The sequence below is a fragment of the Trachemys scripta genome, chromosome 5 (genome assembly GCF_013100865.1).
Source record: "Trachemys scripta elegans isolate TJP31775 chromosome 5, CAS_Tse_1.0, whole genome shotgun sequence".
Taxonomy (NCBI): Eukaryota; Metazoa; Chordata; order Testudines; family Emydidae; genus Trachemys; species Trachemys scripta.
Window position 1 is genome coordinate 89,934,108 of NC_048302.1, and position 114,836 is coordinate 90,048,943.

Below are 114,836 nucleotides of genomic sequence, written 5' to 3' on the forward strand. Positions count from 1 at the left end.
TCAGATCCTCAAAAAGCTATGTAGGCACCTAGCTCCCATTGAAATCAGTGGTTGTTCATAATGACACTCTCACATGTGTCTATACATATTACACATGCTTTTAAATTTCATTTGCTTGAGTATAAGATTCTATATACTATAATTTGGAGAGGATGGCAAGTTGCCATTGATTTCAATGGGAGTTAGGTGCATAGGTATCTTTGAGGATCTGGGCTTAAATGAGTCTCATGCAAAGATTTATGGGATTTGCAATTCCAACAGGAGTTGATTGCGATGGACTCTGCCACTCCCTATTGCCTAGGCTGGAGGAGAGGGAAACATGCTGGCTAACACAAACACACAAAGATCTCTGTTGGACTAGGACTGGAGAGACAATAGCCTGACCTAGCCACTCCCCTAAGAGGCTGGGGGTAGGGAGAATTCAAGCAATGTTCCTCTGAAGGCCCTAGAAAATGAGTAGGAGTTTGAAGGACTCCCACCAGGCAGACAATGAGTGGTAGCTCAAAGTAGAGAGAAGAGTGAAAGCAGGGAGAGGGAGGATTGAGGAGTAAGTGGTAGGTATGGTGGGGGGGAGGTATAATGGAAAGAAATATGTGAGAATAGACATTTACAGCATGTGGTTTTTCAAGAACAGATTTTCACCAGTTTGGTTCAGATGCTGTATCTAGACAAATATTGGGTAAATATTGGATAAAAAGCCATCCCCCGAGTTTCTGAACCTGACAGCATCTGGACCTTCATCTGGAAACTAGTAGTTCATCTCTTTTCTGCTCTCAAGTAAGATTGGCTGCAAGTAAGGGGAGAACTCCCATCAGGGCAGGTTTTGCAATCTCCTGGAAGTTGGTGGGAGTTTTGCCTGCACCAGGACTGCAGGACTAGGGCCAGGATACATGCAGGAGAGTATATAAGGTTGGGTCTCTTAGGGCCAAAGCATAAAGCCAATAAGCAGCATGTAGGAGTGTCATGGGATTCAAGGTGCAAACCAGACCAGTAAGGGATTGTGTCACCTCTTACGCTGTAATCCTGAGTGCGTCACACTGCTTTGCTACTGTAGCTCCCAGGCTGGGATGCTTGCAGCTCATACACTGAGTGTCTGTGTGTTATGCAGCCAGCCTTGGTTCAGTAACTCTGACCCCAGCAGCCTGTGTACAGCTCCACTCTGGATTCCACCAGCCTAGGTTACAACCAGCAAGGTGACCCCGACATACTCCCAGTCCCAAAATTTCCCCCAAACCCTGTGTTCTGCAGTGTCCAGCCCTCTCATCAACAGTTCAGAGAAATAATAAGGTTTGTTCGTTCCTCTAAAGACACAAACACAGCACAGCTTATTAACTTTACTGGGATAAATGCACCCATTCATTTAAACACTACACGGAGTTGTTTTATAGTAAAAATAAAACAAATGTATTAACAATAGGACACAGGTTAAGTGATACAAAGTAAAAGGAGTAAATTCAGAAAGGGTTACAAGCAAATAAAAGTGAAGACACACAACTAAAAGTCTAACACTTAATCTAGCAAGGTACAGGCTTTGTTCAAGATTTTTCCCCGCCACCAATTTCCCCATCCTTGGCTTTCTCGGTCAGGATCTTCCACAGAAGCATAAGGGGATTGCTTCCTTTGTCTTCTTGGTAAAAGATCTTTGCCTAAGTATGTTTCTCATCTATATTCAGTTCTCAGAGACTTCAACCTCACTCCCTTTGGTTGAAGGATCCATCTTTCTCAGCTTGCAAGAGCTCTGTTCCCTTATGTGTGTCTAGTGTTGGATGCCAAAGATGGACTCTGTCTTTGCTTATATCTTCCAAAATTCAGTTACTTTGTTTCAAGAGGCAAGATGACTTCATGCTGTTCTTCCCTTCCTGTGGGCTTCCCATCCCCTTGCTGACTTCTATGTAAATGGGGCTTCCATTGTTGATCACACCTTGCTTAATCTCATTGGATACAGGTACATAGCTGCCTTCTTTCCTGTCTAGGAGGGAACCTGTTTCTTCCTGTTTGGCCACAGATTTTAAAAGCATAATATCAAGTATCCATATTTCCTCATATAGAGTTAATACATACATTTCACAATAATATTAATCACCAGTGTCATTAACGTTCAGAAACAACTTCACTCTATACACTTTTATAATACAGTAATGTAGTATACAATCACTTGATTCAATTGCTTATCACTTGAGGTTCAGGCCCCATCTCTGGAGACCAGTAAACCTTTAAAATGGATTATTTTGTGGGTTACCCCTCAAAGTAAAGTTTATTCAAGCTATGAGGGAAGCAACATGGAGTCTGGTGGTGACGGACGCTCCATGTTTCTCCCCGCTAGTGTTTGCAGAAAACAGAACAATTTGCATTTTAGCAATCTCCTCCCACTGGTGTCTTGATGGACCTGTTTACTGCTCATATATCTAAATTGAGGCAAACCCATATTCCTTTGTTTATGGACAGACCTATTTAACACCTTTACCTAGGCAAGGCTATCTGGTCTTGAACATGCTATAGTAACATCATAAGAACACAGAACATAAGAATGACCCTACTGGGTCAGACCAAAGGTCCATCTAGCCCAGTATCCTGTCTTCTGACAGTGGCCAGTACCAGGTGCCCCAGAGAAATGAACAGGCAGAATTGACAACTTTACATATAATGTTGATATAGACATTCCATCATGGTATTGTTACTAGCAAGTTATTAGTTTTTAAAGGATGCCTCACAAGGCATTTTTGTACAAAGGTTATTACAATAATGTGGGGGGTGTGAATACCTGGGTGCTTTGGGTCACATGGGAGGATTTCACACTCTGACATGAATATCTCCAAGGTTGACTTCTGTAGCTTGCTGTAGTGTGGAGGACGTGGAAGGGCCAAAGGTGTTGCTAGGAGGTATGTTCACAATGAAAATGCAGTGGATCAAAACCCCTGCAGGTCACATCCACTATTACCCCAAGAGTTGTACCTTGGCTGTATAGACACCCTGGCCAAGTGAGACTGAGTCTTCCATCCCTCAGCCACAGCACATTTTTGTATCCAACCATTCCCCAGGATCTCTATTAGTGAACATAACACTTACATGCTTCATGCTTTTTTTTCTTAGTAAAGAATTTTTGATCCATATATAATCAATTTTAAACTAGTCAGTTCTTTTGAAAACATTTGAGACTATTCATTGCATTTTCAGTCAGAAGACTAATCTCTACTTGAACTAAATTTGGCCTCCTAAAGAAGGAATTAAAATAGTTAGGAAATTTAATATTTAAATTTCACAGTTGTGCAGATGTAGCAACAAACCTGACTTTATGTAAATTTCAGTACAATATACATTGTATAACACCAGTAGTGAGCAAAGATACTAAGACCAGGGAGATAAGAACTGTGAGCTCTTCTAAAAGAAAGAATTTTCAGTAGCAATTCTCATAACAGAGTGGAAATACAGCATTATAGCGAGGGTCTTCACAAACTGTTACCAGTTCTATTAATATTATGGATCACTGTATCTGTGTTAAGTGTCATATGAGGATGTTTTCATAGATAGATATGTCACAAAAGTAAAGGACATACATGTGCATATGTGCATGAGAGAGGTGGTAATGAGTGTTCATTTGTTCCTTTCCAGGCAAGTAATAGCATTCACACATCCAAATCTAAGTTAAATGCTGGTTAATTTCTGGACAAGTTTTGTGATTCTCCATTGTATCTCTTGTTGGTGAGGTTTAAGGATACAGTAGTTTATTGATTTCTTCAAACAATGATATCAAACGATATTTGTGCTTGTGCCATTCAAATGTATAACCAATAGCAATTGAATAACCAATGTATAACAAAATGTAAAACCAATAACTTCTTCAGAACAGGTGAGGCAGAAGCCCACAACTGCAGTGTGAGTTTCTCCAAGATGCCTTCACAATAACCCTCATGTAGTATCCAGACTGAGGTACCATTGTGTCTTGGAGAGGTACAGAAGTTCAGCCACTGTGCCAGCTCTTTTCTAAGTCTATTTGCTGTAGAAATTCACAGCAATACCAAAACTCCTGATGCCAATCCGCGTTCCAGTGAAGTAAGTGTGACTTTGCCATAGTAAAACAACTTGGACAATTACCACATGGAAATCCACATTGAAACAGAAGCATAAAAACTAAATAGCATCAATATTATTGACATTAGTCCATATAGTTCTATAAATAGGATTATAACTAAACTTAATGAGTATTTTATATTGTGCATGGTCAAAAGTGAGTTTTTTAATCATTTGTAGTAACTTTAAATGATCTTAGTCTTCTCAGGAAAGACTGATCTATAAATCTGCAGCTTATAAAGCTCAGCTAGCTGTTTTTAAGATGTGCAAAAAATTACATTCGATAGCAGAAAAAGTACTTATTTTTTACATTTTCAAAATGAATGGATTTTGCTCAAGCTCTCCACTAAAATTCACATTTGGGACTTGGAAATGTTCTATTGAAAAGAATTTTTCAGAAACTTACTATCAATTAAGGATAGGGGATTATAATGGAAGTCTGAATGAAATCATAACTAAAATGCTTGCTACTAAGTTATTAATGAGGATTAATGAGGAACATACTACAACAGTGCAGTCAGTCAAACCAAAACAAACATCTACCTACGGAGCTGCAGCTTTTAAATCTTATGAAACACTGCCATCCTGTGGCAATTTTCAGAGAGAAAATGCAGATGCTACGTTGTTGTCTTGGTTCACAGACTTCTCCCATTTAAAAAGGTTTATTTTATTAATCAATGTATTTGTTTCTATTTATCTGGCACCTAGCCCAAGGTCCGGGCATTTCATGACATTTAAAAGCAAGGTTGACCCCAGAGTTTTTCCTAGTCTAGTCAGAGACAAGTTAGCACAAATTACAATGTCTATTGAGGCATTACTTCCAATATAACTCACAATCCTGCAACCTGTCACAAGCTCTGACAGCAGTCCAAGCACGATTACATGTATAGCAATTTCAGATGGGGTGGTGGAACTGATTAGAGATTTAGCAAAATGAATGATACGCATGCTACATACAGGTTATGTCTTATTTAGGAAACTCCTGAAAGAGTTATCTGTGTTGGTAATAAATGCAATAAAGCAGCAGGACAACCTCATATAAAAGCTTAGAGAAATGAATGAATTGATCATGTTCCCAGATTTTCTGATAAAGATACAGTATAATTAGACAATATTGTTTCAGAGGGTCTAAAGAGTTCTGACTTGAGAAATGAACTATTTCTCAGAGGAAAGATTAGGATCTAATGTCATCATTGAAATTTTTAATGGGTTTATATGAAATGCCATCCATTTAGACATTCTATACTGAATTTCACCAATGAGGTAAAACCACAAAGCAAAATGTGGCTGTAACAGTAATTCTTATTTAAGATTCTGAGTATTAGAGTAGAATTTTATGATCAGATGTGTCTAATATAGACTTGTGGCTGAGAAAAAACAGGGCAGTGCAATGACCCAAGTCAAAGCCCAAGAGAGTAATATTTGTGAGCTTGACAGAAGTAGTTTCAGGACCCTGCTTTGGCCTAAGACAGATATGTTGATTGATTTTTTATTTATTATATAGAAAGAGAATGAGAGAAATGGCTGAACATATAAGATTCCCTGATTCCAAATATCAAATATCATAAAGATTAGGCTATGGAGGAAACACAAGCAATGTTGTAAAAGACTCCTCTTTTACAAGCTACTATCTTGTTTCATATAAAAAAGACTTTCTATATAGCCCAGTGTTTTCACGATCTGCATAGAATCCTGTCTCTCCCATAAAAGAGATCCTAGTTCCAAAAGGTTCAGAAAAAGAAGGCAAAAAGATCCAGGCCTGATGCCAAAAATAAAATAAAATAAAACTAGTGCACATCTTAGGAAAACAGGCACCATGGCTAATAAGTATGATCAAGTTAACAGCAAGGCCAAGGAGAGCCACAAGCCATGGCCCTTAAGCTGCAGAGGCCCATAGGCCAGAAGTCCATAATATCATTAGAGTAGCATCCCATTAAACATTTGGACATTACATGTTCATTCCGTGCTTAAAGGATCTTAATGATCCCAAAGTTCCATTTCCCTTTTATCTAGCCCAGAAGGAAAGACTGTGTAGTAACTAACAACCCCAGTAATTCAGGCCAGATTTTTACCCACATAGCTCATATTGCAACTGTTTTCAAACAAGCAACAGAGGGTCCTGTGGCACCTTTAAGACTAACAGAAGTATTGGGAGCATAAGCTTTCGTGGGTAAGAACCTCACTTCTTCAGATGCAAGTAATGAAACAGACATTCACCTGCAACTGACACCTCTTTTGGGTAATTCTGTGAAGATGAACAATGCATTTTAGCAAGCAAACCCAGTTCATTTCTGAATATCCAACCTGTTGGGTGAGGTCAAATATGTCTGGATAATTGGGAGTTCTTATAAATGAGTCAATAGTCAAGGAGTCAATAGAAAACATGATGGCAGAGACCTTTTTTTAGGAAGGGAGATTTAGATTGTGGATATTTGAATAATTATGAGAGAATCAATAGACAATAAATGGAGTCATTAGAACAAGGAGCATTCTGGCAGTTAGTTGGAAAGGCAGGTTTGATAGATAGATAAAGAAGGCTAGATATTCAAGATTCTACTGCATATGTAACTGTTACATCAAACTACAGTTGCTAATGCCCTGACCTTGCAGTCACTCAGCTTGCAGAACTGGGCTCTAAGAGTTTTATTAGGTTTACAAAACTACTGAGTAAGTAGTTATAAAAATGATTCAGGGTAAAATTTAGGATTCTGTACTGTAAGGAAGCCAACAGGATTTGAGGGCTCTGAGCACTTCATAGGACAAGACCCTTAGCAGGCTTTCAACGCTGATAAAATATGAGCATGTGGGTGGATGGAAGTTCAGCTCTGGGAAGGAAAAACAAGCTTGAAAGAACCTTAAATGTACTCTGAACTGAATGGGAGCAAGGAGGAGTAAGATAAACCAACAGGGCCAGATCCTCAGCTGAGCTGAGCATGGAGGTGGAGGAGGGGAAGATAGCTCCAAACCAACCAGTCTCTGCTGTTACTCAGAGCAGCCTAAGGCCGTTTGCAAATATTTTATACTTGAAAATAGCTGGAACCTGTAGATTGATTAGTAAATGCTTCAGATTTAAGCCTTTATAAGTCTCTAATTTTAGAAATGTCACCCATCCACAGCAACAGGTGGGGGAAATTGATGGGGCCAGCCGTAAAAGGGGGACAATCCCAGAGGCAAGGGAGGGGACATTTGCCAAGGGACAACAGGTAACTCCTTCCCTGCAAGTATCCGCTACCCATTGGCCAGCTAGGGAAGAGGGGTGCTGATTGGCCAGCATTTCCCACCTCTCAGGATTTAACCCAATGCAGGGGCCATGTGGAGCCCTCTTTCAGTTCTGTGCCAGCAGCCCACCCTACCCACCCAAACTAGGAACGGGAAGCCCACCTGACACATGCTGCAGGTCTAGCCGATCACCTGTTTAGGGGTCAGGAGTGAACTTTTTCTCCCACTGCCATTTGGTGGAAGATGAATTTTTTGCCTTCCTCACAGCACCCGGAAGCCACAGTAGGTTAAGTAGGAACACATATGGTATCTAACTGTGGTTACAGTGTGGGTGTTTATTCATTGCAACTTAACCACACTAGAAAGTGGCTGCAAGAGAATCAAATTAATGGTACCATCCCAGTGCTAAAAGACCTGGGATTTTGATGGTGGGCCATGGGCTCACCCAATAGGGTGCGACCTTGTGACCTTTGTGGGCCAAGGTCAGACTGCGTGACCATCCCAGGCCAAGGTCCACATCCTGCTGTACCTCTGTCCTCTTCTCAGGAGAGGGTTCTAGGACTCAAACAGCTGAGTCTTGGGGGGGTTATAGGATAAGGAGCCCTGTACCAGTGGTGCCAGTTACAAGTTATATGATAAGGAGCCCTATAATCCCCACACTGGAACCAATTAGATGTCTGGTATAGGGAAGTATGGGTGAGGGGCAGGTAGCACCCCCTCCCTGGTGTTAAAGTTTAATAAAAGTTGTGGCCTGCTGCTTAATTCCATACATGTGTCTGTCCTCATTTTGTCGGCATGTCCACATCAAAGGAATGTATGGATGAGAAACACAATCATGTCAGACTAATAAATGCTATCAGAATTTTTATCTCTTGATTTTTTGCTGGAGTAGGCCAAATTCTAACTTTCTGACTCGGTCCCTATTCAAGCAAATTCTCATTGACTTCAGGTCCCTATTGATTGAAATGAGAGTTTTGCCTGAGTAGACTGAATGAGAATTTAATTTGACCATATATATATTTAACATTTTGGCCTTGCCACACGAGCTTGTTTGCTGACAAGTAAATCCTCTCTTGGGAACTGATCTATCCATAGCTGTCTGTTTTGAGGGATTGTTATGCCGTCTGCATTGTTTAACTTTACTCCTTGGTGCAATTGTTCCTCTTTTCACCAGGAGAAACTGCTTCAGGCATCTGTTCAGTTACTAACACATGGAAATATAAATTAGAGAAACAACCCCAAACTGGAATCTTTACACCTTTATCATGCAACAGATAGCTAACAGTAGATTCACATACACTTCAGGGTATAACACTTAAAACAACAACAAAAAAGCTTAAGAAAGTAATTAGTTTTTGACTTTGGAGTTTCTTTCAGGATTGCCTGAGAATGAGATCCCCCAGACTCAGTCACTCTATCAACAGGAAGTGGTATTCTGACACCCACATAAAACTTCAAATATGACTTTGATGAAGGCAGATGCCTGACAAATTGTTCTGTCAAAAGCTATTAGCAATGACTCCTACTAAATGTATTCTTACAATGTCCCCAACAAAGTTTATTGCTTTAAGCAGGGTTTTAAGTACCCAGGATCCTTTTTTAATTATTATTATTTGAGTCTCACTGGGATTTAATACTCTGCGGGCATAAAGCATGAAGAGCAGGGAGGACAAAAAGGTGAAATAAATCTTGTGTATTTTAAGAGCTCTGGGCTTTCTGGCTGTGGTGCTATAAGACCTCCCTTCTGTTATTTATATAATATTGTTTAATGAGGTCTCATGACCCTTTATTTATCCCAGCTCCCTTGTGTCCTCCACCATTAGTTTTTCATAATTGGATTACCAGTAGAAACTGTAAATTAATTCAGTCTGAGGGTCATTATTATTCCTCTGGGAAGGTTTGAGCAACAACAGATTAGAATGCTCCAAATAGTAACATTTGCCTCCTATCCATGGCCTGGCTCGTCCCTGAGGATCTGCACATTCATCTCCTCCTACCCATGCAAAAATCACTCTGTGGTACTGACACTGATCTCACCCCCTTGCTCCCAGTACAAATGTCCTTCCATATGGAAGTAGCTCCATGCAGCTTTAAGTGCATTCCTGGGAGGAGCAGGAAACCATCTGACCTCTGACATTTTCTCCTGTTTCCCCCTGCTAAGTCCTGTATTACATCTATTTCAAACCCCTGTATGACTGCTAGTGATCTAACAGCAACATGGCTCCTGATGACTATAGTATGATTATGCATAGGAACTTAGAGAACTCTACTTTTAGGAAGTACAGCATATGTAGAAGAAGCTTAAATTTGTCTTGGCTTTTATGCTTGAACACTAAACACCTGGGGGGGCCAGTTCCGATGCTAACACTAGATAGGACAATCTTGAGAGCTGCCCTAATGCGTGTCCGTGTTGCAACAACTTCTATGGGCTATTGCAGTGGCAAAGAATCACTGGAGTGCACCCACTCCAACCCCATCCTGCCTCAGAATCCTCTCTGCATAGATGACATTCAATGATCTGAGGTGAGCCTGAGGACAAGTATGAATCTTCATCTCAAGCTAGATGCTAAAGAAAGCAGTTTTAGCAATTTAGTGAGAGGAATTCTCACCTGTGATTCAGTATTGAACCAATACCTTATTAACCTGCTGGGGGTATGTAATGGGGCAGCGACTCACCCCTGTGGCACCTCCTGTCGGTCATCCTGGGAATTAGCTCTTCAATCCAGGAGCGCCCTCTGCAGGCTGGTGTCCCGCTTCCTGCTGGGTCCCTAGTCCCTCTTGGACCCCGGTGCCCCTTTCAGACTGGAGTGCTGCCCCCTCCAGTACCCCACAGTCTCACTGGGTCTCTCCTCCCCAGGGAGCCCCACTCCCTAGCCCCACCTCACCTCAGTCATGGGCTATTGCCAGTCACCAACTAGCCCCCGCTCCCTGGGGCAGACTGCAGTATAAGCCACTCATCACAGGCAAGGACGGGTTTGGACCTGCTGCCTTGGCCTAGCCTTGGGCTGTCCCCTGCAACCCCAGTACCTATTTGGCCGTATACTAGGCCGCAGCCTGGGGGTTTCCAAGCCAGAGCTCCCCAGCTCCCTTGGCCTTCCCCCAGCCCAGCTCCACTCCAGGTACCTTACCTAGCGCCCCAGCAGCCAGGCCCATCTCCCTCTCCAGCTAGAGGAGACTGTGTCAGCTTCTGCTCCACTGGCCTTTATAGGGCCAGCTGGACCCTGATTGGGGCATGGCCACAGCTGAGGCTGGCTCCCAGTCCCAGCCCTCTCCAAGGCTGGCTTTTAACCCTTTCAGGCAGGGCCGGCTCCAGGCACCAGCTTAACAAGCAGGTGCTTGGGGCAGCCAAGGGAGAGGGGCGGCACCTGTGGCAATTCGGGGGCGGCAGGTCCCTCACTCCCTCTAGGAGTTGAATTGCTGCCGCCGATCGCAGCTTTTTTTTTTTTTGGCTTGGGGCGGCAGAAATGCTGGAGCCGGCCCTGCTTTCAGGCCAGGAGCGGGTGACCACCCCGCTACAGGGTAATAGGCTTAGCGAGATTCTATATTGTTCATGAGTTATAAACTTAACACACTGAGTGCTTGTGATGTTTAAATAGTCAATGACACTCTTTGTATGAGAAGAAATGTTAACTCTGATGTTCTGGAAAATTCCAGCTTTGGTCATTAGATTTTGCTTATCTAATTCCCCTGCAGTGTCTTCTCCACTTGGTGTCCTAAACTGTAATGTGGCTGTATGCTGTAAAACAGTTCCTGTGCTCACTCAGTGTTGGCTGATTTTTAAATGGTAGATAAAGTGATCTTTATATAGTTTGTAAAACACTTTGGGATAATCTAAGATGAAAGGTACTAACTAAATGTAAGATCATTATCACATGTTCATTAATTAAGCACCATGATTTGGGGGGGCGGGCTTTAAAGCTGACATTTTTCAGAATCAGTGGCCTCATGCTTAGTCTGGTATGAAGAAATCGAGTAACTAAGAAGTGATTATTCAGTTCTCCTTTTAAACTGTTGCTCCCCAACTGAAGGATAATAATTTGTGTTGAACCAGTAAGCAAAAGCAGAGACCTTTTCTACCCCCTTTTTTTTTAAATTGCCCCCCGCTCTCTCTGTTTCTGGCAACAGATATGTGCCCTTGGAATAACGATAATCAATATCATTGTGGATTGCACATCAGGCTGATAATCCTCAAACCACCTCTTTTTCCTATAAAGAAGAATTATTGATGAACAAACTTGTCAGCAATGCTTCATTTGTGCTAGGGCTTGCCAGGGCTGAGCCCCAGCACCTCTAGGCTTGGCGGTTCATAGCCCAGGCACCTCTGGGCTTGCCACATCAGTTATGAATGTAAAAAAATTGCTTGAACCCCAGTACCTAATTGCTTAAACCCCAGAACCTCTTTCATTACAAATTAAGCACAGCTTGTCAGTAATCTGCTATCTATGGCACAAAAGATCATTCTGCAAACCTGGAAAGATCTCAGTTCTGTCTTCTTATAGTAAATCAAAATAATTAATAAATTCTGGTATACTACATTTTAACTGAGGATCACAGAAGAACACACACCAGAACAAGGGGACATTTAGTGAAATTAAATGGTGGCAAATTCAAAACTGATTGGTGAAAGGAAATACTTTTCCATACAACACATAATTACCCTGTAGAACTCATTGCTACAGGAGATTGTGGAGGTCAAGAAATCAGCAAGATTCAAAGAGATATTGGACATTTCCATGGATAAGAAGACTATCCAGAGCTATCATAATTAATCATAACAAAAATTTGAAGGCATATTAACTCTCATGCGTCACAGTTTAAGCCAGTCTCTAGTTACAAGACACCAGGATGAGACCTAATGTGGGGGGCAGCTTATCCTACAGCTGCCTACTGTGTGGTTCTTATGCATTCCTGTAAAACATCTGGTGCTTGCCACTGCTGGAGGCAGGATACTGGACTAGAAGGACTCAGGTCTGATCCCATGTGACAATTCTTATGTTCCTCACAACATTTGTATGAGGTAAAAATATATGATAATTAATTTCCATTTTACACATAACGAAATGGAGGCACAGAAAGCTGAAGTGATTTGCCCAAGTTTACACAACTAGTAAGTTGCAGAACTGGAAATACAACCCAGGAATCCCAACTCCCAGTCTCATGCTCTAACCACTTCAAGAGGCAATTCAAAAAGACAGCTGTTGAAACCAACTTTTGTTCAGAAAATGCTCCAAGAAGAAGTTATACTCTTCAGATCATTTTGTGTCAAACTGAAGCTAAAAGTAAACTTTCTGCAGACCTCCCCAAATCAGACCATATTTCAGCTTTGTGCTAGGTTTAGCTGTACTTTCCTTCCTGTTAGTTTTGGCTTTTTGTGTACTAATCTGTTTTTTTCTTGTTTATTGCCCTTGATTTAATGTCAGTAAAACTGAAAACAAGTAGAACTATGTATTCTTGCTGCTCCAATCCTTATTAGTTTGATATATTTTGGCTTAATTTCCACCCTCTTTTTAAAAAATAATTTAGAAAACACATCATGCCATTATTAGTTCAGCAAATAACTTGTGTTAAGGGTCTTTCAACATTTACCTAGGAGTATAAAGAAAACTCCATATATGAATCCTCCCCCATCCATGCATTCAAGTAGTTGCTGAACCAACAAGAGGGGATGCCATTTTAGATTTGGTTTTGGTGAGTAGTGAGGACCTCATAGAAGAAATGGTTGTAGGGGACAACCTTGGTTCAAGCGATCATGAGCTAATTCAGTTCAAACTAAATGGAAGGATAAACAAAAATAGATCTGTGACTAGGGTTTTTGATTTCAAAAGGGCTAACTTTAAAAAATTAAGAAAAATAGTTAGGGAAGTGGATTGGACTGAAGAACTTGTGATCTAAAGGTGGAGGAGGCCTGGAATTATTTCAAGTCAAAGTTGAAGAAACTATCAGGAGCCTGCATCCCAAGAAAGGGGAAAAAACTCATAGGCAGGAATTGTAGACCAAGCTGGATGAGCAAGCATCAGAGAGGTAATTAAGAAAAAGCAGAAAGCCTACAAGGAGTGGAAGATGGGAATGATCAGCAAGGAAAGTACCTTACTGAGGTCAGCACATGGGATAAAGTGAGAAAGGCCAAAAGCCATGTAGAGTTGGACCTTTCATTTTTAATGAATCTGTAAACTCAGTGGTTGTATCGTATGACTGGAGAATTGCTAACATAGTTCCTATTTTTAAGAAAGGGGGAAAAAAGTGATCTGGGTAACTACAGGCCTGTTAGTTTGATATTTGTAGTATGCAAGGTCTTGGAAAAAATTTTGAAGGAGAAAGTAGTTAAGGACATTGAGGTCAATGGTAACTGGGACAAAATACAACATGGTTTTACAAAAAGTAGATCATGCCAAACCAACCTGATCTCCTTCTTTGAGAAAGTAATAGATTTCTTAGACAAAGGAAATGCAGTGGATCTAATTTACCTCATGTAGCAAGGCGATCTGACTCCCCGCTGCCCCAGAGAGGGACTAGCCTCCCTGGACACCAAAGTGGGCAGAGCCAACAAACCCTGCACCCGGTCCTCAGAGGTCAAGGCGCAGGACAGGAAGTATAGAAGCCCAGAGCTCACTTGAAGCTCAGCCACCGGAGAGACCAGATGCCTGTGGTGTAGCTCCCAGTGGGGAGACCATGGCGATCGGTGGCCGAACCGAGGACTGGCCAGACCAGCCAACACCTGAAGCTAGCCCAAGCCCAGTGACGCTACCAAGCCTACCGCTCGCCCATTACCCGGAGGAACTGTCAGGCCTACCGTTTGCCAGTTACCCTGAGGAGGTGCCAAACCAACCACTCACCAGCTACCCCGAGGAGCCCATGGTGTGTGACTGTGTGGAGGATGCCGTCCGGACCCAGGTATCTCTAGATGCAGTGGAGTGGGTGGGCCTGTGTCCCCCTGCCACCCACCTCGCAGGTAGCAATCTCCCCCTCTCCCTGGCTGCTCAAAGCCAGGAGCCTGGGGATTTGCTGTTGAACCTGCCTGAGGGCCTGAGCTACTGACTGTTTGTTGCCCTGCCCTGACTCAGGGCCTGGGCCTGCTCATATTGAACCTGTTTGCTCAGCCCCTGCCAGAGGGCCAGAACTGCTAACTGTTTGCCGCACAGCCAAGCTAATTCCCCGACACACCTGACCCAAATGGCGAGGCGGTCTGGCTCCCTGCTGCCCTGGAGGGGGACGAGCCCCAGCCGAACCTCTCTACACCTCGATTTCAGTAAGGCATTTGATACGGTTCCACATGGGAAATTATTAGCTAAATTGAAAAAGATGGGGCTGAATATGAAAATTGAAAGATGGATAAGGAACTGGTTAAAGGGGAGACTACAATGGGTCATACTGAAAGGTGAACTGTCAGGCTGGAGGGAGGTTACTAGTGGAGTTCCTCAGGGATCAGTTTATTTAATCTTATTTAATCTTTTTATTACTGACCTTGGCACAAAAAGTGGGAATGTGCTAATAAAGTTTGCAGATGACACAAAGCTGGGAGGTATTGCCAATACAAAGAAGGACCGGGATATCATACAGAAAGATATGGACGACCTTGTAATAGGGTGAAATTTAATAGTGAAAAGTGCAAGGTCATGCATTTAAGGATTAATAACAAGAATTTTTGTTATAAGATGGGGATGCATCAGTTGGAAGTAACAGAGGAGGAGAAGGACCTTGGAGTATTGGTTGATCATAGGATGACTATGAGCCGCCAATGTGATATGGCCATGAAAAAAGCTAATGCGATCTTGGGATACATCAGGCGAGGTATTTCCAGTAGAGATAAGTAGGTGTTAGTACCATTATACAAGGCACTGGTGAGACCCCATCTGGAATACTGTGTGCAGTTCTGCCCTCCCATGTTTAAGAAGGATGAATTCAAACTGGAACAGGTATAGAGAAGGGCTACTAGGATGATCTGAGGAATGGAAAACCTGTCTTATAAAGGAGAGCTGTCTTATGAAAAGAGCTTGGCTTGTTTAGCCTAACCAAAAGAAGGCTGAGGGGAGATATCATTGCTCTCTATAAATATATCAGAGGGATAAATATCAGGGAGGGAGAAGAATTATTTAAGCTCAGTACTAATGTGGACACAAGAACAAATGGATATAAACTGGCCATCAGGAAGTTTAGCCTTGAAATTAGATGAAGGTTTCTAACCATCAAAGGAGTGAAGTTGTGGAACAGCCTTCCAAGGGGAGCAGTGGGGGTAAAAGACATATCTGACTTCAAGACTAAGCTTGATAAATGTATGGAGGGGATGGTATGATGGAATAGCCTAATTTTGGCAATTAATTGATCTTTGACTATTTAGTGGTAAATATGCCCAATGACCTTTGATGGGATGTTAGATGGAGTGGGATCTGAGTTACTACAAAGAATTCTTTCCTGGATGTCTGGCTGGTGAGTCTTGCCCACATGCTCAGGGTTTAGCTGATTATCATATTTGGGGTCAGGAAGGAATTTTCCTCCAGGGCAGATTGGCAGAGACCCTGTTTTTTGGGTTTTTTTTGCCTTCCTCTGCAGCGTGGGGCACGGGTCACTTGCTGGAGGATTCTCTGCACCTTGAAGTCTTTAAACCACGATTTGAGGACTTCAATAGTTCAGACATAGGTTAGGGGTTTGATACAGGAGTGGGTGGGTGAGATTCTGTGGCCTGCGTTGTGCAGGAGGTCAGACTAGACGATCATAATGGTCCCTTCTGACCTTAAAGTCTATGATTCTACGATACTTATCCAAAAAAAAAATTTATACCCTGGTAGATAAGCTTTTTAATCCTTTTTTAGCCTTAAAGCATATATCACATCATGCTTGAACCCATCTCCCCTAACCCCAGAAAATGTTTTGTACTCTCACTATGATGATAAAAAGGTGAACTCTTAAATCTTAATCTGGTAGATCACTCTTCACCTATACTGGATTATACCTGTGACACGACGCAACAAAAACATCTGATATTCAAAACCAAATGTGTCCAGCTGTTGTTGTCAGTAATTTCATTAGCAACTGTTCAACAATAACAACACTCATATAGTGCTTTACAGTTTCAAAGAATTGTACAAACATAATTATTCACTGAAGATGTGAGAGTGGTTCAAGCAGAGGATGGACATCATCCTGCAAGACACTGAATGCACCTTCAATAGGAAATCAAGGTGCTCAGCAGCTCATAGGTGGAGCACAGCATCTTGCCTGATAGTGTCTGCTGCTCAGTTACTTTTTTGTCCTCTGCTTGCAGGTCTTCACAAGAGGAAAAAGAGCCCTGAGATAATCACATCCTACAATACATAATGATCAGAACACAGAGTACTGATAAAATGAAAAGAAAAATACATGGTCCTAAGAAAGAGAGCTGGTATAGGGGGTCAAATTACAGTACAGTGCTTTAAACACAACTTCAAAATGCATGACAGCTGGCAGAGTGTGAGTCAGTTTATTGCTGTTGTACTACAGATTTAAATCATATTTTACCTCACCTTTTTATAGCTTCCAAGGAACCACAGCTGGTTTCTGAAGTTTTTAAATTGGTCCAGCCTATGAGAATTCAAACCATTGAAAAATAAAGGTGTATAGACTCCTGGCTTTGTTTTCATCTGGCTCAAATCAACTGTAGTAGTACAGGTTTAATTAGCATATTGAATTCCTAAGGGAAATAAGGCACTTTATAGTTACGATTTCACTGATGGCTGCATGCCAAATGCTGTCCACTTAAATCTATACATTTTGGACTAACAATAAGAAGGAGCAATAGAAAAGTAACAACTATTGCAGCAGAGGATTCGATGGGACCCTGTTTTCCTGCCTTGTACAGTCTCTGCAATTTTAAGGAATTAGCTATGGAGGTGGGCTTTTTTCTTTTTTTCATAAGAGTAACTAAACAGGCTACTTTTCGTTGATTTGGAGTTTCCTTTAAAATGTTGCAATTCTGCCAACAGCCAATAAATAGGTCTCTTATCACAGATCAGGACCATAGGTCTGTCTCCACAAACAGATTGTGAACCCTGTTAGACAACAACTTAGCTGGCCCTACTCCCGCTCTAGACAGGGCCTGAATGACAATGAATTCAAGAACATAGAAACCAGATAGCCTATGGTTCTTTTTTTACAGCACGTATGTGTTTGTAAGGCATTGAGGGAGATAATTTCTGATTAGTTTACAAAGCCTTTTTTCTTCATCTTTAGTAAAGGGTAACCCCCACCTCTGCAGTATTTCAATGTTTGCACTGATCATTTGGATCACTGTGTATTAAAGTTTTTTGCTTTGGGATACATAGTGCAGAACAGTGGATGGTGTTACACGCTGTAGATGTCTCATATTGCTACTTTACCTTTTTCTGGATGGGAAGCAGGAGATCTGCTCAGGGAGAAGACTTTCCATAGGCTCATACAAGGGAACAATCCAGCTCATATGAACTAATAACCTGGTCCTGTGAGTGCTGAGTGTCTTCAGTGCCAACAGGAATTGTGGGTGCTCAGAACCTTCCAAGAGACCATCAGCATCTTACAGTATTTCATCTTTATGTCTCAGATTCTATTTCCAAAGCCACCATTGCTCTACACTGATTCCTATAATGAAAAGAATTTTAGTTCACAACACAGACAGCAGCTCACAAACTAATGTATGCAAAACCTTAATAAATTGTTGCAGCAAAAAACAATATAAGTAAATCCCTTATTCATGTCTGAATATCGGGGACATCAACGCAGAATTTTACGGAGCCTTCATGATCTATCGCTAACTTCCAGTACTCAGCAGCTGATCTTCCAGTGATCTGCTGTACACCATCTATCCATCTCTTAGCTACTCATCCCCTATTACAATGACCCACCACCATTCCTTCCATGATAACTTACTTTAGGTTATTTCCTTCTCTACGCCTAGTGTGACCAAAGTACATATATTTATATCTGTTGATTTCCAGCTGGAGGGGCTGCTTCTCTCCAATAATATTTCTAACATAGGCATTTGTTTTTTTTTTCCATCCAGGAGTTATGCATAAGAACATGGCATACTGGGACAGACCAATGGTCCATCTAGCCCCATACCCTCTCTTCCGACATCGGCCTGCACCAGATGCTTCAGAGGGAATGAAGTCAGTTGAAAGATGTCCACCAATGGAAATCCCAGCTCCTTCCACTTTGTCAAAACCTTCCAATGTTTGTCTTATAATAAATTTTGCATATGTGTAAAAGAAGCTTGGGGACAAAATAATCAAGAGTTTTCATTAGCATCATTAAACAGGATGAAGTTTAACAAAGACAAATACAAAGTGCTCCACTTAGGAATTAAAAATCAGTTTCACACATACAGAATGGGAAGAGACTGTCTAGGAAGGAGTACGGCAGAAAGGGATCTAGGGGTTATAGTGGACCACAAGCTAAATATGAGTCAACAGTGTGATGCTGTTGCAAAAAAAGCAAACATGATGTATTAACAGGTGTGTTGTGAGCAAGACACGAGAAGTCATTCTTCCGCTCTACTCTGCTCTGGTTAGGCCTCAGCTGGAGTACTGTGTCCAGTTCTGGGCACCGCATTTTAAAAAAAGATGTGGAGAAATTGGAAAGGGTCCAGAGAAGAGCAACAAGAATGATTAAAGGTCTTGAAAACATGACCTATGAAGGAAGGCTGAAAGAATTGGGTTTGTTTAGTTTGGAAAAGAGAAGACTGAGAGGGAACATGATAGCAGTTTTCAGATATTTAAAAGGGTGTCATAAGGAGGAGGGAAAAAACTTGTTCACCTTAGCCTCTAAGGATAGAACAAGAAGCAATGGGTTTAAACTGCAGCAAGGGAGGTCTAGGTTGGACATTAGGAAAAAGTTCCTAACTGTCAGGGTGGTTAAACACTGGAATAAATTGCCTAGGGAGGTTGTGGAATCTCCATCTCTGGAGATATTTAAGAGTAGGTTAGATAAATGTCTATCAGGGATGGTCTAGACAGTATTTGGTCCTGCCATGTGGGCAGGGGACTGGACTCGATGACCTCTCGAGGTCCCTTCCAGTCCTAGAATCTATGAATCATAACTCAAAAACTTCAATTTTCTTCTTGTCAGCAGCATTAACTTCCCATGATTCACATCCACAAATCTCTATAGAAAAAAATAAGCTTTTCACCAGTCATATCTTGGTACATTTTGAGATGCCAAGGTTTTTTCAAGCTCTCTTAAGGGAGGCAAAATTGAGGGAGCGATTCCTAGTCTTCTTCCAATTTCTTTGGAACAGTCTTCTTGGTTAGATATATAAGATAATTAAATTCATCTACTGCTTCTACAGCTTGTTCATTAATCATGATGTCTGCTTGCATTCTGGTTTTGTTAGTCATGTAAGCACACATGCATTTTCTTTTCATCCCATTCAGCAATAGTCCATATTCATAGATTCATAGATTCATAGATTATAGGACTGGAAGGGACCTCGAGAGGTCATCGAGTCCAGTCCCCTGCCCGCATGGCAGGACCAAATACTGTCTAGACCATCCCTGATAGACATTTATCTAACCTACTCTTAAATATCTCCAGAGATGGAGATTCCACAACCTCCCTAGGCAATTTATTCCAGTGTTTAACCACCCTGACAGTTAGGAACTTTTTCCTAATGTCCAACCTAGACCTCCCTTGCTGCAGTTTAAACCCATTGTTTCTGGTTCTATCCTTAGAGGCTAAGGTGAACAAGTTCTCTCCCTCCTCCTTATGACACCCTTTTAGATACCTGAAAACTGCTATCATGTCCCCTCTCAGTCTTCTCTTTTCCAAACTAAACAAACCCAGTTCTTTCAGCCTTCCTTCATAGGTCATGTTCTCAAGACCTTTAATCATTCTTGTTGCTCTTCTTTGGACCCTTTCCAATTTCTCGACATCTTTTTTAAAATGCGGCGCGCAGAACTGGACACAATACTCCAGCTGAGGCCTAACCAGAGCAGAGTAGAGCGGAAGAATGACTTCTCGTGTCTTGCTCACAACACACCTGTTAATGCATCCCAGAATCATGTTTGCTTTTTTTGCAACAGCATCACACTGTTGACTCATATTTAGCTTGTGGTCCACTATAACCCCTAGATCCCTTTCTGCCGTACTCCTTCCTAGACAGTCTTTTCCCATTCTGTATGTGTGAAATTGATTTTTCCTTCCTAAGTGGAGCACTTTGCATTTGTCTTTGTTAAACTTCATCCTGTTTACCTCAGCCCATTTCTCCAATTTGTCCAGATCATTTTGAATTATGACCCTGTCCTCCAAAGTAGTTGCAATCCCTCCCAGTTTGGTATCATCCGCAAACTTAATAAGCGTACTTTCTATGCCAATATCTAAGTCGTTGATGAAGATATTGAACAGAGCCGGTCCCAAAACAGACCCCTGCGGAACCCCACTCGTTACGCCTTTCCAGCAGGATTGGGAACCATTAATAACAACTCTCTGAGTACGGTTATCCAGCCAGTTATGCACCCACCTTATAGTAGCCCCATCTAATTTGTATTTGCCTAGTTTATCGATAAGAATATCATGCGAGACCGTATCAAATGCCTTACTAAAGTCTAGGTATACCACATCCACCGCTTCACCCTTATCCACAAGGCTCGTTATCCTATCAAAGAAAGCTATCAGATTGGTTTGACATGATTTGTTCTTCACAAATCCATGCTGGCTGTTCCCTATCACCTTACCACCTTCCAAGTGTTTGCAGATGATTTCCTTAATTACTTGCTCCATTATCTTCCCTGGCACAGAAGTTAAACTAACTGGTCTGTAGTTACCTGGGTTGTTTTTATTTCCCTTTTTATAGATGGGCACTATATTTGCCCTTTTCCAGTCTTCTGGAATCTCTCCCGTCTCCCATGACTTTCCAAAGATAATAGCTAGAGGCTCAGATACCTCCTCTATTAGCTCCTTGAGTATTCTAGGATGCATTTCATCAGGCCCAGGTGACTTGCAGGCATCTAACTTTTCTAAGTGATTTTTAACTTGTTCTTTTTTTATTTTATCCGCTAAACCTACCCCCTTCCCATTAGCATTCACTATGTTAGGCATTCCTTCAGACTTCTCGGTGAAGACCGAAACAAAGAAGTCATTAAGCATCTCTGCCATTTCCAAGTTTCCTGTTACTGTTTCTCCCTCTTCACTAAGCAGTGGACCTACCCTGTCTTTGGTCTTCCTCTTGCTTCTAATGTATTGATAAAAAGTCTTCTTGTTTCCTTTTATTCCCGTAGCTAGTTTGAGCTCATTTTGTGCCTTTGCCTTTCTAATCTTGCCCCTGCATTCCTGTGTTGTTTGCCTATATTCATCCTTTGTAATCTGTCCTAGTTTCCATTTTTTATACGACTCCTTTTTATTTTTTAGATCGTGCAAGATCTCGTGGTTAAGCCAAGGTGGTCTTTTGCCACATTTTCTATCTTTCCTAACCAGTGGAATAGCTTGCTTTTGGGCCCTTAATAGTGTCCCTTTGAAAAACTGCCAACTCTCCTCAGTTGTTTTTCCCCTCAGTCTTGATTCCCATGGGACTTTACCCATCAGCTCTCTGAGCTTCCCAAAAATCTGCCTTCCTGAAATCCATTGTCTCTATTTTGCTGTTCTCCCTTCTACCCTTCTTTAGAATTGCAAACTCTATGATTTCATGATCACTTTCACCCAGGCTGCCTTCTACTTTCACATTCTCAACGAGTTCCTCCCTATTTGTTAAAATCAAGTCTAGAACAGCTTCCCCCCTAGTAGCTTTTTCAACCTTCTGAAATAAAAAGTTGTCCCCAATGCAGTCCAAGAATTTGTTGGATAGTCTGTGCCCCGCTGTGTTATTCTCCCAACATATATCCGGATAGTTGAAGTCCCCCATCACCACCAAATCTTGGGCTTTGGATGATTTTGTTAGTTGCTTGAAAAAAGCCTCATCCACTTCTTCCACCTGGTTAGGTGGCCTGTAGTAGACTCCTAGCAGGACATCTCCCTTGTTTTTTGCCCCTTTAAGCCTAACCCAGAGACTCTCAACACTTCCGTCTCCTATGTCCATCTCTACCTCAGTCCAAGTGTGTACATTTTTAATATATAAGGCAACACCTCCTCCCTTTTTCCCCTGTCTATCCTTCCTGAGCAAGCTGTACCCATCCACACCAACATTCCAATCATGTGTATTATCCCACCAAGTTTCAGTGATGCCAACAATGTCATAGTTGTATTTATTTATTAGCACTTCCAGTTCTTCCTGCTTATTCCCCATACTTCTCGCATTTGTATATACGCATCTAAGATACTGGTTTGATCTTTCCTCCCGGTTTTGTCCTGACTCTCCTTTCTCTCTGCCAATATAGCCCACACTCCCTCTCGTTTCCGACCCATCTCCCCGGTCTCCATGTTCCCCACTTACCTGTGGGCTTTGCTCACCTGTCCCCGTCGAACCTAGTTTAAAGCCCTCCTCACTAGGTTAGCCAGTCTGTGTCCGAATAGGGTCTTTCCTCTCCTCGAAAGGTGAACGCCATCTCTGCCTAGCAGTCCTTCCTCGAATATTCCTCACTAAGTGTTTTTACAGACTCCATCATTTGTTGAATTGCATGAGTGGCTGTAGCAAAGAGCATTGTATCATCTGCATATTTGAGGTCAGTTAATAGGTGGCCACCAATGGAAATCCCAGCTCCCTTCCACTTTGTCAAAACCTTTCAAGGCTTGTTTTATAATAAATTCTGCATATATGTTAAAGAGGCTTGGGGACAAAATACACGCTGGTCTCACACCTGCCCCGTGGAAAACCTCTCATTGTTGCCAATTGCTGGTCGCACTGTAGTATGTGGTTGGCAATACAGACTTGTGATGAGTTCAATGAGATGCCTTGGATTCCTCACATCTGAGAGTATCCTCCAAAGACCCTCATGTTGGATGGTACCAAATGCTTTTGAATAGTCAATGCAGCACATAATCAATGGGTGATTGTAGTTTCTGTGTTTTTCAATTATGTGACAGATATTCATGATTTGGTCAGGTGCAACTTGGCCCTCTCTGAAACCAGCTTGTTGTGGTGGTAGTTCTGCTTCTATTCTTCTTTTCATGCGATACTGGATTATGTATAGCAGAACTTTGCTCACCTGTGATATCAGGGAGATGGTATGATAGTTATTACACTCTGTTATGTTTCCCTTCTTCGGTAAAAGCAGAAAGATTCCCTTCATTCAGTTCTCCAGCCACTTCCTAGTCATCCATACATCATTACAAATTCTCCACATATGATCAGTACCGCGTTGTTCACCAATAGCTTTTACCAATTCCGCCGACACGTTATCTACCCCTGGTGCTTTCCCAGGCTTCACTTTCTGAATAGTAAATGCCACTTCCTCTCACAGGATTGAGGATTCCAGCTCCATACTCTGTTTTCTATCATCCTCTATTATGAGTGGCTCTGGTGAGGCCTACAGATTGGCACAGTAATCTCTCCACCTGCATTTAATATCAAATTCAATGAAAACTCTGTATCATTGATCTTTTATTATACTTGATCACAGAGAAAACTTTTTAGTAAGAAGTCTGACCACTGTGAACATACCTTCTATATTATTATTCTCAATATATTCACTCATCTTGTCTAATCTGCCTTTAAATCTGTCTGCTCAGTTCCTTATATTCTCTCCTGCATTCTTCTGTCTCCAAGACATTCTTTTTGACTCTGTCTCATGTTTCCACTGACTGTTTGGAATATGTGCTTTGGCATTTTTGAGCATAATAGTTTTCATTTTAATCCAAAATGTGTTCAGGTTGTTCCCCTCTTTCACCTGTGGTGACGCCTCAAACCCATTCTGGGCAGAACATATTGTAAGGCCCACCAGGTCTCAAACCCAGACCTGCCAGATAGTGGACATCTCCATGCTGCCACTCAGCAGCAACTATAACTAGCTCATGCTTCACTACCCACAACCTGCTCAGGACACAGACCATGGGCAGTCCCACACCAGTGGGATCTGATAGGCAGCAACCTCATGGCTCCCGTTTGGCTCTCCACCAGGAGCATTCCAAGAAGCAGGGCTAACTCTAGGTTTTTTGCCACCCCAAGCAAATGCCGAAGCAAAAACAACAAACCTCCGAGAGCACAACTGCCGCCCCCAGAATGCTGCCTCTGCAATTGTGTCATCCCAAGCATGTGCTTGGTTTGCTGGTGCCTAGAGCCGGCCCTGCCAGGAAGTGTTCAGGTAACAGCATGGATCTCCTGAAGCTGCCACGACCATTCCTGTTCTTGAACTTCTGGCTTTGACCTTGACTTGATTTGGACCTCTCCTTCTGACCTGGACCCCAAAACCTGATTCATACTCTGATCTTTGGTATCAGCCTCAGCCTGGAACTTGACTACGAACTCAGCTGCTACTCTCAGCCTCAGTTTGACCCTACTCTGACCCTTGGTCCCAACTGCCCTTGTTAGGATCCTGACAATTAAGTAATTTTCATTTATTCTGGACTAGTTCAAATGCAGTGGACCTGTCAAACATCATATCTTTTTAAGTATTAATTTTATGTATGAGGCTAACAGCTGATGGTCTGACCCACTTTCCTCTATCTCCAGCATTGCTGTATCATTACATAGTAGATTTGGTTCTTTGTCATGCCATCAGTTGACCCCCATGTGTATACAGTATAAGATGTTGAGTGAAACTGGTATAAAATGTAATAACCCAGTGATTAGAACAGTAGAATTCAACTGAATACCTTCCTCTCTCATTTTGTGAAGGCAGACCATTGTTTCCCATTATTTCTTTATGAGAGTTTGCAGCTCCAACTTCTGCATTCAGGACCCCCATTCCAAGGGTGATACCTTTACTTGTTTTTTAGTGAGAGTGTCTCTTCAAGTCAATCATAAAACTCATCAATCATGGCCACAGCCACGGCTGCTGTCATAGGAGTGTAAACCCATATGATCAACATATTGACTGGCTTTGTTCAAAGGCAAATTGTAATGATTCTATCACTGACTGGATTATATCCAAGCACACACTTTGTCTTCTTGGATAAGATAAAAGCAAACACATTTTCTCTCATTCTCTAGGATCCTAAATAGTACATTGTGTATCCATCCATTATCATAAAATCCAATGCAGCTCAAAGATTCCACTTATTGCTGTCTTACATCTTACATCTTTGGTTATCAATGGCAAGCTTCCCATCATATATACTCAAGTTCCATGTTCCTACTCATTCATTTATGAAGATTCAGGCCATTCTTTTCCTTGGTGCAAACATCAGGCACTGTACTTCCTAATGGATGTAGTTCAGTACCATCATAACTACAATATGCACTCTGAATGGCTGGAGCATCCTTCCCAGTACAATTATATAAATACAATGTACAGTAATTATAAAAAAAAAACATGGAAGGGGTATGAACTTTCCTCCTTAGCAGGCTACTGTCTTGCAATATAAAGTAACTTTGGCTGCATTAGTCAGACTTGCACAATGTTTTACATTGCCTCCTCAGCTCCCACTGAAGTCAAGCAGTGTTCAGTACCTTGCAGGGTTGGTTCCTAACTTATTCCCCTGATGCTGCAGTGTAAACGTGACGTAGCTCCTTATAAAGAGACTCTTTCTGTGCAAGCCTGGAAACAGAAGAGTGCTTCAGTAAGGAAGGCCCTTGAACTAGAGTAACAGTTTCTGCTATCACAAAGGTTTACAGTGTGCTCAATCCCCTGAGACTGGAGATAAGTAAAGTTACTGTACGCCCTCATTTCCAAGGTCAGAGGCTTATGCAGATGCCAAAGTTATTTCAGAGTAAGCACAGGATGAAGAAAGCAGAAGTGAGAGGATGCAGGAAGCAGAGATAGTTGTAATCCAGGGGTGCAACAGGAAGAGAGGGAGAGAAGAATAAAGAATAGACAAACGCAGCAGGTATTAACAAAATAATATCAATTCCTCTCTAGATTATTGTCATAGGAAGGTAGCCATAATTCAGTGAGAGCTCTCACTACAATCTTTTAGCTAGATATATTCAAATTTTTAGTTACACACAGGCCTTTGGCTGTAATCTAACACCTTTTTGACCAATTTCTACACAGCTATTATTAAATATTTGCCTCCTTGGTATATGTATAGCCTCCACCAGATGTTCTTTTTTTATAGCTGCCTTTGGCATGTGACTGGTTACTGTTCCTGTATGTAGACTATCCTTTCTTTATTCAAGATTTCTGATTTTCTTTTCACATCCATTTCTCGTCACCTGTGTAGCCATGTTATAGACTGTCTGGCCCTTTGAGGCAAGCTGGGCTCAGCCTTGCCCATGACTTAGCAGATGTCCCTCAGCATCACTGTTGAGCTAGCAATAAAAAGGCTAATTAGTGACCAGCTGGGTGTAATGGTGATTAATTAGAAACTGACCCCAGCTGTGGTGGCGAAGCACTGGAGTCCTGTTTAAATAGAGGTGGGAACTTAGAGAAAGGAAAGCCCTGGAGGGAGGAATAAGGGGTGTTCCCTGTGGGAAGAGCCTGAGGAAGTTAGGCTGAGAGCCCCAGAGGAAGCAGAGCAGAGTCATGTGGGGGAGCCCTGAGCTAGGGCCAGTGAGGGTAAGGGAATAGAAGAGGTACCCAGGAGGGGCAGAAGGGCTATGAGTTATAAGAGCAGTTTTGCAGGGGAAAGATCCCTAAGGAAAGCCATCATAATCCCTGGGGGGAGAGAGACAGCAACGTGAGACAAGCTCTGCAGAGGCCAGAAGAATGGGCCAAGAAACAGAGGAGTCTGGTGGAGCCTAGAAGAGCAGAGGGACTATTAATATGGGTATCTGATTTTGGACTTTGAGTTGGTACCCCAGAAGGGTTTTAAACTGCGCTTGAGGTGGCCAGAGGGTTGAGCCACAGAAGATGAGGAAGCAGGAGCAGATGGGCTGTGGGAGGTGCTGGAGCTGAGGATACTGGTGCCATTACACATGAACCCTAGGTGACACTCTAAAGGGGTGCCCTACCATAAGCCTTTTTATTTTTGTCTTACATTTCATTAGCAAGATTAGCAGCCAGTAGAAAAACCCCATTAAGTGCCAAAGTAAACAACAATTGGATTGACTTGGTTCTCCATTTTAGTGCAACGCTGACCCTGCAGATCAAAGCTGGTTCTTATCCATGTGTCCCATCTCAAACAGTGATCACAACGTAGTTCATGAAGACTCTATGTCTTGTCCACAATAGCATTTTTCTCCAAATTTCTCATGGTTCTATTATCAGCGCAGCTTCAGTAGCCGCAAGAGGGGGGGCGTTAACATACACAGTTTTAATCAGTTGCTTTGGGCAGGTCTGGATGACACAACAGTAAAGACACCTATGGCAACCAGCACTTTGTCTGCACTGGAGATGCCCTTGTTTCTAGCACTAGGGGGAATCTGAAGAAAGGAAAAGCTGGGGTAGAACAGCCGATATGGTTATCTGGTGTGAGAAATGTCCTATGTTAGCAATGCTCCTTTCTTTCCTTCTTCTGTATCTGTTAGCAATGCCATTACTAGCTCCATGCCTCTGCCATGTCCTTTGAAGTCAGTGAGACTACCCACATGCTTACCATTAAGCATATGCTTAACTGCTTTTCTGGATCACAGCAAAGTGCCCAGCACCATGCAGGATCAGGAACATGCAGATCCTTGCAATGTAGCACAGGGAGATGCAGTGTCAGTTCACCTGACTACAGCAATAAACAGCACTGATTTCATACAGTGTTGGACTAATTAAAGAACAGTAGCAGCATTTGAAAGCAGGATGCCTTCTTCAAGCGATCATTCACTCTTTCGAGTAACTGAGAATTAGGTATGTGGAATCCCTCCCCCATGAGGATAGTAACCATTATTTTATTCGTCCTTCTGTGCTCAGGGGAATATATTTTAAAACCATCACCGATACAAATTCTACAAAAAGTGAATAACAACATACCTATTGAGGTATGCCATTTTACAAAAGTCACCCCGGTAGTCGGAGAGCAGACAATGGACAAACATGGCCACTCCCCACTGCAAACAATTGGTTGTCACAATAATCCTGGTATAGTTCACCAGAAGGTTGCACATTTGAAACACCTAGTGAGTGAAATTGTGGCCCCGTTAAAGTCGGTGGGATTTTTGCCATTGGTTTCAATGGGGCCAAGATTTCACCTAATATTTTTAAGGGCTACCTGTAGCAAATAGTGAGCCCCTACAGATCTACTAAAAGGAAGCAGGAAGAGGTTATAATGATTGGAGTTGAGGTACTAAAACCAGTCAGCACATGTGATTTCTCTGGGAACAAGATTTGTAAGTGTGTTCACTGTGCTGTTATATATTTAGCTGCTTAGGATTTTAAGTTAAAAAAAAAAAAAGTTTGAGCCTTAAAACAAGCTTTCCTGTTTGCTCTTTGGTTACAAAATGAGTTGGCACAAATGTCTTAAAAGAAGCCTGTTTTAGAAGAGGAAATAATATGAGAACTCAGAATAAAGGTCTAGATGAAAAACTTCATGATCTCATTTAGCCCAGCATAATAGCCTGAGTTACTGCCTGGGAAAGAAGAGTCTTTATTTGCAACTGGGTGTGGGAAAGAAAGAGCTACATATTCAAATCATATTTGCCAAAAAAAAGCTCAGTAAAAAACAAAATAAATCCTTTAAGCTAAAACTAATCAGATGGTAAAGAATTGAGGTTAAACAACACCGAATGAATTAAAATCAGGTGATGGGCCATGGACTGGTGCTAGAGTGACCAGATGTCCCAATTTTATAGGGACAGTCCCGATTTTGGGGTCTTTTTCTTATATAGGCTCCTATTACCCCCCCACCCCCTGTCCCGATTTTTCACATTTGCTGTCTGGTCACAGTATACCAGTGAAAAGGTTAACCTGGCCCTTCCTCCATACTATGCGTAGCATGGAAATTCCAAATATTATCTATATTCATATTTTAAGTAGTACAGATCCTCATCCAGGGATTATTTTCTATACCATATTCACCAAAATAATGAAATCTGAGCTACAGTTTGCTACAGCTTTTCACTTTTCTGGGTAAACATTTCCTGGTTTGATCTCTCTTCTCCTCAGAAAGGTGATTTATGTCTACTTGCTGCTTCTTATGCAGGCCTGAGGGAAAAAACCTATCACCTATGCCAATCACATTTTCCTCATTTCTTGCACATTGTGATTCTCAGGGTCTGACCATAAGCCAGCCAGGCTTTGCTCCTGCCATGCCTCTTCCAAAGGCACCAGGGTGCATCTGACTGCATTAACATTTCCTCACACTGTTTCTGTATGGCATGTATCTGAGATACTGTACCTGCCCTTCAGCTGCATCCTCACTGAAAGGCTAATCAAAGACTAAGAGACCTCAGAGGCAGAAATGATAAATGCTCCTTCATTAGCCTTGCTAGTCATGCCTGATGAAATTGACCTCAGTTACTAACTTCTAGAGCAGGGACTTCATTAAACCAAGACTTCCTGCTCAGCCTGTTGGCTATCCTGGGTACTCCTCAGGCCCAGCCAGAGTCTCAGGCACGCATGGCTCCTTTCCTGCCTGTTGTTCTGCTATAGATATGCCTCAAGTGTTTGCACTGTCTCCTTGATTACCCCTCTTACTGTCTGTTTCTGTCTTTGCTGGATTTTAAAGATTCGGCTCTTGTCTGATCCATGTAAAGTATGCTCTCGCTCCCTCTCCTTCAAATTGTCACTCCTGCTCCGATTATCCCTTGCCAGGTGCACCTCCTTGACTGTGATTACAACCCAGTGGGGATAAACAGGATCTTCTGACCCATACAATTCCAAGTCTGTTTTTTTCCTCCCTGCTTTTGATCAGGGGAGGTGCTTGAGCTATAGACCTTTGGGTATAATAGAGAGGGAGCTGCTAGCACAGCATTGCCTGTGAGGGTCCCTCAGCCATAGAAATCAGCCCTTTCCCTTGGCCTAAAAAAGTCCAAATCTGTTGACCTTCAGGGCATGTTGCAATGTCCATCCGTTTTCTCTAGCTTTGGGGGACGGGGCACAGGATGAGATCTAGGAGGGAGTATTAAATGGGATATTTTTTGAATGACAGTGTTCTCCTATTAATTTTCATTGCAGTTTTTATGGCAGTGATATACTGCTGGATTTCATTTAATCTGGTTCCTTTTTTTTTTTGTATGAATTTTTAAGGCTTTTAATGTTATATCTACAGCACCAATGGCCTGATTTTCAGAAATACTGAGTTCCTATTAGCTTCAGTGGAAACCATAGTTGCTCAGCACAGCAGAAAAACACGCTGCTAGAGTCTAGGCTAAATTTTTGTAATGTTATAAATAAAAATAACTTGTCACCCTCTCTAGCTTCTATGCTAACATCAGCAACATTTTGGGCCTTGAACATATGATAATCTTATTCCAGAAGGAGGTAAGTTATAGCTGACACACTCGGTTGCTGATAACATAGACTGGCTAACAAAGTGCTTCCAATATACTTCTTAATCAAAAATAAAGAATAACTGGAACAGTTTCCTCCCTTCCCCTTGCTACAGTGCTCGAAGCAGATCCTCTGAAGTGTTATTTTTCACTGAAGCACAGATGGGCTGCATCTTAAAGTTTGCAGAACTGTGCTGACGACTCAAAGAGTTTATTATTCTTAAGTGTGAGTAGTGTAGGACCACTGCAGTCCCAGTACTATCCATGCTCTTCACATTTCATCAGCCCTTCCTAGTCTGGACTCATACCACAGGACAGACTCCGAGACCTTTGGGTGTTGAGAACAGGGATATTCCATACTGAGTTAGAAGAAGCCCAGAAGGAAAAACAGTTTTGCATGTGAGGTTTTCTTATCCTTATCATAAGATGCATTACATAAACCAGGACCATGCCCAGAATTGTATCTCAATTCATAGTAAGCCTGTAAGAAAAGATATGTGCAACTAATGGGAAACAAATGTCGGTTTTGGCAAAGCTTGCAGCTAACGTCAGTTATTTTTTTCCCCTTATTGCTAAAGAAATTGTCATAATGAGACAGTCTCATGGAACAGATTGACTGCAGTCTTCTGGCTTTCTCTTAACCATTTAAGTACTTCTCTGATATACAACATATGCCACTGATCTTATCGCTATGGGTCAAGAAAAGAAAAAAAAAATCACTGACGAAATCAAGGGTTTTTTTTCATTAAAATATAGTGTTCATGGGAAGGAAGTTCAGAGTTGAAAAGGCAAATAAGCATCTCAGTTTGGAAGTTCTGAGTAATTAGAACATAACTTCTAGCCTGTATGTTGTTGAATTTGGGCCAAACATTGAACAAGAGCAACTGATTGCTTAAAGAAAACAAAGCCTGGGGATCTGCAGTCATTAGGTGTGGTGTATTGCCTCAAAGTGACTTAGTATATAGGGCAATTATTGTTCATTTGTACTTCCTAGGAAAGTAAAATACCATAAATACTAGCAAAGAAGCTACCACAAATGATTTAGTCAGCAGCAGAATGGTTACCACCATATACTAACCACATCAAGCCAAATATATGTTTGATAAAGAAAAGTAATATTAAGAGTTTGCCTTAAACTCAGTAATGAAAAGGGAGTCAGGGACAAGACTGAAACTCCTTCTGAGAGTCAACTCCTAGAGCATCACATATGGGGCCTGTGCTTGTAATCCTGAGACAGACATAACTCCTAGTGAGTTTTCTCTGCATCAGGGCTGCAAGCTGAGGCCTTGTCTAAACTAGGAAAACTTGGCATACTCACTACCATTTGATTCCCAGCACACTTGTAACGCTCTAGACATCCGCTCCCGAAGGTGCACGGGGATTACATTACTATGTGGAATACACTTGCTCTGAGAGAGGCTAATGATGTGTGGTCCTCCCAAGTGCCAATTTTCACTGGTCCAGTGCCAGCAGCAATAGGAATCACTGGGATAGGAGCCCCAGCAGCTAGAATAGTCTTCTCACTAACACCCCACATTCTAGTGCAAACTTATCAGCCTTCCCTCCACTCATTTAAAAAGGCCTTTCTTCCCCTTGCTAGCCTTCTCCAAACAGAGATGTTTCCAAGGATTCTGTTTGTCTACAATGAGCAACTTTTGTTAGACCAATGAAACTGATCACAACCTGCTTCCCTCTGTTGCTCTGATTCCCACAGTTTTCCTCTCCCTTCATTTTTCTTTTATGTGGGCCATCTAATTATATGTCCTTTGCTAGCCCAAGGGGAAGATACCTTACATGAAGCCGGTGGCATTCAAAACTGAACCATAACTTATTTTTATTGCAGTCCTTGGTATTGCAGAACATCCTCCATCATCTCAACCTGCAACTAGTTTTGAGAAGCTCCAGCAGAAACTTTTCTTGCTAAGCACGGAATGAGAGTTGAGCATTTACCCTGGTTTTCCTTTTGGGAAAAGGACTTTGAAATGGCCCTGATTCCCTGGGACTTCTTAGAATTTCTCAGTAAATGATGGGAGTTTGACCTCTTCAACCACAATTCTTCTAGGTTTGCATGAAGCAACCACAACACTGTAGTACACTGCTGGTGTAGGTGTGGGACAAAACTGCACCTGACACAGCATAATTACTGCAACACGCTGCCCTGTTGGTATGTACAGCAGTGTTATCCCATCTCTTCAGTTACCAATAGTTGAATCCTTGTGTAGACACAGCTCATGTGTAACATAACACCCCCAATGCTTGGGTACAAGCAAGTAGGTTGTCTTAAGGGCAAAGCTTCTGCTTGCAATAAAAATCTTTTTGATATAGTGTGGGGTTTGAACAGTCTCCACTGGCCCAGTCGAGAGTAATAATTCCACTTTTCTCAAAGGGCTACAGTGCTTGGGGACACTATCCATGGAAACAAAAAATGGTAGTACATTAATTCCCATCACCTGCAAAGTTTGATGTAGAAGACAAAGTCTCTTTTCAGTGAAAGAGGAGATGAAACCACATTCCTGTAAACTAAAAAATGGCTAAACACTTCAACTGATGTTTCCGTGATGTCTTCCTCTCAGGTGGCTAGTTAGGAAATTTACCTCAGTATCTACACATACCATAATGCAGCCTTGCAGATTTGTGTTCTACCACTCTCTTGATTGATATTTTACTCACCTTAAAAAAAAATCATTCATAAGGGCTCACTCAGAGCAGCCTTTTATTTTGTTTTTCCTGCAAAGGCATTTACAGTAACCCTGCAAAAAGATATGAAATAGTCTGTTCGTGAGTCGTACAGAATTCATGCATCATTCCAGCTATCGCTTGCTTCCTGTGGACAATGTGTTGATTTATTAGGGCTGTCAGGAGACCTTCTTGGATTGTACTTCCAGTAAGAGACTAGAAGGGAGATTTAGCCGCCTACATGTCCAGTGGCTCCAGCTACATGGCATCTGTGTAAATATCAGCAATAAACTTCTGACTCTGAGATTAAATAGGGTTTCTTTTTTTCTCCTTTACCCCATGTTTAGGCACTGTGCAGCCAAATATTTTTAAGACATCTGTGGAATCTTTTGTTATGAAAGCTTCTGATTACTCTTCATTTCTGAAATATGGTTAATGGGAACCCCTGACTGCTAGATACAGCATCATTAGAGTTCAAGGTTGTGATGTTACAGGCCTGTCCTCCCCATACAGGGAATATGCAGAAGGATAGCCTGGTCTAATGGTTGAAAACCGAGAGTGGAAGTCAAGATTTCTGGCTCTGTCATCCAACACTAAGCCCTACAACCAGAATTAGACCAAAACACTACAGCCTTCAGAGACTAAACTGTAGTGTGCCTCAAGCAGAGAATAGAAGGGACCAGGTGCAACAATGCCTGCAACATCATGGAACTGATTCAGTGAGATACCCAGATGGTCCGAGCAAGTGACCCACACCCCATGCTGTTGTGGGAGGCAAAAAACCACAAGGTCTCTGCCAATATGACTTGGTAGAGAATTCTTGCCTGACCCAGAATAATCAGTTAGACCCCGAGCAGGTCACTTGGGGCTTTTCTAAATGGGATGTCACTGGGCAGTGAGCCAGAATCTGAATACACAGCACACTAGCTTGCCGTAGAGTACCATTACTCAGGGACACTGCTACAGCACGCTAGATGTTCTGTAACATACTTTGATGTATGGCTGTTTGAAATAGGAGTACATCAAAGCACACTACAGAATGTCCAGTGCACTGTATCAGTGTCTGTATGGCCCGTAACGGCATGGCAAGCTAAAGGGCTGTAGATTCCTACCCTGGCTTGCCATGCAGTAATGTCCTGTGGAGAAAAGCCCTTACCTTTTCTGTGCCTCTGCGTAGGGGATAAAAATGATCTCCCAGAAGTGTTGTGTAGGTTAAACTCATTGTTTGTAAAGTGTTTTTAGAGACACCATCACAATTCAGGACAATGGCACCTGTATTTTCCCTCCGTGGTCAGCCAGGGCACCCACTCTCAGGCTGCCAGCTCCACAGCCATTGCCTCTCTTGGGTGGAGACCCCTGTCTCTCTCCCTTCTGACTGGGGTATTTCCAGACTGCACAGTTCCCTACTTTCACTGCATTATTCCAGCCCAAAAGGGTTGCCCAAGGACATCTGCTTGCTTTCTCTTTAGAGACAGTTAACAGGTGTAATTGCTACAGTTAAAAAGTATCACACCACTTCCTGGGCAAGCCTATTTTACTTTTGGGGTAAAAGCACTACAGAGAAAACTTGTTAAAAACAACACGCACACACTAATAAACTTACCAGAGATCACCCCCAACTCCAACATGGGCTCTTGCAGCAGCAGTCAGCAAAGCTTCAGCTCAGAACAACACACAGTGTTATGTGGCCTCAGTAGACCAAGTCCTTCCAACCCTTTCCTAAGGATTAGGGCCCTCTGCGGACCAGAAGTCCTATCCGTTTACTGGATCAGGAAGAAGGCCATGAGCCAGTTTATCCAAAAAAAACTTTCTTTGTTAGTCCCCAGAGAATCCAGTTTGGACTTATACATGGACCTTTCCAGGGAGGTGGCTTCACTGGAGATATTTCAACAGGAGCGAATTTACCTAATCATCCTCTGCTGTTCTCCTATTTACTCTTCCCATGGAAATACAGACAGACAATTCCACAACAACACATATACAATTGCATTTTAATACAATGGACCCCAAAGGTATAAACCTAATTCGACACAGTTCATTGAGGATATTGCAGGAAATGGTCAGTCTGTCACAGATGCCATAGAAAGGGAATGTGTGTGTATGTAACAGTAATTATTTAAACATAAGAAAAACTCCAAATAATATTTTCTGTATTTTAATCAAAAAGATTGCTGTATGCAAATAAAATATCACTCTGTGCTGACTGACTTAGTAACATTCACAGAGCAATGAAATGTCTTGATGTCAACTATCCAAGTATTTTACAATAGTTTCAACAGTATTTCTATTTTGACAACAAATTTAAATTAAATATAAGCATGAAAGAAGGGTACCAACTGAGTACAGGCGCCTTCAGAGTGAACTGCATCTTTTGGAAAGCTTTTTGCTTAAGAGGGTTTCTTTTGTTAGCTAGAAGTGGAATTTTTGCTCTACTCATTTAATATATATAAAATGGGCAACTGTGATTGGGACTATAATTCCACTGAAAGGTGCTAATAATCTCATGAGAACAAAACTCCACTTCCACCAGAAGTACCAAATGGAATTATAGCTTCCTAATTCAAACTATGCATGTTTATAATTTTATTATATGTGACGCTGGTAGCAATGATTGTAATTGAGGTTTTTCTGACTCTTCCCATTCTAAGACCCTGTTTTCAGTTGTTTATTACTTTGCCAACTTTAGCCATTTGAGCTGAAATTTTCTATGCTGGATGTCTGCCTCAGGCTGATTTTTGGGTGGCCAACTTCAGAAAAAACAGTTTCAGCTGAGATTAGGAAAAAATACATTATTTTTGCCATACTAAAAAATTCTTAGTTATTTTGTTGAGCAGCTCTAGCTCCCCCCCCCCCCCCCCCCCCCCGCCCATGGCTTTGGAAGCTGGACTTCCTTTGACAAGGGTGCTAGGGAAAAGCCGTTTGAGATCCTCATTAAAAAAACCCAAATCTGACCAAGTTACAAATCTTTGAAAAGGAGGCTGAATTAAGGTGATACTGGCATCACCTATATTTTCAGTGCTTGACTTTGCAACTTTAATATTATTTTAATGCAGTTTTTGTCTGGAATGTCATACATAACTCTTGGTCTGCTTACACCAAAAAATACAATATGGTTGTCTCCAATACACTAAAAGCACAGTTTCACTTTGCATTGTAGACTATGTTAACTGTGTCATTGAACTGTACTGAGGTCTTGAACAGTCCAAGAACTTGCCTCTCAGGGGACAGATTAGTGAATATAGAACCTGATATGCTAAACAACTGGGCCGTCTATGGGTTTTGGCATGGCTCAAGGACACAGCTAATAACAGCTGCACAACATAACTATCCTTTAACTGATTCACCACTGTAGTTGCATTTCTCAGTTAAATGGGCTCTATTTCTGTTCTCCCCTTTTTTCTTCTCTCTCCACTTCCTCTTCTATCTCTTCTCCCTGCTCCTTGGCCCTCTGTTCACCCTTCTCTTCCTCTTTCAAACTGCCACCAAAACATCCTCACCCCTAAAGCACAGCTGGAACAAATGTCCATCAAGGTCAATGGAATTGCTCTTCTCATTGATAGAATCTGATAAGTTTTCAACGGTTTCATATTGCATCCTTGAATTATTAATATCCACCATTTAGATCAAGGAGACTGACATAACTGTCCAGAATTCAATGATATTTTTGATGGCAGAAAGCAGGATGTTTACCCATTAACACATATACCAATAGCTAGGGCAGTTGGAAATTCAGTTCAGCAGCAGCTGATTTCACTTGCTTCTACACCAACTTCTGAGGTATTTGTTTGAACAATCTAATGGCTCTATATATCTTTAGTTTAACTATGAACAAACCTCCCAGGGTGGTAAGTTCACCGGGTTTGGTTTTTGTTTTTAGTATAGTCTACAGCAAACTTAATTACCAATAAGAAATAAAATGTCACTTTGGACCTAACCCAGATAAATAGGGTCCATTGTACAGTACTCTGTAAAAGCCTGTGGCTGTAAAGTGAGACCTTATAGCCATATACACACTTTAATTTATGGAACACTAGTGACTTCTAACAGCTCTAAAGTAGAAATGTCAATTTTTTCTGTGGATTACATTTTAAGTCAAACTTCAAAAGAGAAGCACAATAGTTTTATGCAACAAACTAGAATTTATCAGCCTTTCCGCAATAACTCCCTGTTCTGAAGGGGTGATGATAATCTGGGACTATATTACATCCTCCCAAGATAAACCTGAAGTGAAGGCAAATGAAAGCCCGGAAACTGTGAGCTTCAGTCCAACAAATCCTTCTTTTTGGGGGAGGGCCATGGAGGTGCTCTTTAAACATGTGGAGTCAGATCCCTATTATCAACTCCTCAGATCCCAGGGTCTTTGTGCAAAGGGTTTTTCCCTCCACACTCCTCTGGTCCCATGCAATAGAAGCCATAGAGAGAACACTGTAGCATTGACTCCCACAAAGATGTCCACTTGGGAATCTCTTGGGTCCTGAGTGGAGCAAGCCAGTAAGTGAAGCTGCTCACTAATTTCACCCTGTTCAATCACCAACTCCACTCCAGCCCTAAAGATCTGTAAAGCAGAGTAGGCACATTGGGTTCTCAGGACTTGTGGAAAGAGGCAGATCCTGCCTCACTGGTCCAGCACCTCCCTTCAATGGGTTTAGGGCACTTGCTAACAAATTCTGCTCCTTTGCTTTCCTCAGAACTGAGTAAAGGGGAACCTAGGCCCCAAAGTCATAAAAGTCTGCCCTGCCAAAACATGGCATACAGTATATATAAATCAGTGATCATCCACTGCCCAGAGAGCTCTGCAATACCAATGGGGGCAAAGGAGGCTGAGGACTGAGGCCATCTCATCCACTGTATAGGGTATAGCTGCAACCTGCATAGGAGATAGGAAGCTCGGAGACCTTACATTCAAGGAATTTCCTTCAAAATTCTTCCTTTGGGGGAGCACGGATATGCCTCCCCCAAGAAGTAACAAAAGATTTGCCCTGAAACCAGATAATCACACACAACCTCTATGCTTAATTACTAGTTTCCTGCTCCACAGACCCCAGCCCCCTCAGCAGCACAGCTCCTGCATGGTGGGTTCCTTTTCTAGTGACTGGCCCCAGAACCTGGGGCTCGTGGAGACATTCTCCATTACAGAGAAAAGCAAGTTAATGATGTTGGAGCAGAATGATAACTTACTTGCTAATGTCTGACAAAGGTGAGAGCACAACACCATGGAAAGAAGCTGTCAACCCGGTCCTGTCCCTGGTCTGCCCCTCTCCACAGCATGAAGTCTGGCGTCCACATGTTCCCACAAGGTGGCTCCCATTGTGGAAGGGAAGCTAATTTAATGGAGGCCAGCATTCCCTCTTTACCACCCCCACATGTGGCTTTACCTTCTTTTCATCCCCTTGTGTGGAATCAAAGGAAACAATGCAGCCCTGAGCTTCAGACTTAACCAGGAGCGTTCTGACATTTTCTGATACAAATGAGACCTCTTACATCATTTTAACAAAAGCTGATTTGGGTATGAATCATGTTAAATGTTTTGTTTGTGCTGCAACTACGTCTTCACCCTGATAACTTCAAAACATTGGCGGGAGTTTCTTTAGGGACTGAGATGGCTTTTACATAGCATCTAGTGGTGAAACAATCTAACTATTCACAAGTCTGAACAAACGGTTTGTATTGCACTTTCCTTCTTCCATTGGGAACCTTGGACAATATCATAGAACCTGGATGCTACAAGAAGACGACACTGGAATTCATTGCTTTGAGAAAACAATTGTTTGGGTCAAAACCCACTGAAAAATAAGTGTGGTTAAATTTTATCTTTCCTAAGTTAAATATATAATGTTCTGAAAGTGCCTTATCAAAATATAAAGCAAATATCAATTAATAGTAGCGTAAAATCTTTAACTCCAGCTTTGGAACATCTGCCTGGGGGTTGCCACATCATTATGAGCAGATGTTGCCTTCAAAGAATTTAGACAAAAGGGGAAGGGGAGGTTTCTAAATATAATTTAAATCTCTCTCTCTCTCTCTCTCTCTCTATATATATATATATATATATATATATAATTACATAAGGGTTCTATGGCACAGATCCATATCTTTATCACAAATGCAATTCCCCTTGATTGTCCTGACAGTCCTAATAAGTTTCAAGCAATTTGGCCTTTGCTGTATGCTGCAGCTGAAAAGTCTTGGCAAGAAATAAATGGAAACACAGAGAACTTGAATTTTCCTCTTCATATATTCTCAGGGGTGGTTTTAAGTCTTTTGGCACACTACGCAGGCTTTTGCAAAAGACATAGTATAAAAGAAAACTAAACCTCAGTGTTATCTTCTGGCAATACATTTGCATATGTATGATTGTGTGCTTTCTTTAAAAAAGGTGCAAGAGATGGACATTTTTACTATTAAGAGAAAGAAAGGACATCGTTGCCTCTCTTCTTATTTTCAAACAGGAAATTGGTGCATTATCATTTTCATGGTATTAACAGAAGAATGCAAAGGTCATCTAGCAGAGGCCAACAAGTTTAGGATGTTTTGTGATAAATATTGAAAAGAGAGGAATCATCTGCATTAACTTTATACTTTTTAACTGATAGTTTTAGAACATTCTACATTCAAACTGAAGACCAATTTAAATTTTTCTCTCTGGAAAGTAATTCTTTACAAACTGTCTCCCTTATATAGTTCAGCTATTAGGTCATTTGAAAGACTGTGAGTCAAAGCACGACATAGAATCCAAGCAGCACTTACATGACTATAAATAAACAGAGTCAGACATGTTAATTCACTGCATTTACAAGAAAATAAAATTCCCAATTCTGATATCCTTACTAAGGTTGACTAGTACTTTACTCCACCTGCAGTCCCATTGAAATCAATGGCACCACTCACAGGATAAGAAACTAATCAACATCAATAAGCATATCAGAATCTGGCCCAAACTAAAATAAATAAAATCAGCAACCACAAAGGGCCAATTCATTCAGACCTTATTCATGTGGTTAGTATCACTGTCTTCAATAGGATCAGCATTTTCAATGGACTACCTGTGTGAGTAAGGTGAGAATGATGTGACCCACTCTATGCAATTGTGGTTTTACTGATTTGAGATTGTAAATTGATATGCCTGACTCCCTTTGCCTAATGAAGTCAGTGAGACTGCCCCTGCCAGTGAGGTGAGAATAATATGGCTCTTAGAAATAACTTCACACCTGTAGTCAATGCTGGATCCTGGTAAGATTCCCAAACACATACAAGTCTGATTTTTTTTCCATGTAACTTGCTTGTAATATTATTTGTTTTAATTACTAACATTTTAGATTATGCTTCTGTTTCCTAAGGACTTGTTTTTTCAAAGGAATTTAGGGTTTCCTGCAATTGTACATATAATTTGAGTATTTGGTTAACACAAGTGAAATCAGGTATTTTCAATAGTCATTTGCCACTGCAAGACCTACCCGGCCATTTCTTTGTGAAATACTCAATTTGTGGCTTGTTCCTACTTTTACTGAAGTCAAGGGCAAAACTCAGTGGGGTCCTCTGTGTATGCAGTTGCATGAACAAATTAAATGCAGTTGTGCACACATCTCTGTGCACAGCCACAGGTACCTGGCTTTTTGTAAATCAAACTATTAATCTATTGAAGGCCGCCCTTCCAACATGTTTGGGACACGACTTTTTTAAAAGCAAGCCTTTTGCAGTTAATGGCCCAGTGATGTGACTTTCAGTGCATCATAGATGCCAAGATACTCAAGTGGCTAGTAGAGCATGGGGAGCTGGGAAGTGAATCACTGTCTGATCAGTTAAGACTGATCAGACAAGACCTTTCAAATACATACCAAATACTTGCATAATAGGTTATTAAAATGTTAATGACTCAGGTTCATAGAAAAGGGACTGAATTTTAATCCACTGCATTAGACCAAACCACCATCAAGGCTTTTGAAGGTTTGCAGAATGAAAGAGATAGCACTATGGTTTGTGCTATCTCTAGTTTCAGTGAAGTCCATTCCTTGGCCTAACTGAAAAGTATTCCTGTTAAAATCTGGATCAGAAGGCTTCTAATTATTTCATCCTCTGCATATAAGGGATAAGAACATCTGCTGATGCCCAGACCTGAAAAAGAGCTCTGTGTAAGCTCAAAAGCTTGTCTCTTTCACCAGAGTTGTCCAATAAAAGATGCCAACTCATCTACCTTGGCTATCTACTGAATTTCTGATATTTTTCAGTCAGGGAATGAAGTAAAATCTTTCAGTCCATTTCTAACACGAATAGAAGCAGAAATTTCCATTTCTGAAAGTCACAGTGTTGCTACGGGACAACCTATAGGCTGAGAGATTAAAAAGAGAGACTACAAAAAGATGATGCATAAATAGTCCATCCAAAAAAGGAATTTTCTTTAATACGATTTCAAAAAATGTGAACACATCTATTTTTGATGAAGATGAAAAGCTTAAGTATCTGTAAGTATTTTGATTTATATTGGATGGGGCACTCTAGCATCAAATTAGATATTACTCACAAAATGAGAGCAAAAGATCACTTCTACATCTCCAAAAGAGAATAATTTATCTGTTAGCCTCTGCCCTCCTAAAAGAAGATGGCCATCATGTTGTAATGTAGTGTATCAACAGACACCTAAGCTGCAAATGACGTCCAGCTGGATCTAAAACCTGGCTAAAATATGGAGAGGAAGAAATTTTCTGATAACACTCTACAGAGAGCAGTGAAAAATAATATCAAAGTCAAACAGCTGATACATAAAATTGGTGGCATTGTCTTCTTTTGGTTTTGCACAAAGTAAAAGGATAATCCAGGAAACTCAGCATGAATCCAAACCCCAGACCTGAACACCCTGAAATTTGGAAGCCTGATAGCAAAATCAGGATCTAATCTACATGGATCAAATTCATCTCCACTTTCTACCCAGTATGAGTGAATATGTAAAAAGCAACAGAGGGTCCTGTGGCACCTTTGAGACTAACAGAAGTATTGGGAGCATAAGCTTTCGTGGGTAAGAACCTCACTTCTTCAGATGCAAGTGAAGAAATGAGGTTCTTACCCACGAAAGCTTATGCTCCCAATATTTCTGTTAATCTCAAAGGTGCCACAGGACCCTCTGTTGCTTTTTACAGATTCAGACTAACACGACTACCCCTCTGATACTATGAGTGAATATGTTTCACAATAACAAACAAAAATCAATATTTAAATCCTATAATGATAGGGTGTGATCCAGCCAGAGGCTGAGTGCCCTTATCTACCACTGAAGTCAGTAGAAGTGGAGGACACTCAGTAGCACCTCACAGGAGCCAGTTACCATCCCACAGAACTGAGCCCATAGCACATACAGTACTTTAAAAGTGACAGCACTTTGATATTTGTAGGTAATAAATGGCAACATGATAATGGATTCGATTGTCTGTTACAAGTTGCCTTACACTTTATGCTGTTATTTACAGCTATACAAAATGGATGTAACATGTTACCCAATCAGAACAGTACAATTTGACATGTATTTGACACTGGTGATTATCATGCTATAGAAAAAACTTTATCTGACTGTCAGAACCAGAGTTGAGTTTGCAGGGCTCAGAGTTCATAAAAACAGCTGTTACTTGAGAAATGAACACATCTGATTGCAAAGATCACCGAGACACAATAAACATGGAATCTCATATTGCCATTTTTACAGTCATTTTTTTCGGTGAAGAGCTGGCAGATGAACACAAAAAGTCCAATTCTTCTTTGAAAGGAAACATTAAGTAACATTCAGTTCAAGAGAAATTGCAGCAGGTCAGTGTGAATAAGTTTCTAGGACACAGCAGAAGCTAATATTACCCTCTGACCCTAGAATCACTAAAGAGTTACAGGAAATGGTGAATTCTGGGTACACCATGGAAAAGCCAGTGACTGATCTTTAATGGAAGGCAAATATTTAAAGAAAACAGGTGGACCATACTACAGAGACTATGATCAGTGCTGGCTGGCTTCCATTGGTAAGAGCTCCATAGTCATGCAACAGTTCAGCAGGGAATTAGGAAACATAAGAAGACTAAATTAGAAAGAAAAACAGGCACACAATTCAAAAGCAGCTTGAATTCTCTCCAACTTTAAACAAAATGAATATCATATTTTTTGAAAGACATAGGAAGGCATTACAGTTAAAAGGGGCTTTGTCTTTATGGATAAACTCAGCACATGATAATGGTTTTATAACCTGGAAAGAGGAAGGGTAGCCTCGTGGTTGGGGTACTATCCTGAAACCTGAAAGGATTATAGAAAGGAGCATGAACACGGCCAAATTAAGTGTAAAAATGTAATATGCCAAAAAGAAGTTTGAAGAACGGCTAGCCAAAAACTCAAAAGGTAATAACAAAATATTTTTTTAAGTACATTAGAAGCAAGAAGCCTACTAAACACTCAGTGGGGCCCCTGGACGATCGAGATGCTAAAGGAGCACTTAAAGACGATAAAGTCATTGTGGAGAAACTAAATGAATTCTTTGCTTCAGTCTTCAAGGCTTAGGACATTAGGGAGATTCCCAAACCTGAGCCTTCCTTTGTAGGTGACAAATCTGAGGAATTGTCAAAGATTGAAGTGTCACTAGAGGAGGTTTTGGAATTAATTGATAAACTTAACAGTAACAAGTCACCGGGACCAGATGGCATTCACCCAAGAGTTCTGAAAGAACTCAAATGTGAAATTGCGGAACTATTAACTATGATTTGTAACCTGTCCTTTAAATCAGCTTCTGGACCCAATGACTGGAAGATAGCTAATATAATGCCAATATTTAAAAAGGGCTCTAGAGGTGATCCCAGCAATTATAGACCGGTAAATCTAACGTCAGTACCGGGCAAAATAGTTGAAACAATAGTAAAGAATAAAATTGTCAGACACATAGAAGAACATAAATTGTTGGGCAAAAGTCAACATGGTTTCTGTAAAGAGAAATCATGTCTTACTAATCTATTAGAGTTCTTTGAAGGGGTCAACAAACATGTGGACAAGGGGGATCCAGTGGACATAGTGTACTTAGATTTCCAGAAAGCCTTTGACAAGGTCCATCACCAAAGGCTCTTACGTAAATTAAGTTGTCATGGGATAAGAGGGAAGATCCTTTCATGGATTGAGAACTGGTTAAAAGACAGGGAACAAAAGGTAGGAATAAATGGTAAATTTTCAGAATGGAGAGGAATAACTAGTGGTGTTCCCCAAGGGTCAGTCCTAGGACCAATCCTATTCAACTTATTCATAAATGATCTGGAGAAAGGGGTAAACAGTGAGGTGGCAAAGTTTGCAGACGATACTAAACTGCTCAAGATAGTTAAGACCAAAGCAGACTGTGAAGAACTACAAAAAGATCTCACAAAACTAAGTGATTGGGCAACAAAATGGCAAATGAAATCTAATGTGGATTAATGTAAAGTAATGCACATTGGAAAAAATAATCCCCACTATACCTACAATATAATGGAGGCTAATTTAGCTACAACTAATCAAGAAAGAGATCTTGGAGTCATTGTGGATAGTTCTCTGAAGACGTCCACGCAGTGCTCAGAGGCAGTCAAAAAAGCAAACAGGATGTTGGGAATCATTCAAAAAGGGATAGAGAATAAGACGGAGAACACCTTATTGCCCTTATATAAATTCATGGTACGCCCACGTCTTGAATATTGCGTACAGATGTGGTCTCTGCATCTCAAAAAAGATATACTGGCATTAGAAAAGGTTCAGAGAAAGGCAACTAAAATGATTAGGGGTTTGGAACGGGTCCCATATGAGGAGAGATTAAAGAGGCTAGAACTTTTCACCTTGGAAAAGAGGAGTATAAGGGGGGATATGATAGAGATATATAAAATCATGAGTGGTGTGGAGAAAGTGAATAAGGAAAAGTTATTTACTTGTTCCCATAATATAAGAACTAAGGGCCACCAAATGAAATTAATGGGCAGCAGGTTTAAAACAAATAAAAGGAAGTTCTTATTCACACAGCGCACGGTCAACCTGTGGAACTCCTTGCCTGAGGAGGTTGTGAAGGCTCGGACTATAACTAGGGTTTAAAAGAGAACTAGATAAATTCATGGAGGTTAAGTCCATTAATGCTTATTAGCCAGGATGGGTAAGGAATGGTGTCCCTAGCCTCTGTTTGTCAGAGGGTGAAGATAGATGGCAGGAGAGAGATCACTTGATCATTACCTGTTAGGTTCACTCCCTCTGGGACACTTGGCATTGGTCACTGTCGGTACACAGGATACTGGGCTGGATGGACCTTTGGTCTGACCCAGTATGGCCATTCTTATGTTCAGCTCCCAGCTCCACCACAGACTTCCTGGGTGACCTGCCACGAGTCTCTTAGATGCTCTATGCTTCAGTTCCCCATCTGAAAAATGGGACTAATAGCACTTCCCTACCTCACCGGGTGTTGTGGGGATACGGAGGTGGTGGAGGCCATAGAAGATGGGGATATTTATAACACCTTGCCAGAAGCAGTACAGAAATGACTACAATGCCCAGACAGTACAACTTCAGGGCCTAATCTTGGAGCTGCTCTGCAGGCAGCACTCACATTGAGGTCTGTGGGAACACACCTTTTTGACACAAACCAGAGGCCTGACTCTCCCCTCACTCACACTGGTACATAAGAAATAACTTTACCGGAGTCAGTGGAGTCACACAGATGTAAAGGCCACTGAGAGGAGAATCAAGCCCTTTATCTCAAAATGCTTTACAGAACTAGAGAAGAGAGAGAGAGAGAGAGAGAGATTGATTAAGAGGTGTAGACAAAATCTCATCTGAAAATTTTTATTGTATCCTCTCTCTCCTTAGCTTAAGCCTTCACTGGATCAAATCTCTGATTTCACTACAGTCAATGGCAAGACTCCAATTGAGCCAGGATTTTTACCCACGGTCCATAACCTTGGCATCATCTTTGACTGTGAACTTTTCTTCTTTTCCCATAATCCCACAGGATTGTAAATTTGCCTATCACAATTTCTATAGCCTCGACCAGGTCTGAAGCTATCTTTGTGGACATTCTCATTCATTCCTCCCTCTCCATAGGCAATTCTGTTCCCCTGGCCTTTCTCAATGCCAGATCACCAGAATGTATGAGGTGCTGCTGCCCACCTCACGTAAAAATAAGCATAATCATCTCAGCCCTATCTTCAGACAGCTCCCCCATTCATTTCAGGAGCCAAGTCAAAATTACTCTCCTTGCCTTGAAGCTCTATGTGGACTTATCTGGCCCATCTTACAGACTTTGGGTGAATTCCTGGCCCTAGTGAAGAAATCAGCCAGGTTGGGATTTCACCCTTTATCTCTGTTCACTCCGCTCATCTAGTACTGGTTTCCTCTCTGTTCTTCAGTGCAGTCTTATCACTGGAGGCAAATGAGCTTTCTCCTTTGCATCTCCTTGCCACCTGGAACGTCCCAATTGTATCTCTCTGTTTCATCAGCTCACTGCCTCATTTCACATTTCAGCTGAAAACACATGTGAGAGATCAAGAAAGTCGGCTCCAGACGGCAGGTGCTGCAAAGGGGCAGGTCCTTGCACTAAGTGCACATTATGTGAAGGGACACCACAGAATAATGACATTTCAAGCCTAAGCACTAGGAACATTAGCAAAAAGAAAGAAAAGCCTATTTAGTGGTCACTGTTACAATCTGTAAATGCATTAGCAAGTAATTAATGTTACCACAGTGTTCTCTGTGCTAAGTATCTACTCCAATATTGTCCTATTTAAAGAGAGGGAATATTGCGAATACTGCAGTGTATCTGAAAGTGACAAATTGGTAAGATTTTAATGACAATCCCTGCTAAAACCTTACAAAGGAAAGAAGATAGCTCTATCTACTGTATAGCTCAACAGCTTAACCTCCTCCACAAAAGAAAGTAGTGTCTGTAAAATATGCTTGTATTCTCACCTTCCAGAGATTGGCCTCTCTTGCACTGATGTAAATTACTTATTTCTTTTGCTGACTCTGGAAGCTTTTCCTTATCACACCTACTTTTAATGCCAGATTTTTCTCCAGCATCAGTTCACAATCTATTGCTTATCAGTCATTTAGCACCTTGTTTTGGATGTTAAAATAAAATTTAAGGAGGATCCAGGGGTTCACCCAGTGTTCCATTTCATCAGACATTACCAATTAAATCTTCAACTGGGTACACCACTAGGGCCAGTCAATCAAACTGAAAGCTGTTGGAGGTAACAATGGTCAAATCATGCTTTTGTATGATCAATTATCGAGTGTTTTCCTACTGGGGTACTAGTGTTCCCCTGCTCATATTGTGCTTACACTCTCTTTCTTAAATGCCTATCATGTACTGAACATTGCTAGCCCACCTCACAAATGTATCTGATCCCACTGGATACGTGGGCGTACTTCGGTCAAATCAGTAAGCAGCCTGAGTTAATGGATAGAGTATGTGTGGGGGACTCAGGGATTCTTCAGTTCTAATTCTGTCTCTACCATTCATTTGCTGTGTGACCTTGGACCAATCATTTAACTTCTACAGATTGGAAAAATAAGGTAGAAGAGGGACAGAGGGCTGTTGAATATTAGCTTATATTTGTGCATTGCTTTGAACATGTAAAACACTACAGTATAGAAATCCTAGGGATTATCAATGGGCATCATCTCAGAATTAATTCTGAGTCAATGTCAGTGGATCTCAACTGTCCAAGTTCATCTTATCAAAACCAGAGCCAGCTTTATTGAGTTTGATTTCTACAAGGCCCTAGAGTGCACACTGGCCAACGAGAAGGGAAAGAAGCGTTCATCACAGCTTGGGACTGATTCTTGCAGCTTTTCCTGAAGAATCTGGGGATACCAATGTTGAGGAACATTTTATTCTGCATCACCCTCTGAGGGGTCAACACCAGAGGCATAGTCTCCTCAGTGTTAAGACTAGAAACTCCACATAACAGATATGAGGCATCTTCTAGCGAGAACCCTTCTTTACTTGGCCCCCAAACAATTTAACTTTCCTTGTACAATGGAGGGAAGTCAAAAGCAAATTCACTGATTCTAAATCTGAGTGTGCTAAATAGCAGTGACGCTGACTGCTGCCATGCTAGTGGCTCATTGTTTACTACATTAAACCTGGTCCTTTGTAGCTCCATCAATACTTAACAGTCTGCTTCATATTAGAATAAGTCTGGTTTTGATTAGACTTGTAGTGAACTGTCTGAGAGTCAGACTCTAGCAAACAAGCCCTGTAGGTTCACTTGGAAAAGCCCATAAATTGTCTGCTGTTCGTTTAAATTAGGTTCAGAAAGAAATGTAAACCTGAAATCTGCCAGTGTTTATAAATTTGATCAGAGTTTTGTTTTGTTTGGGGAGGTTGTCCTGAGATTGTTCTCAATCAGAGAGGGGCATGGGGCCAAATCCTCACTCCTCCACCCAAAGCTGAGACAAACAGAATTTTTACAACGGACATAACTTATGGGTTGGGTGGGTTTGCTCCACCCCGCCTTGAGCCAGAGTGTGGAGTAGCTGCACAGGCACTCTGCAGTCTCCAGGCTGCAGTAGCAGCTACAACTCCGCTCCATGCATGTTTTGACACAATTCAAAGAGCTCATTTAACTGTGATTTCTCCGCTGACTTAAGCAAGTCCTCTCCAGGTGAACAGAGGTGCAGAAACTTTAATAAAGAGAGAATTTACTCACCAAGCAGATTTTCCTGACTCTCATAGCTTTAGTTACTAAACTTAAAAGGAACTAAAATCTAGGAGGAACTGGTGTATTTTGAGCAGTAGGGGAAGGGTTTCCTGGTTGCACAATGGGTGAGCTAGAAGCAGAGCACATGATGTAATCAAATTCCAAATATCAATAGGACCTCTGGGTCCATGTTGGTGTGAGAAATCATTTTAAAGAGAGGACTATGGCATTCCCAGAAGATATGGAGATAGGTCCATGTGACTGTAATCATTCTGTTTATTTCAATTCCACAGGCTGGTCCCTGAACATATGGTAGTCAGTAGCAAAACTCCCCTGGACTTCATTGGTTGCAAGATCAGATGTTATTCTTGCAAAACGGTTAGCCAGCCTGAAGGGAAATAAAAAGATTGACTCCCTGTGTTAAGTTAATGACTGAATTAATTGAGGAATGATGGAACAAGTGGGATGAAGTGATTGAAACACAGGTTCCAACTATTATTATCAGAATCACTTGATCCTAGTTCTTACTGATGGGATCACTGAAATACATTAATGTACTGAGGTGATGTTTCTCACATGACTGGAAATGATACTGCTTTCACTTGTGTTACAACTGCAGTGTTAGTTCCTGTTTCATCCACATGCCAAAATTTACAAAATCTTTCAATGTTTTACATTTTTAAAAAATGCCCTCACAGTAACACTCTACTCTGGAAAATAGTGCCTTCCAACCAGACAGCTCCACATGCTTTACAAATATTCACTAATAGAAGTGTATGTATATAGCAGTCATATTAAAAAGTAAAGAGGAGGGTGGTCTTAGAGTCAAGGCTCAGGACTGGCAGTCACGACCTGAGTTTTGTTCCCAGCATCTGGACATTGGATTTCAATGGGACATGTATTGAAGGCTCAGATACTTCAGTGATGAAGGCCATACAAGTACCTGGCTAGATAGAATCTCCCTCTTCTTCAGTTTTCTCCTCTGTAAAATAGGACTAATAATACCTACCTACCTGACAGGGATGTTGAGAAGTTAAATTAATGAGACATGCCAAATATCTTAACCCCTGGTTTAGCTGCTCACAGTCCCAGAAAGCCAGATCAGTTTATGAAAAACCAATGTAGGCTTCCTGCCAATCCAATAAGTGTTGTTGTAGAGAGCAGGCAGTGGGCCCGAGGCTGCTTGAGCAGACTTCTGCCTGCCTCAGCCATGGCACTAATTGGGGCATGCACTAGGGAAGACACAGAATAGAAGTGGGCACTGGGAGGGGGAGGCACATACATTGGGACATAGGAGGTCACATTGTGGTGGCAAAGAGTGGGATGATGGAGGAGCACACTGGGACACAGATATGGAGAGGGGGACACCATGGAGGTGGGAAATGCACTGTGAGACAAATAGAAGAACGAGAGAGAGACACAAACAAGAGAAACCTGGGGGCCCACCATTCTCCTGTGGAGAGTGAGATGCCCCTGAATGTATGTGTGGGAGATGGGGCGGAAACAGACCAGCCATTCTTCCCTGAAGATGTCAAAGAAAGGCTTTCAAAGCAGCATTGCCAATCCTTGCAATTTCATTGCGAGTCTCACAATATTTAATGGTTTTCTTTAAGCTCCAGCTCCTGAATTAAGAGATTTAATTAAAAGCTCAGTTTATTTTTATATTTTTTTTAAGCAAGTTTCTAGACTTCATGCTGGAAGAGAAAAGCTTGAAAACAGGACCCAAGAGCACCTTGAAGGTTCAGAAACTAGAAGGCAAATAAAAAGAAACTTAAAAAAAAAAGCCAATAAACATTAAAGTCATGATTTTAAGTCATTCTCATAATTTTTGATGCATGACTCGTGATTTTTGAACACCGGAGGTTGACAATTCTGTAATGAGTGTGGTTTTTAACACTGCTTCACTGAAAAACATAATAATTGACTCTGAGATTGAATGTACAATAAAGAAAAATTTTCACTATTATCCACCAACAGATTTGATTGTCTGAAACTTAGTCTGTATAACTTTCCAACCTGGCATCAGTTTTATAGTTCCTCTTATTTATCTGTCTTAATTAAGCAGGATTTGTTTGCTGGTGAGTGTTTTCACTTTTGCAACAGGGGTGGCTTTGGGTTTTTAATATTTTATTTACTAATTATTATTATTACTCTAAAGTTTTAAAGAACCAGCCTATTCAATAGGGCAAGCAACAGGTGCTACGTTACTTTTAATCCCCAAATCGTCCTTCTTGCCACAAAACAGTCAAGCTTAGCTTGGCTGAACCCACATTTCCTAATTGTAAGGGGCAGTTAATTGACACAAAGCATTATCTGTACCTTATCTAGTGCTGGCATTTTGTTCAATATTCCCAAAGACTGAGGCTTTTCAGACATACATTTTAATTAGAAGGAACAGTTGCCAACAGCTATTTCTCTCAGGCAACTTTTGCCATTCATTGAAGCCTTCATTTATTGGATATAATTACTGGGTTTGAGTTGTGGGGGAGTGGGTTGTTGTTGTTTTTTAAGATGAGAACAACTCATTTATTCAAGCTCTGAAAAGTGTATTAGGCAGCAGCTGGGGGGGAAGCTTATCCTATGAAGTTGCTCATTCAGCTCTCCCAAACAGCTTCATTTGCTAAATGTGCTATGTGTTTCTCTGATATTGGGGGGGGGAGGGTTTGCCTCCCAGACTATTGAAGAATAAAGGCTGATGGGTATGTATATGATTATTTGCAAGAATGCTTAAAGGTCACTGAGGCTTCATGAAAATCTTAGGAAAGCATTCTATTGAGAGACGATCTCCTCAGTATTGTATTTCTCCCTCTTCGTATTTTATTGCTAGGAACACATGCATTAAAACTTTGGTTTAACTGCCCATGTTATGATCATTATTATTGTATTAAAACTCAGGTGGGTCACCATGGTGCTGTATAAATAGAGAATCCTGCTCTGAAGATCTTACAGTCTAAATTAAGAAATGAGTGGATGTAAGAAATACACAGAGGGAGAGTGGTCAGGGAGAGAATGAAGTCAACAGTAACAGGAACAAGTGGCTGCACAGAGATATAAATTAACAAGAGATAACAACACCAGCTATCCTTTCTGGTTGCTTGCCTTGCCATTATCAGTTGCATATTTCTCACTTGAAGTCACAGAGTCAAATCATCCCTCATCTGGGAAACCCCACGGAAGGGCTTTGAAACTCCAGAATTTGATAGTCAGTTTCCTTTGAATTACTCCATCAAGTGGGATGCAGAGGCATGGTATGTCCTTCACAGAATAGGCAGGGAACAGTGCTCTGAAAGCCCAGCGTGTCCTGAGAGCCACAGTGAGGTCCAGATCTCTGGATTTGCAGAAGGCATTTGCATGGAGGCCTTTTTCTTTGTGACATCAGTCCTATATATGTGTTGTGGAGATGATTATGATCTCACACAACTGATGAGTCTAAGGCATGAATAAGGAGCAGGAACAGATACTCTTGAGAAAAAACTATCGAGTGCTTTTGCAATCAGTCCCAGCGGGAGCTGAAGGTCATACCATAAGTCATACAAAAGGTAATATTTTCAGATTTGCAATAAGATATTTTATTTGACCACTGAGCCATGCAACAAAGTATTAACAACACACACAGGTAACATATAGGCAAGCAAACATTATTTTGGTGTAGATTGGATAGTATTTTATGTTTACACTAATATACAAATCATAAAGTAGCCTTATACAAACTCGCTAAAAATGCTAAATCCACAGTTTTCTGGCCAGAAGTTTGGCCCACGCGATATGCAATATTTTCATTGTACCATGCTTGGTATTTCAAGTTTTATGATAACATTCTTAGTCAGGTTTATTTCCTTTACTGGCAAAAAGAGCTAGTCTGCATGTAAAATAGAAATGTTGTCAAAGAGAACATTGTTCTGCATGATTTCAAACATCCTGGATTTACTTTTACTACTACTGAGCTGCCATGAGTAGGGTTGTTCTATGCTCTTCATACAAGATGCCATCTCATGGTATTTCTTAATACACCAGGACCCTGATAACATGTAATTCTGCATGGATGGCATTGTCATTTGCTTCTGCAGAAACTGAGGTGACCCCTATTAACAATTAATTATGGTTGTTATGCCTCTATGTACCTACTCTCCCCCTCTAAACATGGGAGGGAAGAGGGCCATAGGGTTCCTCTGATACCCATGAGATCCATAATTAAAAGAAGTTTAGAGAGGCAACCAATGTTCCCAAACAAACGATCAACCTAGAAAAACAGTTGTAAATGACTGAAGGGCCATATTGTACACAGCAGCAGCAGAAGACATCCTTAGACAAAAAGAAGTTAGATGACTCAAAATGTGCATTTGCCCTTGTCCATGAGGTAGAAATTAGCAGAAAGTGAAAAACAGAGATTGCTCCATAACAGGGTGCGCTATTCAGGGTCATGCAGGGTAAAGGCAAGAAAAGAGCCTTTGTATATTTTTTAGGGGAAATACCTCTGAAAATCATAGGAGAAGGGAAAACATGGAAAACTGATCACCCAGCTCTTAATCAGCGTTAGGCAAGCAGCTGAAATAGATCAATACTGCAACTTACCACTTTCTTAACCTAGAAACTGATAAAGACCTGACAGGCATTATAGCAAATCTCTGTGTTTTCCTTAGGAAGCAGTGATATTATCTTTGGTGATGAAAGGGAGAGCTGGTTGAAAATGCAAATTTTTAAAAATTTCTAATGACAAATTTTTAGATTTTTCAACAAAAACATTCATCCAAAATCTAACATTTTGGTTTTCAAAACTGAACATTTTACCAAAAGCTTAAAAAAAAAAGGTGTTTTTTCATTAAACTCCATAAATGGTGGCCAAAATTCAATTTTCAACAAATGACCTTTTGATCAAAAGGCCAGTTTTCATTGGGAAAAAAAAAAAAGTTTTGACAAAACAATTTTGACCAGCTTTAATGAAAAGGCAATAGGAGCATTACCCAGAATCTAATGTCAATGACAACTTGCTATCAATTATATCTTTCCAGCTTTCTAATAATCATCTGGTTTATTGCTGCTATTGTACCTAAATGTTCCTCATGTTTTATCTTGTTCCTCGTGGTCTATGTTTAATACATCAGTCAGCTGTCCGATTTTATATATGTTGGTTAAACTCAGATATGAATACACACCTGTTTTTACTGCTTTCATTTGTAACATTTATAACTTTATTTGCAAACATTTATTGGCTTTTTTTTACACTGAAGTTTTACTTACAAACACACACAAATTCCATTTATAAAGCAACAGTGCCATCTTCTGGGAAACAGTATGTCTATCTCTTGACAAGTTTTTCAGGGACTAAGTTTATAAGAAAGCAGGGCTGCGGGGGGGGGCAGGAGAAAGGGGCAATTGGCCCCAGGCCCCGGGCCCTACAGGGGCCCCGGGAGCCCTGGCCAAGAATCCTTTTCCTAACCTGGCGGCAGCCCAGGTCTTTGGCGGCGGCGGGGAGCCCTTCAGTCGCTCTGGGTCTTCGGCAGCATTTCGGCGGCGGGGGCCCCTTCAGTGCTGCCTAAGACGCGGAGCGACTGAAGGGCCCCCTGCTACCGAAATGCCACCGCTGCCACCGCAGACTCAGAGCACCGCCCGGTGAGTACAAGTTCCCCCGCTTTGCCCCTGGCCCCCTGAATCCTTTGGGCGGCCCTGTAAGAAAGTACAGTTATCTAACCTCACCACAATTAGCTAACCTCACAGCCCCAAACCTTGTACCATGCTCTAAAATTTCTTTTAAAATGTATATTTGTCATGGTGACTGGAGGGCAGTGTTCAAACAAAATCCAAGAGAAAAGGTTGTGAGGGATTATTGCCTTCAATGCTCCTCTTCTCCCATACTTCTTATCTCACAAAGAACTGGTTCCCTCTGGTTAGCACATGAACTACTCACCTCTCTATAGGCAAATACTGATTCAGCTGCCATATATGCAACATAAATTATGCACAGATACAATTTTCCAGGGTGCTGTAGTAAGATTTCTCAATTGTCCTGGGGTGTGGGCAGAGACCCTTGTCTCCTTCAAACCAACCTACTTGAGTGGAACCCCAGGAAGTGCAATCTGCATTCACCTCCCCCTCCCTGCAAAAGCCTACACACCTGTAGATTTAGAAAGCAGATGATTTTCTGAATCTGATAATCAGGTTTTTTCCTCCCACTCAATGTCCACACTTCCCAATTTTTCTCTTTGGATTATCTTTCTTTGACTCATTTGCTGCTGGACCCCTAGATGCCACCTACCTTTTGCCATTTCCTCACTTTCCCCTTTTGGGGGATTTTCATCCCTTTGCCTGTTTTTGCACCTGTTTTGTATATTTTCCTCTTTTCCCCTGTTCAGTACCTCTTGGCTACCTTTTTCATGTCTACGGAGGCAGAAGAACAATAGCACTTTACACAGAGGAGAGCTCTGGAACCCTTTGCAGTCTAAAATGTCATTCATTGTACAGCGGGAAATGACTAAGATTAATTTGTTTCCTTCATTGATGTCTGAAGAACTGAGGTGCTGGGGCTATGAACTTCCAAGAGTAGAGGTGCTGGGGTTCAGCCCTGACAAGCCTACACAAATCAAGCACTGAAGCTAACTGTATGCCTAAGGCCCTTGATGTACAAGGTAACTGATTGTTCTGAGTAAGTTTTCCTTTACATTAAGCAAATATTACACAGAAGCCTGCTGTGTGCATAAAGAACTAGAGGAGCAATGCTTCTGCTACTACTACCATGCTGTACAGGCAAGGCTGGCCAAATGGAGGAAGTGTTCCAGGGCCAAAATTAAAGCTGGCCACAATCCAGATTTGGGCTGCAGTCTAATATATTATACTATAATTAATTGGAGTCATTCACAGCACAGCTAAGCAGTTTTTCTTCTTGGTCCTCAGATGAAGACTGTATTTTGAGTTAGCTGTAAATAGAAACTGAATCGGAGCCCATGTTCTTAACTAGTTTGCTTTTGCTGCCTAAGGACAGCCAAGTTCAGGGAAGAAGCTTAGCCCGACATTTATGTTGTGTTGTTGCTTTACTGGTAACTCAAACAATATGTCCATGCCAGGAAAGGGGTCAGACTGGACCTTAATTTGGGGTCTGTGTACTCTTGCATCAGTGAGATCAGCCTATTCACAGTTCACCAAGAGGGAGTATAAATGTTGTCATCTGCTCCCCATAAACCTCTTTCTTGAGGGTCACAATCAGTTGTCCATTTAAAATAACAGTAGACTGAAATGTGGTTTAGATTTGCATTTTAATCTAGATGCATTATTCTTTTACAAAGTTTAATTTACATCAGACCTTGGTAGTGTAAGATAGAAGGACTGTTTTGGGTAGGTGGTCAGTGATTCTGTAACAAAATAATCTAGTGTTTTTAATGACAATTTTAGAGGTACTAGTGAAAACATGGAAATCTTGGTGAGTTGCCAAGAACAATTGGAATTGACATGTTATTTAGACTATAGTCAGTCATCTGTAAAATTCCAGTCTGAATGAGACAAACATATGGTCCCATGTGGTATTAATCAACCAAAGACAGAGTTTCATTACAGGCCCACACACAAAAAGTGAGCGCCACTGATTTGAAATTTTGAAGAATTTGAACTCAAAGGCTGATTTAAACTGTAAGCTCTTTAGAGCAGGAAGCACTGAGAATACTGGTCATACTCCTTCTATAATAAGATGGGAGTGGTTAGAGCACAACCTTAGTTGTAAAGTACTAAACCAAATTAGAAATTAAATTTATAATTGAAATTTAAAGCCAATAACGAATTATACATAAAACTTAAGGGAAAGGAAACTGTCCACCCCCAACCCTGCTAAATGTGGCATTGCAACATGTTCATACCACCATGAGTGATGTCATAAAGCCAAGGCCTAACAAATGCAAATGAATCTCCTACTACTGCAAATCCCTTTCATTGGTAAACATTTTTAGTTTCTGATCATTTGTTGTTATGATCTTACAAAACTATGCGGCAAGCTATTTCTTATGAGAGTTGCAAAATTTTAAAATAAATATTTCCAGAAAGTAAATAAAGTTCTATTCAACATCTCAGTGCTAACTAGCTGGACACAGTTGAGTCATTTCCATTTGTGTTTATCTTCCGTGGTTTTCAATTTTTTTTGTTCCCCAGTCTGTTTCCATTGATAGAAAAAACCCACAGTGATACAGACATTTCACCTTCTTTTCCAGAAAACAGACTTTTATTATGAAAGAGAAAATATTCTTCACCTAATATTTTTTCAGCATCATAGGAATGTCCAGATATTTTGATCATCTAACCTATAATCCTTTAGCCAAAGCTCGCAAAGCATTTTACAAAGGTAAGTTATACTCATCTTACAAGTGTAGAAACTGAATATTTTCCTCTAAGATGTAATGCTGTGAAAAGGAACAACTAGCTTTAGTTTCAAATTAGTTTTAAAACCATCTTTTTTATGAAGTGTTTATTTTTAAACAAAGAAATCAGAATATAGGTTATTGGGCATGAAGCCCTGTAAGATGGTCTGTGTCACTTTCTGTGAAATAAAGTTAAATAACATCTGCGTACTGACTTTTTTTGTTTAAAATCAGTTCGAATTTTCATAGAGAATTTTATTATAGCATTTCTTGCTTGCACAATCAGCACTCTTAAAAGTCAACAGCCAGTTTTCAGATGTACCTTGTTTGTGTTTCTACTTTCACTTCAAAAAGCAGAGTGCCAAGAATTGGTATAACAATGTACTGAGTAAAATGTGTATTTCCTGAATAAATAACACATGCTGTGTCAGCAAAATGCTGACTGATTTCCTCACATTATTTTTCAATATCAGGAAATTTGAGTTCAACTATGAAACAAGGTGCAGATATTTCTGTCTAAACGTAATTGATCCATACTGCATGAACGAGAGATACAGTACAATCCAGAAACACAGAAAGCACACTCAGCCTGAATGTACCATATGCTAAAGCACTTGCAAACAAAATAAATTCATTTTTCAACTTTCTTTAATGCAAAGCCAGGCTATTTCAAACCAAATTAAGAACATAATTCTCTAGACAACTGCAATCGAAGATGAGTGACTTATGACAAAGCCATGTTATCTAAGGCTAAGAAAGAGAATTAATTGTTGATGGCACTTTTATATAAAGACATTCTTTGCAATACATTTAAAACAGACGCAAAAGAAAGATTAAAAGGCACCAACTGGTCCAGGAAGATGGAAGGGTGTTTACCACCTTGGATAATTGGATAGCTTTTGCCTCCTCTGCAAAGTACTTCTCCTGCAGGTCCACCTAGAGTGATGTATACTACCCTAGGCCAGCATCACCATCGCAACTCCCACCCCAAGATATGTGGAAAAGCAGCACAAGATTGCTTCTGAACTTGGATCTCCCACTGCATGGTACTAAGATGAGCAATCCATTTTGGTAACTCTTAATTGTATATAATGATATTCCGGGTTATATTAAAATCATTTGCTCATAGAGAAGAAGGAAAAGTGAAGGAGAATCCATATGTTGATGCCACAGAATCTCCTCAGAAATAGGTAATAGAAAAGATATCAGATTTGGATTAGACTATGGGATGATCTTTTCTTCAGCCATTCAAAATCAACTTTGACAGTGCTGATATGCAGGGGAAACTCTTCAGCTATTACGTTTATATAAAACATACATTATGTCCACACAAATGCACTGGTCCATATTAAGTGCTGATTTACATCCCAGGCAATCTCATTTATCTCAGTGGGATTATACAGGGCTTGGATCAGATCGGAATTTGGCCTAACATTTCAGGATTATCACTGACATCATGAATAACACTGTATTGGAACAATCTTGTAGCATAAACCCCATTGATCATATTCATTTTGCAGCTTACATAAATCATGTCAGCAAACATTTCTGCACTTATGCCACCTGTATTATTTTGTTACGACTACCTGTGTGGCATTTACACTGATTTGTTATAATACATTTGTTCTCCCTGAAGGTTTTTAATACTTTATTTACATGTATGTGTGCTATACAATTCCTGTTTGATGATTCTTTCACTTAGCACTTGAGAGAAATTACAGAGCTCCCTTTTTATAAGGCCACTGTGCATTATTGCACATATAAGTCAATCACACAGGGTCATACACCAACGATGACCAGCATGTACAAATTGCACTGTTGTCAGGAGGAGTTGTGCATGTAGATAAAGGGCAGTATATAGCCTGTTAATGTCTGACTCATCACTAAAAAAAATCCCTTGTCCGACATACTCACTAATTTAAATGACTATAAATGAGCTGAATTGAAGCCCAATTAAAAACATCAGTCTCTTAATGACATCATGCACCTTGCTAAATGATATTGGCTCCACAGACCAACATGGTAGAGAGTGAGAACTGTTTATCAAGCTTATTTTTTATTTAACTTTTACATTTTTCAAAGTATTACGAAGCCACTTTCTCCCTGCAAAATCTAATTCTTTTAAACTTTTCTATTACCTTGAAACAAGTGACCAGAGCACTCAGTTAGCTCATTTGGTCAATTCTGTATATGATGTGGTCCTCAAGTGTTTTAAATCTTTGTTTCTGAACTTGCATTTTTAGTTCTTTGCGGGATACTTCATCTAAAGGTATTGCTGGGGTGTGTCTCTGGGGCCATCATGGATCCCAGGCCATTAAATATGTTTGTGCCTCTTTTGTAAGATATTTAATTTTCTTATAATTGGTTATGAAAATCTGCTTCGTGTCAGAACAACATGTGTCAAATGACAGAGATTGTGATCTGGTGTGTCTTTGTAGTGAACATGTGGAAGTCAAATAATATATCAAACCTGAACGCTAATATTACCAAAACATATCTCTTTGGCCCGAAACAATTATTAGATTCTGTGATATTGATTACTTAGGCACCTAAGTCCATATTTAGACACCTGAAGAAGGGACCCGATTATTTCAGGCGACAGGGGATGGCTCACTCAATGATTACTTGGTCTGTTCATTCCCTCTGAGGCACCTGGCATTGGCCACTGTTGGAAAACAGGTGTTTTCCTGAACTAGATGGACCTTTGGTCTGACCAAGTATGGCCATTCTTATGATCACTGACTTCAGTGCTGCCAGTGCTCAAAATCAAGACATTTATCTAGAGATATTAATAATGGGATTGATGTGTAAGTATACAGAATAACCATAACCCCAGCTCCCTGGCTGTAACTAACAATATAAGAGCTTATAAGACGGAACAAACTTCTTTAAATGTTCATTTCAGAGGCCATATGTGCACTGATTTTCACAGACAACAAGAGAGCCCACCACGTACTTGAGTGCCTTTTCCATTTCGGTGCGTCTCTCACTTCATTCTGAGGACCTGTGGAAATGATTCTGCATATACCAGCCCCCACAGATCTCTCACCCTGGTGTAAATCAGGAGTAACTTTTACATTACATATGTATAAAACCAGGGTCAGAGCTGAATCAGGCCCACGGTTTGTGTATACAGGCACCAATTGTGACATTATAGTTACAGTAGTGTATAGTGAAGTTGGGCTGGTCTGGTTTTAAAGTTTGTAGAGCCTCAAACAGCCCTGCAGATGTGGGGAGGAAGAAGGGAGTGTACCAAGTCTGCACAAGTCCCCCTAAGAGAGGTCATGGAATTAATGAATATAGGTGAATTTTTAAAGAGTTAAATAACTTCATGACTAACAGCGTGTACAACTATGGATTTTGTTACAATGAAAGTAAGGAAATCTCATGTTTCGGGGCATAAGCTGATTGCAACATGGGACAGGAAGGAATTCCTCCTGCCTGCAGCCATTTACATTCCACAACCAGGAAGCTGAGTTATGGGAAATTTCCACTTTCCTCTGAAGCATCAGGTATTGGACTGAAACAAGATACTGGACTTGATGAACTAATGGTCAGATCCATTATTAAACATCCTAGGTTCCTATGTAAAAGCACAAGGCTCCAAGCAGTCACTTGTGTTGCTTGTATTTAAGGCTGGCCCTACAGATGAGGTTCAGGAGAGAAAAAAGAAAATCAGTTCTCTTAGAAACAAATATTCTGATATTAACATGAACTTTTTACAAAATGGACAAGAAATCCTTTAAAATGACAGAAGAACCAATATACTTCTGAGACCAAAATAATCAATTATTTAATTCAGAATGCAGCAAATTACTGTCTTTAACAGTCAAACTTTTGTGATTGTGTTCAAATGAAGGCTCAAATCTTGTTCTGTGTGTACTTGGAGGAGATACTGAATAGTTAATGCATCCCAAGCAAGTATTTCAAACCTCAATATGTTCAGTGACACACTTTTGAAATATCAATAAGGTCCAAATCGCAACCACTAGTGAGATTCCTTTCTTCAGTAACAGACTGAATTTAACAAGCATAGTGAATTCCATGCCAAAACCAGCACAACACTTCATACAACCCATTAGCTGTGTGCTTTCATAAATCAATGTAACTGAAGACCCGGAGACTGAAATGCTGTAGTCACTTGTGCCAGTCATAAACTACCGGTATTTCATCAGTCAGACAACAGAGACCACTTTCAGTTGATACATTAGTGACAAAACAATGCTATTCACGTAATTAAAAGTTTCATCCTGAGATTAGTGCTGCCTTCTAGAAATGTACATAAGCACCATCTAGTGACATTGTTTTCAAGTAACAGCTAATCTCAACAAGTTGTAATGTTCATGTGATATTAAATATGTTGTCAAAATAAATGGCATCCTTTTGTTTCAGGTAAAAATGTTCTAGATGTGATCCTTAGATCTGATGCTCTATTTCTGCAAGGGTTGCTAAGAGCTGTGTAAACTCTATGCCACAGGGAGTATGATCCTAAATGTCTATGCAATTTTTTTTTATCAAATTGGTTCAACTAATTTCTATAATGATAAAAAAACTCTACTAAACTTATAAAAACACACTAAGCAAAAATGACATTTAACCCTCCCTTTGGAGTAACACAAAACTGCCATTCACATTATCTTAAGTGAGGTTTGAGGTACTCTTGGAACAGGAGGAGGCACCACTGAAGTTGACTGATCCGGATGTACAGAATCACAGAAACATATCCAGTTAATTTAAAGTCCTATTGGAGAAAAATATACATTTCAGTATGGCTATTTTTCTAAGTAACTACACTGAGTGGATTCAAGAAGGGACTTCATTTGAAATTTTGAAAAATTCCTCATTTCATCCTGGTCAGTTAGCCAGTCCATTTGGAATTTGTAGGTATAGAGCCAGTAGTCACAGAGTTGCCTGCTTCTCTCATGGAAGAGGGGCCAAATTATACTTACTATAGGACAGTTCTGTAGGAAGCTGTGGGGGGTACTTGGCTGGCCATAGCATAAAGGCAACCAGCAGTCAGAGACATTGTGATAATGGTTTGGAAGGGATGAGAAAGAGGTGCCCTACAAAAGTCAGAAACATTGGCCTTTTCACAAAATGAAAAAGTGAAGGGCCACTCATTTTAAAAACAACATAAGTGTGTCGGAGACAAAGACGTGCACAGTGTTATTTGATCTCTTTACTCAATCTTTCAAGCACTTAATGTGAAAACCATGAGGCATTGTATTCTGAATACGCCCACTTACTTGGGCTTCCGCTCCTTATTGGGGAAGGGCTGCGACTTCGAGGTAACTGCAAGGCAAACAGCAAAGAGCAAGTCAGCAGACCAGGTTCAATAAAAGGCATTACACTCCAGGGAAGCATCTCAGGGTCTGTCTACATTCAGAAAATTTGCACTGATGTAACTACAAGAATGATGCAAAGTGGAACTTATACTGGCATGGATTTCAGAGATTTCATTGAGTTTAAGGCCAGAATGGAGCACTAAATCATCTAGTCTGATCTTCTGTATGTCATAGATCATTAAATTTCACCCTGGTACCCTGTACTGAGCCCAGTAACTTGGGTAAGACTAAAGCATTTCAGTCCTCAGAAGACTAAATGGTTGTGTGCCCCAGGCAGAGAACAGGGGAGACTGAGGTGCTACCAATGCCTGCAGCCCCTCAATGATAGAGAATTGATTAAGTAGGATAAGCCCAGATGATCCTATCAGGTGACTTGTGCCTTATGCTGCACAGGAAGGCAAACAAACCACCAAGTCCCAAATCTGGTGATCAGTGGGACCCTGAGCATGTGGGCAAGACTCACCAGCCAGGCAACTAAAAGGAGGGTTCTCTATACTGCCTTCAAGCTTAATTCAGCAAATTACCTCCTCTCATTCTTCTTTCATGACACTCACAAGAAGTGAGTCTACCAAGATATTGTTAATGATAAGGTATTTATTTATTATATGCTCCCACACATATTTGATACACACACAGTGTGTATGTGTGTATTTATATATAAAAATAAACCACCTCCCCACACTCCATTTATATTATATTAAATAAATACCTTAACAATAGATACACACACAAAATATATAGTATGATTAAACAATTTTAATTTATATATATAGGTAACTATTCAAATATCATTCAAAAATTACAGAAAAGTTTTTATGCACACTCCCATAATCTTATTATTGTGAGCTCAGTCCTTCCTTCGCTAACCCCACCTCACTGATTTGTTGCTCCTGCCTTCCATTAGAGGGTAAATTTAGACTGCTAGTTCTAAGAAGCAAGGACAATGTGCTATTTATATATAGTGAGAGCCCTAAAATTCTTCTGGATGGTTGTACTTGATAATTTAGGAGAGACTGGAAGTCAGAGAAGATGGAGACTTGCAGAACTGGACAGGGAGGACAGCAAATAATATACATAAGACCAACAATCTATCAATACTTTTATTAGTCTACACTTGATCTGCAGTAAGGATAGTTTACCATACAGTTTTTCATTCACACACACACACACATGCCATGTACGATACTGGTAAACATAGTAAAGGAAAATGGTTCTACATAATACCATTCTCTGGGAAATCATCTTGTGCAGCAATTTTACATTTACCTTATGCAGAAGGTGGGCCCCCAATATATATACACATAGACACACACACCACACCATATAAGTATGTATAAAGCACCAATAACATTATGCACAAATATTGTAATAGTGAGGTAGCCTAAACTCGCCTATAACATAAGTGAAGTATATGGTAAGTATCCCATAACTCCTTGCATTTGCTAATGTAAGCATTTGGCATAAGCAAATAGGAAATTTGTCAAAATCAAGATACATTTATTGTGTGTCTTAGTACAAGCCAGGGAAGTACCTTCATGGACCAGTACCTCAAATGCTAGTATCTAAAAACAAAGATAAGGAAGGAACAGAACAAAAAGTGAAGGAGCTGGAACATATGAGTTGGATACATCAAGAGATGTGTAACTTGTAAAATCATCATATAAATAATGCCAGCAGAAACATGGAACTTTGGAAGCCCACCTTCTGCATAAGGTGACATTGCTGCACAAGACGACTTCCCGGAGAATGGTATCACATAGAACCATTTTCCTTTACTCTGTCATTATTGGCTTAGAGCAATAAACCTGACTGACATTAATTATTTTGGCCACTTGAATATATTTCATAACAAACTAAAGTGTGGTCAAGCAATTGACCACATTATTTATCAACAAATTTTACATATTTGACTAAAATGGTAACACTCAACACCTATTTTGCACCATGCAGAAGCAGATGTACGTAAGTACCTATTTGTAAGTATAATGCTTCATCTTATTCCACGCAAGATTGTCAATATGCATGCTTATTTCCCAGGTTCAACATGTGTGTATGGCTTGTAATGTTACTGAATGCCTAGATTCTGTTAATGATATTGAGTGTAAAATGATTGATATGTTATACTGTACCAAGGTGCGGCTGGGGCTTGCAGAATGAGACAGAATAGGGCTCATGCTGCGGCTTCTGCTTCTGCTTTTACTCCTGCTCCTGCGAGACCACTACAATAAAACACAGTATGACACAGATCTATATTAAGAAAAGTACATTCATTCAAACTAAATTTGGGAGCAGCCTTACTTTGCTGAAGTCAAGGCTTAACTATATGAATAGAAGAATATTTCCCTAACTAAGGCCGTGATCCTGCAAACACTTCACATGCTAACCTTTAAGCACATGAGCAGCATGTTGAGGCCAATGGAGCTACTCATATGAGCAAAATTAAATGCATGGGAAGTGTTGACAAGATCAGGCCCTAAATAAATATCGAGATTTGATACACAATAATCCTGCCTGTAGTAGAGTTGCATGAGAATTTAAATAGGAGGACTTTCCTTAGCAAGTCCAAGGGTACGTACCAGAGCACCTCTCTTTGAAACTGCCTCTCCCTTCACAATAATAGAATCATTTTCCATCAGAGCAGGCCACACATGATAAACCACCAAGGGAGCGGTAAAATCAGAGTCATAGCTGCGACGGTATCTGTTCAAACACAGCAAAGAGGATATTACCATGTTAATGCTAAAAGAAACCAGTGATGGCTACGCTTGATAAGGCCAGAATATTTATTATAGCTTGTAAATATGTTTCTTAACAATATTTTAATGGTACATGTAAAAGTAAAGTATAAAAAAGGATTGTACTTGTGTGAAACTCATCTAACATAGGCATATGTGGTCTGCCAGTGCCAATAGAAATTTTGTTACAATAATCTCTCACATCAGATGCACATCTGCTTAGCCCAGGTGTAAGCAAGAGCCCTTTCATCACTGACATGCAACATGAAGTACAGAGTTTGGATAATCAATGCATATTACATCTTCCTGGGACTGCTTGTCAAAAAATGATTAGATAAAAGATACAACAATAAAAATGAATTAGGAATAAATATTAAATTGACAATATCAGTTTCCTTCAAAGAAACCAGTTTAAAGGATTTTGGGCAAACTAGTTAGCAAGGCCAGATTTAGGATTCTGGGGGCCCAGCAAAGTTACATTGGGAGACACCAATCCTTTCAATCTCTCCTCCTCCCAGTAAATGCTGCTCTTTTGCACATCCCCCACAAATCCTCTCCATCTTTTTTCTCCCTCCCTGACCAATGCCCACAGTCAGTTCCCCACAGTTCCATGTTAAACATAGGACTTTCCCTCAATTTGAGGCCTTCTTCTATGAACCAAAAGTCTCTCCGACGTCATGGGTTTCAGTAGGTCAGTCACAGTAGCATCATAAAGACAGGTTTCAGAGTAGCAGCCATGTTAGTCTGTATCCGCAAAAAGAACAGGAGTACTTGTGGCACCTTAGAGACTAACAAATTTTAGTCTCTAAGGTGCCACAAGTACTCCTGTTCTTTTTAGTAGCATCATAAAGTTACCCTCCATATTTAGTTTTGTCAGAAGCCACAGATGGCAACAATAAGCTGTTCATTTTATGCCACAAGAGAAAATTTATCATTGTGTTAAAACAGTTTTGTCAGCACACTTGCTTATTGATACTTGCATATTATATAAACACATATACACAAAGCTATCTACATCACATGTCTATTGGTGATATCCATATAATAAATTGCAGGGCCATGTTATAAATTGCACTTTTCATGTACCTTAAAACCTCTGAGTACTTTCAAACTGTTGCAATTCTTCCTTTTTAAATAATTTAAATTTTAACATTTCCACTCCCAAAGTTACCCTAGTCTTAGGTGCAGGATGGGCAATGGTCAGTTCTGACTAAAAACATATTTAAGGTCTGGTATCTCATGATTCATGAGGGCTAGAAACAGGAGCTATCTATCCTTAGGCACTGGAGAGTTCCACCTTTCCAGTGGGACACATGACTTGTTCCCTGCCCTTAAAGATCCCAGGATAATGGCCTATAAAACAGTGATATTTTTAAGCCTAGAAAAACTATTTTTGGACTTTTTAGGGGTTTTTTAAATGTATCGGTTCTATCTTCTGTCTCACTCCCTGGTCTTTTGAAGGCCAAATACATCTAGTTGACTGAGAAAGGTGATAACACTAAAAATAGTTAGGGGCCATTGCCCTTCTAATATAGCCGAAACAGCTGGCTGGTCAGCAACTGGCTAAAGCCATGTCTTCTGATCATGTCTGATTTTGCTTTTGTCCCATTGAAGCTTCACCTTCCTCTCATTCCTCCTCTCTCTCCCTGACTACTTCACCTGTTCCCCTCTGCCTCCCTCCAGTTTTAAAGTAATTATTTTAAGCCTTCTTGCTGTTGTTGCCTTTCTTTTCTCCTCCTTATTTAACTTCTTTCTCCTTGAAAGCAAATTTACTTTGAGCTGTGGCCTCTGGTGCTTGCTTGGAAGGCCTCAGAAGTGCTCTAGGATTCTCTGTCAGTTCACACAGCAGCCAACTCTGAGCCTTGAAAGAGCCCTTAAATCCTAGTTCACAAAATGTTAAAGAAAATCCCATTTCTACAAAGGATTTTCACTTCTCTAAAGAGTGGCTTCTCCTTCCATACTGAGCTGTGGCAACAAATGATGATGGGGCACCAAAGAGCTCAGAATCCCCAGAACAGCTGCCAGAAAGGATGTGCAGAGAATCCTGAGATTTGTGAGACCCTTGAAGGCAGGCACTATCTGCTAGAGCTCACTGGAACTTTGCTTCTAATGAACTGGGCAAGTAACAATGGAGGAAGTAGCAAGAAGAATCTTTTTAAAACGCTGGCAGCAGAGGGGAATTTGGCAGTGAGAGGAAGATTGTTCTTAATATTTTTAGTAAAGGTTTTATAATCAAATATACACGAGACTGGAGTTTATAGATAAAATTGTTGCCTTGTTGGTTGAAAAAGTGACTAATAAGTGAAATATATTGCCCAAAGTTTACATACTTTGCATACATATTCCACTACAACCCTTGAATTATCTACCAAATGTGCTACATAGTAGGGAAATAGAACTCAAACTAAACAAGTAAAGTTTACCAGCAATCTTAAACCGTAATTTAAATAGGCTGAACTGGCTGAAGGATGGACTATGTGGCCTGATGGGTCTTTTCCATCTCTAATTTCTATGGTAGGAGTCTATTACTGAATATTTCAGAGTTCTTACTTGCTCTCATTAAAAAGTTCTCCATCTGCACCAAATGCAATATCGAGGGGAGGAACCAAGGTCTGCATTGAAAAAGCTACACGGCACAACTCCCGAATCAAACTGCTGATCATGATGAAGTCAACTTCTGGTGGGAATGAAATTTTAGGATTGATATTCATGGCACGAATTACTTCCTGAAAATAAACATAACATATCTAGTTACTAGTGATGACGAATTTGAGCTTACCAAAGCTTTGTAATTACAGACGGGCCGATACTGAAACACTTGGCCCTCCTAACTTTCACTACCACAAAACCCCCTTAAATAAAAGGTACACAGAACACCAAAGATGCTGCCTTATGTTATTTCAGGGACTATTGCCTCTATTTCTGAAATGACATCATAATATCAGCATTAATGCTGACATCAGTCCTAGGACTGGTATACCGATTTCAAATGCAGTACAGTGCTTCCTAGACTACCACTGAAAGCATCATACAATTGTTTTATTTACTGTAGCTAGATTTTATTTTGCAAATGGCATTACTTTTGCAAAAACAGACGCTACCGTCAGAAATAAAAGTATATCAAACAGATACAAACACTAGCATGTTATATTACTATATGAGAAAACTTATTGATGAAATTAATGCTGTTAACTTCTCCCTAGTAAAACTACTTCAAAGTAAGATGAATTTCAGGTTTGTATAAAATATTAATAGTCTGGCTTCACATTGCCTCAGACTTACATTGACACTGGCTTGAACATCATATAGATCCTCATGGCGAACTATATAATCCAGGACAGTGTCTTCAAGTGATTCAGGCCCTGAGTAAGTTAGAGACAGAGTCTTTCTCACACGCATTTTGAATTGTCTGAAGGCCATCTTCGCTGCATGGAAAGACTCCTGCAAATGTTAAAACAACCAGTTATATTTATAACTCTGAGCAAGAAAATAGGTTTGATTTTCAAACAATGGTCCAGACACATTCCCAGAGTAACCTCACTGATATCAAGAGATAAATTTGGCCAAATGTCTTTATAGTTTCCTGGGGAGAAAAATTTTCATATTAAAATGGTGGTGTTTAGAAACAATACACCTTAGAGAGGGTGTTCTCAGATACATCACATTTGTTTTTAAATTCCAGGTGACAAATCAGACTAGAATGCTTCAGACTTTCCAGCTAGAACTTTCTATTTTTCCATAAGATTCCAACACTTGCAAAATCAAGTACTTCAGTTTAACACATTCAAAGATGTCAGTGGACAGGATGTTGTACTTAGAATTTTAAGCTCTATAGCATAACATGTCTACAGCAGTACACACTGTCTATTAGTAAGAGGATTTGTAGTTTGATTGTGTAATTTGGTTGAAAATTGCTAGTCTAGGGAAAAACAACACTTTGCATTTACACAGCAATGCTTGCCATCAAGGCTTGGTGCTGAGCATTCACAAGTCCCAGTGACATCTGTGGAAGCTGCAGGTGCTCAACCCCTCTCAGGACCATCTCCATTAAGATTCACAATATCTTTCTGTTATGGCTAAGCATTACATCAATTTTATAGAGGGAGAAAATGAAGCTCAGAAAAATAAAACAACCTGCCACAGGCCATAAAGTGAGCTTTGGCAAAGCCATGAATAGAATTAAGGACTCCTCTTGACTCCCAGTCTCCTGCTCTATCTACCTACCTAGGTTCTTATGTGATACCCAGAACATTCAGAAAACATGTATCTAGATATCTCCTGTGACTTAATGTGAAGCATCATATGGACAGGCCTTAGTGGCTTGTAAATATTCGTTTTTAAAACTAGTTTAAATGAAGTGGTGTGATCCAGAAGAATAACAATGAGCCCCGCAGCCAGGAACTGCCAGGTTTTAGAGAAAAGATCAAAAGGATACTAAATGGAGGGAATTGAAATGAAAAATAGGAAGAAATGTATCAAGTGAAGCAAGTTGTAATCCAGCCAGGTCATATTATTTTTACATAAAGTATGTGCACAAACTGTAATGGAAAAAAAATACTGTAAACATTTCATACCACAGCTGCAACATATATTATCCTCTGCACTATCTCCAGATCATCGATATAAGTCCTCAGAAGGTTCTGTGCATCCAAGCGTTCTTGAGTATAAATCTCACTAAAGCGAGCCACCAGGTGGGCATGACGTGCAGCATTCGTAAGCCTGGCCCGGCCAGGTGAGCAGCTCCTGAGTGGAAGAGGACTAGGTGATCTACTTCGGCAGGGCCTTGGAGAAGGAGAGCGACTCCGTGCAAGTCTGAAAGTGTGATGAAAAGTAGTTTTAAGGTCATCTCATTACCTTTAGAAAGTTTTGGTCTGGTCTACACTCAATTTTTATACTAATTTAACTATTTTGCTTTAGGGTGTAGTATTATACTGATATAGTTAAAGATGTACAAGCCCCAGTATGGATGCTGTTATACCAGTATAAAATTGTGTATCCCAGTATAGCTTATTCCCATAAATTGGTTTCTAAATCAATATAGTTAAAGCAGTTCCAAAAGTGTGTGGAGGTAAGCACTTTGTACCAGAGAAACAGAATTTTTAAAAGTAAAACTTCTGGAATTTGTACCTCTTCCATTACCAATGTACAGTGACTAAATGGCACATTTAGCAAACAGTCTTGTACTGGAATGGTATGGTGCTCCAAAAGCCTTATAGCAAGAAATAACGCATTGCTTCTGCCCATAAGAAGTTTCTCGGTACATTCTGCAAGGCTGTCCTGTTGGTACATTTCCCGAAGCTCAACATAACAGGCTGAAATGAAAATATTTGTGCATTACCCCCCTTTCTTCCTTCAAAATAAATTTGGTGGAAACGTTTATGTTGCTTCATTATAGGATGGGGAGGTTTAGTTTATGTTTTCTTTTCAATCTAAAACTATGTATCTGCAATTTCTCTTCCTCTTCAGTAGCAGCTCAGCATATGTTATCCTAGCGTGGGAGATCATAAATTCAGTTTTTGGTTTGCTTCCTGTGTATGTTTTAAAGATTTGTCAAATTAGGGTCCATACCTGCTGTGAAGAACAGATTTTTGGGCACCCAGGATGGCAATCTCATCCTTTAGTATTTGAACCTGTTGCTCATAATCATTCAGACGATCCAGATTCCTCAAAGTGCTCTCTTCCTGTGCTTGGGAAGCCTTCAGACTTAATCAAACAACATAAAACTGGTGACAAGAGGCCCTTCTACCAATCTAAATGACCTATTTATTAATCCATATTAAATACAAAAAGCTTTGTAAAAATAATGGAGAGGTTAACTTCTAGAGAGAAGCACAGGGAACTCCATAGTTAGCAATGAACTGCAAAACCAACCCAAAATTGTTTTTTCCCCCTTAATTGCCACTCTGTGTATACAGACTCTTGTCATGTGACAGGGGATATTAATTACCCTTATGTATTCCAGGACCATGTCAGGTGAACAAGGTCAGTCTCTTTCCTGTGTGTCACAAATTAATTAGAGTCTCAAACTTTTTAAAAAAGGAATTTGGGGTTCTTTTATTTTTTTACATCAGGTCCTCCTTTTCCTCTCTCTGCAGGAGTACCCTGGCAAGATTTTTGGAGGCCCTGAATAATGATGTCACATGAGGCTGTAACCTTACTGAAGCTCTCCCTCACCCCCAAAAGAGGGAGAGATAATGATGATTCTTAAACATTGTTAGATGCCCTGCAAAGCAATTTTATATACATTTATATTGCCCTTTACTGCTTCTTTACAATATATAAAAGAGATGTCTCAAAGTTTCCCCCTTTGCTTCTCCCCACTCCAAAAAACAAATAAAACTCTGAATGTTTTCTATGTCCTTCCTTCCCTTTCTTTACTGGTGAGATCTTTGGAGGGCTTGACTAGTGATACCAAATGAGGCTGCCACCTGAGCTGCAGATCTTTCTCCCTCCACTGGAGGGAGGAAAGATCTACATGTAATGTAAGAATGGCCACTGTGGCAAGGGCAAGGGAATTTCCTGCTTCAAATGAGAAGGACAAGTTGCCCATAGTGTTAGTTTCCTGTGACATCACTAGTCAAGTCCTCCAATTCCTACAGCAAGGAATTCCAGCAAAAAGAGGCAAGAGGGGAGCAGATATTTCTAATGAAATAAATAATCAGGAAAGAAAACTAGTGGTTTTTTTTTCTGGAGATGGGCAGGGGAGGAAAGCTTTTATGCATCATAATACCTTGACAAGGGGAAATGGCTAACTCAGAGGGAAAAGGGGTTTAAAAAGCCAGCTAATAAGTGACCAAAGGAGCTAACAAACAGGAGCAGCAAACAGGGAGTTTTGCAAGGGCATGCGAGAGGCAGATACGCCTAACAAACATGCTCCTAACTTAGGCCAAAATGACATCAGGGTATCCTCTCACACTGAGGATACCCCTCCAGAGAAGGGGACTCCAGTTATTAGGAAAAGACAGATAATAGTGATGGGGGATTCAATTATTAGAAATACATTTTGCTGGGTTTGTGATGCCTGGGACAACCACATGGTGAATTGTCTGCTGGGTGCAAAGGTACAGACCTCTCAAGACATCAGGATAGACTTATGTGCAGTGCCAGGGAGGAGCCGGTGGGTCATGGTTAAGGCTATGTTTTAGTCATAGGTATTTTTAGTGAAAAGTCATGGACAGGTCATGGGCAATAAACAAAAATTCACAGCCATGACCTGTCCATGACTTACACTAAAAATACTTGTGATTAAATCTTGGGGGGCGAGGGGGCCTGCTCCTAGGAGGGGGGCGGTTGCTGGGGGATGACGTCTGGGGACCGCTGCTGGGGGCCGTGGACCAGGGCTGCTCTGGCTGGCCATCCAGAACTGTGGACCACGGCTGCTCCGGCCAGCCACCCGGGGACTGCTGCCCGGGGGCCGCGGACATGCCGTCCAGCCGCCCAGGGGCTGTGGACCGTGGCTGCTCCAGCCATCCCTGGGGCCACTCCAGCAGCAGCTGGTGTGGCTGTCCCCAGGGCCACCTGAGCAGCTGTCCCCGGAGCCAGCTGCTTGAGCGGCCCTGGGGTCAGCCACACTGGCCACTGCAGAAGTCACAAAGGTCACAGAAAGTCACGGAATCCTAGTCATGGTACATGTAGGTACGAATGACATTGAGAAGGTAGGAGAGGAGTCCTGGAGGCCAAATTTTGGCTACTAGGTAAGAGACTAAAGTCCAGGACTTTCAGACATCCTCTGAAATGCACCCAGTTCCACATGCAGGGCCATTTAGAACTGCAGGGTCTCATTGCATGAACGAGACAATGGTTCTAGGAGAGAAGATTCAGGTGTATTAGGAACTGGGGTATGGAACAGCTTCCATATGAGGGGAAAATAAAAAGACTGGGACTGTTCAGCTTAGAAAAGAGACGACTAAGGAGGAGTACAATAGAGGTCTGTAGAATCATAACTGGTGTGGAGAAAGCAAATAGGAAAGTATTATTTACCCCTTCACGTAATTCAAGGACAGGGGCCAACCAATGAAATTAATAGGCAGAATGTTTAAAACAAACATAAGGAAGTACTTCCTCACGCAGCGCACAGTCAACCTGGGGAACTTGTTGCCAGGGGATATTGTGAAGGCCAGAAGTATAACTGGGTTCAAAAAAGAATTAGATAATTCTTGGAGGATAGGTCCATCAAGGTCCATTCATCAGGACTGTCAGGGACGCAACCCCATGCTCCAGGTGTCCCTCACCCTCTGACTCCAGGAGCTGAGAGTGGACAACAGGTGATGGATCACTCAATAACTGCCCTGTTCTGTTCATTCCCTCTGAACCATGTGGCACCGACCACTGTTGGAAGACGGGATATTGGGCTAGGTGAACCATTTGTCTAACTCAGTAAGGCCATTTTTATGTTCTGATAAGAAAGTAGTAAAAAGGAACACAGTGCCATGCAGTTCATCTGCCACAGTGTCCTTAACAATTATTATGACTAGGCAATGCAGGGTGTCAGAAGGACAGGGTGTCTGCAATAACAACAAAATCAGACAAGGAAAAAGTAATTCAGTATTTCCTGCCTTTTGTCAATTAACCGTATTCACAAGGACACCCGTCAAGATGTTTAAGTACAAAATGAGATGATCCTCATCTGTAGTTCTATATAGATCTGAAAAGTTTCCTCTTTTTTATCTGAAATAACTATCGCAACTGCAGATAATAATTGCAAATAATTATTGTACCTTCAGAGACCTACTTAAAAAGGTGCCTGCCTTACTTATAAGAAAGACAGTGTCACATGTGTTATAGCTTAAAGCCGTTAGAGTACATGTACCCTGCTATGTTCACTGCTAATTCCACACTAAATCACTCATTTAAAAGAGCAGCCACCACATATTGGATTAATTTTTTAAAGATATAGAAAAGAAAAACAAAGCACTAGAAGAAAAGACCCTCTTTATGGGACATATACAGTAGACCAGCCTCTAGTGTTTGAAAGCCTTGACATTATCCCCTTTCAATGCTAGTCTAGCATGAGTGAGAATTAAGTTGTTTTACATTTTCTATTTAATAAATATTATATAGTTTCTATAAAACTACTGATCCAAAATCAGTAGAACATTATCAGTTTTCCCACTGACACTAAAGAGGTCTGAACATTATGGGGATTGTAGGAGATATTGGGTCTGTGGGTGTTCCTAAATCATTAATAGAAATAAATGGTGGTAAATAATGTGTTCTGTGAAAAATCACAACAACATTCTGAAAAGCAGCTATGGATGTTCACGTGCATGCCTTAAAAATTCATCTGTTTAAAAAAGGTACCAGTTTACCACACATTCATGCTTACTTGCTGATTAATTTGCAGTTTTTAAGAACTTTTCAGTTAAAGGGTAAAAAAAATTACCATAGATTCTTAAACTTTTCTATATTATTTAAAAATAAAATGGATAACTTAAACTGATCGAAGTTAATTTAAAAAAAAATTCACAGCCTAAGAAATTCTGCGTGAAGTTTCTAAAGCTAATGCAAATTACAACACCAGAGCAATTAGACCCGGAAAACTAGTGTTTAATCAAAAGGGCCACAGAATGTCAATTTCAGCAGCTCAACATGCTCTGTTGTAGTATCAGTAACCCAAATTCAGCACTGGTGTACATGGGTGCAACCATCTTTTCTTTATGTGTTTATACAGCCTCTAGCACCATTGGGATGAGGCCTCTTGGTGCTTCCACATTACAAATAGTTCATCTTCATCATCATGGTTTAATCACTCATAATACTTCATCAGTTTTTTGGCCCCTTAACACTTTGTTGGTATTTAGCTTCCTTCAGGCTTTACGTTTTCACATAAATTAGTTTGTAAAGAATGTTGTGAATTTTCTTTTCTCACACTCCAGAATTACGTCTCATACTGTAATCAGCCAGGCACCATCAATATGAGTCATAAAAACTCCAGCACTTACCAGTGCATTTCTAGAAATGACTGAATTTGATGGAGCACACTAGGTAGCCTCTACCTCTAACTAATGGATGCATGTCCTCTGCTCCTTTGTTTGATCTGCTTATTGTAAATTGTTCCAGCTGACCATTTCATCTTAATTTGTAAGATTTTTACTTTTTCTGTATTGATGTTCCACTCTCATCAAATACCCATTCAAATTCTGTCATTTCCAGAAGTGCATCAGCGAGTGAGGGAGTTTTTAAGACTCATACTAATGATGCCTGGCTGATTACAGCATGAGAGGTAATTCTGGAGTGGGAGAATGAGTGGTCATTAAAAACTAAAAGTTGTACTATGAAATAATCAGATTTTTTTAAATAAAAAAGGAATACAATTAGAAAAAAAGAGGCCAAATTAAACAGTCAATCACCTTAACTGTGATCAATTCAACAAAATAATAAATAACCCAGCAATAAAATTTCAAGAAAAGAATAACAGACTGAATAGGATTAAAATACAGTTTTAGAAGCCCCAAAAAAACAGACACACAATCCCAGAATCCAGATTAATTATTGCTTTACTGACATAGAAGCACAGTGATAATAAGAGGGTATTTGGAGAAAAATTTTGATGAAAGCATGCTGAGATCAGAGCAGTTTCAGTTCTTTCATAGGGTTGAAAATATACATTAAAAATTAAGTCCTTTCAAAAATATTCTGGCATTTTTCTTTAAAAAAAAAAAAAACACAGACCCATAGAGTAATATACCATATATGAATGTATTAGAAAATGTTCAGTTGCTGAATGTGTTCAACTGTTGTGGGCCATAAAACCAAAGAACAAATTTATCTTGTTCTTTTATGCATAATTTCTCAATATCATTAAAAAACAAAAACAGAACAAAAACAAAAAAACTAACCCACAGTGCAGTGAAGGCAGGAAAGAAAGGAGGCAATCATGTATTTGTCTCAGGACATGATACAGCTCCCACTCAAGTCAGTGGAAAGACTCCCATTGATTTCACTTGGGGTTCTATCCTGTTTAAGTTCCACTATACCAAACCAGATAAATGGATACAAGTACTTCCTTCTAGCAGATGGAGAAAGAAAAAAGACAAAGTTTTTTTGGGGGGAGGTTTAGGTTGGAGTGGGGGAGGTTTAGGTTGGATATTAGGAAAAACTTTTTCACTAGGAGGGTGGTGAAGCACTGGAATGGGTTACCTAGGGAGGTGCTTAAAAACCTCCTTCCTTAGAGGTTTTTAAGGTCAGGCTTGACAAAGCCCTGGCTGGGATGATTTAGTTGGGGATTGGTCCTGCTTTGAGCAGGGTGTTGGACTAGATGACTTCCTGATGTCCCTTCCAACCCTGATATTTTATGACATCACTCTCTCTAACAATGGGCTGCCTGGCTCTGATCAGTTAGGATCTTCTTGAGCAATAAGACTTCAGCTTAAAAAAACCTACAAAGAAAATTAAGAAAAAAATCCAGGACAACTATCTGAAATCCAGACACAACAATAACAGCAAATGGATGCCTGGGTTTCTATGTACAGGATTTGGAGAAATCAAATTAACAGATAAGAAATGACCAGTCTCCAAGATCCTTCTGTGTCCTCCTAGACAAATGGGAACTTCAAGTACCCAGTACCAGAACAGAGGGTATAGTTAAGAAAAACTGAGAAAATGGATGAACTACAGCATATAGGACCTGACTTTCAAAGGAGGAATGCTCAAATCTGTAATGATCTGAAAGATATACAAGTATCACCTGTTAGAGATCATGAGGTTGATTTTTTTTCTGGAGTAAGCCTTGATCAAAGAGCCACAGAACCTAAGATGTGGAACATATAACCTGCTTACACATAGGGGAACTGCAAGATAACCATTCTAAAAAACTCCTCATGTGCACCTGCTCAAGAATCAGGCTGATAGTCATAAGGCTCCTGGTCACCTTTGACTATCAGGTTTATGGAACAGAGGATCTGTCTCAGAGTGTATACATGTGACCAACTGAGATGACTGCTGAATAAGCTATCCTTTCATAGGTGAGGGAAGTATCTATAGATGAAAGTATTCAGCCTCAGAGGCAATGATTCTCAGAATATGAAAAACAGTACTCTCACTACTTTGCACTTTATTTAGAAACCTATACGGTCATTTAAAACATATTAAGAATAAGGACTCATGCAGTTCCAATTCCTCTAGCTAGATCTGACTCACTGAGCCAGACTGCCATGATTTTCAGGGCTACTATACCCATGAATGACTGAGAATGGTAGAAAATTCCTCTCTTGCTACAAGAAGATTTGGTGAGCTAGGTCCTCACGCATTCATCGTTATGCTTTCTGTCCACAAACCTCAATTTATGCTGGTATACTATATCTGGATCCCTACTACCTGGCCTTTAAACTCCAGGTTGAAGCAATGAGTTGCCTGATCTAGACTCTACCCAATAGATGAAGGGAGCCCATCTTTATGAAAGACCATAAACATGGGTCCCTTTGTGCCCCAAGCTGGCACTCCATTCAAAAGGCTAGTATCTGAGAATCTATTCCCAGAACCTATTTGGGAATCCATCACTGAGTTCTGCCAATTACTGTTATCCTGCAAGCATCCGGTGAGATTATATATTAGATCCAGGGACAAGAACAGCCAGACAGAGCTCAAACTGAGGTGATCAATGACTAAGCAACCGCAGTTAGAGAGACACTTAGGATAATGCATTCAGAACTCGATATCCAGACATCATGTCATGGATTCCAGACCGGCAGGCACACCCACGGTGTAACCAGAGCCAACTGGATTAAGGCAGAAACATGATTCTCAGCCTCACAATCCATTGATTAGGAAAGAACACCTTAGTCCCTCTTGGTACTTACATACCATACTGATAGGTGTCTTATAATTATCTAAGATGTATGGGTAAACCTTACCTACCCAAGCATGGAAATGTTGGAATGTTCATAAGATCAAGAACACTACTTTTTTTTTCCAGTACATCAGTTGCACAAGGACTAGCTAACTGGAAGAATGGTCTTCTTAATCATCCCTGAAATACTGGGATCAATTCTTTGGGCTGCAAGAAACCCCACCAGGCTTTTCTTCTGAGGGAGCAGGGCATGATTTAAAAGCTTTTATGACCTGGTTTCTTGTCAGGAACAGTCCACTCTCTGTCTTAAATGTCCTGAATGAAGAGGGGAACTGAAGAAAAGTTACACCATTTCCTCAGTGTTATTAGGCATATAAGGTCCCCATTATTTTCAAGCAGTGGAGCACTTCCATTTACATTCAAAGTGCAGGCATCTTGCTTAACAAGCATGACTAAATCACCTCTTTTGAAAAGCCAAATATCAGAATAATCTTACATCCTGTTAGATCAAAACTTCTTTTCTGCTAGTGAAAAGATAGCATTGACCTGGAGATAAGAAAGATGAATTGACTAGTCAACTAAGCTGTCACCTCTAAGGAAATGTGGTCTGGATGAAATAACCAAACTCAGAGTAATTATCAGTGCTCTGCTGTCAAACTAGGATGAGGTATCTAGTGGGATCCCACAGGTGTCTGTTCTGGATCTGGTACCTTTCAAAATTTTTGTTAATGACTTGGATAATGAGTGAAGAGTATGCTTACAGAATCTGTGGATGACAGCAAGTTGGGAGGGGTTACAAGCACTTTGGTGGACAGGATTGGAATTCAAAATTACCTCCACAAATTGGGGAACTGATCTGAAATCAACAGTATGAAATTCAATAAAGGCAAGTGCAAAGTTACTATGGCTATGAAGGAAAAAATCAAACACAAAAAGGGAAATTATTGGCTAGGCAGTAGTATTACAGAAAAGGATCTGGGGGTTATAGTGGATCACAAATTGAATATGAGTCAACAATGTGATGCAGTTGTGAAAAAGGCTAATATCATTCTGAAGTATATTGTCATATGGAAGATGTGGAAGGTAACTGTTCCGCTCTGCTTGGCACTGCTGAGGCCTCAGCTGGAGTCTATGTCTAATTTTGGGAGCCACACTTTACGAAAGATGTGGACAAATTGGAAAGAGTCCAGAGGAGAGCAATAAAAATGATAAAAGGTTTAGAAAACCTGACCTATGAGGAAAAGTTTTTTAAAAAACCCTGTGAATGTTTAGTCTTAAGAAAAGAAAACTGAAGGGGGACCTGATAATGGTCTTCAAATATGTTAAGGACTGTTATAAAGAGGATGGTGATCAATTGTTCTCTGCGTTCACAGGACAAGAATTGGCTTAATCCATATCAAGCGAGACTTAGGTTAGACATTAGAAAAATACTTCTAACTATTAGGATAGATAACTACTAGAATAGGTTACCAAGGGAGGCTGTGAAATCCCCTTCATTGTAGGTTTTTAGAAACAGGTTAGATAAACACCTGTCAAGATAATCTAGATATACTTGGCCTGCCTAAATGCACAGGAATAGGTTATATAACCTCTCGAGGTTCCCTTCCATATAATCTGTGATCCTATGTCCTTTCTTTTCTCTAAACCAGTCCTATTTTTTCAAACTTCTCTCAGAGGTCATGCTTTCTAAACATCTTATAATTTTTACTGCTCTCCTCTGGACACTCTCCAATTTGTTCACATATTTCTTAGTTTGTGGTGCCCAGAACTACACACAGTATTCCAGCTGAGACCTCACCCATACAAGTAGAGGGGAACAATTATCTACCAAGTCTTTCATACAACACTCCTGTTAATACACCTCAGGTTTTGCATATGACACTCCTGGGATCTCTCACACATGATTTACTCACACTGGACATACAACCAACAGGGGACCTCACACCCTGGATCTACTTCCACTAAGTCACAGGGCCTCTCTATACACAGAGCCAAAGCTCTAACCAACTGGCTGTTAAGAGAAAGCCAGATGTGTCCAAACCATGCTGTTTTAAATGCTCCAAAGAAAAGTGAGGTAAAAAAAAAGAAGAGAGAGATTATTAGTAAAGTACCCCTGCATAAATAACTGTAACTAATCCCAGACAACTGGAGAGAGGAACACAGAGGGAAAAACAACCCTCAAAGCCTATCCAGCCAAAAGAGATGTATCCAACTGCTAGAGTCTAGAAGACAACTGATCAGGATCAGGATCAGTCAACTTTACAAAGGGGAACAACTCATGACAAAAGCTTTGCCTGGTCTCATGTGTTAGTAGGAGGAATTATTCCCCTTTATTTGGAGTAGCATAGGACAGTGGGGAATTGAGCATTATAAAAATGTAAACAAAACACAAACAAATCACAAACTGTGCCTTTGCATGCTGCCTTACTGCCACAAATAGCCCTACAGTACATCACATTTTTCTTACGCTGCTTTTAGATGAACAATTTCATCCTCTGCTGCCAAAAGGGTAGTGGCTGATTTGGTCTTTGTGTCTTCAAGAGCCATCTGGGCTTCTGCCAGACTGCAAGAGAAATTAATAACCAGAAATATACCTTTAAATTAAAGGTACAGATTCTCACATTGAATTTTGCATAACAAAGCAAATATTTTAGCAGACTTTTTTTTTTTTCTTTTTTTTGCAGGTCACCTGCATGCATAGTCTGCAAAAGTCATATCTGACTAAATTATACCAACAGAATTACTTATAAAGCTCCAGTTACTCCATCTCCGTCCCTAATTTAGATGCCCCAGTTTGTCTCCATTAATCATAATCTGGTATAATCTCTGAACATGAGCACTCCATCTGCAAACCTGCCCATCTCCAGCTCCACAACACGGCCTGTTTTCCACTGCCTTCATAGCATCACCGCCAAAATCTTCCTTAATGTTTCTTCTTAACTTAATCTCTGTCCCCAAGTCCCTGCTCGCTAGACTCCTACATGTGCAAAATATTGCTGCCCACTTTCATATGTGTATGGTACAAAGAAATGCAACTACGCCACGATCAACCTGTATCATTACCAATGATTCCCCATTTATTACAGGGTCCAGCTCAAAATTGCCTTCTTTTGTATTAAAGTCTTCTGCAGATTTGCTCCAGCCTACATAATGGACCTTTGTTTGTATATCACTCCCTTCTCATCTAGCACTTCCTCCTCTCAGTCCAATTAAACAATCTCTTCCTGTTCATACCAAAGCCTTTGCTGAAATGCCTGTTATCTGGTCTCCCTGTGTCTATGCCTCACTGTCTACCATAATTCAAAATTGGTTGAAAAGTAGTTTGTTTCAACATTTCCAACTTTTTTTCTTTGTTTGTTTTGACTGAAACAATTCACCAAAATCTCCACAATTTCCCTAAATGTTTTGGTTGATTCAAATCTGCCTTTTTTGGGGAGAAAAAGTTCTGGATGAAAAATGTTGACCATCTCTAATCACTGTGCTCAGTAGTGTGATAAGGGGAGGGCATATGAGACTGAGGATTGAGGGCACAAAAATGGAGGCTAACTACTCTAATTGGCATCATCCCCCTGCAAACCCACAAGAATCAATGCTGACAGTTTCAGCATTAATCCCCTCTGTTATTCAGTGTTGGGGTCAGCCCACAGGAAGTCAGCACAACTCTTTAGTGAGCTGTACAGTAAAACTCCTCACTTAATGTTGTAATAATGTTCCTGAAAAATGCGACTTTAAGCAAAACAATGTTAAGTGAATCCAATTTCCCCATAAATTAATGTAAGGGGGGAGGGAAATAGGTTCCAGGGAAATTTTTTTCACCAGACAAAAAGACTATATATATATATATATATATACACACACACACACACACAGTAACAGGTACACAGCGATGATGATTGTGAAGCTTGGTTGCGGTGATGAAGTCAGAGGGTGGCATATTTCCCAGGGAATGCTTTGCTGCTAAATGATGAATTAGCAATCAGCTGAGCCCTCAAGGGTTACCTCATTGTTGTTAATGTAGCCTCACACTCTACAAGGCAGCAGGAATGGAGGGAGGGGAGACAGCATGGCAAAGAGAGACAGAGACACACACCGTGTGTGAGAGAGAGAGAGAGAGAGAAACGCATGCATTGCCCCTTTCAGTAGGCTGACCCCACTCTAAGTACACTGCCTTTTTAAGTAGATCAGCAAGTTGAGACAGCAGCTGCTGTTGGCAAGCTCCCTCGGTCCTGAGCCCTGTTGTGTCCTCCTCCCCTACCCCCCGTTCTATGGAGTAAGCAGGGTGCAGGAGCAGAGGGGAGGGGGACCCCCCGACATTAGCCCCCATCTTCCCCCCCACCCTTGTAAAGCAAGCAGGAGGCTCCCAGGAGCAGCTCCAAGGCAGAGGGCAGGAGCAGCACATGGTAGTGAAGGGCAGAACAATTGAACTGCCGGCAATTGATAAGCTGCTGGGTGGCTGCCACACAGGGAACTTAGGGGAATGGGGAGCTGATAGGAGAGCTGCCAGTCCATCCTGGTTCCAAGCCCCCACCAACTAGCTCCAACGGGCTGCTCTTCCTGCAAGCAGTGGACAAAGCAGGCAGCTGCCAAACGATGTTATAAGGAAGCATTGCGCAACTTTAAACGAGCATGTTCTCTAATTGACCAGCAACATAACAACGAAACAACGTTAACTAGGATGACTTTAACTGAGGAGTTACTGTACTGCCAGAAGTGAAAGGGGGCATGAGGTATAACACAAAGGGGTCTCACAACCACGTAATTCTAAGAAAATCTGTGTAGTTTCATCTCCTTCTGCCACTTGATCTTGGCAGGCCTATAAAACATTTCTGATATACTGTAGGGACAATGAGAAAGGAACTTTATGAGGTAAACTCTGAAGGTTCACATTCTTGGGGTTTTCCTGTACCTGGGGATGATATACCCTATGATGTTTAGAAAACTCCTAAATATTCAGTACTCTCTTGGTGTTGCTTAGAAGACAAACCCCCAAAGTCCTGACTGAGGAGAACACGGTTTTGTCTTTCACACTCTATTTTACTTTGCTCCACTAATGAAAGATACTCAGGAGTCATGAAATGTCATAAGCAACTTGAAAAGCTGAGCATGTAACTTTCAAGAGAAGTTCTGAAGTTATGAAAAAAAAAAGAACGAAAAACACACAAAATACAAGTTTACTTCTCTTCATTTGGTCTGCTGAGTACAGCCTTAACAACTTGATCTTTAACCCCACTCTGGCAGACCACCCTTCCAGGTGAGGAAGGCCAGTTATAGATAGTCCCAGAAGCCCTCACTACCACAAATGAATTGGAAGGCATCATCACTGGAGAGCAATGCAAGCCATTCTTTCCCTCCCTTGCATGCCCAAACACTCTTTATATTTAACTAATATCAGCTGTATGATGTAGATTTAGCTCTGATTAAATACAAGTCCGCCAGCCACTACCACGAAGATTCATTTTCATTTCGGGAGAGTTTATGTTTGCATTATGCAAACTACAGTCAACAATTTTACTAAGGCTATGTCTACACTAGCAGTTTTGTTGGTATAACTTATGTTACTATGGGGTGTGAAAAAAAATATCCCCCAAGTGACATAAGTTACAGCAACATAAGTGCTCGTGTGGACACACTATGTCTGCAGAAGATGCTCTCCCATTGGTATAGAGCGGCTACACAGGAGATCTTACAGTGGCGCAGCTGCATTGGTACAGCAGTGCCGCTGTAAGGTCTCTACTGTGGACATGGTCTAAGGTATGTATCTGAGGTATTTTAGGGGAGATGCATCCCAGCATCAACAAGGAGCTTTAAAACCCATTATTAGTGACACTTGCTAATGCCTCCTTTCAAGATGAAAGGTTGCCAGCCACCCTTTAACATCCAGTACTAAGTGCCTCACACTCAAGAGACTGTTTTGATGTTAACAGCCTTAGTGATTACCATAAATCAATAATTTCCCTCTTTCTTCAATCCCTGCAACTCTAGTTTTTGATAGTCACCCCAGGATAACAATACCATCTATCTCCTTCAAACAACGAAGAGAGGTGATTTAGTTAGGCTTTTCATCAACCTTTGATTCTATTGACCAAAGGTTTAGATAGATCTGTACAGACAATTAGTTCTTTCTTCTGAAAGATCCCAAAAGGTGGCAAAAACATTTTTTCTTTCCCAAGGGGCTCTCATATGGAGTCCTCCAGCATTCCATCTTATCTCCTCTCAGGTTCAATGTAGATATTTGGCAGCACAAGGAGATTGTTAGATGTTTTGTCCTACGGTGTCATCAACATGCAGAAGACACTCAGATCTACATCTTCTTTTCATCCAACATGGATACCATAGTCTTTGCTTACTAAGAGTTTGATAGAAGAGATGCACACAGGATCAAACTAGTTTATATCCAACCAAGATGAGACAGAATGATGCTGATATGCAGATAGAAAACATTTAGAGGAATGGGCCATAATTGTGACTATGCCATTTATTGAAGCTGTTATGTCTGACTTCACCAATATGGCTTACCATCTTGAGTTTATTGCCATTCTTGGAATTCCAGATGAAAGCAATTATATATAATGCTTTGGTTCAAAGTCTGAGACCATTTCTTGCTTTTATGATCCTTGCCACAGTTAACAATATCTTTCTAAACAGTCCAGAACAGTGCAACATACTATACTGGGGCTACTGTTGAAAAGCACTTGGAAGTTTCAGCAAGTATAGTGTGCTGTGATTTGCTTGTCGAATAGGGTAAGTCATTTTGATCTGATAACTCCAGTGCTCAATGCTACACACAGGCTATTGTGTGCAGTTCAAAGTGTTGGTTGCCAGCTCTTCAGTCCTAACTAGTTATTTGAGAGACTGTATCTCTTCCTCTGTCCTTTCACAGTGACTATGATCTGCTGAGATGCTCATATTATTGGTTCCTGTCAGTGGCAGATTATCCAATGGGCTGATGGGGCCCATCCCCAGGGGCCCAGCCAATTGCGGGCCCCAAAAAAATGGGCACCCTGCCCCCAGCAGAAATCCACCACAGAAATGCCCAGGTGGGTGGGGTGGGAGAAACCCCTGCACCTGACCCCGCTCCCTGGCAGAAGCGCGGGGCAGCAGGGAAAGCCCCAGTGTCTGGACTCCCGCTACAACCCCGGGACTGGAGGAGCTCTCACTCCCTGTCATGGCCTCAGGGCAGGGGTAACTCACTCCCCGCTGCGGCCCCAGATCCGTGGCAGGAGGGACAGAGCTTCTCTGATCTTGGGGCCATAGTGCGGGGGGGCAGAAAGGAGCAAACGGGTTGTGGGGCCGCAGTGGGGGGGCCAAAATGGGGCAGGACTGTGGGTGGAACAGGGGTGGGATCACGGGGGAAGGGACAGAACAGGGTTGGGCTGTGGGCAGGGCCACAGACAGAAGAGGAAGAAGGGGGGCAGGACCACAGGTAGAAGGGGTGGGAAGGGGCCCCCCCCATTTGCTATGGCCCAGGGCTCCATGAAATCTTAATCTGCCACTGATTCCTGGCAGCAGGGCACTCTCAATAGTGGCTATATACCTTTGGATTTTGCTCCATCTAGTGATCCATGAGATTCTGGCACACTCCCAGAATAAATATAAAAGACTTACCTGATAGGTCATGGTCACCAAGCATCTAATTGATAATGGGACCACATCAGAGCATAGCAAGAAAGATTTTATATAGTGATTCGGAAAGACCTATTTTTGTAAGCGTTGGGTTTGTTTTAATTAATGAAATATATGTAAACAGAGCTGGTCCACTATGTCCCAACAGAACATTTTTCCCAAAAATCCCAATTTGTCAAAATTGAAATGTTCAACAGGAAGGTGTTGATTTTGATGAAATTTAGATGGAAATCTCCCTTATTTCCTGCCAGCCTTACTAGCCTCCTTGGCAGCATGCTAAACTGGGATTCTCTGGGCTTTCAGGCTCACAGCTCTTTGGCAGCCCATCTGCTGAGCTAATGGGAAACCATGACCAGACATTTTCAGAAAAATTCCCTTTCAGTTCTCCCAAAACAGGGGTTTTTTTGTAAATCACCCTTTCATGGAAAATTTCTCATATCCAACCTTTTGTTTCAAATTAAACTTGTCCATGGGAGCTCCACATGCAAGTGCAGGGATGATGCACTCCTTCATAAATAATCTATAAGATAATTAGCTGAATTATTGCTGATTTCATTTCATAGGTCTCTCAAGCAATAAACTATTCATATCTGGCTTGAAAGCAAACTAAGTTTTAAGCAAAATCTAAAAAAAAAAAAATGTTATTTTACTTTAACACAAAGAACCATTCTAAGTATATTTTCATCAACTCTAGATCAGAGAAACCTCTTGCATACATTTTCTATAAACAACATTTTTGTTATTAAAATGTTTCCGTGTGGTGTCCTTAAAATGCATAAAACACAAAAGCAAACTATGACTAAGACTTTATACACACATAACCTCAATAGTTTGATGACATCACAAACCAGACAAGCATAAATTTTGTGGTTTACCATGATAATCTAAGGAAGAACCCTGCTAAGATATAAGCTGAGTGTCTAAAATGCAGGTGTCTAAAGCCTAAGTGGTAACTGTGCTAAATTGCACCTGCACTAGGGACATCTTCTAAACAGCTCTGTGGGTCAGAGATCACACGTCTGCAAACTCCGAACTAACATAGCTACACCAGCAGAAGACTGTAGGGTAGACCTGATCTTACACACAAACGAATACTTACATTTCTGATGATGTACTGACTTTAGACTTTTTATAAAGCTGACAGAATGGCTCCTGAGAGCAACAGTTGTGGACAGATACATAGCTTGAATTGAGGAAAAACATGATGATTTCCCTGAATTTTTTTCCTCAAGTCCCTCTTCCTTTCCCCCCCTTCCTCCAAGCAGTGGCAAGAAGTTGGGGGTTAGTATCTAACCAACTATCTACCCCGCTCCTTCCAATTGAAGCCTCAGCTGCTTTTAATATTGAGGGTTTTCTTCTTGAAAATGGCTATTTGAGCACAACTTATAGTGAAATACAGACTTTCAAGTTAAAGGGAACAAAATCTTTTAAGCGGTTAAAATGTAAATGCACAGAGAGTTTCACTCCTAGCAGCCATTTTTAAAGTTTTAGTTGCCTATGACAACAATGAAAACATTACAGGAAATATATCGCTGTTCCTGCACACATCTCATTGCTGTTTTCTTTTGAAATAATATAGCAAATATAATAGCTTAGTTTTAGCTAACACTAAGATATTAATCTTCATTTACTACCTTTATTTATTTGCTTAATTTAATTATCCAAATATGTTACTGTTATGACTGTCCCCCACTCACAAGCAGGAGACAACTGGAGGTAATAGACAGTTACATGTCATTACTAAGGGAACTAAAATATGGTGTCCCTCAAGCATCTATTTTGCTACCCATATGCTGTTTGATATATACAAGGAGGCCCCGGGTGAGACAGGACCATATCCTGGTCCCATTGAAATCAATGGGAGTTTTGGAACTGACTTAAATGGGAGCAGGATTGCAGTCATAATTTCTGAACACTAGAGTATTAGTGTGCTGATATATAACTATACATCTCTTGCCCTGCAGAACCCGCTACCTCAGCACCTACCCCAGAAGAGTGCTTGCATGCTATAGCTCACTGGATGCACAGGAGCAGCCTCATTCAATACTTAAGGAAGACAGAAATCTTTCTAATAGATAAAGATCACAATTATGCCAGGTTTTTCTCTCTTTCTTTGGGTATGCCTACATTGCAGTCAGAGGTGTGATTACAGCACATGTAGACATACTGAGCTAGCTTTGATCTGGCTACCTCTAATAATGATAGCAATGAAGTTGTGGCACCATGAGCAGAAGCACAAGCTAGTTGCTCAATAGTAGATATCCAGGGTTCCAGAGGGGTTTGTATAAACTATGCTTCACTGCTGCTGTTATTCAAGCTAGCTAGATCAAAACTAGCTCTGGTACATCTATACATGCTGCAGTCATACCTCTGATTGCTAGCTAGACCTACCTGTTCCTAGCTGTTGAGAAGCATATTTATAAGTAGTTGGAAGGATAAGAACATTGGGCATTCTTTTCAACCATACCTTTTCTATGAAATGTCAATATTTTGGATTATGAGAGAGACAAGGTAGGTAATATGAGATCTTTTCTTGGACCAACTTCTGTTAGAACATAAAAACGGCCATACTGGATCAGGCCAATGGTCCATCTAGCCCAGTATCTTCTCTTCTGACAGTGGCCAATGTCAGATGCTTCAGAGGGAATGAACAGAACAGGGAATCAGCGAGTGATCCATCACCTGTCATCCACTCCCAGCTTCTGGTAAGCAGAGGCTAGGCACACTCAGAGCATGGGGTTGCATCCCAGACCATCTTAGCTAATAGCCATTGATGGACCTATCCTCCATGAATTTATCTAGTTCTTTTTGAACCCTGTTATAATTGGTGGAAGGTACAAGCTTTCGAACTATACCAAGTTCTTCACATCTATGGAAAGAAATCAGAATGTCTAAACTAAATAGAAGTAGGGACAGATAGCTAAGCTCTCTTAAGGTGTCAGAAAGAGACAGAGCCTAAGATGGAAGCCACTACAGTTTGACTAGTGATTTACTCTGGCTTGACTAGAATGAACTATGCTTGAATCTTTATTTCACTATGCTAGCCTAAGGACTTCCAACGCTGTGTAATAAATCCTATTGTGCTTTGAAGTCACTGCAAATACTTGCTGAGGTGCATTAGTCCCTGAAGAGTGTACAAGTCTCTACTATGAGTCAATCTCAATTGGACTCATTAGACAAATCTCACAATATGAAGCAGGGGTGCTGGAGCCCACAGGTTCAGTCTAGAAGACGGTGAGGCTGGGTGGCCTACCCTGAAGCTAAAAAGAAGGGCTCCCTGGAGGTCTGTCAAACCAGAGTGGTTCCTCCAAAAGACTATTTAAAAGCTGGGACACAACAGAGATCCTGTGGATCTGCTTAATTATCTCTCCCAACTTATATTTAGCTCAGGCACTCTGATTTTTTTCTCCAGACCTGGAGAACTCTGTGTAGTTCAAAAGTTTACTTCCACCAACAGAAGTTGGTCCAATAAAAGATATTATCATACTTACCTTGTATCTCGCATATCCTGAGACCAACACAACTACAACAACACTGCAAACAAAAAAACATATTTGGATATATCCAAAATGTGCCAAATGTCATACATGGCATGAAAATTTCCCTCTGTGCAACTTGCAGTACAGAATCCGTATTAAATAAGCTACCGGTATTATGATCAAAAGTTTTTGGGGCAAAATGTTTAATTTCTGCCAGGCCTATTGTCATTCAGGCAGCCGATGATTTTAAAAATTATTTTAATTTTACAAACAAACCAACCAACCAAGATTTAAGTTACTTACTAGAAGACTTTTAATGCCTTGGGTATCCAGTCCCATATCATTCAAATTCAGAAAATCCAGAGTCTAGATACATTTTAAATTCTTATTTCAAAGCAGAAATTAAACATTTTGCAAATCTCTATTAGAAGTGAGGTGTGAGAAGAAAAATGAATTTGTTATTGAAAAAATACACAGTTAATTCTCCTACTCTTGTTGCACTAAGGTGAGTTGTAAACGAGTTGAGTTCAGTTCTTTCTCCAGCTGTTGTAGTTCATGGTTCCGAGTGCTGGCAAATTCCCTCAGCTGCCTTTCTTTCTCAATTGACTCCTACAGTGAAATACAAATATCACACTTTTTGAATGTTATGCCCGAAAGTTATACAACATTTCTTTAGAACAATGGTTTTCAACCCGTGGTCCGCAAACCCCTGAGGGTGCGCAGACTATGTCTAAGGAGTCTGTGGAAGGTTGTCATTACCATAGAATGGTAGTTTTCAACTTGGGGTCTGCAGACTAAGTCTCAGATTTCCAAAGGGGTCGCACCTCCATTCAAAATGTTTTGGGGCCCACAAATGAAAAAAAGGTTGAAAACCACTGCCTTAGAATGTCTCATGACAGGCTGTGCATTTCTGAAATGATGCAGTAAAGAATAATTCTAAATTGATCTTAAACAAAGAAAACATTGTACTTGTTCAAATAGAGAGAGAGCACAAAACAGCCAGAGAGAGATTAAATTACACTGTGGGAAAAGTTACATATAGTGGTGCTTTACTATTTCATTTTAAGATATACATATAGATATGCACACAAATACACACACTACTTTTTGTCCATAATTTTTCCTTTCTAGCAAACTCTTAGAACTAAATATGCCAACAATTCTTCCTGTATTAATTAACTTTTTACACATTACTGGGCATGCAAAATGGGGGGAAATCATAAGAGCAAATTAAGCAACTAGTATAACTGAAAAGGATACACCCTTGCACAAGGAACTCTGCTTTTAATACCACATTGCATACCCTTATAAAACTAAATAAACTAGTAATTGTGCACTGGGTTTCAATTCTCTGTTTGAAGGCTTTCCTTTCATTTGCACATGCAGTTGAAAACCCATAAATTATCACATAGATTATTTCTTTCACTACACCTTTTTAAATGTTGTCATTTGTAAAAACAAATTAAGAGAAAACTGCTCTATTCCCTGTACCAAGTACAGACGGTCAGATGTCATTTTACCCAGGGGAAATAGTTTATTTAAACTGTAAACAGTGATTTGGGGGGGGGGTAATGTAAAGTGAGAAATCAGGGAGAGCATGAAGACATTTGCTCTCATCTCCCCACTGGCTAACACTACTGTTTTCTCCCAAAACATACAAGAGTGCCACAGAAGATCTGCATCTCCAGCTGAAGTATTGTAATCAGCACCTTCTGTAAAACTTATGAATCATGCAGTGGAAGAGAAAAAGAACACACACCACTGCTATCCTAGTCCTCAAAGTTAGGTGCATGGTGGTATCATGATTTATATTTATTTCCTGTAAAAAAATTTCTCACAACACACGTATTAGAGCCCAACCTTCAGAAGAATGAAAACTAACAGTTAGAGGGCATGGGACCTTATGCGCGCCCCTCAGTTCATATGAAGAGTTTCACAAAGCACTAAGTTGCTTCCAATACAGGTATGGTGTAAAGCAAGGGTAGGCAACCTATAGCATGTGTGCCAAAAGTGGCACACGAGCTGATTTTCAGTGGCACTCTCACTGCCCGGGTCCTGGCCACCGGTCCGGGAGGCTCTGCATTTTAATTTAATTTTAAATAAAGCTTCTTAAACATTTTTAAAACCTTGTTTACTTTATATACAACAATAGTTTAGTTATATATTATAGACTTATAGAAAGAGACCTTCTAGAAACATTAAAATGTATTACTGGCATGCAAAACCTTAAATGAGAGTGAATAAATGAAGACTTGGCACACCACTTCTGAAAGGTTGCTGACCCCTGGCGTAAAGTCTTAGGGTGATATCACAGCAAACTTATAATTAGTAAATTTCTTTACCTTGATGTAAAAATGTATATAAGAAACTAGTTTCTTGGACAAGATAAAAGATCTTAGGCTTGCTAAGCTAATTTAGTCAAATTAACTTCAATGACTTCTTTCATTCCCTTTAAAGCTTTTTTTTAAAAAAAAATGACATAACTGTGCAAGTTAACAATGATGGAAATAGTTCAGAAGGCAAACGGTGAGAAAACACTGTTTTAGTTAGTAAAAAAACCACCACCATTGATTTTTAATTGCAGGAAATCTTTGATTTATATATTTTTATCATCTTAAAAATAAACATTCAGCATACCTGAATGAGAGAGAGACTGGTTTCAAAGGGCCTTCCCGAAGTAGTACTGGAAAAACAAGTCCCCAGCCATGGCAGGAGACGAGATTTTATTGTCTCTACACCTGCATAATGCCCACCTAAGAGAATACATAAACCAGGTATATGTGAGAAAAATGCAGAGTTAAATCCTTAGTCTGCACTTATAAAGAAAATGGAGGTGATACGTACAAACCATAGAGACATGGAAAATTCTCACCTTCTCGAGCGGTTTGATTGAGGATTGTGAAGAGTTGCCCCTGAATCATGGAGTTCATTTCTATGATTTCACAACATCGGTTCAGATTCTGATCACATGAGTTAATCTGTAAATCAGAAGAATTAAAACATATGTTTGGGGGTTTAGTTTTATTTTGTTTGACTTTTCTAAATAATTATGTTTATGATGTACACTGAACATGATATAAGAGCTTTTTCTATAATTGTGTTTATGACTTCATTACAGCTTCCTAAACTGCCACTGGCATGTTCAGATACTTTCAAGGGGTGAAAAAATAACACATGATGTTAACAGTTACACCAAAGGGCTGGGAGTCAGGAATTCAAGGTCCTAATTTCAACTCTATCATTGACTTACTAGGTGAAAGAAATCATTCACCCTCTCTATGGTTTGGTCTACACTAAACCCCCAAATCGAACTAAGGTACACAACTTCAGCTACGTGAATAACGTAGCTGAAGTTCGAAGTACCTTAGTTCGAACTTACCTCGGTCCACACGCAGCAGGCAGGCTCCCCCGTCGACTCCGCGGTACTCCTCTCGTCTAGCTGGAGTACCGCAGTCGACGGCGAGCACTTCCGGGTTCAACTTATCGCATCCAGACAAGACGCGATAAGTCGAACCCAGAAGTTCGATTGCCAGCCGCCGAACTAGCGGCTGGGTATAGACGTACCCTATGCCTCAGCTTTCCCCATTAATAAAATAGATGCAATAACACTTACCTACCTCATGGAAGTGGCATGAAACTTCATGTTTAAAAGGTGATATAAAACCACTGGATGAAAAGTCCAATATAAGTGCAAAATATATTTCTACAGACTAACTGAAATAAACCACACTTATAAGGTTACTTTGTTGCACCGTCAATAGTTACACATAGCTTACATGTGATTTTATGTTTTTAATACATATTGAAACAAACTGTGTTCAAGAACAGGAAGAAACTAGCATTACGTTCTTGATACAAAAAGCAGAAAAAAAATTAGGGAAAGCTATCAGCTATCTCATGAAATTACTGGAGTTGGAATTTGTCCAGGACATTACTGCCAATGCTACATCTGTCAGGTAGAGCTCTAAAACATCTTTACCGACAACGACAAGTGGTCAGAATTTCTGTTTACTTATCACATCTGAAATAACTGTATCTCCAGGAGTACAGTGCCCCTAACATTATACTGGTGTACTGGTACAGTACTGCCTCAGAAAGATGACTACAATGTACTAGAAAAAATGGTTACTCACCTATGCATTAACTCAGGGGTAGGCAACCTATGGCACGTGTGCCGAAGGCGGCACGCGAGCTGATTTTCAGTGGCACTCACACTGCCCAGGTCCTGGCCACCCGTCTGGGAGGCTCTGCATTTTAATTTAATTTTAAACGAAGCTTCTTAAACATTTTTAAAACCTTATTTAATTTACATACAATAATAGTTTAGTTATAAATTATAGACTTATAGAAAGAGACCTTCTAAAAATGTTAAAATGTATTGCAGGCACGCGAAACCTTAAATTAGAGTGAATAAATGAAGACTTGGCACACCACTTCTGAAAGGTTGCCGACCCCTGTATTAACTGTTATTCTTTGAGATGTGTTGCACATATATACATTCCTCTGCAGGTGTATGCATGCCCAATGCATGCAAGCTGCAACCTACATCTGCCGTAGAATGTATGTGTGCACAATCATTCAAAGGAGAATCTTCCCTTTTTATAGTGCAAGGGCTTTCTCCAGGCGTTTCCCAACCAATTAATTACCTGGACTGATCCAACCTATATTTTCAGATCTGATAAGATGTCGCCTTGGGGTGGTATGACTGTAGATATGAATGTTGCCTAAAATTCTCCATGTTCATATCCATAAGTTCTGTCGTGCAGGTTTCCCATCTCCATGGCAATTAGCGTGGAGGTAGGAGATTGGGGTAGGGGTCTGTGAACCGAAATTAAAAGTTGGACACCAGTCAGCTGAATGAATTACCAAAATTGATTATATGGATTTTTATGATAACTGAAATGTTCTTGATTTTAATAAACCTTTCAAATCCTTCAGTTTTTGGAGTTTGCTGAAAGGCAGCTTAGGACCTTTAGCTTCTTGGGGTGCTGAGGCCAAACACCAAGTGCATGGTGGGTTCTGAGCTCCCTTAAAGCTAGCTCTTGACATGAAAGCCAGCCTTTGAAATGGAGACTTTCAGTTCCCTCCCTCAAAAGAGGGACCCAAGGAACAAGACAAAGGCCCAAGATAATGCAGTGTGGCCTTTGTCTCCTTTGCCTTCTGTAGAAGCCGCTATATTCTCCCAAACAAGTTGTCTATAAAGTAAGACAGATCCTTAAGCTCTCTGGATCTCCAGGCATCCACTATTGAAAGAAGTGGCCCTCACCATTGCATCACCTGCATCAAAAGTTGCCGATACCTGATGCCCTTATGATCAGCTTCTTAAGCTTCTGGCATTTCTATTGAGGAAGAAAAATCAACCAAAATAGAGGCTTCTTCCATTGTTCCTCCTTATTCTTGGTCATGAAGGTCTGGTAGTGAATGACTTGGAGGATTGCAGTCACACTGATAAACCTTCTCTCTAAATGAATCCCAGCACTGTAGCTGAGGATTCTGGGTACAATACCATAAGTGTGTCCAGCCTCCATCACCAAGCTCCAGGAGGCATGAGGGTAGGAGTGGGGAAGACATAGCCTGGGGCAGTCTCAGGGAAGGGTGTACTTTTTACCTAATTTTCTTCAAGGCTGGGACAGCTCTGTAAGGGATCTGCCACAGCTGTATCACTAACTTGTCAAAAATAGGGTGCAAGGGTACAGCAACACTACTGGATGGATGTGGTTTCCTGTCTAGTTATCGCCTAACCATGATCTTTGTATATTTTTCAGTTAAAACCAGGTCAGAAATAATCAGTGGTCATGGAAAACTTCTGTAAAAGTTGAGAAAAAAGTAGGATCCTCTGCCGCAAAGTCACTGTCTTGGTATTCTCATAGTGGAGGTGTATTTGGCATCAGGAGAGTCCTCTAATCTAAATACAAAGACCAGCCCTTATCACCCTGAACCTCAGCTTGATTCTGCCCCAATAGCTGGAACTATGCAGATAATCAGGAAGCCGGAAGTATCATCAGGGTTCTGGGAAGCATGGACACTGGTGGCACTAGAGTTCCCAATGCAAGAGGTGTCAGTGTAAAGGCCAGAGCTACTTGCCCAAGGAGCACTGACTCTTGGGATGCAAGAGTAGATTTTGGTGCAAACAGAGTTCCAACTGTACGGAAATTTCTTGCACCCAATAACCAAGACAAAGAATGCTTTGAAGCCAGAAGTGATCAGACCAGATTGCCAAGAATACATGGATACCTGGAATCATGACCTCTTTCTCCTCTTCATGCATCTGAATGCAGGAGTGAAAAAATACAGAGGTCTTGATGTGGAGCAATCATGAGTCAGGGGCTTTGGCAAAGGCATGTCAGGGAACTGCTGACTGTTGTGGTGCCTTCTGTCTCAGACTCCTGCGTAGAGGTTCTGTCCCATCCCATTAGCCTGAACTCAGTACCCCTCATCCTTTGGCTACACTGGTGATGATGCTGCAGGAGACTTCTGAGTTGAAGCTGTCTAACTGGGATTACTGGAGTGAGGAGCAGGTCTGAGCAAACGCAGCTGTCCCTGGCACCGTGTTCCAGTGTTGAGCAGTTGTAGAAAAACTCAGGTTTAGCTTCAAGGATTTACCCTTTGAATCACTCCATCCTAGCCAGCGTCATGCCAGACTTACAGGAGTCTCTATTGGGTACCTCCAGGAAGACTTAGAGACACTCTCCACATCAGGGCATGTGGTGACACATGCAGGCAGTCTGGCACCCCTGCACATCATTGTCAACATAACAGATATACAAATTGTCAGTCTTTGACATCGTGGTTTCAAACTTTGTCAGCACAACAAACAGTTTCCTCCCATTTTAGATGCCATACTTGCCAACACGGGTGTGTGTTGAAGGAAGTGCCAGAACAAGTGGAAAAAACAAGCACCATGAAAGTTGCTAGGTACCCGAATGAAAAACGGTGGCACCCTAACTGAGGTGTTGGTGCTCAAAGAACAGTGCTGATGCTGAGGCACCAAGGAAAAAGGAACCCAGGTGTTGTTTAGAAAGTGCTGAGGCACTGAGAACATCAAAGCAAAAAAATGGCAAACATCAAAACTTTCTCTGAACCTATGCACAGAGGCAAGTGCCAAAAGCTGAGAAAAAACAGGCACAAAAAGTGAGAGTAGAAGATCAACAGATGTGTGTTGAAGTGGTCAAGGCAAGAGCCTCAATACATAGCACCAATGAACAAGACCTGACAGGAAGTCAGAGAAGGTATGGTAAAAGATCCCTGGAGACTGTTGGGATTTCAAAGGAGCTGGAGCAATGGCTAATGAGGTGTAATCTTCTGTAGGGAGCTCCTTCAGGGACCAAGGTCAAAAAGGAACTGGCTAGTGTTCAAAGGGCTGCATTAATTCTCAGCTCAGAAGGTACATGATCTTTGTATATTTTTCTACTATCCACTATCACTCCCCTCAAGGGTTAAAAATCCTTAAATGCCTGTGATCTCTGCCAGTCCCATGTTAAAAAGCTATGGCCCAGGAATAAGAATCTTGCAATGACAGCATCTTTAGGGAAAGTTCAAACAAATTGTCCTCACTTTTAAGGCTCTTCATAGCTCTGCCTTTTATCTAAATCTCATCTCCCCTTTGCTCCCCACCTTGACGCTGTACTTTACCCACTCTCCTCTCCCTAGCCGTTCTCTCTTCTTCCTCCCATTATCTCCTCTGTCTGTCCTCTCACACTGCCCCTCTCCCTTCTTCTCCTGCTCCATTTCTAAAGAACTCTCTGTTCTGATTGAAACCTGGATCTCTCCTTCTAAACCTCCCTCCAAAACTGCACTCCCTCATGGTGGTCTCTCTTTCTCTAACACATCCCACTCAGAAATAGCCCAGAAAGATTGTTTGGCATACCATTTAGAGAAGTTCTAATGCACGGTCATCCTATTTTCATATTCCTCCTACTTCCAGCCCTCCCTCCCTGCCTTCCAACTTCGCTCCCTGCCAACTTCACTGCCTTCTTTGCACTGCATTGTTAGACTCTATTCACCCCCTCTTCCTCTATGTGGATGTTATTGTCCCCTACCCAAATCCTTCTTTGATTTTGATTCCCTCAGCAGCCTTCCTCTTCCTCAGTGTCCTCAACTTGTCCACCACCTTAAGTTTGAATTTCTCATTCTTCCCTTCAAATCTATTGCAATATACATCTCGGCCTTGTCTCTTAAAACATGCCCACCCATCCTCTGTTCTGCCAACCACACCAGCCTCATTTGTCTCCTGCCACTATTTCCATATCTTTTTTCACACAGCCCCCTATGCATTGAATATCTTCCCAATCATGATTCACCAATCTACTACCCTGGGAGATTTAAGCCAGTTGGAAAGCAATTGTGCAAATCTACTATGTCACACCACCTTTACTCAGGCACACATATTCCTCTTAGTTTGGGTAACATATGTAACTTTACAATTAGAATATCTTGTAATGTTGCAAGATCAGATGTTGCAGTACATTAAGGGCAAAAACTTCTGTATTTCAATATTTGAGCTTGATTAGTGGTTTCTTTGCTCTTCTGCTGATGTGTAACATATTTTAGGTTAATTGTTTCTATTTGATAAAAGAAATTGCACACACTTTAAGTGACCAGAGACCAAGTCAAATCCCTTGCCCCCCTAAGTAAGCTACTTCAATCAGCTGTATTTATTTTACGGAGTCAGCTTTCAAACACTATGGAATAATAACAGTTCTGTACTAATAAAATAAAATAAAGCAACCTGCTAAGTCACTCCATTCTCAGACAGACAAGGCAGGCAGGGCACTGAACAGACAATACTATAATAAAATAGAATGCACAATATTGAAATAAAATAAAACCACAAATATTATGGCTTTATTCAAGATAAAAATAAAAAAGTTATAGGAAGAAAAAAGAAAAAGTCATGAAGGTCAACAAAACAACTGTTTCTTGTGGTTTATCTTATTTTCCCCCACCCACATGCAAAACTTGTTATAGTACCACAGGTAACATTTAATAGCACAGCAACAAAGAACATTCAGTACCATGTTCAATAGTTATGTTATCTGCAAGGTATAACATCATTTTGGTACTAAGTTATAATTGCAGTATCTTTTCAGTTATACAACAAAAGCAGTTTAACAAAAATGTTTCAAACATGAAATAGCTGTAAACTGAATTTGCTTTCAGAAAACAAGTCATTTGTTCTAGTTTTGAATTTCTAACAACTATTAATGGGTCTGATTTTTTTTTAAATGTGAATTCATAGTTCTCAAACTGATATGCCTCAAATGTGTGACACTATCATCAAGTACAGTGAAAAATATCTAGAAATTTTAAAGACAACTAAAAAAAAAATCATATTCCATTTCCACCGCAGCAACTGGAGATGGGGAGATTCTCACCAGAGGCCTTTGAGAACCTTAGCAGAACAAGCTATATTATCTTGGTGCACAGTCTGGTTGCAAGCAATAAAATAGTTCTTGTCTAGCTTTTCTCTGTATTTAAAGGTCTTACATTCCTTGAAGTTTATGATACTCAACATTTTCCAGTGCAGTTATTGTACTTGGATATCTAACACAAAGTGTTTTCAAAAATATTTAGATATATAATAAGTTATAAAATCAAATGGAGGCCCCTGTTATCCTTTCTGGGAAAACATATTTTTGATGGAGTATTATTCACTGTGAAAGAGTGTAAGTGGCCCTGGTGAGTTTGCAAAGAGATGTGAACTTGCATTTTGGCAACTGATTTTTACTTTAATCTGATAAGATCTGTGTATCAGAACACCAAGAGGAGATGAGAGGGAAATCAGCAGTCTCTGCTGCAAGTTGTTTCTGGCCTGATATGTTGTATTTATAGTGTCAATGGGTGTCAGTAACTATAGCAACCGCAACACTGTCTGGAAACCAGCGTCCTTGGTTACTGCTTTCCCGGGAAATCACTCGAGGTATCCAACACTTAGCGGAGCCCCCTTCACAAATTCAGCCTTTCTCCAGTAGCCCAAATTTACACTCTGAAACAGCCACTATTATACTGTGTATTCTTCCCCCATTAATTTGACAAAATACAAATGTTAATTCCTGAGTTGTCTCACTCCTCAAAGTCCCTTTGAAAACACAAAAGTAGAGACAAGAAGAAGCACGTTTTCACCCTACTGTCTGGGGTGGGTGGAAGATATTTTTTCCATGGCAAAACACCGTTGGTAGAACATTAGGCGAGTAAATGATATAAGGCTTGAGCAGCATCTTTAGACTCCCAGAACCACCCCCCGTGAATCGAATCGCTTTACAGGCTCGCGGCGGCGAACGAAGAGAAGACGTTTGTGAGGAATCACACACATACTCACGTGGTAATCTTTATACCAGTTCTCCAGCTTCTCCTGCAAAATCCTGCAGCTCTCGTTGTTGATTAATCTCCGCAAGCTGTCGGCCATGGTCACACAGCGACGGAGAGCCGAGGTTGACTGGCTGGGGCTGGGTTAGCGAGGGGAAGGGGAAGCTGTTGTTTCTTTTCCTACGGGACTAACAGCATAGATGGATCCTCCCCCTGGGTACTCCACATCAGCAGCCCTAGGGCACTAACCAGGGAGAGGTCAGCGAGGGGATCCTCGCGGCTGCTGGTGCCACCGCCTCCGGGCAAGGCTCAGCGCTGCTTCCTCCTGCAGCCGCCTAGCTAATTTGAGCATTTATACTCCGCGATTGTTAAACAAACTGACGTTTGCTGTGCTCGGATGCCAGGGACGCCACGACTGCGCGAAGGGGGCACTTTTTAGTTGTAGCAACGCGGTGAACCCGCCTCCCTCTGCCCAGCCCTCGCCCCTCCCGCGGAGAAGCTTTAACTTGGGAAGCGGGAGGGCTCCAGCTAATCACTTACTCCGCGCCGGGAGGAGGAGGATGTTTTCAACTGGGGAAGGGGCAGGTCAAAGACGTGCAGGCGAGGAGTTTCCTCAGGACCCACCCGATACCGCCATTCCCCCCAGCCTGTCTCCTCGCCTCTTTTCCCCCGTGGAGACACTCTCGCTTGTTTCAGTTCAAGGCGCCTTTAAGGCGCAGCAAGACAACAAAGTAGCCTTTATTACGCATAAGAGATGCAATTTCATTTTGATAAACAAACCCCTATTGGGGCTTTTTTTTTAATGGGCGTATTCTCCCCTTGTTCCGCTAGCAGATCGCCCATTCACACCCAGCCTGGATGATCCGGCAAGAATATTTCCTAAAGGATGAATTCTGGTCAATTACGTGTATGTCCGCAGGACCGAGTAAGCTAGCAGCAGCTGCTGCCTTTGCTCCCGCTGCCTGGCACTTCAATTGCCCTGAAGTCACTCTAACTTCACCGACGGATTTCAGGATTTATCTCCCTAACCTAAACTGTGATCTCCTGAGACTGAGAATAAAGGGATCAGCTCATTCAAAAAGTATTCCAGACAGGACTTGACTGACTTGCTGTCTGAAAAGTATCAGAACTCTTTGCTGGTGGCTTTCTGAACACTGTGAAATTGCCTCTCATAGCAAAGAAAATTTTCTGCAAAACTTTCCTCCCTTGTGCCTTTGATGCTTAAAACTGAGCTCAGACACACAGGTAATGGATCACAGATTAAGCAGACAGGATATAACAGAGCCCCCCCACACACACACACACCTGTAGTCACTGGACCACTAGTGGTTTGCAAAGCACTTCTGGTCACAGTGTTAATGGATCTCCTTCCTATTTCCACCAGGAAAAAAAACCCCAAAAACAGAGCAGATGGGAGGGGGAAATGAAATGAAGAGCAAAAGTAAACCTGCGATTAACTCTCTTCAGAAAGGACAAGATCCTACAGCACTTAAAGACAGCTAAAATAGCTAATTATTTTCTTAATATTACTTCCCTATATACACAATTATTGTAGTTGCCATTGGAAAGTCACAGGAGCCTGAATGAGACAGGAGGTGATCCACAATTGAAAATGTATGTAATATATGTAATATGAAAAAGTTTGAAAACTCATAGTCTTTGATTCAGTACATGTAAACGAAAGACTTCTGTTATGAAGGGGCTAGAAAACAAGGGCTCATGTATAAATTTCCATCTTCTCCATTCATTTTATACATGTACAGGTTTAAATGAAACAAAACCGAGCTTTTAATAAGTCTATTTCAAGAACCAAATTCATCCCTGAGAACCACACTGCAAATCTTCAACATTTGGAAGAATGAAATATGTTTTATAGCCTTACATCAGACAGCATTTTCCTGTTCACGAACAATAAAGAGTAGATTTGTACTTGGAATGGCAGACTTCCACAGTCGGTGTGCCTTCACCAAAGAATCAGTATGTATGTGTATTTGGGAGAGCAGAGTAGCATAAGAAACAAATCAATTGTCCATTTAAATCAAGTTGAATGCTATTCTATTGAGCCAGATTCTGTTTTGAGATCTTCACATTAAAGATCCAAGCAATGGAAGAATGTGTGCTTTCCTAATTATATTTATATTTATTATTATTATTATAACTTTGAGTAGCCTCTGCATTAAATTATTGTTCTGCCAGAATCCTGTTATCCTTCAGAAAGTATGCTAACACAGAACTATGTGTACTGTCCTTGCAATAGAATAGCTTAAAAACAGGGTGTGGGAGATTTTGGCACCGCATTCACAAAAATTTATATCTATTTTTCCACCTGCAAAATATCTGGAGCACACTTTTTAAGTGTAATTTATTCCACACGTTGGAGGTAATTACTAGCATTCTCAAGTCTCTATAGATGTGTAGTCAATTGGGAGGTGATTTTATTTATCTTTCAACTAATTCAGCTATTCACATGCAAATGGTAACAGAGACAGGACAGATGTACTGTATCATACAGATTTGGGACATTTATTGGAGAATTTGGATACAAACAGCAATGAATGGGATTAAAAATAGAGATAAATATTACTTGGTTTTAATCTGTGACACACAATGTTGTTCCACTAAATTTCATATTACTTAAAAAACTATCCATTTTGCTCAGCCCCAAGAAAGTTAAAAAAGATAAGCACTTATGAGCAGTAATAAAATGTAATGTATATGAAAATAAAGAGCCATATGCTTCTTGCTGTTACGGGATGTGGAAGGGAGTAAAAAGGGGGAGAAAAGCATTCATTGTGTAAAAAGAGAGTACTGATAATCTGTATCTCCAAAACATGTGCTCCCTGCCTCCTAAACTGGTTTGCACAAGATCTATGAGGTCTAAAAGGGAATGGACATAATATGCTGCTCTTTGTAGGGCATGGATTTTCCAGCAGAAATGTACATAGGAATTGTCTCTGTGTGATTCTCTTCTGTATCTGAAACCATTCTCTGAAAAGAGAGTAAAGTGCAAGAGTCAAACTGTGCTCTCATTGGCTAACAGCTATATACTGCTAAAGGGAAGGGAATTCTGGCCCTAAATGGTCTACTACAGGGATGGGCCAAGATCCTGGTGGGTCTGCATAGATTTCCCAGTAGTTCTAATGTCGTGATACTCAGATCTCAGTGGTTCAGAAGCCAAATTAGCAATCAACGTTACCCAAAAGAGCCATAGTAGAGTGAATTCATTGTTTCATTTACTATTTATATATATAATTCTCACAGCAAAATGACTGACCAAATATTATTTTATCAACTGCAATTGGTTAACAACACAGTAAAAGCATCCTGATTTAATTATTAACCAATCACACAGTGTTTTAATATCATGTGCTGCAAGGAACTGCAGGAGACACATAAAAGAACCACTTGAAGCTCTGGAGCCTCAGTCTGAGTATCATCGTTCTAATGGATCTATTGGTTTTACAGGCACCCATTTTCCCTTGCCCTGACCCACATCCTTCCCCAAAGGCTAAGATGTCCCTTTAACTCTGTGGGTGCTAAATCAGAGTTTGGGGCATGTTTTGCACTCCCATGGACTTATTCCTAGGAGGACAGCATGTGACCCAAAGTTTCTGAACCCAACTGCCAGCAGAGCACATGCAGACAGACAACAGTAAAGTTTAGCTTTATACACTTCTTTTTTCAAAAAGGGCAGAATGGCATCTCTAGGCAACTACTTCAAATCAGATCAAAGTTGGTAATGACTAAAACTTACTATTTACTATTTGGTGGCCTTTATGCACTGACTTGGTGAATAGGGACAACATCACAGTTGCTCAGTAAAACTATTGCACCGCATGCTGGAACAATTTTTTTTCTGATAAATGGACAGAATGAGGAAGACTAGATCTAAATTAGGAGAAGTGGCTTAGTGAACCAGCTCAGGAAGGGCAATCCAGGCATAGAGAGGGCTATGGAAGAAAGACCTGAGATGGCTGTGGAAGAAGCAGGCAAATGAGGCATGCAGGCTGATCACTATGCAAATGTATTAAGGGAAGAGATAGAGAAGGATAAAGAATATAGAAAAGAGAAGAGAAAGGAAGATGTTGTCTTGTTATCTCTGCTATCACAATCTCACTGGGGAGAGTGAGACAAAAGGAGAGAAGAGTGATGGTTGGTTGACTTACCTCTGATGTCACAATCCCACTGTCCAATGAGATATTCATGGAATTGAAGCAGAAGATACACCTCTGATGTCCCAAGTCAGCCATCCATCAGTGAGCTGTTTGAAGGGTTGATTAATTTTCATTGTCCAAAGTGAAGTACAAAAAGCGAGCTAAGAGTATTGACTGGGAATAGCAATTTAGATTGTTTAAAATTATTTCACTTTTAATCCTCTAAAAAATTAGTTACATGGAAAAGGGCATTTTTAAAAATAAATTATTTTAATCTATGCCCCTTTTCAATATAAATCACTTATAAAATAAATCATTACTTTGATGTTAGATATTGTCTAGCAGTTAATGATTAGCTAGGCTAAAAGACCAAGACATAAGAGATCTCCAGCAAGTTATGAAATTGTATTATTATTATTTAATTTAATGGTATGCTAGATGTTTTCATATCAGACAGAATGTATGATCCCTGCCCCAAGGTGCTTATCAACTAAGGTTCTGATCCTGCAAACACTTATATACATGCTTAACTTTACTCATATGAGTAGTCTCAGTAAAGTGAATGGGACTACTCACATGTTTAAAATGAAAATATATGCATACATGTTTGGAAGACTGGAATATAAATTAAACATGAAGTAACAAAAGGAAAGCAATATAGCAGAGAGGAGTGGGGGTGAGAGCAGGAGAGGAGTAACATCAATATGATTATTATGGTTGTTCAGTTCATTGAGAGTTAATGCACAGCCTAATGTAATAATGAAGCTTTTTAAATTTATTTTATTTTCCTAATGAGTAGTTCAGTTACCTAATTTCATATAGACTTCACAGCAGAAGTTCTAGAAAATTTCTTGTCAAGTACTGTATTATTGTTTAAATGGAATTATGTTTGTGCCCAGAGGTAAAAAAACATACATGCCCATAACAATGCTCTAAAGATACCCTTAACTTTCCCTGTCAGTTGCAGGGTGATTAAAGTACTGCAATGACTTCCTAGCGGAACATATGTCATATCACAAAATCATCACCATAACTGATTATTTGTGGACCATCTGAGCAGAGAAGTGTGGGTCTGCTTGATGTTGAGTCATGTATTGAATCTCTCTCTATTAAGAACTCCCCTATCTTTCCTGTCTCTCTGGCTTGCAATTTTAATGTTTAGTTTACTCGCTCCTTCAACACCCATCTCTAGTCTTGCCCTAAAACTAGCTGCTTCTTTCACTTAAGTAAAACAAAACTTATTTTGGTATAAGAGTGCCTTTCTCTGGTTTATCTTATACTGCTTGCAAAGCAACATTAGCAAAACCAGGGAACGGCCCTTTTATTCTAGAATAAAAGCATCTACACAGGGAGGTATACTGGTATAATTATGTCAATAAATTTCCTCATGTAGAAAAGCTCTTAGTCTTCTTTCACATTGATTACTGTAAACTCCTTGTCCTCATACACCTCTCAGGATTCTACCACTACTTAGTGTACAGCTGTGATCTAAAAAGATGTTAGGATGCATAAAGAACAGGATGGAGAATAATATGGGAAAAATTATAATGTTGTTATATAAATCAATGGTATCCCTTCATTTGGAATACTGTGCAGTAGTGGTAACCCCATCTCAAAAAAGATATTGCAGTATTAGAGAGAGTTCAATGGAAGGTAACAAGAATGGTTAGAGGCAAGGAAAACCTCTCATCTGAAAAAGGTTGAGATTTTTTACCTTAGAAAAGAGACAAGTAAATGGAGACATGGTAAAAGTATATAAAGTAATGAATGATATAAAGAAGGTAGATGGGAGCTTATATTTCCCCTTATTTCAAATACAGGAATAAGGGGACATTCAATGAAACTGAAAAGTTGAAAATTCAAAACTTTTTTACGCAACACATAGTTAGACTGTGGTCCTTGCTGCCAAAGACTTAGCAAAGTTCAAAGATGGATTGGACATTTAGATGAATAACAAGAATAACCAGTTTTACATTAATGTTAAAAGAGTGTTGAAAGGGATATAAAAACTCATGCTTCAGGGTTTAAGCCAATTTCTACCAATTAGGGATTAGGATGAGACTTTCATGGGAAGCAGATTATCCCACATCTGCCTATTGTAGGCTTCTTTGACCTCTGAAGAATCTGGTGTCATTGTCGGAGACAGGCAGAGCAGGCTTTAGGAAGTGCGGGGCCCGATTCGAACAGTTTTGACGGAGCCCCGGCAGGGATGACTGAAAAAAAAAAAAAACACGTAAAAAAACATGTGGGGCTTGTACTCACCGGGCAGCACTCGTAGTCTTCGGCGGTTTGTCCTTCACTCGCTCCGGGTCTTTGGTGGCACTGAAGGACCTGCTGCCGAAGTGCTGCCGAAGACCCAGAGCGAGTGAAGGACCCACCGCTGAAGTGCCACCGAAGATCTGGAGCGCTGCCGGGTGAGTAAAAATTAAAAAGGAGCCTCTAGCCAGGGAAGGGATTCTCGGCCACTTGCCCCCACCCTGGCAGCCCTACCACTGGGCGCGGGGCCCTCTTAGGCGCGGGGCCCGATTCAGGGGAATTGGTGGAATTGGCCTAAAGCCAGCCCTGGAGACAGGATACTGGATTAGATGGACCACAGGTTGGATACAGTGTGGTAATTCCTATGTTCTTCATTTCTCCTCCTTTCAGTCTATGCAAAATACTATTGTCAAAGTAAACTTCCTTTCCTGGTATTCCGACCACATTGTGCCCTTCCTTGAACCTCTTCACTGGTTTCCCATCTTGTAGGGCTTGTCTAGATGGGGAAATTGGCCAACATAGTTATAGTGGAAAAATTATATACCTCGCTTTGAGAGAGGAGTAATTATTCCAGAATAAAGTGTCCATATAGAAATATTGCACTGTGGTTATGCAGGTCAATTCCCCATGTAAACAAGCCCTTACAAATCAAATTCAAGCTCCTTTTCTTGTTCTTCAAAGTACTACATAAACTTGCCTCCACGTTGGAAAGTTAATTAGAGTTATCATTTGAGTGTTGTCCCTATCTTGAATCTCATTCACACACAAGAATCCTTAACTCCAGTGTAGTGGTGTTTTTAACTAAAGCTGGCTGGCTTGAGGGGGTATGGACTAAATCTCAGTGAGTGCAACTTGTCAGCTGCTAACACAACCCCTTGAGTACTACTAATCCTCCAACCCCTTCCCAAAATTCCCCTGTATGCCCATAAAACACAGAAAAGTTCTCACAGAATTCACAGGGAAAGAATTCATGGTACTGCTCATTTCACTGCCATGGTAAGAATCATGGGATGTGCCCACCAAAGTCTTAATGCCACACACAGCTGAATGCAGCAACTCATATGTTATCCCACAGCATGACCATTCTCACTCAAGCTAGGCTATCTTGAGACAAGACAAGTAACTCTGACTGGAACTTTAAGTTGATCTGAGATCTTCTCAAAAAACAAGAGACCTATACCTATGTTATTTTCTGTACCCCAAAATTGAGCCCTGCGTGGACTGAGGGATCTGTCAATAATCTATGAATTTTAGGAAGGATAAATTATAAATTTTCAAACTTCATGATTGGCTTCCATTGGTTTATGACTTTCAAAACTAGTATCACAAGGAAAAGGGCTAAAATTTACAAAGAAAGAAAGGCAGCTGAGATTCTCCTTTACATTCCCCAAATCCACGGATGCAGTCTTTTGTGAAATGGCAAAGGTTGTCTCTGTAGGAATTTATAATGCACTTTTTATTGTGGTTTATAACTATCAATCCCAGTAATTTTAATGAGCAGTAAATTAACTTTTAAAATACAGAAAACCTTCTACAATTTATAAAAGCGATGATACCCTTTTCTGAATAGAATCACAGATCAAACTCAGCAGGGTGGAGTGTTGTGCAGAATTTAGTCTCAGCTGGGTGTTGTGGGGTGTGTGGAATTTGTGCATCAGCCCCATTCAGGTGCAATTCCTACCTACCGCGGGCAAATGCCTGAATAGTCTGTCTCTTGTACACTTTAGCAACACCTGTATAGCTTGTCAAGACAATAAAGAGGGTTGAAGGGGAATCTGTGTGTCAGATTCACCTGAGATCAGAGTACTGAGATAGGAAGATTTGTGTCAGACCCCTCATGCCAGTGGAGATTCACATGGAAGACTCACCACAGGAGCCAGTTCAGAATTTTAAGTGAATTTACATGTCAGACCCATTGGGGGTGCAGGTTTGAAACGGATGGTGTCAAACTCATTTGTTGTGTGTCATAGAGGAGGACTAGTTGAGTGTCCCACTCACCATGGGGAGATGGCTGGGGAAGAAGGGTAGTTTGCATGTCATACTCACCATGGGTGCTGCAGGTGGGAGAGAGTGGGAGCTGTGGCTCAGCCTCACCCTGGTATGTATGCGCTCTCTCTGGGTGCTATCTGAGCACTTCACAAACATTAATGATGAATTTATCCTCGCAACAGCCCTGAGAGATAGGGAAGAGGAAGTTACTCACCTTGTGCAGTAATGAAGGTTCTTCAAGATGTGTGTCGCTGGGCCACAGATTGGAGATTTTCGGTAGCACTGCTCGGTAGGGGTGTGCGTGCACAGTAGTTGTCTCACGGTGCCATTGGCACCTCATGTAGCGCATGCACGACCCGACCTGTTCAGTTCCTTCTTTACAGCAGAACTCCAAAGCAGAGGAGAGGAGGACAGATAGTGGAGCACCCACAGGGACACACATCTCAAAGAACCCTCATTACTGCACAAGATGAGTAACTTCCTCTTCTTCTTCAAGTAATGTCCCTGTGCTCCACTTCAGGTGTCTGTAGAGCAGTGCCCCACTGTGGACGGTAGGGGCTTTGGAGTCATGTGTGTTGTTGTAGAGAGCACGATAAGGCCTAAAATAGCATCTGACATAGAGCATTGAGTGATGGCGTAGTGTTTTGCAAAGGTGTGCTGTGAGGTTCTTGTGGCAGGCCTGCATATGTTTATTAGAAGGACATTGTTCGGGAAGGCTATAGACATAGCCATGGCACGTGTAGAGTGGGATTGGATCCCTTGTGGAGGTTCCTTGTTATGCAATCGGTAGCAAAGTTGGATACACGTCGAGATCCATTTAGAGAGTCTCTGGGTTGATATTGCACATCCCTTAGAGCACTCAGCTGTGGAAATAAACAGTATTGAGGACTTCTGGAAGGGTTTGGTTCTGTCTAAATAAAACGCTATGGCTCATCTGACATCAAGTGCATGTAGGATGGCCTCTTGTAGGTTCCCATGCAGTTTAGGGTAAAATATGGGAAAGTGTATAGGTTGGTTTATATGGAAGGATGTTGACACATTAGGCAAAAATTTTGGGTATGGCCGCAATGTGACCTTGTCTTTACTGAACACAATGAAAGGGGGCTCGACCATGAATGCCCCAATCTCACTGACTCATCTAGCAGAGGTGATTGCAACCAAGAACACTACTTTCATAGGGGTGAGCAGGTCGCTAAAGGTTCAAGGGGCATTCTGGTGAGGCATTTAAGTACAAGGTTCAAGTCCCATGGAGGTGTAGGTTAATGGATTCCTGGGTACATATTCTGTACGTCTCCCCACCCACAACCTGCTATAAAAACTCCATGGCCCACCTGTGCCACAACAACTAGTTTTTTGCACATAAAAGCCAGGGCTGGTGTCAAGGGGTAGCAAGCAGGGCAATTGCGTGGGTGCCGCACACCACAGAGGGCCCCATGAAACTAAGTTGCTCAGGCTTCGCCTTCAGCCCCAGGTGGCGTGGTTCAGGGCCCTGGAATTCAGCCCCAGGCGGTGGAGTTTCGGCTTTCTGCCCTGGGCTCCAGCAAGTCTAACACTGGCCCTGCTTGGCAGCCCCACTGAAACCTGCCCCGGACCCGAGGTTGAGAACGACTGCCCTAAGGCCTAGGTGCTAGACCCGCCTTGGAGCAAAAGAGTGAGCATGGGTGGTTTGTTGCTGATGCAAACAGATCCACTAATGGAAAGTCCCATTCCTGGAATATTGATTGGAGAACACTGTCGTGCATTTCCCATTCATGCTCCTGGGAAGAATGTCTGCTTAGTGTGTCTGCCGTCATGTTTTGGCACCCCAGGAGGTAAGATACGAGATGGTTATGTTGTGGTGGATGCACCAGTTCCATAGTTTCATGGCCTCGGTGCAGAGTGAATGGGAGCGAGCTCCTCCTTGGTGATTGATATAGATGTAGTTGTATAGACAACATGCATGCTATGTTGTCTGTCAGTATGCGGATTGACTCGTTTTGTATGATCAGAAAGAAGTGTCTGCACGCATTATATACCGCACAAAGCTCCAAGAGATTGATGTGAAGCTGACTTTCCATTGCTGACCATCTGCCTTGTACATTGTGCTGGTCCAAGTGAGCGCCCCAGCCTATCAGTTGATCGTGATTAATAATGGGTTCTGTTGGAAAGGGATCCCTGTGCATATGTTTTCTGGCTTCATCCACCAATGTAGTGATGTAATGACCTTTGGAGATACCATCACTCTTTTGTTTAGACTGTGTTTGAGGGGAACGTACACTGTGCTCAGCCATCTCTGTAGGCAACGCATATGCAGTCTTGTCACATGACAAATGTTGTAGCCACCATATGACCTAATGGTTATAGACAAGTTCTGGTGGACATTTGAGGACTGCTGGTGACTGCTGAGATGAGGTTAGTTAGTGTTATGAATCTGTGGCTGAGCAACAATGCTCTGGCCTGTGTGGAATCGAGGTAGGCCCCCATGAATTCCAGTTGTTACACTGGGGTCAGTGTGGATTTCAGTACATTCATTCACAATCCCCGTGTCTGGAACAAAGCAATGGTGGTCTGCACCATGCCTGTCGCTTCTTTCTGAGTTGTACTTTTCAGGAGACAGTCATCTAGGTACGGAAAGAGCATCACTCCTCTTTTTGCAAGTGGGCTGCCACTACTGCGAGGGTTTTGGAAAAAACTTGAGGGGAAGTGGAAAGGCCAAAGGGTAGTACTCTGTACTGGTAATGATTGAGCCCCACCATGAATCATAGGAATCGTGAGTGCTCTGGGTGTATGGTAATATGAAAATAAGCATCTTGGAGGTCGAGGGCTAAAAACCAGTTCCCCTTGTCTAGAACTAGTATAATTGTGGCCAGTGTGACCATTTTGAATCTGTGATTCCGCACAAATTTGTTGAGCTGCCGAAGGTGTAAGATGGGTCTCCATCCGCCATTTTTCTTTTTGGTAAGAAAATAATGTGAACAAACCCCCTTTCCCTTGTATTGAGTTAGAACTTGCTCCATGGCACCCAGTTGTAGGAGGTGGTTTACTTCATGTTGTAAAAGGTGCTCATGAGACGGTTCGCTGAAAAGGGATGGCGCAGGGGTAGGGTATGGAGGAGGGAGAGGAAGGGGATGGCTTATGCCGATCTTATAATCTCCAGTACCCAGTTATTGGGTTGGGTAGCAGTATCTGAAAACGCTGTGTTGCAAGGGAGGTTGTTCACACCCTTGACCAAAACTTCAAAACTGTGGCTTGGTGGTAGATGGTTGTGAAGACGAGGACTGTGATTGAGGAGCTCTGTATCTCTGTGACCGTTGTTTATTTCTGTTCTGGTCAAAATGCTGTTGTTGCAGGCAGTGGAAAGAGGTGTCTCTGCCCTTTTGGTATGATTGGTACTGATGCCTTTTGTTAGGTGGCGTGTAAATGCCTAATGTGCGCAAGGTGGCCCGAGAGACCTTCATAGTGTGAAAAACGTCATCTGTTTTTGCGGAGAAGAACTTCTCCTGATTGAAGGGGAGATCCTCCACCTTGAGTTGGAGATCTTTTGGGGTACTGGACGACTGAAACCACGAGGCCCTCCGCATTATGACAGCTGTCGCTGTCGTTTTGCAACGGTGTTCGCTACATCCATTGAGATCTGTAGGGCTGCATGGGCAATTAGGTGTCCCTCATTCGTAATGGCAGCGAACTGGGGATGTCTGTCCTCCAGCAGAGCCTTAAGGAATTCTTGCAACTTACCATAGTTGTCAAAGTTGTACTTTGCGAGAAGGGCTGAATAATTGGCAATCTGGAATTGGAGTGTTGTTGACGAGTACATCTTTCAACCAAAAAGGTCTAATTGTTTGTGTTCTTTATCTTGTGGGGTGGAATGGAATTGGGGTTGTTTGCTGCGATGGTTGGCAGCTTCCACAACCAGAGGGTTGGGTTGTGGGTGAGAGAAGAGAAAATCCATCCCTTTAGCTGGGATGAAGTACTTTCTGTCAGCTTTTTTAAAGGTGGCATAGTTGTTGGGCTCTGCCAAATATTCTCCGCCGGCTCCATTATGGCATTGTTGATGGGCAGAGCAATTTTGGATTAAATGGATGTCTGTAAGATTTGTAGCAGCTTGTGCTGGTTTTCTTGCACCACCTTGAGTGGAATGGAATCATCTCAGGTCATCTACTATGGTTGGAGGCGGTGGTATGACTGCTTTATCAGGAGAGGAAGATGAGTTGTGGGCTGGCAAAATGCCTTCGTGATCCAAGCCTTCTTCCTTTTCATCTGCCACGCTCTTGGGTGCATCCAATGTGTCCCTGCTCTCAGGGAAGGTGGAAGAGAGCAAATTTTCCCTTGGGCTGGAGTCGAGGGTTTAGTGTAGTGAGTCCTATATGCCGCCTGAGGTACCAGGGGGGCCACTGCATAGGAAAGGGCATCGGAGAACAAATCCAGGGTTGCCTGTACTACTGTTGCATCTCACGGGGTTGGCGGGACTTGGTCTTAATGGCATCCCATGGAGGTCTCTGCTCTGTGGGTGAAGAGTGCTGGGAAGAGAAATGGCTCCCATGTAAGAATAGAATAGAATATGAGGGTTGGAAGGAACCTCAGGAGGTCATCTAGTCCAACTCCGTGCTCAAAGCAGGACCAATCCCCAGACAGATTTTTACCCCAGTTTCCTAAATGGCCCCCTCATGGATTGAACTCACAACCCTAGGTTTAGCAGGCCAATGCTCAAACCACTGAGCTATCCCTGTCCTCCTTCATCATTGGAGACCGGCTGGGGAGCAGGTGGAATGGGTAGCTGCTCTGCTAGTTGGCCCAGAGATCCCTCAGTGCCGAGCAACGACAACTGCGGCACTGAAGAGACCTCTATGCCTTTGTGGTGTAGAAACTGTTGCAGAACAGCTTGTTTCTGTGGTGGCGGTGCTGTTGTTGCAGATGTAGTCTGCTTTGCGGTTAGCCTTGGTCAAGATGGTCGGTGCCATTTTCAGTCTGTCCATCGGTGCCAATGATTGAGTTGGTGCCAGCATTGCTAGTGGCACAGGTCTCGGTGCCAAGTCCTGCACCAGGGTGGTCGGTGCCATGGAGGAGGAGTGGCATCTTGACTCCGTGCTGGTGCAGGGGGGCTCGGCAGAGGTCCATGGAAGGATGGTGCCGGAGGTACCTGGAGCCTCAGGTACCCGGAGCCTCAAAGATGCTAACTTTATTCAAGCTCGGCATTGAGTATAGCAACCTCCCCAGGGACCTCTTCTTTTTCTGAGTGTCCTTATGAGGGAAGGTCGTGGCTTGCTTCCTGGATGATTTGGAAGACCAAGCATGCCCATTAGCAGATGTTTTGCTCGGGAAACCATCTGCTGATGTTGATTTTGGTTCCTGAGGAGAAAGCTGAATGGACTTTTCCATCAAAATCATCTTGAAGCGGAGACAAATGCAAAGTACTCCATTTAGGAAGGAACAATCAGCTGCACACACATACAAAATGAGAAATGACTGCCTACGAAGGAGTATTGTGGAAAGGGATCTGGGGGTTATAGTGGACAATAAGCTAAATATGAGTCAACAGTGTAACACTGTTGCAAAAAGAGCAAACATGATTCTGTTATGTATTAGCAGGAGTGTTGTAAGTCAGACACGAGAAGTAATTCTTCCGCTCTACTCCGCACTGATTAGGCCTCACCTGGAGTATTGTGTTCAGTTCTGGGCGCCACATTTCAGGAAAGATATGGACAAACTGGAGAAAGTCCAGAGAAGAGCAACAAAATTATTAAAGGTCTAGAAAACATTGGGTTTGTTTAGTCTGGAAAAGAGAAGACTGAGAGGGGACATAAGTTTTCAAGTACAGTAACTCCTCACTTAATTTGTCCCGGTTAACATTGTTTTGTTGTTACGTGGCTGATCAATTAGAGAACATGCTCATTTAAAGTTGCACAATGCTCCCTTATAATGTTGTTTGGCAGCCGCATGCTTTGTCCATGACTTGCAGAAAGTGCAGCCCATTGGAGCTAGCTGGTGGGGGCTTGGAACCAGGGTGGACCGGCAGTCCCCCATCAGCTCTCCTAAGTTCCCTGTGTGGCAGCCGCCCAGCAGGCTATCAATTGCAGGGCAGTTCAGGTATCCCTTCCCCCACTGCCGTGTTCTGCTTCTGCCCTCTGCCTTGGAGCTGCTCCCAGGAGCCTCCTGCTTCCTGTGCGGGGGGGGAGGGAGAGGGGTTCTGATGTCAGGGTGTGCCTCTTCCCCCCCAGTCTTGCCTCCCGCTCATGTACCCCATCTCCACAGAGCAAGGGGGGACAGGACAGGACTCAGAACAGAGGGAGCTTGCTGGCAGCAGCTGCTGTCTCAACTTGCTGATCTACTTAAAAAGGCAGCATACTTGAGTGGGGTCAGCATACTTAAAGAGGCACACAGTATGTGTCTCTGTCTCTCCCTCCCTCCCTCTCACACATACACGGTGTCTCTCTGTCTCTCTCTCTCACACACACACATTGTGTCTCCATCTCACACACACATGCCACCCATGCATTTTGGAAGGTGGAGGGAGTGGTGCACTCCAGTGGGATAGCGTGGGTTCATCACGTTCAGTTTCCACAGGGAATGTTTGCAGCCACTGCCATGCTATGTCTCCTCCCTTCATTCCTGCTGCCTTGTAGAGTGTGAGGCTACATTAACAACGTTTTAACCCTTGAGAGCTCAGCCAAGTGCTAGTTCATCATTTAGCAGTAAGCCATTCCCTAAGGAAATATTCCACCCTCTTCCATCCTCTGACTCCACCACCTCAACCAAGCTTCACAATCATCATTGCTGTGTATAGTATTCAATTGTTTGTTTAAAACTTTTACTGTATGTATGTGTATGTATATATAGAGAGAAAGAGAGAGTGTCTTTTGTCTGGTGAAAAAAATTTCCCTGGAACCTAATCCC

The 114,836-nt window shown here is 41.1% G+C and overlaps 1 protein-coding gene across 3 annotated transcripts; it reads right to left on the reverse strand.

Annotated features, from left to right (window-relative positions):
• Nucleotides 1-59,980: 59,980 nt before the first annotated feature.
• Nucleotides 59,981-99,988, reverse strand: SPATA18 (spermatogenesis associated 18). Of its 3 annotated transcripts, none has more exons than XM_034772469.1 (13): nt 99,581-99,988; nt 92,135-92,240; nt 91,900-92,015; nt 89,753-89,871; nt 80,628-80,723; nt 70,942-71,076; nt 69,948-70,185; nt 68,656-68,814; nt 67,924-68,099; nt 65,215-65,338; nt 64,768-64,857; nt 62,540-62,585; nt 59,981-60,935 (listed from the first exon to the last, which is right to left on the reverse strand). In XM_034772469.1, exons 1-13 carry the CDS (start codon nt 99,665-99,667, stop codon nt 60,877-60,879), a joined length of 1,551 nt encoding a protein of 516 aa, XP_034628360.1. In that variant the 5' UTR covers nt 99,668-99,988; the 3' UTR covers nt 59,981-60,876. The 3 variants fall into 3 exon arrangements, with proteins under 3 accessions (XP_034628360.1, XP_034628361.1, XP_034628363.1); XM_034772470.1 differs by having other exon boundaries at nt 59,981-62,034; XM_034772472.1 differs by lacking the exon at nt 80,628-80,723.
• Between the last annotated feature and the right edge of the window lie 14,848 nt (nt 99,989-114,836).

Bases quoted from the DNA above. Each gene is read 5' to 3' on its own strand.
- SPATA18 (XM_034772469.1), bottom strand. From the start codon at position 99,667: ATGGCCGACAGCTTGCGGAGATTAATCAACAACGAGAGCTGCAGGATT. The intron at 89,872-91,899 runs GTATGCTGAATG...ATTTCACTGTAG, and splicing joins CCAGTCTCTCTCTCATTCAG to GAGTCAATTGAGAAAGAAAG. The intron at 68,100-68,655 runs GTAAGTCTGAGG...GTTTATTTTCAG, and splicing joins ATGTTCAAGCCAGTGTCAAT to GAAGTAATTCGTGCCATGAA.